This window comes from Seriola dumerili, unplaced genomic scaffold (assembly GCF_002260705.1).
Source record: "Seriola dumerili isolate Sdu_G_001 unplaced genomic scaffold, Sdu_1.0 BDQW01000110.1, whole genome shotgun sequence".
NCBI lineage: Eukaryota > Metazoa > Chordata > Actinopteri > Carangiformes > Carangidae > Seriola > Seriola dumerili.
Window position 1 is genome coordinate 2,880,142 of NW_019174365.1, and position 141,360 is coordinate 3,021,501.

General features: G+C 41.7%; 11 protein-coding genes across 14 annotated transcripts in view; 7 read left to right on the forward strand and 4 right to left on the reverse strand.

The window, feature by feature from the left end:
- The first annotated feature begins 5,048 nt into the window (after nt 1-5,048).
- On the forward strand, nt 5,049-20,973 carry LOC111223455. Of its 2 annotated transcripts, XM_022747611.1 has the most exons (5): nt 5,049-5,115; nt 5,571-5,714; nt 19,611-19,747; nt 20,418-20,794; nt 20,875-20,973. In XM_022747611.1, the coding sequence occupies exons 2-5, from the start codon at nt 5,675-5,677 to the stop codon at nt 20,942-20,944; spliced, it is 624 nt and encodes a 207-aa protein (XP_022603332.1). In that variant the 5' UTR covers nt 5,049-5,115; nt 5,571-5,674; the 3' UTR covers nt 20,945-20,973. The 2 variants fall into 2 exon arrangements, with proteins under 2 accessions (XP_022603332.1, XP_022603333.1); XM_022747612.1 differs by lacking the exons at nt 5,049-5,115; nt 5,571-5,714 and having other exon boundaries at nt 19,586-19,747.
- Nucleotides 20,974-23,033: 2,060 nt separating this feature from the next.
- On the forward strand, nt 23,034-26,415 carry LOC111223286 (cytochrome c-a). 2 transcript variants are annotated; one of them, XM_022747374.1, is made up of 3 exons: nt 23,034-23,209; nt 23,721-23,898; nt 25,656-26,415. In XM_022747374.1, the coding sequence occupies exons 2-3, from the start codon at nt 23,730-23,732 to the stop codon at nt 25,799-25,801; spliced, it is 315 nt and encodes a 104-aa protein (XP_022603095.1). In that variant the 5' UTR covers nt 23,034-23,209; nt 23,721-23,729; the 3' UTR covers nt 25,802-26,415. The 2 variants fall into 2 exon arrangements, with proteins under 2 accessions (XP_022603095.1, XP_022603096.1); XM_022747375.1 differs by having other exon boundaries at nt 23,034-23,184.
- A 4,483-nt stretch (nt 26,416-30,898) lies between these two features.
- LOC111223094 (acetylcholinesterase collagenic tail peptide-like) lies at nt 30,899-37,188 on the forward strand. The gene is made up of 17 exons (XM_022747123.1): nt 30,899-31,001; nt 31,127-31,236; nt 31,358-31,477; nt 31,715-31,759; nt 31,887-31,913; nt 32,895-32,966; nt 33,100-33,162; nt 33,264-33,290; nt 33,383-33,427; nt 33,685-33,720; nt 33,792-33,872; nt 34,366-34,462; nt 34,596-34,735; nt 34,840-34,959; nt 35,489-35,618; nt 36,156-36,258; nt 37,119-37,188. The coding sequence occupies exons 1-17, from the start codon at nt 30,899-30,901 to the stop codon at nt 37,186-37,188; spliced, it is 1,389 nt and encodes a 462-aa protein (XP_022602844.1).
- Nucleotides 37,189-38,172: 984 nt separating this feature from the next.
- Nucleotides 38,173-42,626, forward strand: LOC111223523 (peptidyl-prolyl cis-trans isomerase FKBP14-like). The gene is made up of 4 exons (XM_022747710.1): nt 38,173-38,465; nt 38,731-38,882; nt 39,366-39,493; nt 40,228-42,626. Exons 1-4 carry the CDS (start codon nt 38,272-38,274, stop codon nt 40,384-40,386), a joined length of 633 nt encoding a protein of 210 aa, XP_022603431.1. The 5' UTR covers nt 38,173-38,271; the 3' UTR covers nt 40,387-42,626.
- On the reverse strand, nt 41,502-47,558 carry LOC111223095 (WAS/WASL-interacting protein family member 3-like). The gene is made up of 7 exons (XM_022747124.1): nt 47,460-47,558; nt 46,279-46,429; nt 44,911-45,072; nt 44,085-44,804; nt 42,971-43,108; nt 42,769-42,870; nt 41,502-42,684 (listed from the first exon to the last, which is right to left on the reverse strand). Exons 1-7 carry the CDS (start codon nt 47,556-47,558, stop codon nt 42,644-42,646), a joined length of 1,413 nt encoding a protein of 470 aa, XP_022602845.1. The 3' UTR covers nt 41,502-42,643.
- Nucleotides 47,559-50,609: 3,051 nt separating this feature from the next.
- On the reverse strand, nt 50,610-52,850 carry LOC111223395 (proline-rich protein 15-like). The gene is made up of 2 exons (XM_022747519.1): nt 52,506-52,850; nt 50,610-51,973 (listed from the first exon to the last, which is right to left on the reverse strand). The coding sequence occupies exon 2, from the start codon at nt 51,951-51,953 to the stop codon at nt 51,570-51,572; it is 384 nt and encodes a 127-aa protein (XP_022603240.1). The 5' UTR covers nt 51,954-51,973; nt 52,506-52,850; the 3' UTR covers nt 50,610-51,569.
- Nucleotides 52,851-59,714: 6,864 nt separating this feature from the next.
- On the forward strand, nt 59,715-66,973 carry oxnad1 (oxidoreductase NAD binding domain containing 1). Of its 2 annotated transcripts, none has more exons than XM_022746901.1 (8): nt 59,715-59,823; nt 60,419-60,531; nt 60,742-60,808; nt 60,935-61,038; nt 62,981-63,122; nt 65,041-65,286; nt 65,476-65,584; nt 65,827-66,973. In XM_022746901.1, the coding sequence occupies exons 2-8, from the start codon at nt 60,425-60,427 to the stop codon at nt 65,982-65,984; spliced, it is 933 nt and encodes a 310-aa protein (XP_022602622.1). In that variant the 5' UTR covers nt 59,715-59,823; nt 60,419-60,424; the 3' UTR covers nt 65,985-66,973. The 2 variants fall into 2 exon arrangements, with proteins under 2 accessions (XP_022602622.1, XP_022602624.1); XM_022746903.1 differs by lacking the exon at nt 59,715-59,823 and adding an exon at nt 60,198-60,277.
- A 1,543-nt stretch (nt 66,974-68,516) lies between these two features.
- Nucleotides 68,517-90,288, reverse strand: LOC111223450 (raftlin-like). The gene is made up of 11 exons (XM_022747604.1): nt 90,243-90,288; nt 83,658-83,809; nt 76,825-77,008; nt 74,922-75,030; nt 71,733-72,171; nt 71,412-71,672; nt 71,120-71,323; nt 70,579-70,688; nt 70,141-70,244; nt 69,597-69,672; nt 68,517-69,289 (listed from the first exon to the last, which is right to left on the reverse strand). Exons 2-11 carry the CDS (start codon nt 83,803-83,805, stop codon nt 68,858-68,860), a joined length of 2,067 nt encoding a protein of 688 aa, XP_022603325.1. The 5' UTR covers nt 83,806-83,809; nt 90,243-90,288; the 3' UTR covers nt 68,517-68,857.
- Nucleotides 90,289-93,219: 2,931 nt separating this feature from the next.
- On the reverse strand, nt 93,220-96,486 carry dazl (deleted in azoospermia like). The gene is made up of 9 exons (XM_022747125.1): nt 96,454-96,486; nt 96,230-96,352; nt 95,365-95,456; nt 95,095-95,146; nt 94,939-95,005; nt 94,678-94,817; nt 94,081-94,161; nt 93,801-93,851; nt 93,220-93,264 (listed from the first exon to the last, which is right to left on the reverse strand). Exons 1-9 carry the CDS (start codon nt 96,484-96,486, stop codon nt 93,220-93,222), a joined length of 684 nt encoding a protein of 227 aa, XP_022602846.1.
- A 1,668-nt stretch (nt 96,487-98,154) lies between these two features.
- Nucleotides 98,155-122,303, forward strand: dnah3 (dynein axonemal heavy chain 3). The gene is made up of 62 exons (XM_022747126.1): nt 98,155-98,254; nt 98,855-98,886; nt 99,236-99,337; nt 99,447-99,635; nt 100,006-100,134; nt 100,235-100,427; nt 100,561-100,756; nt 101,084-101,209; nt 102,427-102,622; nt 102,752-102,931; nt 103,055-103,185; nt 103,280-103,385; nt 103,486-103,664; nt 103,757-103,941; nt 104,369-104,492; nt 104,831-104,984; nt 105,154-105,298; nt 105,459-105,670; nt 105,823-105,914; nt 106,038-106,152; nt 106,402-106,518; nt 107,447-107,626; nt 107,716-107,852; nt 108,171-108,372; nt 108,535-108,627; nt 108,801-108,911; nt 108,996-109,110; nt 109,210-109,408; nt 109,571-109,679; nt 109,780-109,893; nt 110,521-110,697; nt 110,828-110,919; nt 111,033-111,252; nt 111,365-111,499; nt 111,607-111,718; nt 111,880-112,121; nt 112,292-112,392; nt 112,478-112,583; nt 112,712-112,841; nt 112,950-113,186; nt 113,290-113,393; nt 113,465-113,759; nt 113,881-114,060; nt 114,163-114,286; nt 114,379-114,535; nt 114,627-114,770; nt 115,083-115,749; nt 115,842-116,007; nt 116,101-116,317; nt 116,398-116,580; nt 116,690-116,888; nt 116,971-117,484; nt 117,589-119,216; nt 119,307-119,532; nt 119,621-119,865; nt 119,968-120,084; nt 120,201-120,358; nt 120,660-120,827; nt 120,960-121,102; nt 121,244-121,448; nt 121,705-121,842; nt 121,950-122,303. The coding sequence occupies exons 1-62, from the start codon at nt 98,155-98,157 to the stop codon at nt 122,301-122,303; spliced, it is 12,147 nt and encodes a 4,048-aa protein (XP_022602847.1).
- Nucleotides 122,304-126,012: 3,709 nt separating this feature from the next.
- The window catches only part of LOC111222968 (inactive phospholipase C-like protein 2), a 33,213-nt gene continuing 17,865 nt past the window's right edge, over nt 126,013-141,360 (forward strand). The window contains exons 1-9 of the mRNA XM_022746908.1: nt 126,013-126,371; nt 134,226-134,327; nt 134,510-134,659; nt 134,845-135,005; nt 135,553-136,015; nt 136,125-137,351; nt 137,845-138,094; nt 138,228-138,514; nt 139,622-139,825. Of these exons, the coding sequence (XP_022602629.1) occupies nt 126,126-126,371; nt 134,226-134,327; nt 134,510-134,659; nt 134,845-135,005; nt 135,553-136,015; nt 136,125-137,351; nt 137,845-138,094; nt 138,228-138,514; nt 139,622-139,825 (3,090 nt within the window). The 5' untranslated portion in view covers nt 126,013-126,125. The remainder of the gene's footprint in view (nt 126,372-134,225; nt 134,328-134,509; nt 134,660-134,844; nt 135,006-135,552; nt 136,016-136,124; nt 137,352-137,844; nt 138,095-138,227; nt 138,515-139,621; nt 139,826-141,360) is intronic.

The window sequence follows — 141,360 nt, forward strand, 5'->3', positions numbered from 1 at the left end:
TCTCACCCTCCGAGAGCTTGTTTGTGTGTTTGTCCATGTGTGTGTGTGTGTGTGTGTGTGTGTGTGTGTGTGTGTGTGTGTGTGTCTATGTGGGATAGAGAGAGAGAGAGAGTGCACAGTGCCAAGTGATTGTTGGGAGCATATGTGCTGACGGCGGCCAGAGTGTGTGTTGAAATGAAGATTAATGAATGAGAGACCTGAATGGGTGTGTGTGCGTGCGTGTGGATGAGACTGAAGGGTCAGCAGACGTGTGTCACAGAGTGCACAAACTTGAGCTTGTGTATACCTACAGTGTGTGTGTATGTGCTAGATTGTAGGTGTTTTTGTGTGTGTGTGTGTGTCAGATTATACTGTATCTTTTAAGTTTTCAACACCTCTTGTCCCACAGCTGTGAGGTGCAGAGTGACATGAGAGAAACTCACAAAGCTTCACTATAACCGCACAATTCAACAAGTCCAAAGCGTCTACTTTTCTTCAGGGTGCGGTTTTTCTGTGTTTGTCTGTTTTGTCTGTGAAAAGGAAAGAAGAAAAAGGAGGAGATGATTATTTTCATATGTGCATTTGGAACAATTTCGACATCAAGCTCATTGACTGACAAGCGACAAGTCCTGCCTGCTCCACATCTATCTATGAGCAAAGAGAAAAAATATGTTGTCCGGTTCTCAGTTAAAAATGATAGCTGTAGCTACAACTGTGATTTACACCTTGCAAAGAATGAATCTGTCCCTGCATCCAAAGAGAATTGCATCTAAACTGGTTTTATACAATATCGTTGGCAGATGTCGCTCTAAACAAACAGTAAATCAGAATAATCCTGAATAACCCCCGAGGGAAGCAAAACTGCTCTGCAAAGCCAAAGCCCATAAACTGTAAGTGGGTAGTAAAACTTTATCTCTCCCACAAATGTGCTGTTGGTACGGAAGAGTTTGTAGTTTGTATCATTTTATAAGGAATCATAACAAATAAAAAAGCATGACGTTTTTTGGATCTGATACCAAAAGACTAACCCTAACCCCCAGAATTTTCATGACCTCTGACCCTTGAACAACAAGTATTGCTGCTGTTTGCCTTTCTTATAGAGATTTAGACTACAGCCACTTTAATTTACTGTAGCTACTGTATTTGGCTGCACATTCACCACAATCAGTGATTCATTAGGCATTTACATGCATGCACCAAAACTAACAATCAATATCCAAAGTTCTCATGAATTCCTATTTAAGTATCGTAGCAGGGAACTACAAAAAGACCTCTGAGTGGCTTAACTTCATTTTTTAAGGATTTTCACTGTTGCCTCACACTTTAATGTGGAGAGAAACACTGAAACGTTTTTGGTTAGGAAAGGCAATTCATCTCTGTGAATGAGACACTGATGATAACATTTTGCAAAGCTAAATATCAAGCTATAAATGTTTATATTTTTAGTGAAGTTCCAGACACTGTTTGACATTAGAGCAGACATATAATAACACTGCAGCCACGATAGGAGGGACATCTTACTTTTATTTTGTTTAATGATAAATACGGCATTTCCCTGTTTTCTTATCTAAAGTAAAAATTTCAGCCAAAAGCCAACACCTTCTGCTGCATTTATACTTGACGTAAGCTACCTAGGTGATGGTTTTGATTTCTGGTTAAGTGTTAGGTTTGCTGAATAGACTATTCAGTCACTGTATTTATGTTTCTTGATTCACTGTGATAGAGAGTGGTGATGGCAGATAAGATGTGTTTGTTTGATGTTTGATACTGAAAAGAAGCACATTACTTAGTCACTCTTCAACTTTTTCACGTCGTCTTTGCTCTCATCAATCTCTGGCATTGAAAACTTGTTGGAGAAAATACAAACAACCATAGCTGATGAGTTGGTTTTTACGCCAGCTTAAGTTTTTCCATAGCATGACGTGTGGTTACATTTTGCAAAATGCTCTGACATTGCCTTATCAAATTGCACAAACACATTCAACACGCACAAGTGATTTAAGAGAATTTGTGGCATTCACCAATTTTATAGTGCTTGTCCTTTTCTCTTAGGTACTAGTGAAATTCTCCATTGGTCCAGATAGGGGTAAAATTCACTTGTTTGACTTCATTGAATTGAACAAATAAACACTTAGGCTAAAGGAGTTTTGCTATTGCTACATAACCTATGTTAGCATAAACAGCTGTTTAACAAATGTTGCGAGTTCAGCATCAAACTTCATTCTTTTACTCTCCAAGAGCTGTCTCCAGCAGTGGAGAGCAACCCTTTTGTTTTGCTTCTATGTCTATCACTTCTTTTCTTCTACTGAGGTTAGCATGCTAACCAGCTAGCCCCGGCCTGCTTGGCCCATTTCATCACTTTCCATTAGCGAGTCACTGTAGCATCTAATCTGCCCTGAAGAAGTAGCGCTGCAAGGGGGCATCTTATAACCTCTTGTCTTGTAAACACAAACATGGCTGACTACTACTAACATTTTCTAATAGTTGTGGGTTTTCTAGTAGTACTGTAGTGTACTGTTCTGTAGTCTGTAGATGAATCGTTCCCACAAACAAAGCAGAACAGGCAGTCTTCTATGGCAATTTTAGAGGTATTGATTATGATCAAATCTCACAAATGCACAGCTCCTCATGAACAGGCGGTATTCACCAATCTGAAACGAGCGAGTTTGTGTAGTTATGGGAGTTTGGTGAGAAATATGGGTGTGTAAAATCAGTTCTACTTTTAAACTGAACTATAATTCAAGTTTTATAAATAAAACTCTGTTAATTCCAACCAAGATAAGATAAACAAATGCAGTACGCAGGTCCACAAAAACGTCTTTACTTTGAAAAGCAATTTAGATGGGGAAGGACGTGCGCTGGAATAAACTTTGCAGGCGTGTAAAATACAAAATTTCTATTCATACTGGAGTTGTCCTTTAATTGTATTCATGAGTAAATTTTTGGTGGATATAAAATTTAAATGGTTGTACGTGTTGACAGTTACAAGCCAGAAATGAAATACTGCTTGGTGTCTTTATGTGATGTGACTGTTGTGTGCTGGATCCGCACTTAATATGCACAACAACTGATTAATATCGCAGCCTCTACAAGACAGTTTGTCTCAAATGACAAAAGACAGCAAACCGAGACAACAGCTAAAACAAATGGGAAACACCAGAGACATAAATAGCAAGACATCAGCACTCACAGCAAGACACTGTCAAAGCCTTTTGAGGGTTGGAGCCATGCAACATAATTATGAAGTACAGATGTATTAGTCAAATTTCTGCACCCCCCCACCCCCCTCCTTATGTGTTTGAGCCTCTGAGAGCTCTGTGTTTGCGTTCTCGTCAGCCGCTGCATTGATAGATGTGACGGGTCGAAGCAGGGAGAGAGGGAATCTACCCTTTTCAGCGTCAGATGGCTCTATTGAGAGGAAGCAAGGGAATGCCAGTCCCCCCCCCCCCCCCCCCCCCCCCCCCCCCCATCCCCTTATCCTATCCTGCCTTTCTGCCCGTCCAGTCAAGCGGAAGAAATCGGAAGTCCACTCAGAGACAGAGCGCCAAGACTTGTTTAGATGCTGCTTCTCTTTTACTTCGGAAGCTGTCAACACTTCAGGCCTCAGGTTGAGCCATAAAATGTGTAAAAATAAATCACTTTCAGAGCAATCAGTCAGATTTGGTGGTCATTGTTTTCGTCACTCACTGGTTAAACATGATGTCTTCTTTCTGCTGTTGCCTGAGAGATAATCTATCTGTTGCTTTCATTTTTCTTTCTTCCCTTTTTTTTGTCACTTCATCTGTCTGCCCTTCTCTCTGTCTGTCAATCCATCCATTTATCCAGCAGCATCTGTCATTTCTCTTGTCACTTAAATCATCCGTCCATTAGACCATCCATCTTTCAAGCTACACACTCATCTACTTTTCTGCCCATCCCTTATTCATTCATCTGTCCATCCTGTCTTTTGTGCGCGGGTGACGTTGTTGTGGCTTCCGCTGTGATCGCGACTTCTTTTCTGCTGAGTTATGGTGACAGATTTGAAGTACAAAATAGCTCAGCTGACATGACGCTCACATGCTTTGGTATAAGGCAAAACACACCTGTGTGCCTCACAACACACAAACACACAAAGAAAGCTGTTTCCCATGACCTCGTGTTCCTGTTTTCACCTCACATGCCAGGTGAGCTACTGCAGTCACACACACACACACTCACACATGTTCATGCACAGTGGAGGGTTTCAGTAAACAGGTTGTGTAATTTCTGTGAAATGAATTGCGACCGGGTGAGCTAAATGAATAGGGAGGATGAATTTGCTGTGTGTGTGAGAGAGAGTTTGTGTGTGTGTGAGTGTATACATTGGTTTGACAGGGGGTTAGAAGCCAGGGGCCTCTCTCGGTCTCTCTCTTTAGCGAGTGAGTGAAATACAGGCCTGGTTGTCAAGGTGACAGGCCCTGACAGCACACTCCAACTAAACCGTCAACAGCCTTTCATCAAGGAAACAGAACGCACACACAAAACACACACACACACACAAAGATCTCTCTCTCTTACTTGCCCACACCCTCCAAGCTGCATTACTTTTCCCTGAATCCTCATTCTGTGATTTCCTCCAAATTTCTTTTTCCAAACTCTCTTCTTGACTCTGACTCTTGTGTCTGCATATCTTCCGACTGCATGTTCATACTTGGAAGCAGCTCTTTGCGCTCACAGATCAACTTCCCTCATGCTCAGGCAAGTTTACAATACTCACAGCACTTGAGGTGTATTTGGATTTGCTTGTGCAATGCAACCAGGTGGTGCAATTTTACCATTTGTCCAGGTGACAGCCAGGTGTTGACAGATAAGAAAGCTAAGCGAGGAATCATACAGGAAAAGGGAGGCAAAGAAATGAGAGGTGGGATGGAGGGAAGAGGAATATGGGGAGTGACAGAGGATAATTTATTATTCTAATGTTTTGTCTTTCATTCATTTCTATGTACCCATCCCAGTATTCTCAGCTCATCGGTCCGTCACTCTCCTTGCATCGGCACTCTTTATCTTTGGTTTCTTTATCTCTGGTTTCTTTGGTTTGTCTGTTTGTTTGACAGCTGGGAGGTCTGCCACCATGCCGTACCTGTCAAAGCCTGTCACAAACCTCTTTCTGCCCTGCGGGTACACACACACACACACACACACACACACAGAACATAGACAGAGAGAAAGAAGTGGAAGCAGAAGAGGTTTTTCTGAATTAATGTACATGTACGATAGATAAACAGATGGCATGTCATCGAATCAAGTCAGGATTCCTCTAATGAACGGGATTTGGAAAACCAGGATATTGTTCAGACAGTTGTTGATTTTCAAACTGTCCACAGAGCAGCCTTGTTGTTGTCAGTACACATTAACTATATTCTGCACATTCAGTCCGGTTAGCCTGCAGATTGAATACATACCCACAACTGTCACCACAATGCCCAACCAGATCCAGCTCTCCTGACCTGCTTTCCCGTTGAATATACCACTGAGGAGTGTATTGAAGAGTTGTAGGTGGATTTGTTCTGGTTAAGCTGGAAAAAAAAGTTCTCTCTGAATGTTTCCATGTTGACTCATCTTCATTTTCACAGGCAGAAATGAAATTCCAGAAGTGCTGGCAATAAGGACACACAGTGACTGATAGAAATCACCTGCACATGATTTGAAACACAGAGGTGTGTTCACAGAAAAGGACATGATTTATCAGCTGATTACTGCTATCTTCATTGGAGAAAGTAAGTGATATGAACAAACTGAATTACTTTACTGACTTACTAAATTCTCTCATAAGCTATGTTTGCCGGCTGACATCAACCCTTTGACCCTTCTGCAGCTCAGTTTTGGCTCCTTCTTATGTCAGTGCTGGGAGTTATTAAGAGTTTGTTGTTTTTCCACGGTTGCCGTCATCAAATGTCCCTGGTGCTGTTTTTCATTGAAAAATGAAGTGAAATGAAATGAAACACTCAACCTTTCTTTCCTCCGTGCTCTTCATCATCACAACATCCTTCACAGAGAGTGATGTGATACAGATGCTTAACTCACATATGATGCAGATACATAATAATACCGGAAAATCCAATCCACCCAGGACGCAAAATAGTGTCGAGCAACAGAGCTCTGGCTTGCAGAATAAAATATTACATAATAAACACTATAGGCACAAAGAACAGCTGATGTGTTATGACTCCAGCTCTGGTTTCATTTTAAAAATAACAAATTATTTGCAAGCACATGTATTTGTTAGTTCACAGTTCCTGTGTAAACATATATCCTCTAACTACTTAAAGGCCTCGGGAATGAGCTGTGTCGGCCTTTGGGAATCGGCTGACTGAGAGTCTCCTTCATTAATCTGAGGCCTCTGACAACTGTCTGTCAGCAGCTGAGGGGGATTTCCACACTTTCAGTCGCTGGTTGTCTTTGAGAGCAAAACCATTCATTAGCGCAAAGCATGAATTTTGACGCGGGATCTCTCATCAGCGGCTGCTTTGACGTCCAGCGTCTCCAAGTCAACTCAGGTGTTTCCCTGTCTGCGTTTCAGCACATAAATTAGAGGCAGACAGATTCACAGTTGCACACCGACACTCACACCTCCAGGTAGACAGTCTCCACTAAGTCACTTTAAACTCAGGCCTAAAAACATTGTTAAGCTGTCTGCACAAACACCGAATGTAAACAGTCAGTGACAGAAAATAGTAGCTACACAAAAGCTTTGAGCTGACAGTGCTGACACTTCAATAAAAGAATCTGCAGAGGGCAAACACCCACATGTCGTCATTATATCTGATACAGCTTAACAACAACTGCCTGATGACAGTCAAGTGCAAGTCTGCGAGTTTATCTTTGCCTACATTGTGTTTTAGACTTTGTTCTGTTGCAAACTGCTAGCTAGCTACTAACCTTGTCTGACTGCCCACAATAAACAGAGCCAACAGCCGACTGCTATGGGCCGAGAAATGACGCTTATCAGTGAAAATGACCCAAAACAGTGACGCACACTGCAGAGTTTGTTGATAATTCTCTGTGGGTTTGTCACTACGATCGACCGTAAAACAAAGTCAATTCATCCATTGAATAAAAATTTTCGATTGGAGCATTGGAGCTAAAATGTGATTAACATAAACCAGATTAGTCAACAACAGTAATCAGCTGGAAGATGATGTGAGAAACATGGAAAATTCTTACTCCTCAACATGGGAGCAACCCACACAGCAACGTCTGACACATTTCCGTTCAGCACATATAGTATATGTGACATACAGTGACTTTTTATGTGGCCGAAGTCTCCTGTGATGTTAAACTACAGGGTTAAAGCTCAGCATCCGTGTCCATGAGCATAAAACTTTAACAGTGGTTTTCTTTCAAAGAGGCTTAATGAGTAATAAATAGGCTATACGATATTTGAGTAGGAAATCCCCTGGTTTGATGCTAAAGGATGAACATTATGTGTGTTCATAGATTTCGTGATTGCATGTTTGTAATGTCTATGTGTGGCATGTAGACCTACTGTGGTTGCGTGCTTATATGTGTGTCGGTGGGGGTTTGCTTTCTATGTGGGTGCAACGCTCCAGTTGCACATCCCAAACTTAGATGTTTGAGATGGTCTCTCTCTCTGGCTGCCTTACTGTCATGCAATGCCGTGACATGACTTTATTGCATGAACATTCACCGTGCTAAAGTATAGACTCGTCATCGCTGGGGACAGATCTGTATCTCAATAAATCTACCAGACTTCTGAGCTCAAACGATGCCACATAACGTTTGCCGAGTGATATTCACAAGATGAAACAAAAGTCAAAGGCTTCTGCTCTCAGCGTCTCTTTATTTTTCTCTCACGCCTCTCTTTGTTTCATTTTCCACTGCATGATGAATGGCTGCTGTTATGTTGCAATGAGTGTGCATCTGTGCTTGTGTGCTGTATGTATAGATGTTTGCATGCATCCACAATCCCTTTCTGCCATCCTGTCCCCCGCTGTCGTAACAGTTGCTCTCCTTTCATCATTGTTGCTCAGGAAAAACACCACACATGTTCTCATTCCCAATGTAGGAGGCTTATGCAGCCTCACTCGCCTGATTCACTCACCACCTCCATTGTGTTGGCTCATGTTGTGAAGTTGCTCATCTTCATTCATATTTTCATACCCTGATTCAAATATTATGCTGATTTCAGACCACCATCCTGCTGTACTCTGGGGGTCCTGGAGATACAGGGGGTCCCCTCTCCCACTCACTTTCACCAAGAGCAGATGGCCCTGGCTGGGCTGGACTGTGTGAATGAGCCCCTATTGTCTCTGGATGTAGCGTAGCCGCCTAGCCCAGATGGCTTTTGTACCTTTTGTGTCTATGCTGACTTTCTGTAGAGTGAGACAGTGTGTGCTGTCTGCTTCAGTGGGTGGTAGCCCTCTGCTCGCTTTCATTAGCCTCTCTCTCTCTCTGTCTCTTTGTCTCTTGCTCTCTTGTTTCTCAATGTGTCAATTCAGTTCACTTCAAACAAGCTTTATTGGCATAACAGTGAAGTGCAGTGAACACTGTCAAAACAAAATAAACATCTAAGTATATGTTTTAAGTAGAGCCCCACTTTTTGAGAATACAAAATTAATTTAAGGTGGTCTCACACTTCTGGACCCCACTGTATATGGCCAAAAGTATGTGGACACACAAACTACGAAGTGGACATCCAAGAATTACGCCCACACATAACAACTGAGCATCTAATTCCAAAAACATAAGTATTAATATGCGGCTACAACAGCCTTCACTGGAAACTGGCTGCAGAGAATTCCTCCCATTCATTCACAAGAGCATTCATTCATTCAGGGCAATAAGACCTGGCTTGAGTTCCAGTTCATCCCAAAGGCGGTGTATTTGATATTATTTTATTATTCTTATTTCATCTTTATTATTGATTATTTCAGAGCTCTTTGCAGACCACTGTAGTTCTTTCAGACCAAACTCAGGAAATTTTTTTTTTTTTTTTTTTAACTCACTCTGCACATAGGAACATGGTCATGTTAAAACAGAAAAGGATCTTTCCCCCAAAATGCTGGAAAGACTATATTCAAATCTAACAGCTCAAGACCACAAATACTCAAAAGTATGTGGACAAAGGTCTCCACATACTTTTGGCCATATGGTCTATAGTCACAAAGCTTAATTTAATTCATAAATTTAAGTCGTATTTTTCTTATCAGAATTTTTCATGCATTTTCTGTCGTATTTAAGTTGTTGTTTAAAGTTGTTATTGATGCCATTTTAATTTCCATTGAGGATTATTGTTTAAAATGTACTTGCTGTTTTTTTAATTATCAAATGTTCCACTCAGTATATACCTTGGTCATGGCTCTTTATCAAGCAAATTTAAGGAAATATTATAAAAAATGTTTATGTTGTTTTGGTAAAAAAAAAAAAAAAAAACTATAATCAGAAAAAAAACAAAAGGTCCCATCGATGAAGACCATGTGATACGGTTGAAAGATCAAGAAAAGCAAGTAAGTGTACCTTGAGTTAGGGTTGGCTTGCCAAACTGTCATATAGTTCACAGTAATGCAGACATCCATTTAGAGCAGAGAAACAAAGCCATGTAGTTAACATTAAAGTAAAAAGGTTATTACTGATTATGATGCAAATGTGTTGTCTCATCTGCATGATTCAATTTGCTATCACGTTGTTCCATCTGGATGTGAAGCTTACAGTATGTGTCCAGACCTACATGATGTCTGGTCCCATTATTTAACGAGCATTAGCAAATGCTAAAAGCATCCTTTTTCTGTGTGTCCGTGTGTGTGTGTGTGTGTGTGTGTGTGTGTGTGTGTGTGTGTTAATGCACAACCATCTAAACATGTTGTTTTGTTTAAGCTGTTTTGTGGAATTCGGTATTGTGGTGGTGGTGATTGCTGAGTTTGCCATTTAAAGCTGCATTTTTTCTCCATACCCTGGCTTAATGTTGAAAACCACACACACACACACACACACACACACACACACACACACACACACACACACACACACACACACACACACACACACACACACACACACACACCTCTATAGCTCTCAGAACACACATCCGAACAGTGGGGTCTACGTCAGTGTGTCAGTCTCTGTTTGTGTGTGTGTGTGTGTGTGTGTGTGTGTGTGTGTGTGTGTGCTCCCTCTTGTGTCATCTTCACCAAACCGCAAAAAGTCACATCAGTGCACCACCTCGCTGCTCCTCTCATTTCCATGTAACAGCTAATTTACTGCTCAAATCAAGTCAAGATGTCTAATGAATCTACACGTCTATGTTAACAGAGACCGAGGATGACCCCTCATTCTGTACTACACACACACACACACACACACACACACACACACCACCGTTAGCGTGCACTGATCTCGTCCTACGGAGGCATCATGTGTTCGCTCATGCCCTCAGGGCCCACCACAGCACAATGCCAGGCTTCAGAGCGTTGGCTAAATCCCTGCCAGAGACAGTCAGGCTGTCTGCCTGGCAGGCTGGCACTTCTGCTGACTGTATTTACAGCAACCTCTGGAAGAAAAGGATCTGATTACCACAAGGAATATATACAACTCATCAATCAGCAGGCAGACGGGGAGGGAGAGAGACAACAAGAGGCAAACAGACAGACAGAGAGAGATAGAGAGAGAGAAAGGAGTATGGTTCAACGTTGTGTTTTTATTGGTGCTTTTAAACCTTCACACACACACATGCAGCCGTGCATACAAGCACAGACACACACACAGACGAACTCAGACACTCAGACACTTTGAGTCTTTCTGGCAGGGGATGTGGGTCCAGAGAGCAGTGTGGTGTTTCAGTTTCAATCTTGCACTCAGATCAGATCAAATACACAAGTCGGCAACTAAAGATGATGTCACTATCCCACAGCTGTCCCTACCACTCAGTGCTACACTACACTGTGTGTGTTTGTGTGTGTGTATGTGTGCGTGTGTGTGTGTGTATGTATGTGTTTCTGTGTGTGTGCCTGTGAAAACCTCCACTGAGGTCAAATTGGGCTCTCTCTCTCTGTCTCCCTCTCTTCTTTCAAAACTCTGGGGATCCTTCAGGCCGTGCTGAAAGCTATGGTCCGGATCAAGTTCCCTCTGTGCGTATGTGAGACACACACACACACACACACATATACACTTACACGCACACATACACACACATACTGTATACTACAATTCTAGCTGCCGGGAATGGCATGAGAAGAGAGTGGGAAAGGGAGGGGAAATGGGGGAGAAGTGGGGATGCTTTTACAGCAGACCCATCACAAACCATCAGAGGATAAGAGTATTTTATTCACACATAACTGTATACTGAGCGTGTGCATGTGTGGAAATAGAGAGAAACTCAATAAGGACAGTGTCGTACTTGAGTGCTGTTTTCAAGTGCGTCTGCCTCTTTCATTCAGTTTTGTTAAACTTAATACTTTTTCTCTTTTGTTTTGAAGCCATTTACTTGCTTCCTCTGATAAATTACATGATGATAAATGAATCACAATTAAAATTAAAACACATTTAACTTTTACAACTTTATTATACCTACAACATAAACACACTTGTGATTATTATACTTAGCAAAAATAGATCAGAAACAGATTTAGTCCGTGGACATAGTTTGTCTTTGTCTACTATAGAGAATGTAATCAAATATTTCAATTAAAATATTGGTTCTAGTGTAAAATCTTTCTCTCTTATGTCATACAAGCACAGTGATGAAGACTATTGTAAAAGCCCTGTGCCACCGTGCATCCTTGTTAGTTGACCTCTGAATGGTTTTTGGACATATAATAAATTTACCTTTAAAGCTCTTTTAACACAATCACTAAAAATCAAGTTTCTGTGTTGGACTGTGGTGATACTCCATCCAATATCACTGACATTACTGATGTGATGCATCTTCTATATGCAATATTGTGTCCTTTTAAAAGCTGGTGGGTCATCTGTAAATGTTGGGGAATTCTTCAGAGATCATCATTTGTCTTAACCGTGTTACTTTAAATGCCACAGATTATGAAATTCACTTTTCTGTTATGGCCTCCAACTTTTAGAATAGGTTGTACATTTTTAAAACAATTTCCCCTCAGACTAAGAACTCATTACTATTGTTTTATATAAAAATATTTTCAAAGCAAGTGTAACATTATTTTAGAAAAACCTTTCAGTTTTCTAACATGATGAGAAAGAGATCACATACACTGGCATAACAGCACAACAGCGCATTTAATATAACATAACTACTTTACGCTGATTAATTTATGGAGGTTAACGCACCAGAGGTTGAAAGCTTCCTGGAAGTGAAACATGAGTGTTCATGCTATAACTGTGCACAGCTGAGTGCATGCACTTCAATATTTGTATTTAAGCCATTTTTTGCATGGAGGACTTTTAGAGGGCTGTTATATTATATCTGCTTTGTTTTAATTAAAGCTTTTGTGTGTTTCTCCCATCACTAGGACAGGCAGTACATGAACTGACAGACACTCAAGCAACATGGCTCAACATACAGTTTCAAATTTGGCATTACTTAACGTTGCAATAGCTTTCTTTAGCCTTAGTTGGTGCACTAACTAAAAAAGAAAACCAAACAAAGGCAAAGCATGGAAGAGATCTTTTTTATAGATTTCTTTACACGGTATTTGTGTAGTACAAATACAGTTTTGTCGTAATAAAGTTCTGTATTTTAATCAAGTCCTTTTCGTTGACGTGTCAAGTTCTGTCAATTTTTCTGCAAATAAACACAACACAGGCACATTGAGAAATTGTCAAAATAAATAACCAGTCATTAAGAAGAGAAATATTCCTTTGAAATCAAATTCTGGTATTGCTTCCTTTCATGTTTTTCTAAGCCTGCTGTCTCTCTAACACTCAACATAAAGCAATAAATAATTCAGAGCAGCACATGCTTCCTATCCCTGTATGAAAGTCTCATTTATTCAATTAGAGATAATATTGAACAGTTGAATCTCGAGCATTATAGTTAGAATCAGGACAACAATTTCAGAATTCGTGAAAATAACTAACTAAATAAAAACTTGAATCTGACTTTTTCCACATGGCAAATTTTAAGTGGTTTGGATAAAACTAAAAATGTGCTTTTTGGAGTAAAACACATCAGATTTTTTATTGTTCAAAAATGCAGCATTGCTCACTCCCTCTTCCATCTCACCCTGCTTTGCTTTAGGTGCTGTGCAGGGTTCAGCTGCATGGCAGGGAGGGGTTGGAGGTCACAGTATAGCTCTCTGTGTGGGTGTCTAGGTTGACTTTTGACCTCCAGTGACCTGCTGAACAGCAGCCAAACTGGTCACCTAACTGGGAGCAGAGAGAAACCCCAAAGGTCAGGTGAAAAAGAGGGAAAGAGCGTCTTCTAAGCCACTTTCTCTACTTAATTTCTTTATCTTTCTGACTGCACAAAAAACATTTACAAAATCTAAGCCCTTCATTTAGCAACAAGAGTGAAGTAAAAGATGCTTATTTTCTTACTAACACAAGTGTCTTTGGAATTTATGCACCAGGCTTTTAAGAGGTTTCCAGGGCCCAGCGATCATGAAACTCACTCAACAGATAAATGACCATGTAAACATTCCAATCAAGTAGAAAGGAAAACAACAAAACGACAGGGACTTGTTTTTTTTTCACCACAAACAGCAGGAATTTCTAAATCTTGCACATTCACATCTTATTAATCAGACAGATACATCATATTTTCCCTGATATTTTATTGCTTTCTGTTCTCCAGTAACTCACCTGTCTATTTTTTTCATCACCATATTTTTGCTTCTTGCTGTATTTTATTGCTGAACCTCAATCTCTCATCTTCTCTATCATCCATGTGCTGTTTACCTCTTTACACTTGAATGGTCCCTTAGTACTTGTGTTTGGAAAGAGGAATATATCTTTTAACAAAAGATAAAACATATGCTATGGCATATTTTTCAACCAAACCACCACTTCTTCTCCTAGGGCCCCTCTTCATCCCTTCATCCTTCCCATTCACCCCCCCACCCCCTCTCTCATCAAGGGTCATTTGCTCAGTTTCCTGACTGCTTCTCCTGGCTTTTCCTCTGCATCGCTGATTGGAGAATTTCTACTAGGATTTGATTGGTCAGGGCATTTGGCACCTCCCCTTGTTGACAGCCATGAAAACACCTCCCATTTTTCTGGGGACACTCCTTCTTACTTCTAGGAGGGCCTCCTCCTCTGACTCTCCACCTCTTTTTAGGTGCTCCTCCTCCACTACAAAGAACAAGTGTGTGAGCGCCACCTGGTGGACTACACCACTCACTCTGCACCACGCTGCTTAACAACTCACACTGTTCTGCACTAAATACAACACAAAATAAATGACAACAACCATATAGATCCTAAACTAAAGTGATAGATTTATGAATGAAGTGAGTGAAGAAGGACTGCTAAATTGAGAAAAGGTAGCTTAAGATATAGGAATAAACAAGCAGCTCCTACAAACAAATCTGTAAACTCTGGATTTGATCATTCAAACATAGAGTGCCCTCTAGTGATTTCATAATGAAACTTCCCAACAGTTAAACCTAAATTAAGTTAGTAAAAAAAATAAGGGCAAAAAAAATAAATTATTCTTGTCAGTATTTACTATACCAAAGATGCACTTATGTTCTTAAAGTAATAAGACAGAAACTTTACAGGGAGCATTCAATAATGTGTCCTGGGGAGGCAAAAACCACAGTTATGTTCTCAGCTCCAAAGCTTTGTGTACATGCATAGTTGTACCAAGGCACAGGCAAGCTAAACCTATGCTTACTTCAGTGGTAACTAATAAGGTTGGGATTGAGGGCCAGTGACAGGTTGGGTGAGTCGGAAGGTCAGAAAGAGAAAGGCCTTGTTGGTTTTGGTCTTTTCTTAAGACTTGTTGGCAATAAGAAAAATATAGAATATTGTCGGGCCAGTCCTTTAAGTAATACCATCATGTCTCATCCTGTTTTTCTACAGGTTAACTACCTTTCATTAGAAGGAAACCAACCCAGATAATTTACAGTCTTTTCCTGGGCTGATTTCAGTGTGTGTGTTGGGGGGGGTTTCAGATTCTGCTTACAGCTCCAAAAATGCTCAGGCCTCTGAATGTGTAACATGTTAAATACTTAAGCATAAAACTCCTGCTGTCTTTCTGGGGAAAGACATTAAAGTACCACTCCCTGTGTGCGTCCATGTCTGTCTCCTGGACTTTCTATAAGCTCAAAGATTTAATTTTTTATGATTTATGATTTTATGATTTTTTTATTGGATGTAGTCATATGACAGACAAGAATCCATCATCATCGCCACAGTCACAACAACACTACTCAGGATTACACTGGCCACACATACTGTACTGTAGTATGAGCCTGTGCGTCTGTCTGCCCGGCGTCAGAGCGTCTTCCCATATATCATAATGCAGTGATCCGGCAGAAATGGATTTGATCATTGATAAAACTATAACCCGTCACAAGGGCTTGATGAATGTGTCTCCTCGCTGAGTGTACGGGCATGTAAAGTGTTGTGATGATGACCCGGCTGATGTCTAAGTGAGGGGGAAGATAAAACTGGGCATAAATCAGCTCAACAGGGGGATAACAGCACATTCCCACAAATCATCCTGGGAATCTGAGTGTGTCCCAGTCCTGGAGAGGAATTCTGGGAACGCTGCCAGATCCCAGACGCAGAGAGACAGACGAGGATCAGCAGTGTCATTGTGGACTGTTTCGCTCTGCTTCCTGTTTCTGTCCCTTTTCGTCTCTTGTTTGGATCTGCCTGTATTAATTTTTTCCTCTGTCAGTTTTCCTTCATGATTAGCTTTACTGGAGTCCACAAAAAGTAATTTATTGGACAAACAGATAAATGGTTCAGGAAATTAAGCAGTCTACATGCCTCATATACAGAATATACAAGTATATGAAACATGGATGCAAGATTAGCCAAAAAACATTATTATTTATGGGATGGTTGTGGTGTATTAAATCAAAAACCCTGCAGGGCTATATTTCAGTCAAGAAGACACCGTCTGTTTTCAAGCAAGTGGACTACACAGAGAGGCAGAGGGGAGGGGAGGGAGAGGAGGCCAAAAGCAGGAAAATGGAAAGATGAAAAGGCCGCCGGGGTGGCGAGGGATGCACATTAAAAACATTAAGAAAAGAGAATTACATCGGCAGAGAACAAGGTCTTTGAGGGAGTGCTCAGAGAGCTCGGTGAAAGAACAAAGGGAGAGCTTGAAGTATAGGGAAGCCCTCAGCGGATAAGACTCTGGATAAGTGTCGGAGACAGGATCGTAAATCCTGAACCCCATAGTCTGCACGCTGGGGCCAGGGTCAGAGAGGAAGAACACAAAGAGAAAGGCTGAGGAGAGGTGGGAGGTGATAATATAGAAAGATAGACTGAAACCATAGCCATAAAAAAACAGCTTAAGGTTGATACTCAATGACTAAAACCAGATGCAATTCAGATACTTCACCGCTGGGATGCTTTCAGCCACTCTGTTAAATGCCGTCTGTGCTCAGAGATGGGACTGAACATGGCAACATGGCAAATGGCAACAATGTCAGGGTCATAACGCATGGATCAAATTAAGGGCTGTCATTTTTTACCCTGTGTCTCACACCAGGCATTCCTCACATTCTGTCTTCTTGGGCATGCAAATACAGCTCCAATGAGTCATGTGTGCATCTAAATACACTATCGACACCTTTAAAACAGGAATGGTGGGTGACATCACTCCTCTGTTGCAAATACTTGTCAAAGCTGAATTGTCCAACAGTTGCTATTGACGCAAATGAATAAAAGGTAAAAGAAGCAGAGAGGGGGAAGAAATACCTCATCTTATGCTCACCTGTCAGAGGTTTAGTCTATGCTCTTTCCAAAGACGTTTACCCTAAAACAACACCAAAAACACACGACTGCAAGATAGAAAATGAGTAAATATGAGCAGCTTCTGTTGCGCCACGACACAAAACAAGAGCTACCCCAATTAAAGGTCTACTTCAGGAGAAAATAATCCTAATGATTACATCAGTTATCTCAGCCTGGGCTTGGAGAAAAATTATAACAATAAAGCCTGCATAACAAACTAGATGTTGAAAGATGTAGCCACTTACTTGACATGGAGGGTTGAATGAAAAAATGCTGTGGAGCTGCATTATAGGAAGTGCAGTGTTTTTGGACTGGAGTGTCAGGATACCTTGACCTCTGTTGCATTAAGTAACGCAGCTTCATAGAAGTGCAAAGCTAAATACTATTTACTCCGGTTTCAGTAACATTTTCTAAAATAGTGTAACGCCCAGCTGTTTTGCTAACAAGAACAGACATAATGGCATTATTCTGGGTTAATATCCCCCTTTTGACAGGATTAAAAAAGCATGCTATGACATATTACTGAAAGAATAACGTTGGTTATATTTGACAATTTTCTTATTGTCAATTATATTAGTTTTCACAGCTTGAGATTGTGTTCCTCTTGTAACTTTTCCCCTTTGCCATTCTAACCATTGCAAATTATATTTGTAGCTTTTCATTAACTTTATAGGCACTCTCCAAAGCATGCTAATAAAACTTCACTGATTGTTGATTGACTGAGTGTGCAAGTCCATCTCAACTATAAGTTTCAAATGAATCTTTTACAAAGGAAAAGAGAAGTGACAAGCAGAACGAAGACAAAAACATCAATGTGTATAACCAGGACCAGGGAAGAGGTTTTAAGTTGGGGGTGCTGTAGTGGGAGGAGCATTTTACCACAACTCATACAATACAATCCATACAATTACAACATAGGCCTACAAAAATACTACTACACACACACCAAAAAAGCAGCAGCAGCAGCAACAACAACAACAGCAGCAGCCAAGTCTATAAAAAAAGGACTCAGAAATGCTATTGCACAATAATAGCTCACAATAATGCTATAACATTGCAACACACACGTCCATAAGCCCATTGCACACAGCACACAAAACATATCCAAATATGCACAATTTTTTCAACAAAGATACAGTATATCAGTGTCATGTTAAGAGTATTTGACAACTGAATACTAGACTGCTCAGCATCAGCTTACAATACTACACCACCAAATGTATGCCTCTATTGTGACTAATAGGTCCAAAAACCCATTGCACACAAGAACATATGCAAATACAAATACCACATTTTTTCAACAAAATTACTGTATATCTGTGCGACGTTCAGCTGAATATTAAACTGCTCGGCGGCAGCTTAAACCAAATAACTTACCTTGGGCTGCAGAGAATGTGCTCCAGTAGATAAAATAATCCAAATGTGGCCATCAGGATGGCCTGGGTCCTGCTCCTCGGGGCACCAAACAAACCCATTTCCCTCTGCTGCCTCTTCACGCAAGCAAAACACAACCTGACCACACTCCGTCACATAATGAAGCCGCTTCCTTTTAGCAAACCAAGTTGGTGTAAATGCACGGCTGAAAGTTTCTTTCCCAAAACGTCTGGCCGGAAAACTGAAGTTGGGTGGCTGGAGAGGCTCCTCAAATGCCGCCAAGCCAGTCCTAGCCTGACACCTGTTAGCAGCAGGCCCCTCAATGGTGGCGGTGCTAACGGTGATGCTGCGGAGGCAGTCTCCTTCACCCAGGAAAAACGATGCAGGTGGAGCCGCTCTCCCGCGAGGGCTGAACTTCATTTGTGCTCTCTCTGGCTGGTGGTTTGCCAAAAAAAAATCTGCAAGACGCTTTTCCTCCATTGTGATTCAATCCTTCGATTAGCTATCAATGCTACAGCAGCCGGATGTAAACTTAGGAACCCTACTACAGAGTTGTCATGACCCGCCCTACACTGCCTCTGATTGGCTAATGATCGTTACCTTCGCTGGTTGGATTGATTAGGTCAAGGCATGTGGCGTGAGGATGGTTAGGGTCATGGTAAGAACAGAGACAGTAGAGAAACAGAGGTACTTTGGTAAGAAGTCATTTTGAGCCACAGTACAACTGGCCATGTCGACACTACAACAACATTATGCTCTCGCTAGGGGGCGCTAGCTCCCGCGGCCGTGTGTTGGCCAACTGTTCCTTTCAGTGCTTTCAATGCTGCTGGTCCTGTTTTTCTCCATGATTCCATTAAAATACCCTTGTAATCTTCCCAGTTCATTAGTGCAAACAAGAATTTGTTCTTAACTGATACAACCAACGTGGATATAATTAATTAAGGGTGTGGTAAAAAGAAAAACAACATAAATTGAACTGGACAATACGTTATATCACATATATTGTATATGAATGGTAGTGCCATTCACTCTTTCCATTGAACACCTGTTTTTATTTTAGTTTTTCTATGACCTCCTCTCATGTTTCTGCTTCAATAAAAAAAAATGCAGCCCAATTAGGACATACATACCTTTTCAAATATATTCTTCAGGACTGATTACTGAGTCAGGAATTTGTAGAGCGTAAATGAAGCCGAGGCTGACATATATGTGTATGTGTCTGTTTCTGCACGTGTATGTGTGTAGTTGTCTGTATCACATGAAACATGTGACGTATGTTTCCAGGGGTCTTTAATAGCAGGGGATAGTGTGGTAAGTAGGAAGTAGGGAATGTGTCCTGTTGCTGTCCTGGGAGAAGATGTCTCTTGCTTTTAACATGTCGACCACAATGTTTCTGTCAGCGCTCCTGATGCTGGGAGGTCTTGGAGGGGCCACAGCATCTGACCTCCAGGTCTATGGGAAATTACTTCACAGTGATAAGACATTGCTGAGCAGCGAAGACGGAAGACACACTGTGAGGAAACAGCCGCACCAAGAAGTAAGAAACATTTAATAAACCCGACTGAGATATTTCATCTATCTTATTGGGTTCTCCTTTAGAGCTGAAACAATTAGTTGATTCATTGATTAGTTGATTGATTAGCTGTCTCTGATTCCAGCTTTTCAAGAGTGAGGATTTGATGTTTTGCTTTGTCATATATGATGCTGAGTTGAATACCTTTGGGTTAGGGGCTGTTGGTGAGTATTTAAAGACCTTTTCAGTATTTTTCAGTATTTTATAGACAAAACAGTTAAATCAGTAATCAATATATTATTTATCTACAGCCCTACTTTCCTCATGTTTTGTACTATAGACAGCGTAATTGACTGAAACTGTTGTTGTAATGCCATATATCTTTTTTTTTTACATGAAAGTGTATCAGCCTATTATGGAAATGGACAAGTCATGTTAAAGTACAGGAAGTCACTGTTTGTGTTAAATATTGTGTTTACAAAACATAATCCTGGAACTGATCTGGTATAAAGTGATATTAAATTCATCCATTTTTATTTTATATGATTATAGCATGACTAGATCCTTACTTTTTCTTTCATTATCTTTATTATTTTTTCTTTTTTTTTCCTTTCATTGAAAATTATACAATTTTTATTATGTTATAAAAAATGATATGAATAGACTGGTCAAGACAACTTGTTGCTCTTTACAGACAAATAGTGAAATCCGCAGGAGTTTGGATCTCGAGAGTTTCAACATGCATGTGACCCCGACCACCAGCAAAATCAGCCTCCCAACCATCATCAGGCTCTACCCGCCCACTGCCAAACCTGTCCACATGCATGCCAACATGCCCATGCGCTTTGGAAGAGAGAGCGATCCTGGTGATGACAGGGCACCAAACTCAAACCCCAACATGCCCCAGAGGTTTGGACGGTCCTGGGAGGTGATTCGAATGTGTGCCGAGTGTCCTGATATCAGAGAAGCACCAAACCCAGCGCTGCCTGAGCGATTAGGGAGAAATAGTCCTTTCTGGATCCTCCTGAGGACTCTGGCCAGTGAACGGTTATTTAACACTGGCTTGCACTGGTAGGTAACTCTTGTCCTTAATGACATTATAAGTTGACTATAAGTTTTGTTATGAAAAACACTGTGCTTTCTTCCCACAGGGCTGAGGATTTCGACTTTACAACCAGCTCAGAAGAGGTGGAGATGGAAGAAAAAACCTTTAAAGGATGAAAGGGGCTGCACAGGCCTACAATCAGGTCTACTATAGCATGTAAATATCAAAGTGTTTTTACTGTAAAGACAAATGTTTTAAAGTTGAATGTTAAAAAAAGCCTAGTGAGTCCAATGATTGAAATTCTTTAGTCCCTTAAACATAATTATATTATTGTGATGGAAAACACATCTTAAAGAATGATAATAAAAGTTTCAAGCAAGTGGTTTGTGTTTATTTTGCACTTTTATATGTTTCTTCTGCAAAATAATATTATGAAATCCTCAGCCCCTTACAGATGGACAGTATCCCTGTGACTTCAAACCTAAAATGTGGGCAATAAATAGTGTTCTGAAGGTTGAATCTAGCTGAGCCACCACCACCTACTCTCTCTCTGCGCTGCAGGAAGCTGTGCCTCTGATATGGTTACTGAATCACACACAGAACATTCTTCCCCTGTGTCTAATGCAAAATAAACACCATGAGGTGGAGCGAATTACTTTACTGAGTGATTCAAAATGTTTTTCATTCAGTTTAAAATGGAAACATCCATTAAACCAGAATTTGTTTCTATAAAGTCATTTTATGTTTAATTCTATAAACCCACTGTTTGGATTTTTTTTCTGGTTATGGGGTTAGTTTTCAGTTCTACATTAACCATCAAGCAAACTGCAGGTGTGTATGAATACTGAGCATCACTAAACAGCAAACTGTTGATACCCAGTGAAACACTATGAATGCAGCAAGGCTTAGTTGCCTTGTTGTGACCAGTGATCGACAAGTGCTTTTTAAATGATGGGATTAAAAGAAAAGTATCCTAACAAGACCGTGCTGCCATAATACCCATCAATATATTAAACAAAATTAATATAAAATAAATATTCTAAATAAGCCTTAGAAAGTATAACCATATGTAACTACTATAAAAAGCCATATGTAGTGCACCACACACTATAACTGCCATGAAGGAAAAATAGAGCCTTGAGCAGGGTTTATTCAGTACAGTGAAACACCACTAGAGGGAGTTAAAACACCAAGTAAAATACTTAGAATATACTGCCCTCTGTCTTTGTACCTTTATACCAATGAGAGGTAAATTAAGACTGCACTGCCCTCTGCTCCCCTCTGTCCTATTTCTCTGTGACATGTTTTTGTCCATCTGAAGTCTGTCCAGATGAGCCAGCTGAGTCTGAAGTGAGCTCAGGGGTCTGTCACAAGGTGCTGGACAACATGAATCATGAAGCAGGACTCTTGCTGGCCAGGTCAGAGGACGGATGAGGTGCTTGTGTATTAACACAGTGGCCTATTAACACAGTGGATACTGGCATCTATCAGTCGTTTAAACTGGTGGATATTTTTGAAAAGTATAATATAACAAACATTTTCAGTGTAGTCCACATAATGACTGAGAACAGATTTGAAGGAGATAATTCTCCACATTTGTGATCTGTCCTCAGTAGTGACACTGTGTGTTATATGGAGATCTGCTCAACAAGAGACCAAATATGACATAATGAAAACAAAACAGATACACCTTCTGCACAACAGATATTTTGACATGTCATAGCAGGAAAAGCACAGGTGTGAATCACATCATTAATTATGACTGCAATCCATTTAGGTGTGTCAGGTCAATATATTTGAGCAGATAATGTATTTCATTTATAGGGTCAAGTATGACGGATTTGAGGTAATCTTATTATGCTACTTAATGTTCTGTGTAATTTTTTACATAGATCCTAACAATCTGTTTTAAATGTAAAACATGTGTCATCATGGCCCTAAAACATCTAAAACAAGGGGAGGTGTGTTGGGAGGGTCTCAGGTTGAGGGGACTATAGGAATGAGTCACACAGGTGTCTATAGCACTGTAGATTATGTGTACCAGACCTCACTGAGGAGAAACTTGCTCCACCACTAATATACTGTACATAACACTTCCACCCAGTTACATGAGCACCTCAGCTCAGTTTGATCCCGTCCTAACAAAGCCCTAAAACGTAAAGATGACTCATGGTGAAATTATTTCATAGCTACGGCTACACCGGTGGTTTATTCCCGTACATTTTTGGAAATGGGTGTGACCTCATACGTCGTCGTGCCGTCATTTTCACCGAGTTACTCAATGTGACATTATCACGCCTTTACTTAATCCGACCCAATTGCTCTGTCCCGGATTTTGAGCCCACAAACGAGTTTACAAGGAGAGGCAGCTGGAGACAACAAGCAATAACGAAACTTGAGATTTGCCTCAGAAAAGGTGAGGAAGCTCTACTCGACCTCAGGTACGGTCACGTTTATCTTTGGTTAGATCACGCTTGTTTGTTGTGTTTTCACCGTCTTCTTCAGACGAAAACACCATGTCGCTGTATCCTGATGTAACCTCTGTCTGTGTTGAATTATATATTGCAGGCTAGACTGCTGTGCTTTCCTTCTTAATGTTTTCTGTAATAATGAGTTGACGTTTTTTTATACGTGACAGCGATTTTCTGTTTCATCCAGACTAATGAAAAACTTGGTGTTCCGTATTTCCTTGACAACACAAACGCTTTTTTGTTTTAAATCTTTTGAAACCTGTTGCGTTTCCCTTGTTCTCTCTCTAGTTAAGTAATAAATGTTTCATAACTTTTTAAACAGCAATCCGGAAGTTTGAGGGTAACTTTGAAATGCCCTGAGCTACATTGTGTCCAACGTTTTGTCTCATTGGTATTTTTCCACTAACTTCATGTATTGCTGTAGACTGATATGACTGAGTGTAACTCGTACTGTTTCCCATCATTTTCTCTCCCCCACCAGCCGCTGGTCATGGGGGACATCAAGAAAGGGAAGAAAGTGTTTGTGCAGAAATGTTCCCAGTGTCACACAGTGGACGAAGGGGGGCGGCACAAGGTGGGACCCAACCTGTGGGGTCTGTTCGGGAGGAGGACAGGACAGGCAACCGGCTTCTCCTACACACAGGCCAACATTGATAAAGGTATGAATCACTGTTGTGGTGAACACCTCAGATAAGATGTCTGACTGACTGCTTGGTTGATTTATGGACTATATGGTTGCAACTGATGCAGCTAAAGCAAAAATAGGCAAATTAGAAACCAAAGAGAGCACAGGTGCATCCAGGATGTTGTCTCACTTGTCCCTTGATTGATATGGAGCAGACATCATCTCAAAAGATCAATTCATGTCAGTTAATCAATTAATGCAAAAGACTGATTGCTTCTGCTCATGACTGACAAGAAGAGTCAAAGCTACCTCACCGTTACTTGTAATAGATCACCATATGCTGTATAGCCAACCAATAGAGCAAATATTTCATTACCCCAAATGGTGTCTGAGCCTTCACTTATGCACAGACACTTGCAGCCTGGAATGCCAGAGAAAAAAGGTTTTACTTGCTGTCGTCATGATCTCCGACACCATGAAATTGCTCTACAACTCTCAGTATAGTTCAAGTTTCAGTATGCAGTTGTATGCTCCGTACATCCCAAACAATTGTTAAACTCATGGACTAGACTGAAGATGCCCACTGACCTATTCATTGGCCCAGCTGCTGTGAATATGCTCTGTATGTATTGGCTCTTTATGAGAATCCATTATAAGTCTTGGCAATTTTGCTCCCCATAATGTTCTCTATTCTTGGAAGCAGAAATAGTGTCATCATGAGATATACTTATTAATTTGTTTGGTTTTCAATTGTTTTAACATGGTGTCAAATACTGTCTTTTCTTCTTCCCATGAATATAAGAGAAATGTGAATATTCAGGTATGTGCAATAAATGTGTCACAGTTACTCCTGCAGTGCAGCAAAGCAGCTTGGTTCTTGTATTTCCTATACGTGACAGACGGAACTTCAATGGCTGACAAGGGCTAACGCGCTGCAGCAGCCCAAAACACTTCAATTAGGAGAAATGTGTTGCAAATTCAGAAACGATGCCGATTCAAAAATGCATACAAAACAAATACAATGGAAATGTGCTGCAAGTGAAAAAATGTGCTGCAGGAAGCCGAAACCAATACATTAAAAGTAAATATGCTACAAATACAGAGACAATGCAAAAACGTACAAATCCTCAAACAAATGCAACAGAAAAAATGTTGCATGTCCACACAACACAACGGTAGTTCCCCTGGCCTCAAAAGGGAGCGCTAAGTGGAGCAGCTTGAGCTTTGACTGGAGAGACTAGACCTGAGACAGTTCAGAAAGTTATAGATCATCTTTTCCCAGACCCATAGACATATAAATGTATTGGCTACTGATTGTACATCAACGTTGCCGCCATATTGGCCCAGGCAAGACTGACCTGTAAACAAACCCAAGTAAACAGAGGAACTGCAGCTTGTCTGGATAAAAAAAAGCTCTATAATGTTTTTATTCCTCAACTGATTTCAATTAGTAATTTTTATATTCAAGGGTTTATGATCTACATTAGAGTAAAAAGAACATTTTGTCTCCAGATACTTACTCACAATAGTTTAGGCTATAATTACCATTTTCCATAAGGAGGAATGTGCATCAGGTTTACATGAACTGAATTATTTACATGGCCACTCTACAGAACAGCAGGTCTGAACAGGCAGGACGGCAGTGACTGAGCTTTGCCCTAACACGAGGCAATAAAACCTAAATACAATCATTAGATGTGTGAGAATGCAGATATGTGACAAATACAGTAATGTTCATGAAAACATAATGCAAGCCTTCTCATGTTTTAACGTGTATGTTCGTTGTTTTAGGCATCATATGGGACGAGGAGACTCTGAATGTTTACCTTCAAAACCCAAAGAAGTACATTCCTGGTACCAAGATGATCTTCAGTGGGATCAGAAAGAAAAAGGAAAGACAGGATATTATAGCCTATTTAAAGGACGCCACCTCCTAATACACTGACAACATAGAACCCACATACAGCTGTGGACAGAGGAAAAACACTGTACATTGACAGAAAAATAACAAAGTGTGATCTTTGTTTTAATTTTGAGTTCATAATTTACAATATTTATACGACTACATTTTGTTACATTACAACATTGCTGCCACGCTGTGTGTAGGAGGCTGTTTTTAATTATTATTCCTGCAGTTTAAGGATTTTGCAGGCACTTCTCAGCAGGGCTTTTTAAAGAGGCAGCCTTCCTCTGGACTTTTCTAAAAACAGTTTAGAAAGTTGTTTACCTAAAAACTTTACTGCCACTTGCACAGAAACTGTGGTTTCCCACACTTTGCATTTTCGCCACTTTAACTCTTACCGCTTAACAAAACAGTTTTTTAAGCTTATTTTTCTATTACATTATGTTTACTACTTGTTAAGTATATTTCTGTTTACATATAGTTTTCTTCTGTGGTATAAAAATGGGTAAACTTTGATAAAGTGTTTGTATTAAACTGTGCTGAACGGACTACATTATCTCCCCTTCTTTTTTTATAAGCCACTGAGTGTTATCGAATTTTATTGGTGTAAAGCACTTTAAAATCAATATGTTTTGTACCCACACATTTTCTTTTCACATAAAAAAAAGTAAGGTCAGATAGATTTGTCTTTTACAGTTTGTTTTTAGTTAAAGAACCATGCTTAAACTTGGTCTATTGTTGGGTTGCTTATGCTGGGTCAAAGGGGTTGTAAGGGTTTAATTCGTTGTTGGCAACCTGGCTTACTTTGTCCCAACTGCTTGTTCATTAATTTTCCCGCTTGGCCGTTGTCAAATTATCTGTATCAATCTTGCGTTCAGAGATTCACTGCTAATTCTGGTCATCACAATTTCAATATTAATTTGAAATTAAACAGTTACCTGCACTCTGTGGGCAGAATTGCCCACAAAATATTTTGAAGTTCAATAACAACTTCAATAACATTAGCTGCTAAGTATGGCCATTGCACATACATTTCCAATTAAAATGAAACGTTTTCAGTAATGTTAGCTGTTAATTTATGGTCATCAGAATTTCAAAATTCATTTGAAATAAAACTGTTACACTTACTTTACCGGGCAGCATCACCTACGAAAAATTTTGAAGTTAGGTCAAATGAGACAAAAAAATGACAAAAAAAATAATGATTCTTAAGTGAATACACTGTGAAGAAAATTGAGTAAGCTGCTGAAGTGTCCATTATATTAATTACAGTATATGAATAAAATATATCTTTAATAACATTAGCTGCCAAGTTTGGCCGTTAAAAATACCTTTCTTATTAAAATGAAACTTGTTTAATAATATTAGAAGCTAACTTTGGCCATACCACCACCAGACCGCCTGACACCTGCTCATACGTCTTTCTCTTTCAGAACAACTGCTTATATAGTCCCTGTTTCTACCGAACAACTAGCCTGGGCAAAACCAAACTTTATTTAGGGGATCTAAGTAAATGTCACTTAAAAAGATTAATTGACAAAAGTTACTTTTATCAGTACACATCAACAGTACAAACAAGATGTAATTTGTAATTCTCTAAACAAACAACAACAATGTACAATTGCTCCAAATCAGACAAATACTTATTTACACAGTAGATATTAAACTTATGACCAAGTCAAAGTCATGGTATGACCCATGACATCATTGATGACATCACCAAGAGGATAAACTATGGAAGTGTTTGGCCGCCACCCCCTTCAATTACTCCTGGAATCCATGGTGAGTGTGGTGAATCAAATCGTTCAGATTAAACCAATATGGAACAGTGAAAGGTAAATGTAACAAAACACAATGCTAACCACAAACCTGTCATATTCAGTGTTTCTAGTGCTAGACAAAGCATGAGATTTCTGTTCTCACAATTGCTGTATACATACACACACTCATACACAAGATGTAAGTGCAAGTTACATTAGCTGCTAACTTCTGGCTATCACCATTACAAAGATAGTTTTAGCGCCTCCTAACCTCTGATTATTGCAAGGCTAGCTTTAGCTAATGATATGGGTAGCATTAAGCTACATTACACAGTGCCAGTAACATTAGCTCCCCAATTTGGTATTCATGAATTAAATGGTAAGAAAAAATGATGTCAGTTACATTAGCTACTAACTTATTGAATACAAGGCTAGCTTGAAGCTAAGTAATGCAGTGCCACTAACATTAATCATGATGCTAGCATTAGCTGCATTCAAAGGCTAGCATTAGCTGCTTTTTTCAAGGGGTAGCATGAGCTAACCTTTGGACACGAGGCTAGCATGAGCTCCAAACTTTAAATTCTAATGGTAAGATAAAATGCCAGTAACTTATAGAATACATGCTAGAAAGACAAAAAAAATTGTAAATGAGACTGCAAGGGAAGAATAAAATCTAAAGGAGAAACAAGAAAATTTAAATCATTTGTCCTGTTTTGATATGAAACATGATCAAGCTTTTTTCACTCTCAGATCCGTCTTTCTTTCAGGGTTTAGTTCTTTCATTCTCAGTTCAGTGTTCTTGTTCTCAGTTAGCATTTACAGTTTTCTCATGTGGGTTTTGTTTTACAATCATGGTTAATATTTATTGCTTTCAAGTTTGCTAGTGATTATTGGAGGCCAGTAGCCAACTATTTAATTTGGAACTGATTTGTATGGCAGCACTCAGCGGCATGAGTGAAGTTACTGATGGCCACATTGGTCTGATGTTTTATCTACAGCCCTTCTAATCAGCCCCAAGAATGTTCATTTCCTGTGTAATCAGGAATAAGATCTTCCAAACAGTGAAAAAATGTATTCACTGAACACAATGCCTGTAAGATCTGGTGTGTGCACAACAGCTGTGTATGGGTGTGTGGGTTTAAAGTAATATTAAAAATAGTAAAAGTCAGAACTACTATTTCAAAATAACTTGAGTTTGAATACAAATTTAATTTTTTTGCCTTTCACATAATTGCATTTGGCCATATTTTGCTTTCAATGTTTGCAATCAGTGGTTTTTGGTGATCCTACATTTTTTTCTGCATTTTGATACTGATAACTAAATGTCAGTTGTATTGCAACACTAAGTGACTGATGTGTAGCCTAATTAACAGGGGTTGAGAATTTACAAAATGCAGAGACCAATCCACCGTTCCTGCACATTTTGTACCTTGGAGATGAGATGATGACATACCATTAGGACACACCATCAAAACAGACTCTTCACTGTGGGCTTTAGATGTTTGTTTCATGATATTTGACATCAATTACACCAAGCACTGCCTGGAAATTTCCCTAGCATGCAGAGTATATTATGTACATTTGTATTCATGAATAATAACTAAATTTTGCAAAACATTTGTAAAATGTCATTAAATGTATATTACATAATTGTTATATAGTATACTGTTGTTGTTGTTGTTGTTGTTGTTGTTGTTGTTAAAGTATCAAGGCGGATGAGACTGGAAACAACCCAGCAATAGAGTTTCACTCACTAGTATGGGGCAAATTAAGAACATTTTGGGTCAAGTGGTAAAACCCAGCACTTGGGTCAAACAAACCCAGTGCATGTTCTGTCCCATAGTTACCCAGCAGTGGAGTAAAGGTTGCTGTTATTTTTTAACCCAGCAGTTTTTGAGTGCAACTGCTTGCCTGTAATGTTTTTACTGAGTTGCTGTTTTACTGTTATTACTTTTCCAGATTATACCTTGACCTTGACTTGAGCATTAATACTTAATGACACTTAATGAGGACCAGTATGAAGAACATGATTCTTTAAGACAGCGTTATAAAGATGGAGAATTAAATAATGAATACAGCAGGCCTTTATAGTGACATGAGTTATTGATATATTCAGCAAATCAAAAAGTGACACTTGTCAGCGATATAGTTAAATTTAAAGCCATCCATAGTCATATTAATTTTATTACCGGACATAAATATATAAGGTTTTGGGAGTTTAGGAGTTTGGAGTTTGTAATGGACAGTGAAGTTATGCAAGACTATGGAATAATGATTTCATTTTTGTTATGAAGTAAAATATCCAGCAGAGGGCGCCGTTTCACTGCTAAAGAGATCATCAGCATCACTATGGATATAAAACGTGCCAAGCGAGTGCAAGCATGCAGACTTGAAGTGTCAGAACCATCCCAGTCATTCAACCTGCCGTTCTGAAGTCGATCCAGATGACACGAGTGTTAGTGTCCCTCTGATCCAGACCCGCTGGGACTGAGCTGCTGTCACCGCTGTCTTTGCTCCAGTCAGTGGCCTCTGTTGGGCATTTGGCGCCCGGAGAAGAAGGTCCTCCCTCCACACAACTGTTGTATTATTGACCGGCGGAGGGAAAGAAGCGGGTCGATAAGTGGATCAGATTTATTAGTGGTCCAGATTGGCTACGGCACGTCAAATGTCAGAGGAGTCACGGTCCGTGCGACTGCACACCGCGCGCTGCATTTAGGTGAGAGGAGCGCCAGACATAGACTGCGCGTCTGCAAGTGCGGTACAATTTCAAGTGGAAGGTAAGGGGGATGTTGTGCGTTTCAAGTCATGGATGTGTATGACATTGCTTCTCTGTATGATTAGGATATTGAGACAAGGTGGACATTTCATTTAATCAGATTAAAATAAAAGGGGTGTGAGCCATAAACCGATGCAGCATCTTTTCTGCGAAACACGTGGTTCAACACGGGATTATCATTTTTAAGGATTTCCGACATGTACTAATTGACCTGCATTCATCAAATGAAATGTGAGAATGATCTTAATGCTTGTTTGAATGAACATGTGACAGCCTTACTGATATGATTGTTACCGGTGAGTGGTCGCCTATGATTCTGTCTTAGGGCTGAGGGAGGTTGCTGCACAGCTGGAATTACAGCGGTGGCTGCATCTGCTGCAGTGTGGAGCTGCAACAAGTTTATTATGCTGTGAGGAGAGGGAGGGAGAGAAGGGCTTAAGAGGACTAAAGTGAGGGAGTGATGAAATAGTGACACCCTCAAGACAGATTAAGGAAAAGAAAGTGGCAGCTGCCAGTAGGTGCATTAAGCTCAGACAGTATAAATAGTGTGTGTGACAGCTTGTGTTGTGCGTTTTAGGGAAAGCACAGCAGCAGAATGGAGTTGGTCAAAATTGCAGTGTCCTTCCACATCCTTCTTTGTCCTGCATGGACCGTATCCCATCACCCTTACATGGACAGCATCCTCTCAGCCCAGGCAGGTAAGACATCCAACTGTGTGTGAGTGGATTGCAAGACTGACTGAACACATGCAACGGTCCGTCACTGCTGTGATTCACCATAGCAAGCTGCCAGTGATGCATGCTGCTCTCTGTTTTCCTTTCAGCCCTCAGGTCGCTGGATGAGCCGATGAGGTTTGACCCTTGTTGCCTCATGTCACCGCCTCCGCCACCGCTCTTCCCTCCACCGCCTCAGCTGTGGAAGCGAGGCAGCCCCGTGGGTCTTCACAATCACACTCCGGCTTGCATAATGCACCCTCATATACATACATTCATATACACACTGATTGAAAACCTACTTTCTTTGGTTTTGTTTGTGTGTGTGTCTGTCTTTGAAGGATGGTATCGGCATTTTAGAACCAAGTGTAATTGGAGGAGAGGGCCAGCAAAGAGAAAAACCTGTGATACCAGGGTGTTCACCTGGACCACCAGGACCTCCTGGACCCCGGGGTCCAGAGGTAAGGCCTTGCTTCAAGATGAAATACTACTCACTTTTGTAAGCCTCAGCTAGTAGCTGCACCACTTTTTAGTCTTGATTGCATCAAATTGTGTAATCAGCCTGTTGCAGCCATTTTAAGGCAGTGGATGGAAATATTGTTAAACAAGCAATGACCTTTTTAGTATTGATTTTTCTCCACATATACTGCTCAGTAGGGAATATGTGAGCTGTATATAAATTTGATGTCATTTTTCAGGGTCATGGTGGACTGCCCGGCATAAGAGGACCAAAAGGGGAGAAGGTGTGTGTTTTTTGTGAATATGTCTCTAATGTATTTTGCTAAAGAGGTATTTTTTGCACGTGCCATTGTGTTCTTCTCTGCTCTAATGAGTGCTCCATCTCCTCTCCCCTCATTTGTCCTCCTCCAGGGAGAAATTGGACGGCCTGGGTCAAAGGTGAGCTGCTCCTCCTCTCCTGCATATCTTGTTCTCTCGCTCATCTCTCTCTGGTCCATCTCGCATGTCCTTGGAATAATGCAATCTGGATTTCTCCCTCTCTCTGTCTCTGTTGTCCATTCGACGCATCCTCAATCTCTGTGATGTGATTTGTCTATTGATGTGCTCAGAATATCCTCTGCAGCTGCTAAATGGGTCATGCTACATAAGTCTCAGTGGCCGCTGTAACCACGTAGCAAAGCTTGATCGCATCCCTGGATGTCTCCTGTCCATCGTCCTGCTCCTCACCTCTATATCACTCCCCCTCTTCTTTCCTTCTCCTCTGCTCCTTTTTTCTCCTCTCTCTCCTCCTTTCCTTGGCCTGGCTCCATTAGCCCGCGTACTGGACTCCAGTCCTGCTGATCCAGCCTCTCCAGCACTGCACTTCTGCACTTTAATCTCCCTAAGTGCTTTTGCTCTCCATGATAAATCACTCCACACAGCAGCAGGTCCACAGTATCTCTATAGGCTGCTGTTTTAATGACAGGCAGCTAAATGAGAGCACTCTGCTAGCATGGCAGCAGCTCTGGGACACTCGCCCAGGTGTCACCAAGATGTGAGGCTGTTGTGTAATATATTTGGCTCTCCTGCTTGCAGGGAACTGGTGATAGAGTGATCTCGATTAAGGCTTTATTCCTGTCCACTAACTGGTAAATCTCAGTGGCGTTGTCAAAGCTTTGCAAGCCAGGTTTCGTCCTCTCTCATTAGGAAATCATAGTTAGTTAGTTTGACTTGTTTGTGACACTTTCTAAACTTGTTTTATCCTTATTAAAACATGAAACAAGCATCAGAGGGAAGGTGCCTGGCAACCCACAGACATTCCAGGAAGTAGGCGTCCTCCACAAACTCGTTCAGTTTAATGACACTTTTGCAGCAGGTTCTGTGTTAAGAATTGAATGAGCACTAATAGTTTCACCAAGTACTGGTTTGTGTTTTCTGTAGGGTCGCACAGGAGCTCCAGGCCTCCCGGGGAAACAAGGACTACCAGGATGGCCTGGTCCAGAGGGAGCCAAGGTAAATCTCCTCTAAGCATGAACAGATTTTTGTGAAAAAAAGGCTCATTACTGGTGTGGTATATGGTATATGGTATGTCACAAATCAAGAATATGACACAGACAGTATATATGGTATTACTTTTTTCAATTAGGGTGAGAAAGGGGATCCAGGACTCATGGGATTACCAGGACTGAGGGGACCACCAGGGACAAAGGTTAGTCACAATTTCACAGCATCATGCAAACAATCATGTTGGACTCGTGTTGGATTTCCTTCTGTCTGATCTGCTGTTGCATTCCTCATCCGTCTTTTCAGGGTTTACCTGGTTACAAAGGAGAAAAGGTAAGTTCAGAATCCCATGTTTTATAGTAACTGCTTGTTACTACTAAACTATTATATCCCACATTTCACCTTTACCTTTTCTTTTTTAAAAGGGGGCTCATGGAGACTCAGGGTCAGCAGGACCAAAAGGCGATAAGGTTTGAGAGAAATGTTTCTTATATGGTCCTCATCATTTGATTAGGTAGTGGAATCGTCTTCAATAGCTTCTTCAAGTATTGATTGGAATCCAAAGTGGTTCATGAGACACCGTCTTTCAGGTCTTTACATTTTGAGCTGTTTTAATAAACGGTCAGCCTCAGAGCCAGATTATATGAACATTAAACACTTTATGAGTTCCTGCTCTGCTGAGGGAAGGACTTCTCTCATGTCAGGCTCCCATTTTGTCTCTATTTAGGGTTCCATTGGCTTGCCTGGGATGCTTGGCCAAAAGGTAAGATATATTTAATAATGACTGATTGATTCATTTAATCTGATTATTGCTTAATTTTGCTTTTCTCCCAGGGTGAGCAGGGACCAAAGGGAGAACCAGGAGTCTCAGGGAAGAGAGGACCGACTGGGCGGCCTGGGAAGAGAGGCAAACAGGTGAGGGAAAGACACAGAAGAATAGTAGACAAGAGCACAAGGTTGTTGTCTCCCTCTAAATTATATTCATTGCATGTGTGTATTTGACATGTAGTAGGCCAGGGCTTGCATGTAAGATGCATGTTGGCATCGGATTTTTCACACATCTTGACAGCATCATTTAAACTTGGTGTGGCCACTGACACATGCTTCTCCTCATTCTATAAACTGAGTCAAAGCTGAAAGCTATGTCCGCTCACGGGCTAATTCTGTCACTGAAGTAACTCAGCTTTACTTCTAGCTCTAAGTTTAGACTTCTGCTGGGGCTGTGGGGCCTTTGGCGTCTTAGTCTTCTCAGCCTACACATTTATATATGCACGTACACACGCCCATTTCCCCAGATTATCACAGCTATGCACAAGTGGCAGTGGCATGTAGGTCACCTTCAGTGTGTGTGTGTGTGTGTCTGCCTGTGTGTATTTTCTAATACAGTAATGTTTCCTGGTTTGCACAGGGCGTGAAGGGCCAGACTGGAGGCCCAGGAGTCATGGGCCCCCAAGGTCCCCCAGGTCCAAACGGTCAGCCTGGGCCACCTGGTCCACCTGCCTCAGGTAACTCATACACATCAAATACACACTCATACACAATTACCCTCAGTTTGCTATTGATATAATATCAAAGTAAGGCGCAGGCATGTGTGTGTTACCCACCCTCCTTTGTATGACATGTATGTTTTTCTTGCAGGTCTCTATCTAGTGGGGGAAAAGGGAGAGAAGGGTCTCCCAGGTCCGCCAGGTCAATGTGACTGTGACACCAAGCTTGGAGCTAATAATGCTCCTTTTGGAAGCTACACACAAAGAAGTGGCCCCAATAAAGTCCCTGCAGTAAGACCCTGTTCCTTCACTATAAGTTCCTTTACCATCCAAAATGAATGTGTGTCATTACTGAATGAATCACAAACTCATCAGCCGTCATTGTTTGCTCGTAGATATTTGTGGTCAACAGTGAGGAGGAGATGGGCCGTCTTCATATGGACAATGCAATAGCATTCAGGAAGGATCAGAGGATGCTGTACTTTAAAGATAAAGATGGATGGAAGCCCATACAGGTAACACCTATTACAGTGTTATGTGATTGCAATACTGAGCTGTAACTCTATATATATTGTAACTGCTGGTGGTGGAAGCTGTAATATTTCAGACATTGGCTGCAACATTTACAGAGCACAACTTTGCATCAAGGCTAAAACTGTGCTAAATTTGAGCATGAAAGTGTATTTTTGAACTCGCAAACAGTAATTAATAATTTAAAAATCTCAACTCAAGGTCCACCTTCTAGCTTTTTACATCACATTTTCACAGTAGATGGAGTTTGCTCATGGAGATGGCTCCGTTGTAAAAACTAGCTGGTCATAATATGGGTATACTATGAGTTTAAAGCTCTTGAAAAAGCTAATAAATGTCTGCTACTACTAAATGTACCAGGTAACATAAACCTTTCCCACCTACTTAAGTCTAGTTTTAGCCTGGATGCCTTGACATCTTTTCACCCGCAAACCTCAAAACCTCAGTGTCTAGCATCTCTGTGTACCTGAAATGTCAAGTCAACGCTTGTTTTCTCCTTTACAATTCATCTAGCCCTTCCAGCCGTTCCAGTCCACAGAGAAAGTCCCAGACAGAGTAGGTGTGTGTGGGGACGGAAAGGTGCAGCCCCAGCATGGAGAGGAGTGTGACGATGGAAACCAGATTGTCACTGACGCTTGCCTGAGTGAGTTACATCCTTCCCGTGCTCATCCATAAACACATGCCCAGCTATGTAAAGATAAAGACAGATGGTTAAAGAATGATCTGCAGGCAGTGATTGTAGTGATGCAGGCAATTTTAAGCTGCTTTTAAAAGACCCTATTATATGTTATTCTAAAAATTCTTAACTACAAAGTAGGTTAGGCTTTTTGCTGCACAAACATCATGCTGTCATATACACAGTTGCTCATGAGATGCCCTGCAGAGCCTTACTTCAGCACACCACAGAGTCTGAGCTCACATGGCGGAGGATAAAGGCAGTACACAATGTGAAACCTTTGCTTGATCTTTCATTAATCTCTCCCTCTCTTTTCCTGCCATCCTCTCACTACTCTCTTCTTGGCTGTTCAATTAAATTAGCAAGAAAATGCTGTATTGGCATCACTGAAACACACAGGAGTGCCAAAGCAATTAGTAATGTCTTCCCTCTCCCTTCTCTCCCTTGCTCTCTCTTACGTCTGCCACAACACTCTCCTCATCTCCTTCCCTCCCGTCATTTCAGACTGTAAGTGGGCCTACTGTGGGGATGGCTACCGACATGAAGGCATGGAGGAGTGCGATGGGAAGGACTTTGGTTATCAGACCTGCAAATCCTATCTTCCTGGGTATGCTCAGTCACAGCTGTCAGAGTGGATACATAAACATACACTAAGTGTCCATTTACTTGGGTACACCTTGCTACTGTAGGTCAGCATTTCACAGAGATCTTCTATGCCAAGATAGCACAATGCGGTTCCTTTTTAATCAGCACCATATTTATACTGCGCCCATCTGGGGATTGTAAAGGTCACTTCAATGAACTACTGTACTTTTACTGCAATGTCTCTGAAGCTATGTCCCAGCACTAGTTATCGCACAATGTTTTAGATGTTTAAATCTCTGTATGTTTTAAAGTTATGTTTTGAGATGTAGTTTGACACGTTGAGAAATACACATATGCTTAATTGCTGAGAGCTAGATGATGTCCAGAAGTAAAAATAAACAAATCTGCCTTTTTTATATCTCACTCCAGCTCAAGCACATAACTCCCGGTAAAAAAATAAAAACAAAATATAACTTGTTTGTTTATTCTGTATTAAACTGAAGTGCAAAAATGGCATCTCCCCATTTTACAAGGGGTTATGTGCTAGACTGTCTCTTGGCATTCACTAACTTACTGGAAGAGCTGAGCTAGCCGTTTCTCCCTCTTTTCAGTGTTTATGCTAAGCTGAGCTAAACAGCTGTTGACTCCAGCTATGTATTTATCATACGGACATGAGAGTCGCACTAAATCTTCTTATCTAACTCTTGGCAAGAAAGCAAATACGTATATTTCCTAAATGTTGACCTATTAATTCAGATAAGAACTAATTGTAGAAACTGGGAGGCGTACTGCATAACCTGGGTAGATACAGAGTTTGACTATAGGTATACACTTAATGCAATAATTGCACTTGTTATAAGTCATTTTCCATGTCTTCTGCAGATCCTTTGGGCAGCTCCGATGCACCGACTCTTGCCTCATTGATTCCACTGGCTGCAAGTACTTCACCTGAATTGATAAGTTACAAAACAACAACTTTGCAATTCCTCTTTCTGATCACGGGGATTACACTTCAGATTGCTATTGAAGTCTCACCCCTTAAAAAATAAGTGATGGACTGAGAGTGAACTTAAGGGAGGCTCTTGTGGTTGCTCTGAGCCATGAATAGTCATGGGAGCCAACTTTGAATCGACTGCCCCCCCCCCCCCCCGGAGGTTTATCTCTTTTACTGGCCTCAGAGAGCAGCTCCTTGCTACTGTCACACCATTGGCTGCAGCACTGTTATGAACACTGATGGTGGGAAACATTTAACGAAACATTTAATGATTGTAACAAATGAAATAGTTACAATGTGTATGACTTGCTGACTGTTAATGCAGAAATAAGCTGTGTTCTGAACTTCTTTTGTAGTGAGAGAAAAAAACAGCCTTTTCCAAAAGAGGCAGAGATATTATTGATACAATATGTACTGTAGTATGCAAATCAGGGGTGTGTAAATGTGTTTATTTCTGTGCACTGTGTTAGAAAACATATATTTATGTAGTGCAGTGCTGTGATATTGCATGTAAATGTGTTTCGGTGCACAGCAGACTGCTTTAACCGGTGCTGTAAATGTAGTAGCCAAAGTGTGGACCTCTAGAAATGAATGTCCAAATAATCCGACAGGAGGAAAATGAATGTCATACTGCAACAACAGCAAAAAAAAATACCTTTGATTATTTTGGCAGCATGAAGAAACTGTTCTATTACATTAAGATGACTCCAAATGAAGTCAGGAAAATGTGATTAATCTGCCTGCATGACTGTAAATTTCATAAAACACTGTACACTAATAAAGATTAGGTCTACACCTCAAGAGTCCTCATTCAGCTGATACCAAATGGGGACTGTAAGTGGGAGTGTCTGTGGGCGGGGTTAAAGAGGAAAAGCAACCAATTAGAGGAAACGGCTCTGCATCAACTTGTATGATGAAACGTCACTGCCACGTAGAGGGCCAGCTGCACACCTCGATTCTGGGTTTGCACCTTTGTAACAAACTTTTTTAGCTTTCTGTGCGTTTATCCTGTTGTTTCTCCTGAACGCTGAGTGTGACGGCATGCTGCTGACCGTGTTGAGCTGGCTCTGCTCCTCCCTGCTGGCGTCTGTCAGCGGGGGAAAGCTGCCTGAAGCTGAGGTAAACATAGAAGTTATGTACAGACCTTTTCTCTGCCACCGCAAGTCAAAATATGGAGACATCCTGCTGGTGCATCATGAGGGATACTTTGATAATGGAACCATGTTTCACTCGAGGTATGTTTGACAGTCTTACAACCCGTTGTTTTCGTGGAAGTAGTCTGGTATTATTCGTCTTCCTCAGTCTGAAAAATGCGAGCTATTGAATTCATCAAAGTTAGATATTAAATTGTTTTTTAAAATCAGTGACACTGCTTGTTTTCATATCAGTGCGCGCGTGTAATGAATCTCCTTGGTTACGCTGCTACCTATGGTCACGTGATACAACAATGTAAAAGGTCGGGCGGTTTTGAGATATAAACTTCTTCCTACCATCCACCAGTCGAGCCCAGGGTGACAAGCAGCCAATGTGGTTCACACTGGGCATCAGAGAGGCGATCCAAGGCTGGGATAAAGGTCTGCAGGACATGTGCGCTGGAGAGAAGAGGAAACTGGTCATACCTCCAGCCCTGGCCTATGGGAAGGAAGGGAAAGGTACTGTAGTGTTGTGTCCATATGCATGCACACCGGACTGCATGCTGTTATTCAGATACATTGCACTCTCTTCTTAGAAATGCTTGTGGTTGTAAACAATATGTGATATAAATATATTATGCATGTTTATATGTAAATCTGTCTTGTTCTGAATGGCTTTTTAGGACTCCCACACTGAATGAAGGTTTCATTCAGTAATATTAGTCCATTTTTTCTCAACTTGGAGCATGTGAACTTTAGTATGCCTTGTCCTGGTAAGCACACACCACATTAACCAATATTATCTTGTCTCTTCTGCACCTTTGTTACCTTTGCTATGAGAACAAAAACTGAGTGATGTATAACATGACTTACAACTTAATTCAAGCTTACCTCTCACATATTTAAGAGCAAATGACCATGACACATGTTTATGGAATCCTTAGACTGGATCTAGTCTCGGATTTAGTTGACCTTTTGTCCTGTGGTCTTATCCTCTAACAGGTAAGATCCCACCTGAAAGCACATTGACCTTCATCATCGAGGTGCTTGAGATCAGAAATGGACCAAGATCGCATGAGTCCTTCCAGGAGATGGACCTCAACGATGACTGGAAACTCTCCAAACATGAGGTATAGACAAGAATTGCATTATGTCATGTCCTCAGCAAACACTTTGACTTTAAGTAAAAGGATCTGCAAGAAACTGTACATAATCACAGATCTCAATACTATGGCAAAAATATTTTTAGATCAAGATCCATACATTTTTTCCTGAGAAATTTGATGAAAATGTCAAACAATGCCCTCTTTCACATTGTTAAAGAAAGAGATTAAATATGTCTTGATCCACCTCTTTAACTGGATCCACACCAAAAGTTAATGGGTTCTTCCCTGGATCAGTAGTTTTTGCAACAAACCAACAGACACAAGTCAAAACATAACCTCCTTGATGGAGGTAATAACTAGACCAGATATTTATATATATGCCAAACATAATTACTAACTGTAGTTGAAACAGAAGATCAGCATGGACTGTCAGTCATTAAACATCTTCTATAAAGTCAAATTGGAAGTTTTAAGGAAATGTCAAGACATGAGAAAATAAGATGCAAAAGCATTAAAAGTAATATCCTAAAAATAGAAGTAATCTGCAGGTAAATTGTTTTATAGAGATATTATTGAATTGGACCAAACTGTAGATGCCTGAGTTAAAAATTTAGTATTCCCTATTTCACAAAGTCATTTCTTTATCCTGTATTCTAAGGACATAACTGGATTTGTCTCCACATAGTACAAAAGTTGTTTTTGTTACAAATCGTCATCAAATTGAAGTCTGTCTGTCCTGCTCTTACTCGATCTGCCAGGTCAAAGAATACCTGAGGAAGGAGTTTGAGCGTCATGGCTACCCTCCCAACGACACGCTACATGAGAACATGGTGGAGGATATCTTTGCCAAAGAGGATGAGAACAAAGACGGATTCATATCCTCCAGAGAGTTCACTTACAAGCATGATGAACTTTAAAGTCTCACTGATTCACTTTGGTGCAGGGTTTATTGCAAAGATTCTCTCAGGTCATCTTTTTATAGAAGCTTTGTGTTTGCTTGCCTAAAGCTGTGTGTAGTGGGTTTTGAGCCAGTGAGTTTGTTAGTTTGCTACTTTTAGTGATATTTCACCTCAGCAAATCTTTGCCTTTTTGTGTGTTTACTTCCTTGAGTAGCAAACAACCAAGTTTTCACCTTTTGTGACCACTGTCATCTTGACATCTCTAACTTAACAGCCTTGAATTCTTCCTATACCAAAAGGTAGACGGTAACATTCCACTCATCTTGCATATAACTTTTCAAGACTGTATTTGGATTTTTAGCAGTTCAGTGTATATGAGGTTCCCTCAAGGGAAATCTAATGTTTGTTTCTTTTATAAAATATTCCCAGATTTATGCAATTTAACATTTATAGGTACATTTTGAAAGAAAAGGGTACTTGATCATCCTCATGTTTTATTATATTAACTAAACTATGTGTAGATATTTTTCATTTTTTATTAAGCAATAAACAAGGACTTTTCAGGGTATAATTGGCTTTCTTCATAACGGATATTATGACTCTCAGCAGGACAAGCAGGTGCAACTGATGACATTAAAGCTCCATTCAATTCAATTGGTCCCAGTCATTTGCTATGCACAATACTGAGGCTGTGGGCCTGCTATTATTATTGTTATTAGACTTCACACCTGTGAAGTCAGACTATCCGTGAGAAAGGTTCATTGCTCATGCATACACTGTAGTGTCAGTGCTGAAAGGATATACTGTTCAGTTCTGATCCATTACATCAATGTATGTGCAGTTTTATCCTAATTTTCAAACTCGCATAAATAAATGCCCCAGAAAACAATCACGTGAAGGGACGGGGGTAAATGTACCTGTTACTTTTCACAGTGTGCTGGAGGTTGTATTGAGATATTGTACATGAATCTTTAACTAGAAAATGTTCCTGCAGTGCTGTGTAGAATCCAGACCATCCTGTTTCTACAGCTTTGAGTTTTGCTTCTTTCATGTGGACGTGTCAAGACTTATTTCAATAAGCAAATGACTTTGCAGATTAGTTTCTGTCGTAAAATAATATATTGACTGTCGACTTTTTAAAACAAAATGCAGTGGTGTATTTGTGACATACCTTGTAATACATTACACATTGAACCAGCAGGTGGCACTGTCTTCACAGGTGTTAGCATTAGTTACTACAGTGGGAGACAGGAAATGCTATACCTCACTCATTATCAATTTATAAAAGACAACACCTGTGTAACTTAAAACAGATGCATTCCCATACTCTTCACAATGTAAGTCATTTTCACATCACATTTGTTTTTACATTTTTGTAGATCATTTTGGTACTTAGAAACCAGTCACATAAACACACATGAGCACCACTATACTGTATGCACAATTATTTATGACCCCCCCACAGTTAGCATACCCTGCTGTGCGAGTGAATAGTGAAAACTGTTCACTTGCAATGCCGTTTTCACAGTGAGTTTTAAATTGAAATTAGGCTGACTTGTTGGCTCTATAGGAGGAAAACATACAGATACAGAAAGAATCATTTTGCTCAAGCATTAAAGCATCAGTTTTAAAATTTAGCATTATTAGAGTATGTTGTTACGCATTCATACAAGTGCTAATGGAGCATCACCTTGTACAGAGGTTGTTGCTGGGTGACCTTTTTCATACATCTGTCTTTAAAGGAGCTGTACTATTTTAAAACCAGGTGTTTAATAATGTTTGTGGGTTTACTTCCGACTTTAAAAGTGCTACTGTATGTATCAAGACAAATTGATAACTCTCAAGACATAAAATCAGAATTTTCTATTCCGTATGTAGATACTGAAATGCTTAGGCTGTTAAAAACTGTGTCAAGAGCCTTGTTAAATATAGCTACTGGAAGACACTGTCCTTGGAGTGTGTGTGTGTGTGTAGAGTCTGTCTGCAGCTTATGAGTATGAGTAGGGAGAGCCATCCTCCTCCACACACACATTCAAAACATTCCACACTGGAAAAGGTCAGAGGTCACATAGTCAGTATAAGGCGGGAGCCTGTTTGACACTCGCATACTGTATCACATACTTATACACTGAACACAAACAAATCACACATAGGGCTTGCATCCAAATAAGTCCATGGCAATTATGTGATTGTCATGAGCTGTCACAAGAACAAAGTGGAACACAGAGTCTTTTAGCTGTGTGTGTGGGGGACGAAGAACAGGGTGAGGCCTGACTCATCTGAGGTGTGTCCTGATCCCAGGTGGTTTGGGGTTCACTGCGAGAGGAGGAAAGATGATATTAAAAGACAACTCAATAGAGGAAACAGAAGTCATGGGTGAAGTTGGTGCTGGGCTGCTACCTCTGCTTTCTTTGCTGGGGTAGATCCGAGGGAAAGGCTTGAATTCATCAGGAGGAGGTAAATCCTCAACAGGGTGGAACTGGAATTTGGATTCAAAATCATCTGCCAGAGCAGAGTGAAGATACAGTGAGATAGTTAGATAGTTTATGTAAGACACTTTTATCTTGCGAACTTCTTGTTGTGGGAAAATGTTGAGTCTCACCCAGGCTGTGCAGGTGTCCATTCCTAAGACTGGATGGGGGCAGCGGAGGTGGAGGGGGAGGGGGAGGAATGCGGGTGGACAACTCAGTGGTGGGAGAACGTGCCGGAGGAGCTGGAGGAGGAGCCAGCCGGCCCACACCTGTCATGGGGGGTGGTGAGAGGAGACATCAGCAATCAAAGTGACAACATAAAAACCAGATCTGATGTGCTCGTCTCTAATGCCAACTTAGACAACAAGGCCACAGTGTTTTTACTGAGAGAAACAGCATTGATTTTTATATGTTGCTAAAAAACTACAGAGTTACACAACACATACTCTATTTGATTTAATGACTACCTGCAGCAGCTGCCACAGTTTCAAACCTGTACTTTCTTGATAGTTTCAGACACAGAAAAACAGCAACAAAGCTACAATTACTCAAAACTATTTCTACTCTGTTTCTCATAAACATTTGGTGTAGAGTCACGTCTTTGTTTTTGTGTCATATTTTTGTACATTGTCTTACATGATTATATAGCTAGATTATTTTAAATCTTGCAGTTATTGCTAAATAAGTTTCTCTCCAGGTTTAAGCTTGGTTTACAGGAGCTATTTGTAAGTTTAGCTATTGCTACAAAGCCAACATTAACATTAACAGCTATTTACTTACCAGTCTTGCCAAGAGCTTCAGTCATCATTTCATTTTTAATACAAAATGTTATAATGCGTTCTCTGAGTGCTACTTCTTCAGGGCCAGACTGGACACTAAAGTGACTCGGTATCGGAAATTGATAAGATGGTCCAGCCCAGACTGGAACTAACTGATTAGCATGCTAACTTCAGTAGATACAGTTTGATACAGTTTTTGTGCCCGTAAAGGAAGTTTGATGGTGAATTCACAATGTTTTTTTCTAGACTGGTAAGTAAACCGCTGTTAAAGCTAATGTTGGCTATGTAGCAATAACGAAACTCACAAATATCTAACATAACCACCATTATTTGTCAGGTTGGCCTCATTTTACTAGCAATGCTTATGTGTTTGAGTATGAGTCAAAAACATATCACATAACCATACTTAACCAGAAGATGTTGTGCAGAAAAGTTATTGGAAAGAAAAGGAGAAGTGTCCACCTACCTGCACTTCTAGGCACAGCAGGTGGCCGTCGCGTGGGAGCATTGCAGGGGTATGATGGTGGCAGAGAGCGCATGGCTGGGGACGGTACTGGGGCCATCTTGGGCGGTGGTGGAGGAAGGGTGGATGGGCAGGTGGGGGTGAAAGAAGCCGGGAGAGGGGGAGGAGGAGGTGGGGGAGGAGGTCCCAGAGGGCTGTCCCGCAGGATTGGGAACCTAGAAGGTTCAGAGTGGACCGGAGAGGGGGGCAGAGGAAAGAAGCATCCTGAGGAGCGGTCCCCTGGGATGGAGGAGGAAGGTTGGAAAGGTGGAGGAGGAGGAGGAGGGGTCGGAGTAGAGGGCTGGGACATGGTGGTGTGGTGGGAGTGCTGGATGGGGAGCCAGGTGGGCTTGGTCACCTGAGATGGAGGTGGAGGGGGAGGGCAGGAGGGGAGAGGCGGAGGCCTGTTGGCTGGACGGTCCATGAAGGCTTGAGGTGGGGGAGGCGGAGGAGGAGCAGAGGGATGGGCAGGGGGAGTTGGAGGAGGAGAGGAAGCAGCGAAAGGAGGTGGGTGCCTGCTGCCATGAGAGGGAGAGGGAGGAGCAGAGGATGAAGGAGCAAATGTCCTGTGGGCGGAGCTCCGGTGCTCCGCCGTCCTGTGAGGCTCGGGGACGCTGCTTGTGTCTGGTGACATGGGTGGGTTCCACAGCGGCTTCAGGGACACTGATGAGCTCGAGCGAGACACTTTACCACACACATGAATGAGAGGAGTCATTGGGATGGTCACATTAACCAGAGACAGTTACTGAAAATACACACATCTGGTAAGAAGAAGACATTTTGCACCAACCTGGAGTCTTGCCTGCTAAGTCTCTTTGTCCTATAGGTCTGAGAGTAGGAAACCCTCCAGCAAATAGCCCACCCAAAGAGGGTCCCATGGGTGCCATCCCTCCTGATGAACCCTGAGAAGCACCAACGCTGCTGGATACATCTCCAGTGCTGGTCTTAGGTTCTGGGGAAAAACAAACATTCAAATACGTGACAGGTGAGTATCAATCACAGGACAAAAAAACATACATTAATCAACTCTGATCATGGAAGGTTATACATATTTAATTACTCACTCATTCACTTACTGATTGATTCATTCAGAAGAAGTGAGAAATGTGCATGTGCTCTGTGGTTTTTTTTGATCGTGAGAATTTAGTTGTTTATTTTTGTTGTTCATTCAGGAAAGAAAACAACATTAAGATAATCAAAGTAATGGGTCAGGCAGGAACATGAGTAAAGTTTGCCCCACCCAAATCGCCTGGTCTCCCAGAGGGCCAACAGAGTGGTCTGTTTCCATTGGTCTGGCTCCATACACTTACTGTAACTGACATTGTTACTGTTAACTGCTATTTACTGACCAACAGGTGCCACTGACCGCCATCCAGGCCTTCAGCTGTGTACGTTAAGCTGATTCACTGACTAACTGAATGGACATATCCCTAAAAGTTTCTATAATACACTGGTCGCCCATACGTCAGCTATCTAGTCACTAAACAGTAGAGTTTGGGAGTTGTGAGTCATTTACCAAAGTAGTAGTATGATATGAATGTTTGTGACTAAATTTTCACCAACCATAATATTCAATGTAATCTTTAACCTCACAGTTTGAATTTTAAGTTGATTGTATCCACAGGGGAAATGTGTCTTTTACAATCTACAAACTTTAAAATGAAAAAATTGAACAGGTTAGACATCACATGCTACAGAACTTCCCTGTCTTTCTTTGTTAAGCTTATGATATACTGGGGACACAATGCATGTCGTGTCTATTGTGTTTGCCACTGTATACAGTGGTTTCCTACTTGTCTGCATCCTTATCTGCTATAGGGCATTCCTTCCTGAAGTGTGCACTGGACTGCGTGTGTGTGTTTGTGTGAGAGACACAACATGTTCCCTGGGAACTAAAAACTATCTTCTCACCTCCCATTTTTTTCTGTTCCATCTTTCTCTCATTTCTTATTTCTTCTTCTTATCTGCTTTCACTCCGATACATCACAGAATTGCTTCTACACATTATTAAACTCGATGTGTTTCCACTATGAGAGTGGATGAGTAAGTGATACTCAGCAGCATGTGAGTACCATTAAGTGTCTGAACACACAGCCTGTGTGTGACAGACAGTGTGTCCGTAAATGTTCTGGTAGGACGCTAAGGTTGTTTCTCTTACTATCGACAACAGGGGCACTGCGGTCGTTGACCTGTGTGACTTTCCTAAGTCTGGTTCCTTTCTGGATGTCGGCCAAGAGGGCATTCCTTCCTCCTCCTCCTCCTCCTCCTCCTCCACCAGCAGACTGGAGCTTAGGAAGCTCAGACGGACACTGTCACACGGACAAAAAAACAGCACTTTTATATAACTTTGACCAGTGCTTTTACAGTAGAATTTATGTATTATATCTAACCAGCAGAGCACAATCACGCCCCCCAAACTAAGTATTAATGGGTCAACAGAGGATTAATCAGCAACTATTCTGTGTCTGTTAGATATACAGTATATAATCTTTTTACATAATGAAGGAATACAGTATGTCATCAGCCCCTTGGCTTCACCTCATCTCTTCTAACAAACAGATACAAACAAGAAGGCGCAGTGAAAGCAAAGACAAGGATAAGAGAAGTAGGGGAAGACATTGAAATTGAGGGAAGGAGAAGAGAAACAGGAGGGAAGAGGGTAATCTTAGGTTACTGTTTCTCTCATAATCCACTGTGACTTCATATTAGTGCTTCATCTAAGAGCTGCTGAACTGTGTATCTGCAGTGTGGCCTTGTTTGCTGGCAGCAGGAGCTCAACTAACATGAGCCCGCTGTGGAAACATAACACTCTTCTGCTACTGAGAGTCTGCTGTCTGTCTGTCTGTCTGTGTGTGTGTGTGTGTGTGTGTGTGTGTGTGTGTGTGTGTGTGTGTGTGTGTGTGTGTGTGTGTGTGTGTGTGTGTATTTGTGTGTACGTGCCTGTGGGTGTGTGTGTGTGCACACTACCTCAATCAATAATGCAAATAACCCCCTCCAGGTGTTTGGTTGATGGTTAGTGAGAAGGACACAAGTGAGTGTTTACCACTGCATGAGAGAGAGTTAGAGAGAGACAAACACACAGTCTTACCTGTGGCAGGGCAGCGCAGGGAGGCGGTGGAGGTGGAGGGGCCGCTGGGGGAGGTGGAGGGGGTGGAGGGGGGGCCGGCATGCCTGGGCCTCAGATACCTGCAGAAGACAATGCACACCCTATAACGGGATACAAGCATAGTCACCATCCAATTCATGCACCGCAGCCACTGGACCAGCTTCTAGGGTTTTTTTCCTCCTCCATGTCAGAGGCTGCTACTGTGCAAAGGGATACACTCGATGACCTCCTACCCTCCTCTTCGAACAGGAAGAGCTTTCACCACTGTACAGCACAAAACAGGAAGAAGCAAGCGCTCCATCCTTTCCAGAGAAATCTGAAACATCCCCCATCCCGTGTCCTCCTCTTCTTCCCACAATGCTCTGTGGCAGGACTTTGGAGAAGAACAATGGTTCTTGTTGTGTGAAAAGTAATAGACCCCTGCCCTTGAGTCACTCAATGACCAAAGGCCTTCGCTGCTATATGTGAGTGGAAAACACATTAAGGAAAGGAGACAGGAAAATGCTAGAGTGCGCAAACACATTCTTCTTTACTCTTATACTGAACATGTAACTATGTGCAGGATGCGTTCAAGAGCAACTGGTTTAATAATCAAAGTGAGAAGCACCCGTGTCCATTACAACGACTTTCCAGGATTATGTCAACACATTTCAATCTCCACACGTTGTTGGCAACTGGGCCAGTAAATGATCCTTAGTGACAGTCACTGAGACCTCCACCCAGCTTCGTGACATCATAAATTCTCAACAATCTATGGGTGAAAGACAGAAAACAGCTCGAGGTTTCTGCACAATCAGCTCTCTGTGGAATTTGCACATGATCCTCATCAGAAATTTAATAAAACACAGAGCAGAACCTGTTTTTGTTGAACCTCTATGTATCTGTCCCTCTTCTCTTAATCTATTTGTGCAAAGCTCATGCGTTATGTTTCCCTCTATGCAACTGGCAGACTGTCCTTCATTGCTATTTCTGTCTTCATATCTGTGTCAGGCAGCCTCTGTGACACTGCCAGCGTAGATGTATAAAGGGGGCAACGCTGGACACTGGTTAGCCGAGCTCCTGCAGAACAGGTGGGACACAGTGGAAATGCACCTCTCCCACACCAGTTGCTGTTTTCATTGACCTGTAATACGTCTTGTTCATCCTGAAGCAAAGAAGATCTAAAGTGACACAGACAGGCAGCTGGACCTGGCAGCTGTTGCAGCCATAACAAGGGATTCTCACACTTTTTGAGTCAAATACATGCAACAAAGGCTGCTTACATGAGACCACAGACCCCAAGGGTTTCTACAGTGTGAATCAGTGGAAAAGGTTGTAACTATATTTTCTGACTGGGGTCCATGTCTCAGACGTCCTCAACAGAAAATGACACATTATTTCTGTCGGGGGTCTCACAGACATGTCACAGACGGTCATGGTTAAATACAATAGATTTTCATCTGGCAAATAAAATAATATATTTTCTGTTCATTTTTATAATGTTTAAAACTTAAAATATACTTCTTTGATAAAGTTAACAATACCTGATGCTCCTAATTTTTTGCCTCTATAAGCTCAGTTTGTAGTTAAGTGGAAAAAACAAAAATGTTAACAGGACAAAGTGGTTCATTTTGCTATTATTAGTTTGAAGCTTTGTTTGTTTGTCTATAGGGGTCTATAGGAATCCCAAACAATGATGAATTAACTAGCCATCCTCCTGATATATTTTTGTCTTTTTTCTTTTTTCTTGCTAAACTTGCACAAAAATGCTAAATACTAAAAATGAATCTGTTATGGCATGACTGCTTTTTGTTTTCCCCTACTAAAATCCACCTGAGAGACACACTGGCAGGTAAAAAATTAGTAATTGTATCATGACTTTGGATAGACAGTAACAAAGAAAAGGTGCAGGAACAAACGCAGTTCATCTGCTGTAAACGGTTCTCTAAAAAAAAAAACTAAGTGTATCTGTTGTTATTGATTCTTTGTGGTATTTTATAAGAATAAAAAAGAGGAAAAGCGGCTATAACAACCTTTCAATCATATGTCTGCTTGTTAATTAGTCCATCGTTACGGTTATATTCGGCTTACCTTCAGAAAATACCAGTAATCCACCTGTTAGCGGGGAAAGCCTCAGTGAGATACTGCCCTCATAGTGCGCTTCTCATAGCGGGTCAGTGCGAAAGTTTCCAAGATATTTTTAGTCAAATGAGGACACCGCTTCTCCAACGTCTGAGCTGCCAATAACTAAACCATGAGGAGCTCCTGTAAACATATGAAAACACTGCAGGAAGCTTTTTGTGTCCACATAGCAGACGCTGAAAACATGCAGCTGTGGTTCGGCACAATGGTCTCTTTATGGGTCTGGCTGTTTACGGTTTATTCCCCCTGTGAGTGCACTGCAGGAGGCGCACACAGTGCAAGGCCACACCTTAACGCCCCATAGGCTACTCCACACGGGACCAATAGAGAGAGAGAGAGGGAGGCAGGACGCTTGGCTCAGTGTCATCCCCTCAGCCCATGCTGAAGTTGCCAACAAACTTTCCCTCACCTTGAATCACACCTGTGGATTAAAACAAACATTTTGCGTGTGTGAGACCTGGTTCTGACTTAGTGCTGAAGACGTCTGTAGAGCGTCTCTGTAACAACATCTTACTGGATGGATTTTCTCTTCTCAACTCGGTATATTTTAGTTCTATTCAACTCTATCTTTTGGCTGCATGCTGGCACATTTCCGCCCCCCTGTGTTGAGAATATGACATTACAGGTTGCCCTTTCAATTCCAAAGAAACTAGTGCCATGTGTTTCACCTATTGCACCATAATTATAGAGCTGCTATGATAACGACAATGCATTAAATTTGACAATGACAATGTGGTTTCATAATCATATAGGGTGTGCATCAGTCGTAAGCTTCTTGTATTAACACCAATGGTGCAGGCAAACACACACACACACACACACACACACACACACACCTCAAACAGCAACAGTGATTGAGGAATGCAGTGACACAGGCGTGCTCCTCCCTTTTAAAAGACAGAACAAGATAATTTACGACTGGCTGTGAAATGCACTTTAGATGCTATATGTAAATGGCACTAATTTCTTGTAATTGCCTTTTTCACTCATCACACATTTGACCCACTTGTTCTCCCCGCCTGAGTGATGACCAGGCAGTAACACGGCTGCCAAGAGAAGTCGTACGACTCTTGGGAATATTGTGTCTTGCGCTTTCGGATCATGCATTGTATTAAATGAGGCACATTTTCTTTTTATGTAACTTTTTGTAAATCTCCCAAGAGGGACGCCACAAAGCTTGTCCCTGCCCTGGCGGCTGATGATAATGAAGCACAAATGCACGTACGCACACTCATAGGATTGATTGTAGCAGTTATCAGATTTATTTCACAGGTGATCCAAAATACAGTAGTCCTGTAAAGCAAACTACATCAGTGGTTGGATCACACTTCCTTAGCTACATGGCCACATCTCCTTCAAGTTAAACACGACATTAACTTCTTACTTCAATATCAGTAGCTTTGTTTAGGACCCATTATGTTATAAAACATGCCGGATTTCTTCCTTCATTTAATGTTTTATGCATTTTGCTGGCAAGTGTTGTGTGTCTGACTCAAAGCTACTCACAAGCATTTCTTAATTTCTTCCACTAGCTGATTTTTTTTTTCCACACTTAATGAAATCATTTACACCTTAATAAAAAAACATCCTTCTATCCTTCTAACCCTTTAGAATCAACATGTTTTTTGTAAAAGCATTGTAAAAGCATTATACTTATCCTTCATTATTAAACATATATTATTCTTATTACAGAAATAATGTAAACATCTTATAAACAATATTTTCTTGAAGCATATATTGCTAGAAAATGACATTCAATGATTGTGCTTTTAAACAGGTTGTAGGTCATTTTATGAGTTGCCCAATGATGACGACAGCGTCCATGACTAAAACTGGGACACTGTGGGACTTAAGCTATACTGGGGCTTTAAGTGCTCACTGCATTACTACTGTATCTCCTCACTTGGGCTTTGATTATGGGATATTGTTCACAAAATGGTTCAAATGGTTCTTTTCGTGTCACCTATCTTTGTTTCTGAGTCTCTCACACACAAGTCTCGGTTTCAATATGTCTTGTACCATATAACCTTATACTTGCAGTTTTAGGCTAAAAGTTGAATGTTCCTTGTCATGTCCATCATCCCCATCACAACCAACATACAGTAGACCTTATGGAAGGCCTCAAGAGTTTCAAGCATCTTCATGTACTCAAATCCCTCTCCTTCTTGTCAAGCATCGTAGTAAAGCAAAGCAGTCTTTGATCTCTCTCATTTTCCTCCTCGTCACCGTATGTCATCTTTCCCTGACGCCGCATTCTCTGTCTCTTTGTCCTGTATAGGAAGGCTCGAGCGCACCCTCCTATTCTCTTTAAATCGACCCGAGCGCGACACCTTCATTTTCCTGCGACACGTCTGCTCGTTGAAGACCGACTCCAGGTGGGAGTCGTCAAAGGTTTCATCACTGAGTAGGCTGGAGTTCTTGCTGGTGCCTTGGGACTGGTCACCAGTGGTCTTGGAGGCAGCTGCGGCGGGTTCTTTTTGCTTCTCCGGATGTGGTGCAAAGGGGTCAAAGTCCGGGCCAAAGGTGTGGGGTGCACCTGCATCCTTGGGGCCACCAGTCTTCCTCTTTTGCAGGAATGCCTTCCACCATGGGGTCCTCTCTGTCATCTTTGACTGGAGGGAGGAAACTGGAACAGAGAACAGAAAACATGAGTATTCAGCTATAAGTATTCAGATGTTCTCGATGACATTTCTTCTATAAGGTCATTGTTTTAGTTGAGTGGACATTGTTGATTTACCTCTTCTCTCACGTCTTTTTATAAAACATAAAATGAATCCCTTTAAAATTAATAATATGGTCATAGTATTAGGATACTGAGAAAAATAAAACATCATCGTCAAATCATCATTGTCATAGCATTCATTGTATTTCATATCTTCATAAATCTGTCTGACTATGACGACTTGCTCTGTCTAATTAAGAAAATGTTTGTGTTATAAAATATCCTGATTTAATTTCACGTTCCTCATAACCATTTTCCACTGGTGAGCCAACTAAACCTATGAATAACTAGTGTAACCATGTTTAGCTTTTCTGTAAAACTGGTTTGGTTTAATGAGTCGTGAGAACAGAAGAACAAACCAGGCCGTGATTCACAGATGAACAATGAGCAAAAAGAAAAAAGAAAAGAAAAAAAAAAAGCACTCAAGAACTCTTACCTGAGCTACAACAGCTGATGTAGACACTTTAAACTAAATCAAAATGTAAATGTCACACTGTTGGTTTTGTCACACACAGTGTACTGAGACATAAATCCACAGGACAGTTCCGTGTCGTCGTCTTCTTCTTCTTCTTCTTCTTCAGTGGTGCAGCTCTCAGAACAATTGTGACAGTCCCTCAAAGGGTCGCACCAGTATCCATTTCATGCACGAACCAGGTGTCCAGACTCCTCACATCTCCCACCTGTGAAAACCTTAATATTTCTTCTCTTCTTCAACTCAAATATCTCTTGTCTTCTTCGGTAATTCTCCAGAAAAGTACATATGAATTGACACATTTATAAGGAGGAGCGGCTTTCGTCTACTGAACCAGCAGGTTTCCGCCTCCGAAACTCTCACCTCGAAGCACCTGTCCTCACTCCTGATTGGATGAAATCTCAGAGTCGGTCACGTGAGCACCGCTCAGGTGAATCTACTGCAGTAAGGGGGGTGGGGTTTGTGGTTGCATGGCAACATACCCCATGGGAGCGTGTACCTCTCCAGTAGCCTAACAGAATAAGAAAAAAAACAGAGCCCTTTGTATCAGCCGAACCCAACCCAAGCCAGGGAACCATATGATCTTACCATTTTTGGACGCCCAGCAGTTTAGGCAACAATGGCTTGTCATGCAAAGAGTGGAATGGGGCAGTGGAAGTTTATTCAGCGATGTTGATGGCATTAATAACCACCGACCAAAACAGGTTGTGCTGAGCAGCATTCAGTTAGGCTAGATGGTTTAAAATGAGACCCTTTGTTGAAATTGCTTATTATTTGGGTTAGGGTTAGGCGACAGGAAGAAGCCAGGAATCTCTTGAAATGACGTTACTGCACAAGACGTGCAATTGTTGTTGTTGTAAATTCACATTAAGTGAGGGGAAGCAGTTTGGCTTGGCGCCAACATCACCTGCTGGGGTACTTGTCACATGTTCACCTTCCGGATGCTTGTCCCAGTACTCTATTTTCATGTCCAACGCTAGTGTCAGTTTCTTTAAGGTTTCACGTAATTTTCATGCCAGTGTGTGTGACTGCCTGATAATTACACATGAGCAGGACACATTAACCATGGCCCATATGAGCTTAATACAGCACGTGATACATCATCAGCAACCTAGTATATGAAGTTACATATATCCATTATAGAGACACACAGATGGCATTTTTGAAAGGTTTTAAAAGACAATACTCAGTTATAATTATAATGACACAGTTAGAAAATGTGTAACAGGTTCTATATCACCCTTATGAGGTAATGTCTAATAAATTAACCATTACATTTTTTTTACTAATGCTCAGTAGATCAGTTACATGCTGGAACCTTTGTTTCGCAAGATTGTGAAAAAAAACCTTAGTAGTTAGCAGTTTCTCACTATCTAATAAGCTGTCATATCTTCAGTCATGCTAAGAAGTACTTAATTAATAAACAATAAACCATAAAGTCTGCAGTAGTGAAAAGCAAAAAAGTGCAAATATTCAAATAGGCTGCTCCATGATGACCGATGCATCGTTAGAAAGTTACACCCAAGCAGTATATTGTACTTATATTTGGCTCCATCTGGACCAGCTACAAGAGTAAAATGCTATTTACACATTAATGCATTAGTAATAACAATCCAGTGATGCATTATTTAAGACTATGACAGTATAGGGGCCACCTTCCTGCATGATAAGTAATTTTACTCTTGATACTTTAAGAACATTGTGCTGATAATGTAATGTAATGTAATGCAAGATTTTTACATGTAATTGAGTATTCCAATGCTTTGTATCATTACTTTCTCTTAAGAAAAGTATCTGAATACTTTTCCCACCAATTAATTAAGTTGTTTGTATGTAATGATTGGCCCTCCTGATGCCCTGTAGCTCTATTCTGAAAAGTGAGCGTTCAAGCAGTCTGTTGGACATGTTCCCATGATTAACTGAAGAGCTAAAAAGACAAAGCAAGACTCATGCAGAATGTACCAGCCAAAATAATTTTATTCTTTTCACATCATGGCAATGTGTTGTTGTGCCTTATGACTGATTGGTAGTTACTAAAACATATAGGCTACTTAACAGTTTGTTAACCATAACAGTGTTAGTTACAATCCTTAGTGTTGTCCCTCATAAAGTGTGCCTAATTCAAAAGTGGTACCGAGTTAAGGAGTTGTATAGATATTTTTTAGCAGTTGTAGGTCAGAGATTGGGTGAATCATTGAATAATTGGTGATATGCATCACAAGATAAATGTGCGTGTATGTTGTGATGACACTTCAAACATTTGCACAAGGCTTTATTACCAAAACTGCATACAGTATAATACACAACATGTAGGGTATATACTGTAGCCTAAATCTGCTAATTCTCTGTAATGAACATTCTCAAGGTATATTCTTAAAAAATCACATTTACCATATGCATTACATGTGTGCAAGATATTTCTGAGAAGTAGAGCAAAAGTTTTAGCAATCTGCACTCTATGTTCATTGACTCGAATTTAAATCCTATCTTAATTCATAGCTGAGGTCATGTACAGTATTACACACATATTAGTGCAGGGTTAAAATGCGTCACAAATGGAATGACCTTTTATTCTTAAACTTTCTTTTGCGTCAAAGCCAAGTTTCAAAGTGTCATTGGATCCTTGTAAATGAGGAAATAACATCTTCTAGACATGACGTTATGCTAAGAAACTCAGTTTCTGTTGTTATGACTTTGTAATCCCTGGCCAAATGGTTTCTGTGTGGGTTGGTGCCAAGAGGGAAGACCAGGTCTGGGCTGTGTAGCAGATACAGATACAGATACAGGCAGAAGCAGAGAGAGGAGGGAGGGATCAGGGAATGCCTTTAGTTTTCCTCTACTGAAGTTTAGAGTGAAAGTTGTTGTGGCAACAGGAATGTTTGCCATTTCTCTCTCTCCCTCCTTCAGGAGGGTGGCCTGAATACCTGGGGGACTCCCTCTCCTGCCAGCCCCCATCCCAGTCGAAACCCCGTCACTCAAACTTATATACACACCTATAAAAATAACTAAGATGGACAAACAATTCATTGTAGACTAAACTATAAACAATAGCTAAATAGACTAAAAAAATGTAAAAAAAAAAAAAAAAAAATTGACCCATACTTTGTGCTGAATACACTGTGCAATGGTGGTAATAATACACTATAATACACTGTACATTAGTGCATGTGGGTGGGTGGAGCTGCACACACTGAAAATGATGCAGATGCAGATTATCACACGGATGATGAATATTCTGAGGCCACAACTAAATCTTATTTTCATTATTGATTAATATGTTGGTTATTTTTCAGATGAATAGATTAATTGTTTAGTCTGTAAAATGTCAGAAAACTGTACAAGCACAAGCTGATGTCTTTGGATCGCTTCTTCTGCCATGTTCACTACTCAACAACAACCCTCATGGATACAGCTTCTTGTGGTCTAAACAACATCATAATCACAGGATGTCATCTTGCTATATCACCTCTCAGGTTTGCTTTGCCTCTCTGATTGTCTTTCCAGTATCTCCAGACTTCCCTACTTCCCTCCCCGTAACACCACAGGTAGTCTCACTGAAAGTTGATCATTAACTTCAGCCACATCAGATAAAGAAAAACATCCATTAAGATAAAGAATCTGAGTATTTGTCCATTGAGACAGAGAGGCATGTGGGGAATGTGTGCAGAAAACTACACAACATTGTCAAGAGATATTGAAACAGTGACAGGGATTTCATTGTGTAATCCACCTGTATCTCTTCCTGTCTGGGAAATGGGTGACTTTACGAATCAACATGAATCAACACTTTTTTTTCACCATGACAACCACACACAGCCATGAGAAAGCACCAGTCCTGATAAAGGATGGAGAGGTTACTTACTCTCAGCCACTGGGTACCTACTCTAAACTGCTGTAGGCACAATCATACATATTTGGACTGTCAAATATAATTTATTAATTTATTGTATTGTAAAGTATTGTATATTTTGATTGATTTAAATCACCTAAATAATTTTTTAAAATATCAATACATTAAGTAAAACTGTCAATTTACAATTTATTATGAGTAGTATTGTATTTGATGATGTCATAATCACTATCAAATCTTAAAGAAGGCCTGATCATGACTTAGCGAGGTCATAAATTGACACACTGAACACATAAAAGTGACTCATTCAGCCATGTATAAATATTTGTGTTCACTCAGATGCGCACAATTCAAAACACACACGCCTTTCTACACATGTCTCTCTTCATGTGATGACGGAAATGTGTTTGCCTTGTGCATGTGCTGTGTGTGTATGAGTCCAGTAGAGTCATTGTGAAATGATAAACCTGAAAATCTCTTTTTGTCATTGTACAGTATTGAACAACAGGTTGAACGAAGGTGTGCTAGTCCTGGGAAAGAGCACAGGATGGCAGCCAGTCAGACTGGTGGAGTCAGCTCACGAAAAAAAAAAAAAAAAAACTTTCAAAGTGAGTGGCTAATGTATCTAAGACTAGTGATGACACATAAATGCAGACCTTTTTTTACTAAACCTCTCAGACAGCACAAACCATTAGGGACCGTTTACCTCACAGATGAACAAATGTATGTATGTTCCAGCTCATGACTGAGGGTGATACAGATCAGCAATAATAGAAAAATTGTAGGCTACTAACTAGACAAACAAACAGTCGCCTTGTCCGGAGCATTTGGTTGGAGCAGGCTGATGTGTGTTGCTTTGAATAAAATGAGTTTTGAGTTATTGCACTGTGCTTTTTGATTTGAGGATCGCATCGTTTGGCAGGTTGCTTTTATAGTCATTACACTGTGAGCAAAGCAGCTGAAACTCATCTGAGCTCCAGCTGTTATTAGCGCCGCAGACGCTAAAGATGAAACCCTCAGGAATGCAGAAAGGAATCTAACACTTACTGGTTATTTTCTTTGTATTTATTGTGTGTTATTCTTAAGTGCTATTCTTATAATAGACAGACAAACAGGACAACACACAGGTATAAAAAAAAAAAAAAAAATACAGCTATGCACACAAACAGGTTTGGATACTGTACCTATGAGTACTTTCCTTTGATTACAAAACCACAACCTTAAACATGCCCTTTAAACCGAAAGTCTGAAGGTCTAAGCTAACCTGTTACAATGCCTTCACTTTGGAGATTTGCCATTATTATGTGACTATTTTCTATTGAATTGCATAAGTGTCAAAATACTACCACAAAGACATATATCAAATACTCAATCCTGAACCTTTTTGGGGACTTTCTGAATTCATTTTTACCACTAAAAACCACAAATTCTGCCAAACGTTCCCCTGAAGTGATTTTAAAGTTAAACATCTTTCAAAATGTAATTGACAACATGGAATGCTGTTCTCTTTATTTTGTTCCAAGACATAACTGAAGCAAAAATGGAACTGAAAGCTTCAGAAAGTAAAAACAAAAGCTTTACTATTCGCAGATTTTATTCCAGCACCCATTTAGATTTAGCTTCACCACCTTAGGTGAGAGTAGGAGGGCAGCCATACATGTCAGCACACACTGCTCCTCATAAAGGCCCCAACATACTGCTTCAGTGCATGATACAAAATTGACTCTCTTCCATACAACTTTAAACCAAAGCAGAATCAGGTACCTTCTTTTTCACACCAGTGTAGATGATCCTGTGCAGGTAAGAAGCTTCAAAACATTCAAAATATTCCCAGGTCTGAATATTTCTACCACCATCTGTTATTTGACCCCAGATGAAGTCTATTTTATTTCAGTAGTTCACTTCTCTGGCTCCCTGTGCAATAAAAATCTATTTCAAACTTCTACTTCACAACACACAAGCAATCATGCAACACAAGAAATGAATTAAAAAAAAAAGAAAAAAAGGGAACAAGGGGAACAAGCTTTGGGATTGTGCATCTATGTTTTCTTCCACTTAGCCAATTAACAGAGCCAAGAGAACAACTTGTTCTTCATCTTTTTTTTTCAAGTTCTGCTGCTCCCAGTGGCTCCGTAATTATCTCTATCTATCTTATGTCTGCAGAGATGAGCTCCTTCCTGGCTTGAACTCGCTCCTCCTCCAGACGCAGCTCCAGCTTTGTTAGCTGTCTTTTTGTCTCTGTTTCCTCACTTTTGGTTTAGATGTTAAAGTTATATGGAGTCCCATCCCCAGGCTTAGTGTTGGCTGCAAAACTCACAGCAGGTTTGAGATGGTTTATAAGCTCTGTGGCTATGAGGCTGCAGGTCAGTGAGGCAATCTTTACATCCTCCATCAGCCCCTCTCTAGACAGCCAGGTGTTAGGCAGAGCCTCACCCAGCAACAAGTAGATGAGCTCCACCATCTTGATTAGTGATTTATTGCTTCAGTCATCATGTTTGGAGTCATCACATAAGAATGTTAAAGACTGTCCCTATGTTACATGCAGAGTATTTTGACTGCTCCATGTGCATTCGGTTTGCCTGGCCTTATTGCCACTCAGTGATAATCAGTGTGAGTTCTCCCTCTCTTGGTCTTTTTGGTGCCTTACATCCTCTGACTGACTAAACATTTCTACAGCAGTCAGGATCTAGAAACACCAAGTTAATGTCAAAGAACTACTACTGATAGACCCAGACTGATGCTCTGCCTTACATCACCTTGTGATAAAAACTTGAACACACCACAAAAAAAAAAGTCTAATGGCAAAACTCACAAGCAAGTTAAGAAAATGACATGCTACTTTCTGAAGAATGATATGATATAGCAAAAAATTACCAAATTACCAATTACCACATTATTATTATTGTTATCATGAAATATAAATATTTAATTGTTTTATTACCAATTAAATAATTATCCATTTTTGTTGTATGCTTAATGTAATATTACTTTTTAATCTTTTTAAAAAATGTCACAATTTCTTTCCAATGATTTTTTTTTCTTGTAACAAACAAAGTGGGATGTGAGGATATTTTAACTTCTGAGTCCTGACAAGTTACTATTAAAACATTTAACAGAAACAATGTTTGACACAACTTGAATTTGTATAAATACACATATGAAAACTTTGCAGACACCTGTTAACGTCTGAAAATTATTAACCTACTGTGTTCGGGTACGAACTAAAGACCAATCGTCCAGAAGAGGGCGCTGCTTCAACAAACTGCATGCAAATCACCTAATTCTACAGAAGAAGACGCCAGCTGCCGTACAACACCAAAGAAGAAGAGACGTAACCCGTGTCATGTAATTATAACATAACCAAGGTTATCCCGAAGATACTGGGGGATATTATGAACGTCATTTGAACAAAACAGAGTGTCTCTTATCTCGGTAAGAAAATAAGCTCAACAGCTTGTTGTTTACAGTGGTGAAATTTGTCTGTCAAATAGCCAACACCGACATTGACATGCTAGCAGCTTTAGCTAGTGAGCTAACCATCATCCGCATGACGGAGGAGTTGACACCAAATTCTGTTGAAAATTAGTACAATAATACACATGACCGGTTTTTAATCAGAGTGTAACATTTTAGCAGCTGCCTGCCTCTTATTATGTAATTCCTTGCCTTTCAAAAGACACCACGGTGGGTGACAGCGAGCATTATCATTTATTCAGGAGTCTTGGGGCACCTTCTGGTGTAGTTAGGTGGACTTTAGTTCACATGAATGTAAAGGTATACTAGATCATTCTGTGAGCGGAGTCTGGTGTGCGGTGCCCTCCCAGTCAGAGGGGTGACGTTTTAACTGAAACACATTGTTCAGGGGTTCAGCTGTTGAATCTACAGCGTAAGTAAACATTGTTCATCAGTGGAGAGGGAACTTAAAAGATAAAATATTTTTCACATGTGATGCTAAGCGTAAATGACAGTTTCCGGCGCTGACAGCTAATGCCAGATGTCCACTGCTCTTTCTACGATATCAACCCAGGTCGCAATGAGCGTCCCATGTTTCTTGTCCTCCGCTGCCCGAAGCTTCAGTCTGTCCGGCCCCGCCGCCAGTCTCTTCTGCCGCCGGCTCCTGAGCCCCAGCACCGTCACTAGGTGAGTTTCATCTGAATTGTACCGGTTACGTTGTTTTGTAATTTGGTAACTGGCACTTTAAGTTGGTTCAAGCCTGCTGACAGTGAGGGCAATGTCCACTTGCTTTTTTCTAAACTGCTAGTCATATAAGACAGCTGCCACTCTTAACTAACTCTCTAAGGGGATATGTGACATTCAAGGCAAGTGACAAAAACATTTCATTTTTATTAGAAGAAACATGTCCTCCAAAAGACAAATGGACCATCTAGAGAGGACAGCGAGCAATTCCAGACAAAATGTAAGTTGATATTATGAAATTAATTTGTTCATCTTGACTCTATCTATCAACTGTGCCACTATGCAACTGCATCAAATACTGACAACTCGTCCTTTGACTATTAACCTGTTTGTATACTCCTAACAGGCTCTGTATCCAGCTGAAGTGTGTGGAATCATAAATGAGTCAGAGACAGTAAAACGTCTGAGGATAGCCGTCCATCCAGACTTCAGCTTTAAAGCAGGACAGTGGTGAGTAGACTTTCACTAACTTGTTAAACATTTTCTGTCAGGTTAGGGAACACATTGTGTTGTGACACCTGAGGTATTGCACCAGTGAGACAGAGAGAAATGAGAACGTTACTCTGGCTTCGATGTGATTTTTTATTTGCTACTTCTCTTCTCGGGACAAATGAATATAATAGAAGAATTTAGGCTATTTATCTCCTGTTCTTTCCAATCTGCCAACATTGCATGCATTGCATTAGCCTCCTTAAACTTGTCTCTGGGGACTTTAAAATAAAAGTTGCCATGTTAATACTTTCTTCATGAACCAGAGGTTAACAGAAAAAATGTAGGTTATTACGTGAGCTCACTTTGTCAAACATCTCTGAGTTGTTCCATAATGCTTGTAGTGCTCATAGTAGCCACAAGGTGGTAATGTTGTGCTTGATTTGTCCTATCAATGGCCTGGTGGTTTTCTTTTCTTATACAAAACTTTTACAGTAAACAGTTTACAGCCTTACACCACAGCTCAAGATTATTGTTGATAAGATGAAGAAAAGGAATGTACTGCGTCAACTAAAGCAAGGATCAAAGGTTTTTGTCAAATAAGGACAAACCAAATAATTGTTGGGGACTTCATAAGATCAAGTTAACTCATAGATTTGTGTGGGGAACTGTTGTATGCACTGGGTTGCATGCATGCTTGCTTCTTTGACTTGAAAGGTGCTTGAGATGGTGGCTTGTTTTGGACTGATGCCTATAGCACAGCTTTGTGTCTCTGGCAATTATCAAGTACATTTACAACAAAATATAATTAAAGACAGACCTTGAACAATGTAATGCTCCATGGTACATCAGAATGAAAGTGACATAACTATTACACAATTATACAAAGATTTGTTTAACACAGCTATACCAGAGGGTATGTTATGGAGGGTGTGCTTTCAAACAGAACTTTCCAGCGACTCTCTTATTATCATAATAAGAAGTTAACTTCTTCTTCGGTGAAGAGCTGTTTTTTCCCCAAGTCTGTGTCTGTCAGTCTGTGTTGCCAGTGTTAATTAGTGTACCATGCACATGCAGAACATGTACATGAGCCCATACTGTAGGTGGGCGGTGGTGAGATATAAAACCAACAGCCAGTTGCCCTGCGGCGACTGATAATGAATTTAAATAGATGGAAATCTTTGAGTTTCACTGTTTCTGAGGAAAAAGGACTGTTTAGTCGTTGGTCTCCAGGTGGGAGAGGAGGAGGAGGAGGAGGTGGAGGAGGAGGAGGAGGTGGAGGAGGTGGGTGGAACATATGTGTGCATCTTCACAGCAGATCCATATTTATGATGCCTCTGAGGGTTGTGGAGTCAGTGTCTCTTTCTAGTGTAACAGTGGGTCATTGTGCTAGTGGAACATTAGCCCAACTGTTTAGCTGTTTAGTTTCCCTCTTGCAGGAGGGGGGGGGGGCTATGTTGTAGTCCGCTCTGCTTATTGACGGACAGATACGACCACATTGGGTATAAGACTGGGTCATTACACTTTAAAAAAACTAACTAGTAGGCAACTTTACATCTGGCTTGGTTTTGTTCTCCTTGCTTTCTGGAACTACTGCTCTCTTCGCTGAGGTCAGAGGTCACCACTCTACCTTCGTTCACGCTCTGACCCTCTGGTCAGCACCTTTTCACTCTTGAATTAACTATTGTTTAGAAATCTGGAAAGTCAGCTATATTTCCAGACCAAATAATATGGTGGTTATGGTTTAAATAAGATGGTTGTACTTATGTTTAACAACAATGTGCATGCCGTTATAATACATATAACACAATTCAGCGCAGTTATATTTGAAATCGGCACATCCTCAGTCAGACTTAGTATTGTCACCTTAGATTAAACAGACATTTTTTTAAATCTGTGGGACACTTAAATTGATAAATTGATCATTGTCTGACTCTTATGATTTGTGTTTGTGTGTGCGCAGGGTGGATTTCTTCATCCCCGGCGTGGAGAAGGTGGGAGGTTTCTCCATGTGCTCCAGCCCGGGTTTGCTGCAGCGGGAGGGGGTCATTGAACTGGCCGTAAAATACACCAAACACCCACCAGCACACTGGGTCCACACTATGGTGAGTACGATAGACACTCTCTCCGTGATATATAATTATCATTTAAATATACGTATATAATATTGAAAACTTACAATGTTACCGTGAGTGGCAATTTTCCCAGGTAAATAATTTAGAGTTACCTGGAGAGATCGCTACCTAGGAGTAGGAATATTCTCCAAAAGCAGATTTGCTCATCCACAAGGCTGTCTAATGGTTTGGAAGACTGCAGTTGCAAGTGTGTGTGTGAGAGAGTGAGTGCGTGAGAGAGAGAGAGATGATGAAACGGTTTGAAGGTGTGAGTGCAAGAAAAGAGATGCAGAAAGCAAATGAGTGGAGCAAAAGGATCAGGGTGGTGAGAAGGGGAGGTGTTACATGGTTAGAAAAATGAAACACTGCTACACAATCACAGCACTGGATATTCTTAAAGTGAAGTGTCAGAAAAAAAATGGCAAGTCAGATGATATTTCCAGAATTTCTTTTCTTTGTGTCCGACCCTGCAGAAGCCCTAACTGTACTAAAAGGCTAAATGAAAAAGTAGTGATTCACACTAATTAAACATAAAGCTTCTGAAACTATTCCTTTCCTTTTCATTATTTGCTTTCTTGGTTTTTTCCTTTTTTTTTTTTTTTCGCCTTATGACCCCTGATGTGTTTCAGTTTCATAATTTCTGTCAAGAGACTTGTCAATTTAAAACTGCTTGTGTGGTATGTCTGATGTAGAACTAGGGAAGAACAGTATGCAAAAAATATTGCGATCGTGATATGAGTCATGATTTCAGTTGGAAGTGTCGTTTTTGCATTTCACTCTCTGAAAAAAGATAGTGAAAAGTGATTTTTTTGGGGGGGGGGCTTGTACGAAACAAGCATGTTCCTTTACATCTGAAGGACATTATGTGTAGGCCGGGGCATCGCTGTAGCACCACAATGCTTCATTTTTGGTAAATTGTGACACATTTGACCTTTTTATCAAAGAAATTGCAGCTCCTGTGAGTTGGATATTGCTCTTGGCCATGTTGCAGTTTTGATGATATTTAAATTAATTGTTCAGCCGTATGTAGAACTGTAATAGAAGCTGGTGTTTATCTGTGCAACTGTGTAGAGCAGTACACTCTGAAAAATGTGGTAATGCTCAGAAGATCTACACAGGGTATATAAAAGTTAAAAAATGTCATTAAAGTATAGAAAGATTTTTCATGCAAAATACACAGCAGCTGTGTAACATTCTGTTGTATCTACCAAGAACATGTGGTTCAACTTTTTTTTTTTTGAATCCACTGTGTGCGAGTTGTTCTGTGAATATGAACAATGTTTTCTCCTAGCTCTCCTTTCCCTCTCTGTACTCTGCGTGTTTGTTTGCAGCTTCACTGTTTGATGATGGCTCCTAATAAATAGCTCTGAGCTCCTGCGCTGTGTGTAAATAAGTAACAGAGAGCGATGTGATGTGTTTGAGTATTCTGAGACTTACAGCTCTCAGCTCTGGGATCTTTTGATGATCCTTTTGTTTGATATTGCGCTCAGACTGCTCTCTGTGAGGCGGCAGAAGTGTTGCGACCATGATAGCGGATTAAGAGTGCGAGTGCTGTTACGCGTATGCGTGCTTACAAGTGTACAAAAGCAGATGAAGGCATGTTTACTGCTCCTTTTGACTTCTAAAGACGTTCACTGTGCAATTTGTGAAATCGCTTTCACCTTGGCGTAGGTTTGTTGTGTGTATGCATGCTGATCTGAAAGTCTCTTTTTACTGTTTCCCGGGGCTCATCTTAGATGTAGTTAATGTAAAACTGTACTTGATGTAGAATTTATATATTTGAGCTACTGAGCACTCAGAAAAGTTAGAGTCCAAGTGTCCAGCTTAACACTGTCTGCTGCCAACCTTTTTCTATGTCTCTCTTCTCCGTCTATATTTTGAATGTATTCTCTTCTCTCCTTCATCTCAGTGTACAGTGGGCTCCCAGGTGGCCATGCGAGTCGGTGGGGACTTCTTCTTTGATCCGTCGCCTTCTGACCCGTCTGTGGATTTGCTGCTTGTAGCCGGCGGTGTAGGGATCAACCCTCTGTACTCCATTCTGTTGCATGCCGTAGATCTCCTGCATCTCAACCAGAGCTCGGGCGGTCGGGACTACAACATAGGCTCCACTCACCTATGCTACAGTGCCAAGAACAGCCATGAGCTGCTCTTCAAGGTGTGTTCTTGAATTATGTTTTGGGAGATTATGAAGAATTTTTTTTCTTTTTTTCTTTTTTTTTAAACTCTGAATATCAGTGTTGGGTTTTCAACAGTGTCCATATGTATGTCTGCAGTCTAAGGGAAGCTGTGTTGCAGGATGTAAGAATATGACAAATGTCTTACTACCTACCCTCTGTCTTCCCAGAGCTCCATCATTGAGGCGTGTCGGGAGTTCCCTGACAAGTTCTCCTGTGACTTTCACGTCACGCAACAGAGCACAGATGTCGACCCACACCTCGAGCCATTTATCAACCGTAAGTAATGCCCATACACACACACACACACAGACACACATACTCCTACACATACACTTTTCTTTGTTTAGCTGGGATGATTGAGTGACTGTCACATTGTAGCACAGTCTTCTCTTTGTTGATTTATCTGTGTCATCATGTAGAACAGGCACTATCAAAGCTCCACGTGGGAGACTCAGAGGGAATAGGTGCCACAGCACTGAGTCATGATTAATTGATTGACTTCCCTTGTGTCTCCCCAGGCGGGAGAATCACCAAGGAGGAGTTGCGAGCTCATGTGGACCCACAGAGGACTTTGTGTTACCTGTGCGGGCCCCCGCCCATGCTCGAAGCAATATCAAAAACCCTCATGGACCTCGGGCTCTCGAAAGACAGGATCCTCTTTGAGAAGTGGTGGTAGAACCTCAGACAGTTCCCAGAAATCAACGGGGTTTTCCTCCTGATTCTTGATTCCTTTTGTAGTCTTCAGGGGGAGGATGTTTGGGGTGTGGTGAGACTGGAAAGCGACTGAAATATTCCAGTGATGTGGACATTAAGAGTGCTCAAGCAGCTGAGGAAATTCATCCTCTGATCCCTGCTGCTGAGACCTGTTCCTGATGTGTGATAGACCGCTGGGGCCGCCCACTGTTCAGCTTGCAGCTGACTCATAAAGACAAAAGAGATGGGTTTTATTTCTTATAATCTTTACAGGAAGACTGAGCATACTGTAAAATCATTGACCACCTCACTTCCTTGCTGAATAACGCAACAACTGTGTATGATGGATACATTTTACCTTCATATTCAATCTTATTTCCAACCTATACTTGCTTGACTGAGGTTCTGCTTAAACAGATTAATAGGTAATGTTTAGTTTTACCCAGAATTCTCACCTAAATGTTTATGCACCAGTTAACCTATGTGAGCATACTGTATCTTAAAGAAATAGTTTTTGTGAAATTCGCTGTCCTGCTAAGAGTTAGATGAGAAGATTGATACCAGTCTTGTCTCATGTCAGACAGCTAAACATAAAGCTGCAGCCAGCAGCCTGTTAGCTTAGCATAAAGACTGTAAACAGGGGGAAAGGTAAGTGCATACTCACACCTCTAAAGCTCACTCAGTATCTGTTGGCTGCATCTTCATATTCATCTTCTCATCTAACTCTCAGCCAGAAAGCGAATAAGCAAAGTTCCCAAAATGTCAAACTATTGTTTGAAACATGGAGGATCAGTGCAAAACAATACCAACATGTACTGTGATTTTACACTGTACACAAGTGTTTGAGTGGCTAATTTTCTTCTATAAAAATACCTCTAATGCTTACTTGATAAAGTGTTGTTAGACCATGGGTGTATATATACTGAAATAACTCAGAGCTATTTATTTGCAGAACTGAAGATTTTAGAGTTGTTTGGCTGAGTTACAATGGAGTGATGATTGTTTCTACTTTTTACTCACATACAAACTTCACACCACTTCTTTTATTTTTAGAGTCAAAAACATAACAATCTCCCACGGCCTGTTTTACTCACTCACACCATTACATACATACACAGTGTCTATTTCCCACACAGCCACATGCCCATGAACAGTTTCCCAGAGTGGAGTGAGTATCCCATGGTGCACGGTAATGGAACCTCTAGGTGGTCCCTGATTGGCTTGGATCACTGAACATCCCTCGGAGATGGTTGTGAGCTCCTTGTCGTCGTCTCTCTGTGGGGGTTGTGCCGCTGAGACTCATTTTCGAGTTGTTTTTGCGTTTCTTCCTCGTATGAGGAAAATTGTTTATGCTGGTAATGTGAGATTTACAAGAAATAAAAAAAAAAAAACAGATTGACTCAATTTCCTTTAACACTTTATTGACCTCCTCTTTTATATAAAGACTTACATGTCACATTACTTACACACAACACAGGTGGTCCAGGAAATAAGTAATAAATAGCTTATTTCTAATGTATACGTTCTCTGTAGAGGAAACCCTTAAAGGGTCAGTTCACTCAAATTACAAAAAAGCATTTTCTTGTAGCATCTTGCCAAACAGACAACTTTGGTGTGGTTGAGCCAGGCTTTGAGACCGCACCAATACAATGGAGGTGAACAGAAATATTTTGTGATGCTCCCAGCATCAAAGATTAACAGCAAAGTGTCAAAGATTACGTCTCTAAGGAAAGTGTCAACTGTATGTAGGTGGATAATCCAGAGTAACAGGCCTATCACTACTGGACTTTTCTTTTTTTAAACAAGCATCACAAAATCATACTGAGGTGGAAACAGTATATCTCAAATCCCAGCCAAAAAGAATCAGATCTATCTGCATATTCTACTAGAACTGATGACAAACTTCTTTATTTTTATAAGTTACACGAACTGACCCTTTAACATTTAGACACCCAGTAATGTACCACATATTGCCCAAATGCAGTGTAGAATCTGGCTGATACTGTATTGTAATAATGTATTTTATACATTTTATTTATTTTTTTGGCAAAGACAAATTTGAATATTACAAAAAAAATCTGATTACTACATACTGGTTGACATTATTTTTTCCAACTAAGTTTTTATTCCCTAAATTTGGTTTCTGGACAAATTATGACCAAGATATGTACTGAGTGAAACATTTTAAAAATAAACTCACTCTGGTGGACGAATTACATGATGACAACTGTTTATAAATTACCTCAAGCATCTTTGGCATATCTGTACTGTTTCTTGTTTATGGGCCAATGTTTAAAGTGATACTGATGTCTAATAAGCTAAAATTGGCCAATGTAGATGTATCAGTTGGGCTTTAATACAGCTTCCTACATACTTTGTTACTTTTTTCTATCTTCATTTATATACTTTACATATAAAAATACAATGAGCCCAGTGAAATCAATACTCCCTTTTTAACAGTCCTATGACGAGAAAGTAGTAAAATACAACAATAGGCAAGAAAATAATACTTAAGGCTTAGACTGGATACTTCCTCCGCTTCTGGGTTCTACTGTATTGTCCTGTACAGTCTCATTTCATTTCATATTAAGACACATCAAATAGTAACATTGACCCAAAGCAGAAAAACTGCACAACACTCTCCCAATTTACGGGAGCTACAACCTCAAAGACTCGCGTCCTAAACAGAGCAGACTGAAGCGTGAGCAACAGTATGTGATGTAAATACACTATATATGACCACATCTGGAACCCACAGAGGACCTAAAAATCCAGATCAACAAAACACTTTTAAAAGACTTTTTTGATAAACTAACCAGGTTTCAGCTTCCCTTCCCCTGCCTTGTGCCCAATGTGTCAACAGACGCCAGAAAACAGCTGGTGTTTGATCCGCTCTTCCGTTTTCACCTCCTCCTTGACCACTCCGTCATCTCTCTGACACACATCTGTCCACCTCACCGACTTCTCCTGCGCTGACAGAAGGATCTTGTCAATGTCAGTTTCCTCCTCCTGGTCTTCAAGAGAAACGCTGCTCCCTGATAGGAACAAGGGGCCCTTTTGATGCCGTGCATCCTCTTCCCTCTCCTCTCCACCTTCCTGAAGGCTTGCCCTTTCGCTCCTTCCACTACCCCTGCTCTTCCTCGCCTCTGCTGCTTCTTCCTCTTCCTCCTCTTTTGTGTTACTTCTCAACCTGTCCATCTCGGCCTCCATCGCGGGGGACCTGTTCTCTCTCTCCTCTTCTCCTGTAGAGTTTTTCTTTGCCTTGCTGCGACCCCTGAGGCTCAGCATCTGAAATCAAACAGATGTGTCTGAGACAGTTTTGCGCTTTGTGCTGTGTCTTTTTTCTTTCTATCTCTCCAGACACCTGACAAACCACAACAAAGTCTCTCTCATTGATGCCTCTTTCCTGTACAGTTTGAGGCCGACTGTTCGCCTATTATTAGACTTTTCCTGAGCAGGTTTATATTTGCTGTACATCCCATATTTAGTAACATGACTTTTTAATGGCACCTTCTGTGACATAAAGTCACGTATCCTAGAGGCACAACAGAGACAAGTGACAGATTAGCTGCGAAGAAGCAAAAGGGGAACAAACCTTGAAGTCTTTTCTCTTGCGTTGCAAAACGGGTCTCTGAAGGAAGAGGATTTGCTTGGTCGACAAACTCCCGTCACTGCAGAAACAAAAGAGCAGCACTTTTACTACCGTTACCTGTTATGTTATAATCTGACGAGCCTGCATATATTGCTTCATGTATCGAAATCCAGTTTCTGTTCGTCGCGGTTTGTAAAGTGGCAGGTTACAAGACGGGAGCATTTTCGGCGACAGTGCTTTTGTTCGCAGCTCCAACAGATTTCAAACGCGGTTTCATGTTGAGATGAGCATATGATCATGATTTGTCAGATCTCAAACCATCTGTCCTGTGTATCTAAGCTACACTGTCAGTCCTAATCCCAAAACAGAATGAGACAGGCAACAGCTAGGACAAAAGAATAAAGAGCCTGAAACCAACAAAGCAGTAATTAGTCTTTGCTGGTTTAAGTCGATGTTATTCAGTGATCAAATGTGATGAAAAAGACAAGTTTAGCAGTGATTGGAGTTTATGGCTGTAATAGTGAAATCTTTGAGTGCAACTCTTTACCTGTTGGTCTTGACAATTGGTGTAGGTAACACACACATTAACCTCCATCCATATGGAGCTAAAGACTGGAGCAATGGGATGTAGTCTGTCTTCACCACCACACCCTGAGCAGGAGAAAGTGACAGAACAAAAAAAAAAAAAAGACTCACACCAACAATTTACAATCATACATACACACAAAATGTACAGAGACGTTGCAGGTATTAGGCTCAGCCAGAGAAAAACACACACACACACACACACACACACACACACACACACACACACACACACACACACACACACACACACACACACACACACACACACACACACACACAGCTTTCCTTCATCTCCACTCTTACGTAATATTTGACAGAAAACAGCTTAAGCCTTCAGTCACAAAGGATTTCTCATAGCGCACATCTTCACCAGAGTATTAAAAACTCAAAGACCCACATCAACAACGGTCCACTGCTCAACCACGATGGCATCATAGGACGCGTTTGTGGTCTCCTCTGCAGAGCTCTGGAAGATGAACACACCGTCCACAGATGAAACCCCATTGTCTGGAGAGAAAAACAGGACAAATTAGAGACAGAAACATATCAACACAGGGAGTGCGTATGTGATTCAGACACTTGCCAATCTCTCACTATTGATCCCCCTTTCCCATGGCTTAAGTCTACTTATTCCACGGGTGACTGAGCAGTGACTTATGGTGTAAGCCGTGGACTTATGGCACATATCATCCATTACCCAGCAGTGAAGCGGAGATCTACAGCCTGAGCAGCTTTTTCTTCCTGTCAAGCATGGATACAACTAAACCAAGGAAATTCCTCTCAGAGTCTGAGCCATTCATTTAAGAAGTCATCAAGTAAAGGAGGAATGAGAGCTGTTTGTAGCCTCTAACTTTTCCTCCTGTGTTGATCATGAAACGGAAGCAACTCCACAACGACAGACCGCTATGGTTCATCGCTATCATCCCCGTGGAACGTACCGTTGTCGTCCCCAAGGTGGAAGAACCCGTCGATGAGGTGCGCGCCGCTGGTGAAATGCTGAGTCATGTGGTCAAGCCAGTGCGCGTCGACTTCCGTGATGAGCCCCGCTTCCTTTTGTACTCGAAGTGGCACCCTCAGCGAGTAGAACCTCAGAGCAGTGTTCAGCTCCCCTGTGTGGTTGTACAGGGCAAAGAGCTGCATCCCTGCAGACACAAAGAAGCAGGAAAATCAGCAACTGGAAAGCGAGAGAGAGATTTCTACTAGGCAACAAGCGGGAGATGGGTTACTTACTACCCTGCGGTGGGGGTGAAGTCGTGTTCTTATCTTTCTCTGAACCCTTGAGCCGAATGTGGTTGTTGTTGTTGTGTGTTGTGACTCTGCTTTGTCCATGTGCACAGACAGAGCTGGACCTCTTTGCGTGGTTGTGATCCAGTTCCGGAGAGCTGTGCCAGCTGTCCGAGCTCGAACCTCGTCTTTCTCTCTGGTTTGGAAGGTGAAATAGTTTCTCTGTAGATTCTTTGTGCTCTGGCCGACCGCGCTCCTGCTGTCTGACTGTACCTGTACTTTCCGAGAGACACAGCTGGCTCCCTTGGGTATCTGCTAGGTTTTGACTTGGACACCACTGAAGTGCGTCCACACCAGGTTTACTGTGATTTTGAGGTTGGTTGGTTGATTCTAGTGACTCTTTGAAACCGATCTGTGAGGTCGGTTCATTAGACTCCTCTGTGTTGAGCTCTGAACTCTGGGTGGGTTTCAGAGGGTTGAAGTCTGGTTCTCTGGGCACCGAAGGCTGTGTGCTACAGTCTACATTTTCAAGATCTAACTCTTGAGGTTCAAAGGGGTGATGCAGAGGTTCTACGCCATTTTGATGTGCTTCTGTTGGATCTGTTGGGCTGGTGTTGGCGCTGAAGGGGTCTCGATGTATAGGCGAAGGGCTTGAATGTAAGGATGACAGCTCCTCGGGGTCCCAGTTCCCCAAGAAGCAGGGTCCGCCACCTGGCTGCTGGAGAAAGCCCACGAACATCACCCCTTGCTCCGCTACATCCTGGATCTGTGGGAGGTAACATACACACGCAATGTTATCACCTACACACACAAAAAAACTCTATCAAAGTTTAACTTGAGTGACACATGAATATAAAAGACATCATTCACAGCACCAGAAATAAATCTCTTCTTCTACAGTCAGACAAACAATGCCTCATTTACACACAAACAAAGGCTGACGTATGCAGAGTGGATATTCTGCGAAATAACAACCTACCTAATCATCTGCAAAGATCAAATATTCAAATGACAAAAGGACCTCATTATCTCAACGCATCTGTGTGTGTGTGCGCGCATGTGTGTGTGTGTCGCTCCCTACCATGGAGCTCTGGTGGTTAATTGTCAGTTGATATTTGGGCTGACAGTTTTAGACAGGCTCGACGGGAGAGAAATCAGATTGCAAACTACCATCGAACAATAATGAGACACATCTCCCCCTATTACCCACTACTTTTGACACTTCACTCATCCGTACACACACATCACATCTGTAAACAGTCTGTCTATGACATCCAACACACTCACACAGTTTTATCTGATGAGTATGTCCAGAGACAAATTGAGAGCCGGTGAGTGCTGGACAAACAGAAGTATAGAATATCAAAACTGTAATCACACTCTCTCACACACACGCACACCCACACGCACATGCACACACACACGCACACGCACACAATCCTGTCACCCTGTCTGCCCCCGTACTGCTCCTGGGTTCTTATCTCGAACTCTCTGGCAGCTTGTGATCTGATTGGTTATTCATGTCACGCTGCCGGAGCCTATCACATTATACTCAGTGATGTGCATTTCCATCCAATCAGGTTTCCCTTTGTGCCGTCTGGGTGTTCAGATGCAAATCTATTCAATAGAGCACATTTTCATTTCCCATTGTAGGACTGTTGGCGAATTCATGAGCGGAGACTAAAAGTGAGTTTTACGGCTGATAAATGCCAGTGATGACGCTGTGGTTGGCCGGGGACCTTAAGGTTAACTCTCACTATAGTTTACCCCAACTACTGTAACCCCCCATTCATTGTATAGCTCCTCCCTTTGTTTCTCAGCTACAGGAGCATGAACAGTGTTGCAGGAGGTGGAAGAACGCTTAAATCACTTGCTGCTTTCTGTCTCTTTACTTACAGCTCACTTGGGTCTCTCACATCACAACTGGACTTGGTTCTTCCTCAGCCTCCCTCATGATGATTTGTTAAAATCCTCCCAAGGTAAATCATTCAATTTTGCAATATTTTAAAATGGAAAACCACTAATGAAATTTGCTCCATTTGAATCGGAGAAGCTCTGCACATCAGGACCAGAGGCTAACTTACCATATGGCACAAACAGGCAATTATAGGCAGTTGCCTGTAGCCTTTTGAGCCCCGTAATGTTTGCTTCACTTGCACAGCAGTGCTGCGCCAACATGAAAGGCACAAACGAAAACACACAGTGCAACAAGTACGGAGACGGAGATGGCAGGAGGATGTGGATTCTGCACACATCATTTTTGTTAAAAGAGTCCTCCGACAGTTTAACATCACACTGCAAAATATCAAGATGAGTCTAGATGTGGACCACCTGCCTGTGGCCTGCGAGCTCGTCTTCCTCTTGACAGATCTCTGTATGGCTATCAAACATAACACACTCTCCATGGAGACACTGATCCAATTCGCCTGATAAGTATCAGTGCAGGTACTGACCGCATTTAACAGATTGGGTTTCAGCCATGATGTAACCAGTCCAGTTTCTTGGTCACTGTCATAATAAAATTCAGTCTTTCCACTATCAGTTGCTTTCATTAAGCCAGAACTGTCCACTCTGTATGACTCGCCTTACAGTGCTGCTCTTACAAACCCTATTGGAGAGCTGGCTTATCGTTCTTTAATGGAAAAACTCTTCATCCCTGTTCCTGCGTCGGCTGACTGAAAGACTTTCTTTTTCATGTTAAATTAGAAAAGATAAGAGTTTCCATTAGAGAGTCTCATGTATCTTTCAGCGAGTTGCGTCTCCTCAACCATCTCATTGGAGCCTTTCTTCAACCTGATGATGACTAGGTGGTTGTTTGTTATTCTATTTTTTAAATTTTATTTATTAATGTTGTCCTATTGTCCCTAATTCCCTGGCATTATTTTCAGCCTTGTGTCTATGGGATGACCTGCGATAGGCTTCTGGCAGGTGGGGAGGTTGGGGCTGCTATGGAGAACTGGCTCCTCTCAGTCTGGATTTTGCGCTTTTTTAGGAACTGCTCTTTCTTTTCTTTTCTTTGTAAGATATTGTACAGTTATGTTTTCTCCTGTAATTTTGAACCTAGCTTGGTATGTGCAAAACTAATAAAAAACGTTTAAAGAGGAACTGGCTGCCAACTCAGTGTTATGTGCCGTGGCAATCCTTGACCTCATGTTACCTTGGGAAAGTGGTCTCAGACTTTTTGGACCACTGGAGTGAAAAGACGGACCAGTTCATTCCTAATACTCTTACATTAGATACAAATAAAAGGTGTCAGGGCTTTTCCTCTGAATAATGATAGCAATGTGAAGCCCTGCATCCCAAACAGATGCCTCATCACTAAGATCCTATTGAACGACCCTGAAAATTACAGCCTTACAAAGAACGAGTACAAGCCCATAGATTCTAGCTGCGTTGTTTACATGACACAACAAAGTTCATTATTTTTATCCAAACCTTTAAGAATCACTATGTGATGATAAAATCCATGAAAAGTGAATAATGTGAGACCAAATTACCTCTGTTGGCAGAACTCACCCTCTTGACGTAGCTCTGGATCACCTCTGGGTCAGCAGCCTGGTGACCCGCCACACACACATCTGTCTCCAGACGATGACCTGCCCACCTCAGTTGGCTCTTCTCTGAACTACAGGGTGAGAAATGAAACAAAGTTCAATTCTGCTCTTATAAACCAGGCAATGTTAAATGCACTTGTCCCTGTTATAACATCACCCTGGACTGTGTACTTTAGGTTCATTTCCTGTTTATTGCCAGAGCAGTTCCAGCACCCACTGACATTACAGTCTAAATGAGCCTTGACTCTACAGATTCTGGGAGACACGCTCATGTTCATCAGCACTCGTTGACCCAGAACGATCACAGCAGAAACATAATGTCATCTCTGGAACAGGGTGAATTTTCCATTTAAAGAGAGCTCACATTCACCACTATCACAATAGACTTATTAGACAGAAAAAGGGACTGAATTTCCTTCTGCTCCCGCTGCAAGACACCATCATAAAAGGAGTATTCAGATACGCCTCTTCAGATTTGGATTGAGGTCAGTGGGAAGGCCGTGGTAATATCTTGTGCTCTGAGGCATGAGTGACATTCCGAGCTAGATTTGAAACAGTAGATCTGTCAGATTTTTCTTCTTTCACTTTTAGGGTTTTTGATGAAAGGGGATGGCGGTGATGGGGAGATAAAAGGCGGAGTAAAGGGGACGAAGGGGGGTGAGGAGGACAAAAGAAAAGGGGGGACGGCCATCACTGAAGAAAGCAGATGAAAGGATGGAGAGATGGTTCCTCTCTTTCAGCGTGCCGTTCCCCTCTGGCGAGCGCTGATGATGCAATCAGCCGTCTCCACGGTGACAGGTGCCAGGAAGCAGCGGGACCACTTGGCAGGAGGGGCATCAAAGGAGCAGCTCGGCACCTGCCTGTGCACTAGAGTGTGTGTGTGTGTGTGTGAACACACGACACCATTCCTTGAATTCACATTAAAAGAGCAGATTGAACTCAGGAGGACACCTAAAACTGTAGAATCAGCAAAGTAATTCTTTTAATTGCAAAGAATAAGTGACAACAAATGGGGGGTTACATATGTAACCATGTTTCTCTGAGTCAAAAGACACAAAGACTGATCCACAGGGGTCCCCGCCTCTATACGAGACATTTTCTTCATCCAAATTATCATAAAGTTCCACTAAGCTGAAATCAGATCTGCTGGAGAGAGCATGGATCATTTGATGTATTGTAGATCAGTCACATATGTTTTGGAAATGTCAAAATATCCATGTGGTGGAAAATGGTATGCAAAGTGCCTATGGCAAGCAATTACTAAAGGGAATCTTCATATTGGAAAAACTGAGAGTACAAGCAGCAGATCTGGGAGAAAAATGACTGTGTGAATGATGACGAACGGTCTGAGGAGGTCTCTGCATGTATGCGGTTTCTATTTGGATCAGATATGTCTTAAACTTCTATGATGGCAGAAGTGAGAGTGGTGAGGTATGAAAACGATTCTCGAATATGATGGCAAATATCGTAGTTTTTAGTGTCACCAGAAGAAAAAGGTTAAAAAAAAAAAAAAAAAAAGAATTGGGTTACCCAGGAGATACAGTATACAGGGTAGTCACACAGTATATTATCATGAATAGTCAAAAGTGAAGGAATTGGGACACTGAGCTAAAGTTAGCCATTTTTCGTGGCTGACTCATGTGTAATTAATTTTACATCAAGAGAAGGAGGTGAGGTGCGGAATTTTGCTTGTGATAATGGGATTCAATTGGCTTCGAAACAATGAAGTCGTGAAAGCTGCTGCCTAATAACTGTTCTCAAAATCTGGCTGCAAATGAATCATGTCATGTATCTTTTTCAGTCTGCAATGTAGAGCTTCAGAGTTAAAACTGTTTTCTTCAGTAGGGCGTGTTTGGTTTGTGTACCTTGGCGTCTCTCGGACCAGCACGGCCCGGTGAAGCTGGCGCTGGATGTGTGCGTGGCGAGGGCCGCAGGGGTGAACAAACGGGTGGACGGCGACCAGGACGAAACCCTGCGCGTAGAGTTCCCTCACCTGAACCGGTAGCTCTCTGACCGAGGACAGACACAGCACCGAGGACACCGGCACCTCTGCAGGCAGGAGAACGGGTGAGGAGAGGGGAGGGAGAAAAAACAATTTCGTCAAGAAGGGGCAATGGGACGTGGTCAAGACAAGGATGTGAGAGAAAAGGAAAAGCAGTAGAGAGGTATTTGGAAGTGGATAAAAGCTGGAACAAAGAGGAGAAAGGGGGGGGGAGGGACAGAGGGTGTGAAAGAACAAAGACAGAGAGCATGTTTCATTATGATAATTCCCAGTGAACAACAACACATGGCATCTTCACGCTAAATCTGAAACTAATTACACCAGAACTATTAGCCTCTGTCCTCACTGTCACCAGCACAGTCTGGCTTTTAGAAAACACACACATGCAGACACAAGTGTGAAAAGACGCACACTGGGAAGTGCCTATTTGAACACCCGCTCATCTGTATTGACAGACACAGACTTAACACATTTTCACCCACACTAACAGACTGTTTAATACAACGTACACACACATACATCAAAAGGTCTGAAAGACAATGCTATCCCATTGCCTGTTTGGGCGTGTGGCATTAGCTGCAATCACCAACACAGAGCTGGTTGCCTTATTACCAAACACAATGGAAAGAAAACCGCTTCACTTCAGTGGGAATGGTTACTGGAGCTTATCTTATGGAGGCAAACTGTCACAGCAAATCCACCGGGGAGAGTGCAATGTTTGCGAGAACCGCCCTCTCGGGGTCGGGACATTGTAGTGAGGCTCTCTCTCGCCGTGTTCACCGGCTTTTAAGGGAACACGTGCATGTATCACTGAGTGAAGCCAGGTGTGTGTGAGAGAGACAGAGAGTGGGATGGAAAAAGAGGTGAAGAAAAGGGAGACAGAAAGAGAGAGAGAGAGGCAGTTAGGCAGAGCAGTGTTGGAGAGAGGAGAGAGAGAGATGAGGCTTTCTGTGCCTGAATGCTTGTCATCCCTTCCCATTCAATCTCATTTGCATGGGTCTGGAGAAGAGAAAATAACCTGAATAAATTAACTAGACACACACAAGAACACACACACACACAGGAAAAAAAAGAGAGATGTGCAAACCATCTCATTTTCAATTGGTTCTCCATCATCTGGCGTGTTCCCACACACACACACACACACACACACACACACACACACACACACACACACACACACATATGAGAAGCTGGCCAGCATGTGAGGATACAAGCACATGAACACACACTCTCCTGAAGCTCATCTCAGTGAAACAATGGGAGAGAAAAAAGAAAAAAGAAAAAAAAAACTCCCTGAGAAAATCCAACCATCACATCATCTTGGCATAACTGCTTGGAATCAGGAGAGCCTTTCATCAAGCAAACACTTAAACGGGTGTCTGTGGGGACTTATCAAAAGCAGTACAGTGATAATAATAATAACAGCTGGAGACTGGGTTGGCGGGCGGGTGGGGATAACAACGATCCTGTCACTGTAAACAGTCATTAGCCGTCATTAGCTCTGCACGGCTGGCACTCACCCACCGACGAGACGCAGGCAAGGCATCGCAGCTCATTCAGGCAGGGGCATACAGAAGTTATTAGGGTGTTATGCAGCGCTTTAGGCTGGGAAGCGACTTCATTTATACCGTCTGCCACTGTGGGATTTAAAAGGGAGGCTGCAATTCCGCTTCGGAATGGGAACAGCTCAGGGCAGAAAAGCCGGGTGGAGTTTTATGGTGCCAGCCAGTGAGGGAGCAGGGGCAGGGAGGTGCGGTGTTAAAGAGTCTGAGCGTGCAAAGGAGAGTGCAGCACCAGCATGTATGTTTAAGAGACTCGGAGGTGTGCGATGGGGTAGCTGGTGTGTGCCTGGAGGTGCAACTACATTTGTGTTTTTGTGATTGTGAGGGCGAGTGTGCATGAGATGGTGTGTGTGTGTGTGTGTGTGTGTGTGTATGTGTATGAGGATGCATATAAGTGTTTGTCAGAGATACAGACACGTACATCCAAGGTTGCATTGTTTAAAAGATTCAAGAAGCGGCTGTTTAGCTGCTAATTCCCGCCACGCTGTTCCCGTCTTAACCCGCTGCTTTGACCACATGACAGCCGCTGTGTGATGTGAGCGACGACTCACTTTTTGACCCAGGATTTCACAAGCTGTACATGCGGAGTGTGAGCCATTTGAAAGGGCTTATTAATTCCTTGTACAAATCCCCGAAATTCTGTGTGTGACTGTAAAGCATATTTTGTGAGTTGTGTGTGCGCCACGGTATCTCAGCGAGTGTGTACGGGCCATCTTTTTTTTGCCTGTGTTGTCTGAGTGTGTGCACATGAGAAAAGAGTTTGCACTAAGCCTGCTAGGTGATGCATGGGGATTACTACTCACAGCCACCCTCAAGGCTTATCCCTCTGCCTGGTGGAAGTTCACGTTTATTTAAATAGCCTTCTAATGACTTGCAGAGGTTTTAGGCGAGGATATGTGCCAAAACAGTGACTATAAAATAATCAACTTCCTGGAGCCAGGATCTCCCCACTGTTTGGGGAATGTAGCCACGGGCTATGACAGTTGTTGGTCAGCATCTGAGCTTTGTCAAATGGGGTCTGATCTCCTCAGAGTGCCCGCTTTACAAGAAATGTCTCAGACAGAGCACCGGGTTCACAGAAATGGCTGACAAGTACAAGCTGGAGAAAAAAGGTTTCTGGTGAGAACAGAGTGTAGTGCTCAAGGCGCATACAGTACCATGTACTTGTGATGGTGTGAATTCAAGTCTGGCTCACTTTTGACACATAGCAGCACTCTGCCATCTTTGCTGGCATTCTCCACAGGATTTTTGCCAATAAGACGGAAACCACATAGAGGAATGTCCAGAAAAATGATTCGAACTATGTCAGATCAGCATTTTCAACAATTTTTCAGAAAAAAAATGTTTACCTGGAAAAGTGCATCAGACAGTTCACATATCACAAACTGATGGATTTGTGCTTCGCCTGCTTTCTGAGCCAAATACATCACACTCAGATTCTGATAGCAAATATATATCATGTAAGGTAGAAGGAATTTGTCAACTTTGCCAACAGAAGAAATATCTATCATAACATCCAGGTGTAGATCACACACATATACACACACAAATACACACAGTCTATCCACATGATCAAAATAAACTTGCCCACAGGTATTCAGTCACACACACACACACACACACACACACACACACACACACACCTGAGCATTAGACACATGGTGTAAGTTTTAATGAGCCGAGTGGGTCTCCGTCTCTGCAGGGCGACAGAAAGTCATCAGCAGAGTTCAGCTCCGCACTGTCTGCTCCAGAGACCGGCGTTAGTCACACAGCATCACACCTAACTTCCTTCCTCACAACTACACAGATTCCCGACTCCCGCTCACTCCTCCTCACACCTCTAACTCTCTTCTCTCTCGACTTCTCCTCTCTCAAGACTCTCGCCCCCGCCCCCTCCCCGTTCCCGACCTGACTAACGCTCGCTGTATCTTTTGTTTCCATGTGCTTTTCATTCCCTCACCTGCAGTTCTCCGTTTCACCTCCTTGACTTTATTCTTCTTCCCTTCTACTATGCCCCCCCCCACTCTACCTCTCTTCTGTTCATGTTCTCCGCTCTCTCTCCATTTTCCTCTGCTCATTATCTGCGCGCAGCTTCGACACAAAGGAGGCTGGGTTAAAATGTCACACCTGGCTGTTATATTTCATACGCTACATTCATGCCGACTTGTCAAGGTAACCAATCAATGTCACAATGGGGATAATGGAGATCACGGCACTTTTTGTAAAGGCGGGAGATGTGTCAAGGTGCAGCACATTGGTGATTAGAGAGTAATAAGTAGAATAAGACATTGGTTGCAGGACGTATGATGAGATGGAGCTGCAGGCCAAATGCCTGGAACATTGAACATATTTTCTCCTCATCCTCCCTGAATTCATGGCAGGGTCGCTGTGACACAGTGAGAGCGAGCCGGGCTTAGATACATGGAAATATTTTTAGGCTAGAGCTCATAAAACAAAGGCTGACATGATATTATCAGCCACATTGTTTCTGGGGAGTTTCAACACTCACTGGGTCAAAGGTCAAGTTGGAAACCAACCTGTGCTCCTCTTCAGTCTGATCATTAAGCTCCTCTTCCTGAGAACACAACTTAGTTTAATAAACAGCCATCTAGTCTCACATAACTCAGAGGGGCACCGGAAAAGATATTTGTTTTTCATTACTGTGTAGGAGTCGTCATGTCACGCTGGCAGGGAAATAATATTATTAATGGGAGCCAAATTGAATTAAAGCATGGATTTGACCGTGGGTTTCCTCAATGTCATGGACTGACATACAGATTCCTCTATCTGCCTCCTACATACACACGCACACAGACACACTCACACACATAAATAAATCCCTTTGCTGGGAATGAGGTCTCTCAATCTCCACAAACAATCAGATAATCCTTCAGGAATCCTTCACTTCTCGTGGTCTCTCTATCACAAATGGAGAGAGGGAGAGAAACGAAGAGAGGCAGGCATACACCCACTCACAACCCCACACACACACACACACACAAACACACACACAATCAATTCATAGTAGCTGTGTTTATCCTAAAATAGAGTATACTCATCTTAAGCAGCTCAGGTGGCGTCATTGAGTTTACCATATAAATGACCTGCCTGTCTGTTGAAAGATAACACTAACTCTGTTGAGTAAGTGCTAAAAAGTGTTTTGTGTGAGTGTGAATGAGCTGCCATGGCTGCTTGTATGAACACTATGTGTGTGTGTGTGTGTGTGTGTGTGTGTGGTCTTTCTATATCTATATATGTGCTGCTGCTGCCGCCCATGCGATTAGACAATTATTTGCTGTTTCCTCCAGCAACGAGAAAGACGAGCAATCCTCATGTCTATTGTCTGTTTTGGTCACCACCACCAGTCTGGGTTGCCAGATCTCACTCAGCCAACCCTACAGCCTAACCCATTTGCCAAACATAACAGGGCTGGCTGAAAATGAAGCCGACTGGCAACCGGACCATTGCCACTTGGCTGTGGTGCTGTGCCTGCTGTCTGTTACAGAGTTGCATTGGAAACACTTCTAAAAAAAAAAAGAAAAAAAAAGGGGGCTTCAGTGAGCCCACTTGCACCTGCTTCAGCTTGTTGGGTGACAGAGTGCTCAGCGCTGGCTTGTACAAACATTAAGCCATAAGGAAAAAGAGGTGATTGTTTTTTTCCTTCATATCTGCTTCAACACTATCTGTTTCTACTCCTCGCTCCGTCCCTCCCCTCTATCTCTTCACAGTCCACCCCCAACACAATGGCAGAATTAGTATTTTTAGCAGCCAGATGCCTCTAGAGGATTCTCATCAAACATTCTCAAGACGCTGCGAGCATGCACACACACACACACACACACACACACAAACACACACCCACAATATTTCATATTCCCGAACAGATACACACAAATCAAACACGCGTACACACACACACACACACACAGTTCAGAGACAGCATGCAAACACACATCAGCTTTAGTATATTGTCATTGTGCCAGGGAGAAGCAGGGGGAAGTTGGAGGGCATGGCTGCAGCGTGCACAATATAGCTGAATCTGAGAATTAGAGAACTCTTTGAACTCCCTGCAACAGGGGCCGCAAACAGACACAACTTCAGCTTATAAGCCACTTTCTGCCCTCCAGATACTTACAGTATGAAAAAGAAAACAGCTCCGCAGAATCGCTGACCTAAACATTTCATTTAACCGGTTAAAGTTGGAACAGCAACTGTGGCTATTTTATGAGTGGAACACACACAAACAACCGTAGCCAGGAGTCCAGCAGGACAAAGCAGGGCAGAGTTCAACAGAAAACTTAAGTAAACGACCACATTGTACTTAAAAACAGAACAAGGTGCTCAGTTAAAAAAAAGAATCCTTTTCAACTACTTTGGATTTTAACCAAATGTGAAGAAACATTCCTCGGAGCCTGTTCCCTCCTCCAGACTGGAACTGAGACAAATGTGAATCAGATCTGAATGAAGCTCGCCTGCTGCATCTAATGGCCAGGATTTGTTCTTTTCAGTTGAGCTGTGTTTCACATCTCCTGTCACTCATTCATTCACCGTTTCCCTACAGTGCATAATAAACACTCAAATAAGGCAGTTTACTGTGAGTGATTTCACACACTTTGAACTCTGAACACGTTGACATCTGAGGAGCACAGGTGCTGAGGAGCACTGAGAGATTTTTTTTTGCATAAAGTAGTAAACACGTTATGAATACTACGTCATTTGTTCATTTTTTGAAATTTGTGAGGGAACCTTTAGTTTCACAACCGAGGAGGTTAACGTTAATCACTCCCAGATATGAAGGGAACACCATGTAACTTTTCCACATTAAAATGTCTAAAAATGAGTAGACCCATCTTGTATGTTGTATGTTATATACTTATCCCACATGTTTCTAGCCCTTTTCAAACCTAGAGAAAGTAACACACGACTATTTTCAAGTATGCATGTGTGGGAGAAGTCAAGTCACACAAAGTAGCCTACATGTCCCAAAGGTACTCACAGGCCCAGCCCAAGCTTTCAAAAAGGAAGAAGCTTAAACACATACAGAGGGAATATGTGTAATATTAAGTAAACATAGGAGAACTGTCATAAAGAGAGCGTTGACAGTATTTGTGCGCCCTTACAGTATCCATACCTTCTTTCCCCAACAGGAAATCCAGGAAGTGGTAGGTGTATGCCACACCCACTTTAGTCTCCACCTGAGGTCGTCTGAGGGTGGAGTAGATATTTCCTGGGCTTCGCCTCTCCTCTGCCTTTCGCAGCTTAGGGAGCCTACACCCCATGTCTCTGTGATAGAGGAGAGGCAGAGAGGAGAGGATAAAAGGAGAAAAACAGAGGTTGTGTTAACAGAGACTTGACTGAGAGACATGGAATGGATAGAGTTTCTAAATATACAGAATACATTAACACTTCCAAATAACATATGCTACTGCTCATGTGAGCTCGAGCTGTGGGAAACAATGTACAGATCTAACGCTCTCTCTCTCACACACACAAATACACACACAAACACACACACACACACAGCAATAATGCTGAAATATGAGTGTCAGCCATTACCTGCTTGGTGGGTTGTGATACGCACATCTCCTAATCAAATAGGGCTGATTGGGAGCGACATGTTTGATCAGAACGAATTAAAGCAGAAATGAGAATGATTTCCTGCCCTGTCAAGCAGAGCGACATGAGACTCGATGAGATAGAGGAGAGGAGAGGAGAGGAGAGGAGCATGCTGTAACCAATATACATGTTGATCTAAGGGAAGTCTTAGAGCACAAAGAAATCTGTGTTATTTAAAGTCTCTCTCAGATTGTGTAAGTAACTAACCAGCAGATATACTCAAGTATTGGTGATCGGAAACACAGCTTGAAGGGGGCTTGAAATTTCTTTTTCAATTCCTCCTCCCCTTGAATTTCAACAGGCAATTTGGACGTAACGATCTGAGTTGCATGAAAAGAAAAACAATTAAAGTGAGGTGGCTTTTGTGACAAATTACTGGGGATGGAAAGCACGGGAATGACAAATGAGTAGAGGGTGCAAAAAGAGACGACAAGACATGAGTAAGGGACAAGGGAAGAAGGGTGTGGCCAAATATCGTCAAGCTAATCTAATGTGACAGCGCTGGTACCCTCAAACCATCAGCACAGTTACGATTAATATCCCTGTCTGCCACGGCTTGTAAGAGCCACACGACGAGGTGAGCGTCTGCATGTGAGTGTGTGAGTGAGTGTGTATGAGTGTGTGTGAGCATATGTCTTCCCCAAAGGCAGGTCTATATCTGTATCTCTGCATCTGTTTTGGGGAGCATGGAGAATGACACAGTAACTCCCATTGGGCCAAGTGCATGGACGTTAACTCGGCTAACGATCCTAACAGACTACATTAAGCCTAGTGTGTGGCGGATGTGTGTGTGTGTGTGTGTGTGTGTGTGTGGTGACTTACAGCTTTTGAATGAATGGTACGTGCATTACCGAGGGTCAGAAAGTTGCATAAGGCAGCATCTTCGATACATTTTCATAGCTCATCTGTCTTGAGACAGTACACTCTGTCATTTTAAATTTTACAAAGACCAAGCAATTAAGAGTAATTATTTTTTCAATACAACCTGCTCTTTCATAACGAGGACAAACGAGGAGAGATGGAGGGATGACGCTGTGGGAGGAGAGAGAAGAGCGATATATCTTATCTGATTGTCTCCCCTCTCTTCTTCCTCCCACCGTACTTTCCTCTCCTCTTGACCCGTCTGTTCCCCTCTTAAACTCTCATACCATTAGCTCTTCATCTTGTCTTCCTCGTGATTTGCAAAACACTCTCTCCTTCTCTGACCCATGCCTTAATCACTCTTTTTCTCTTTGGCCTCTCCTCTGCTTCTGTCCACCATCCTTGATTAGGAAACTCCCTTCTTTCTGTTGGTACAATGGCCTTGATTAGTATTCCTTTTTGTCAATCTTTCTTTTTGTGTCCATCTGATTACGAGAATTCCCAACCTTCCCTGTCTCATTATCTTTTAATCCTGACTTTTACTTTCACTCCATCCTTCCACTTTCACTTTGTCAACTTCCCTCCGGTCTTGCTCCTTCAACCCCTTCCCTAAAACTCTGTCTCTCCTAATCATCATCTCCCTCTCTCCATCCCTTGATCCTTCCTGTCATTATGTTATGTTACATTATGCCCTTCTACACTTTTTTTCTGTCACCCCCTGCCTACAGTACATTTCCTTTTGGCAAGACCTCCACCTTCCATCCTTCCCTCCGTCCATTCAGTCCTTCTGTCTGGTGACTCAACGAGTGTTCGCAGCAGAGGTGGCCCCCTGCTGAGCCTGTTAAGTCCCATAAAACTATTACAATGTCTCCAGACAGACAGGCAGCCAGCCAGCCATGTGGGCTCTGGGTTATGTCTAAGTTAGAGCACGTAGATCCACTCCCAAACATTTCCCCTCCAGGTCTGTGCTTTCATATTCTCTGTCTGCTGCAGGGACAAAGGCAGGTTAATGTGAGGATGTTTAGCAGGCTTCATCTGTGGCTGGTTGGGGAAAAAGGGCGTTGAAAGGTGAAGCGTAAGATTGAGGAGAAAGATGTGGTCAAAGTATGACAATGGTGATGACTTTGTATCCATGGCAATATGAAGAGACGCCCATAGGGAAGGAGGATGATTTGCATCCTATCACTTTCCACAGATTTACTTCTCAGCTTTCTCGCCCTTCGCCTTCGCTCTAGTGTTTTAATACAATTACTAACCAATCCCTATGCAAATTATTGCAATTTTCACAAAGAAATAAAAAAAAAAATTCACATTCATTCATTGTCCTCATTCTTCTTTCTGCATAATGCATAATGCAGTGGTAAAAAGTCATGACAATTTGGAATGATTTGCTTATTATTTTGCTCGTGGCAATTGGATTTATTGCTCTCAAAAAAAAAAGTGATTGGTTCTAGCCTTGGTCTTGACTAGCCTACAGCTCTACTATTTGATCCGACATCTCATCATCCTTTTCACTGTACGCTGACAGTTTTGTTTCAAAACAATGGCCTCGCTTTAACAGATGAACTCTTGTCTGTGAGGATTAGAAACAGATCTCTATAATTGGACACAACATCAAATTTAAAAAAAAAAAAAAAAAAAAAAAAAAACAAGGTAGAAACTCCATCGAGCTCAAGACTCAAGGCCTTTTTACTCCATGAGGCCTTTTTCTCTACATGTTGACATCAAACAGAATCTCTCACTTGCTCTCACACAAACACACAGGCAGAGAAGGGCCTTGACAGAAAAAAAAACCTTCCATTACACAGGGAGAGACAGGAGAGAGAGACAGATAAAAGAAGTGAAAAAGAAAGAATGGAGTGAAGAGCGAGATAGACAGGGTGTAGCAGAGGGCTTCTCATTAGAGAATCTCTTGTAACAGAGAGTTTTGAAATGACAGCGGATTTACGCGAGAGCATAATCCGTCAGCGCTATGCCACTGCTCCACTACCTCCCGCACCACTAAGGGAGGGGGGTAGGGGTGGTGGTGGTGGTGGTGGTAGGGGGCTGCCTGCTTTCCAAGAAGCAGTATTCATCCACAGCAGAGGGAGCGCTACAGACAGGCAACCGCTTGGGAGCATTCACAGTAAATACAGACAGAACCACCGAGGAGGCTCTTCAGCAGCACCAAAGTTAAAATTCACATTCTTAATGTCTTCCCACTGAACACTTTATATTGCCCTAACCACTGTTTTTTTAATAACTGCACAGTATAAATCCACAATAACCCACAACTGGGCTGACTAGCTACAGGTAGCAAGAGCTGTTATGATGAGAAATAAGTAATCTATGCTACCAGAAGCAGCATTGAAGATGGTAGCTTTAATGCTGCTTCTTGTAGCATAGATTGAAGTTCTGTAAGTACTGCTGCTATCTTTACATTCACTACTTTTACCATGCCTTAAGCACTGATTAACAATGATTAGATAAACCCTAGACCTGCAATGATTAATCGATCAATCAATTATTCAATTTCATAATCAATTAATCTTAAGCAAAAATCCATTCTCTGGTGTCAGTTTCTCCAATGTCTCTTTGGGTTTTTTGGGGTTTTGGATTGGTGGTCAGACAAAATGACATTTATGTAGGACTTAGGTAAAATGTAATGAACATTTCTCAATATTTTCGGACAATTTATAAATGAGACTATGAAATACAAAAATTATTGGAAGTAATATATATAGTAGTATAATAGTTAAATGTAACCATACTAAACTTTGACTAAACTGTAACAATGAGGTGTGATATATCATGTACACCAGAATGGGACAGATGTGAGGTTACAGTGACATTGACCTTTGACTGCCAAAGTCTAATCAGTTCATCTTTGAGTCCACATGAATGTTTGTACCAAATTTAAAGAAATTCCCACAAGACGTTCCTGAGATATCACGTTCACCCGAACAAGACAGTCATGAGGTCACAATGGCCTTGACCTTTGAGCTATGACCACCAAAATGTAGTCAGTTCATCCTTGAGTTCATGACAAAGTTTGAACCAAATTTGAAGTTCCTGAGTCATCACATTCAGGAGAATGAGATGGACGGACAGACAGACAACCCAAAACATAATGCCTCCAGCATAAAAAAGTCACTCTGCTCATTATGCATTTTCGCTAATTTATGCAGCATGTTCAGTGTTAACATAAAGAGCTAACACAAGAAGTTGCATTTAGCAAAACATTAAGTGGAGGTCAGAGTGTCTGAAGTTCTCGAACTAAAAACACTGATTTTTTAATTATTTAACTATTACCATATCAATTTACTTACCAAAACCAAGCAGTTGTAGTAACCTGTTGTTCGCCACACCTCAACTAGTTTAGTTTCCAGACAAAGATTGAATTTTTCTAATGCGAACATTTTGTCTTCAACACTGATGAGGGTCCAGGAATTACAGATATTTATTTATATTTCGTGGTCTTGAGTGAGCCGTTGTCACAGCGCCAAGAATTTCTGCCATCACCCCTGACGACAAATACTGCACACCACCTGAGAAAAAGTATTTGTTGTTGCTGCATGTAATATAGTTTCTTGTTGTGTTCATTTTTGCACCTGATGCACTAAACTGACTTACAGCAAGTATCGGCAAATAAAACTGTCACTGCTGGCCTCCAGTCTCCTTTATTATTCAACTTTATAGGCCTGCTTGGAAGCCGTAATTCCCACTGCTTGTGAGTGGATGGTATTACAACTACTGTATATGCATAAGAAATGTTTGGCCTGTTAAAAGCCTGTCACAGAAAGCAGCTGCATTATTATTAAGATCTTGTATTGCATTGTCTTTCACTGAATTTCAAAATTAGAGGTGACAGACTGAGTCCTGGGGAGTGGACTTCCCTCCCACTGGGTTGGCACTCTGCTCAGTCTATCCAGGGATGATGGAGAAAGAGAAGGGGTGCAAGAACAGAATGAGGAGAAAGAGAGGAGGAGGAGGAGGAGGGGGCAACAGAGACAGACAGAGAAGGCAAGAAAGACAGACATAGAGCAGACTGGGAGCATGTCAAGTTGCCCTGAGGGAGGTGTGATTCCCCCAAGCAACACAATAGTCACCTCAAACGGTGTTTTAATGAGGCTGCATGTGGAGGATAAAAACAAATTGTGACATTGATGTATTGGTGTGTTGCACAGCTCCTTGCACAGTCTATTTTGCTCTAAAAGGAAGAGTTTATGAACAAGGGAGGACTGTTTGGACTGGGGCATCATCATACTAAACCCTGAGTCTGACTCTTTAGGTACTTGAATCCATCATTTAACATTGTAAACTCAATTTCTGAGGAGTAAGAATAAGTAATGAATACTAGACTACTGTTGCATGCATGGCAGTATGACGAACTGTATGTCACTCGCTACTAATGATTGAACGTTTTCAAACGCTTCCAAATAGATTTCCAAGCTACATGGAGAGCGCCCACACATAGTCATGTAACTAATTGATGCCCCATGCATTTTGTGGGTGCAGCCTAGCTTGAAATTACATGTTTCTGGTTTTCCTTTTTCCTCTTTAGTGCGTTCAACCTCAACCTCAACCTCTTTCTCTACACACACACACACACACACACACACACTTACTCACTCACAGACAGACAGACACACTCTCTCAACACGTGGCTAGCTGTTGCTGCCCGTTAACGGCGGTAGTTTAGTGAACGGGAAATGATGCATGAAGGGTCGCTTACGCACCAGATCTTTCTCGTCCTGAAACACACACACGCGCGCGCACACACTCACTCCATCCCCCTCTTCCATCTGCGCTCGGCACATTTACTCCGTCACGCATATCTTGAGTTCACTTCAACCTGTGACAGCGAGCAGAGGGCTTATTCATTTCGTTCCGCCACGAATAAAAATGGTACACAACATCCCACAAATCAAATGACGGGGCTGACTGTTTAAACCGAGAGGATTTCTCTCTGTCACAGGTGTTTTATTGTGAAAGGGCTCCAAAGACTTCTCAATGAGCTTTGCTTTTTTTTTTCTTTAAAAAAAAAAAAAGAAAAAAAAGGAAAGTTTTTATTCAAAATCTCATGAGCAAATTGTCGTGCCGAAATAAAAGAGACAAATGTTATTTGAAAATATTAGAAATGAGTTTACTCTTATTACACAGAACTATCTATCTCTAATCGTGTTCTGCAAAATATTCAAAAGTAGACCTAATTTTTTTTTTACCTAAATAAACGAACAGCCAAAAGCGTCAAACTCACCAGTCAGATGGTTCCCAGTCCGTACGAAGTGTTTGCTGGACCGACAGCCTCCTCACACTTGAGTCAGTCGGTGTGTGTCCCTCCTCTCTCTCCCTCTGTCTGTCTCAGTGTCTTGAGCGTCTGTCCCCGTCACGGCTGTAGGGATGAGACACACAGCGGTGGCTCTGATACCGCGAGCCAATGGGAAGAAAACATGAATCCTCCATTTATAAACTACAACTGACTGCAGCTCAATCTCACAGGCAGCTCACTCCGTCTACCTCCGTTCTGTGTGTCTGTCAGCAGCGTGTGCGGAAAGGAGTGGGAAAGAGAGGGAGGTTTACTCTTATCCGCTCTCCTCCCTGTTGTTTCAACACTCGCTGCTCGTCAGGCTGGATCCTCTGTCTGAAACACTGCGGGGAAACAATATGAATCGCATTACAGACTTTGCATTGATAAAACCAAGTCACAGAAAAAAATCATCTTAGAAAAGTGACAGAAAACACCCATGAAGGAGGATAAGTATTCAAGTACTATGGAGATATGCTACTTGCTGCTCCCAATGTCTTTGCCTTTGTAGTAAAGTTTTTTGTTTCAGCGTGTTAGTCACACGTGAATCTGTGTCTTCTATCAAGCTTGTCGGGGGTTAGAGGTATTTGTGTTTTTCAATAGTCTCCTTTGGAAAATTCATATTTCATAAGAAGCTATCCAGACTTATCCATAATTCAGAAACGTCTGACAGGGGAGTAGGTAGGTGGGGCTGGTGGGTGGTCACGGGCTGGACAGGGCACCCTGGGGAGCCCAGTCGCACCATCAGACTGTGACAAAAACAAAATGCTCTGTGACCAAGAGATGATGGGCTTGTTGCCAGGGAAGACAGGCAATTCAACCCTGACTGAAAACCAGCAGCCGGCTGACAGGCTGATGGGGGGGGGCAGCAACGGTGGGCACACTGCAGTCTGAACACTCCCTACTCCAACATCATCACCTAACTCAAAAGTATGAAATAAAGAGTAAGTTTTAAAGCAAACATTCCTAAAAATAAACAACCAGTGTTCAAAATGATGCGATGAAAACTTAAATGATAACAGTTTCAACTTTTATTTTTCAAACAGAAATATCCAAACCCTGCAAAACATGAACACTAGCAATAACCAAAACCTAACAAGTGTCGTGTCTAGGTTCTCTGAACAAAACAATCCCATCAATACAATCAGATGTCTACATACAGGAGACCGTGAGATCAAAGGATGACAAAATCTGTGATGTGTACCATACACCAAATGTGCATCTCCAATCATACAAAGCTGCTCCTAAAATTAAACTTGAAACATACCAAGTGCACTTATTGAAAAAAAAAAAAAAGTATAAAAAAAAGTATCGGTCACACATGCAATGTCAGTAAAATGCTTCCTGCAACTCGACTAGATTAAAACCCACAATGTTGCAATGAACCAGTATAAAGTGAACCATGTACAGTGAACATTTTCCCCAAACAGATGTAATTGAGCGCCTAACTTTAAATCATGTCCTTCATTTTCAAAGTGGATTAAAACTGCTTTCCACTTTTTTTCTCCCAAATTTAAGTTGATTTATGAGTAATGGGAAACAAAATTGATGCCGTGATTGTCCTTGAGGGTGAACCCGTGGAACCATTTGAGAAAGAGTGGTCACAGGATGGGACAGCGTAGAGGTGTAACACACACAGATGATCAATGTGCCACAACTAACCTTGAAAAGTCTGGTGTTTGACCAAGACAAGAAATCAGTAATACCAATGAGGCGCTATATTGTGACAAAACTGCCTTTCATTTACCACCTCGACCAACACCCAATGAAATAAAATAGAGCGCAAAATAAATGTTTGAAATTAATATAATGACCAAGTACCCTTATGCTGTAGTAAATTAATGAAAATTCAAATCATGTACCAAGTATTAGACCTGAAGTGGAGTTTAAGAAGCATACTCCAATGCTGAAACAACCAGACCGCTGTCAAGACATTGTTACAATGTATATAAACATAGCTTTTATGTACAGAGAGCCCTTACAGAGGCTAAAAAGCCCAAACCAAACAAACATTTAAAATAATACCAAAATTAAATAATAAAACATAAAATATAAATAGGCACAAAGGGTGAGCTTAAAAGTCTTTTCCATCTTTTGTTTGGGATAATTAACAAAGAAAAACAAAAAAGACTGAAGGATGTGAGCCCATTTATCAGCTGGTACCATGAGGGTGCTTTGCTCTTCCTGTGTAATTGTTACAGTGATCCATGTGGGTTAAAAACAGCTGACGCGTCACAGGTCAACCCTACAAGTTGTGGTCAAAGTGACTGTGATCAAACTAGTACAGTTAAAGTCAAGAGCTCCTGTAGTCTGGTTTTAAAATGGGTCTCAGAAATTGAGGGAAGAAAGGACAGAAGAGGGAATACTGAAAACAGTCTGAGGAGGTGGGTCGCTTCCAGCCGTCCGGAACATCAAGGTGTCATCCTGTCTGCATTTTGACTCACTGTAGCCCGTATCTGAGGGAACAGAAGAAAGGATATCTCATGGCAAGCAAATTATGGCCCCCTCCTTCAATTATACACCCAATCAGGATTACAGTCCTTTTTTTAAGTGTTGGTCATACAAAAACTCAATCAATGTGTTTATACAACTATAGAAATGAATGAGAAGAAGGGAAGCTGAGGACAGAAAATTAATGGACTAATGTTGGGTATGGCTGCAAAACATAATAGATGAAGGAGCAGCAAAGTGGCTGTGAAACAGCTAAACAGGGAAAGACAACCATGTGAAATGGTGAACTAACAGTATGCTGTTTTTTCCCCAACCAAATACTAAACAAGTGCTTGCACAGAATAACCCCCTCCTTCTAGAGAAAAGGAGTGCTAGGCTGCAGACTTGGCATTCCTTGACACACCATTACCCATAGTATCCCTAGCATTGTGTTTGTTTGAGTAGTGTTTTACCTGGCAGGAGGCTCAGTAGCTGTGGACTACAGCACAGTCAACATAGTCTGGACTCCACAGTCCACAAAGCTCTGGAAAGGAAGTGTAACGTTACAAAATGAATTAACTAAGAGCAGTCTTAGAGAAGCTTCAAAGACATCAACAGCTGCCATAAAACAAGAACTCCAAAACAAATTGTCAGGTACACGATCAGATGAAACAGATGAATTCACTGTTGATTCCTTCAGTTCATTCTTAAAGATGTCAACATTGGTCAGATAACACCATCTAGTGGCAAAAACTGACACTGCAATCTGTGAACAATTTGTTGCAACAAATACTAGTGGGAAAAAAAACCCTACTATCAGATGAAAACACTGACTGTCCAAAAAGTCAACAATTTAATAAGATACTCACAAATTATTAAATATAACAAATAAAACGATATTCATCTAACAAACATTTACCATAATTAGGTGGATTTTGAAATTCTCCAAGGTGCATGCAATGTTTTCAGCCCACTGGCCTGAAAAAAGGTCATGAGATTCTCACATGACAAGTGATTTGAGTTGCTCTGAAACTTAATTACACTGACATCTACTCTTATTCCCAGTAAATGCAGAGTCACCTGATTGACAGGCCGTGTCCTCTGGTCCGCCGTCCAGTGAGGTGGAGTGTACTGCGCGTGGGGGGAGAGGGGTCAGCGGTCAAACAGAGGGCAACAGGCAAACCCAGACTCACCTCTAACGGAGGGATGGGGGGGGTGTAGAGTATGGGGTAGGCAGGCACAGGCAGACCTGAACCAGGCTGAGCCCTTCATTTCATATGCAGGAGCATATGTGCTGAGCCTGGGAGACTCTGCACAGGATGCTGTTGACTAATTGGTGTGTGGGTGTGTGTGCATGTACCTGGTAGGCATAGACGTTCTGTGCGTAGTTCATTGGCATCTGTGGGATCATCACCCCTCCAAAGTTGGAATAGGAGTATGGCTGCAAAGAGAGCCAGTGAGAACACAATAAATCATAGTACACAGAGGTGTATTTAACAGACAGTGCTGAGATCTTACAATATATACTGAAAGACTTCAGCAATTCTCTTTTTATCATTTTAGTGTCCTTGCAAGGATTTTTAGCTGCTGATGTTTTTGATGGTTGGTATTGTCTGAATAATTCAACATCTTGGATATTATTAGCAATAACATTAATCATCCAGAGGCAATTTTATTTTTTTATCCTTTCTAGTAAATTGAAAAGTAAAACGATGGATTGTTCTCCAAATTGCACCTCTATTCTTGGCTGTGACAATGAGCCAACTTCCCCTTAGAGAAAATAACATTCATTTTATTTAACATAGTGTAACAGAGAATAGGAAGGTGTGTGCCAGCATTACTAATTTCACACAACCCACGTTGTGTTTACTTGGTTGACATCTTAGTTTTTTTAATTTAGTCTGCCTGGCTACTGAAATGAGAATCCTTATAGCTTGTCTATGTGTATGTGTGTTACCTGATTGTAGGGGCTGCTATTACTGAGTATGGGCGAAGGTTGTGCCATACTCCCTCCCACAGGTGAGCAGCAAGCACAGTAGAAGTACTGGGTGGGGCTCATCCAAGGAGCTGGGCCAACCAGACGGGATGGCATAGACCCTGGATGAAGAAGAAAATTAAATTGACAGTATGAAGTTGATATTTAGTAGCAGCATCTTTTAATTTCACTGGGAATCAAACATTCAAATTAAGTTCTTCCAAAGAGCATCAAAATACATACGGGAGCTCCTTTCTTTCATGATGGCAGGGCCCAGCTTCAGTTTTCGGCCCTTAAAACTGATCTGTTGCTAGAGCAAAAAAATGTGAACAGAGGAAATATTACTCCAAGTTGGAAATTAAAAATAATAGAACAAGAGCTGCACAGAGATCCACTCACATCAATGATTGACTGAATGTTGACATCTTCACTGAAGTACACAAAGCCATACCTAGGGACACACAAAATAACTTAGAATACAAAAATACACTGACTCAATACCAATATTCAATGTAAAATATGGAAGAAGAAATGACAGCTCAGAAGAAATTATGAAATAAGCTATGAATATTCTTAAAACTGAATATGTAGATAACCAATCTCCCAGCTTACACACACACTTAAAGATAAGTTAAGGCCCTGTTCACCTGAGCAAACAGCAAAACTCACCCTTTGCAGATACCTCCACGGTATGTGATAATTTTTACTTCCTTAACAGCACCATATCTCGCAAAGAAGTCCCGCATTTCATTTTCATCCACCTGAATGTTAAAATGAATTTAAGTAAAAAAACCTAAAATCTTAGTAGCTGACTTGACCTTATTCACTCTATTATGTACTGTAGAAGAAAAACAAAGCAGTGTACTGTGCTGGTGAAGTTGTCAAAGGGGCTATGACATTGAAAATTTAATTTACAGTAGTATAATACTTTCACTGAATACATTTTATACATATAAACGTGTGGGCAGCAAGCTTGAAGAAACCTACAGTATTCTATTAGAGATACAGTGTAAAGGACAACAGTCAGTTAAACACTGGTAGGTTAAAAAAAAAGAAAAGAAAAAGAATGTCAGTTACAGTATGTATTCCTTGGTCAGTTTGCACTACTAGTGTAACCCCACCCACTCAAGCCACCATCACCCTCTACTACTTTTGAGATACCAGAGCGAAAAAGTGCAATTACCCAAGTTTACTGGTGCCTTAGATAGCTACTAAACATGTTTGTAAAATAGCAATTCCACCAATAAATCATAAAATTAGCTGACTGATTTTTATTTTGCAGTTTACATTTCTAAACAGGCAGGCAGAGCTCAGACATGGCCTGGATATTAGGATATGTGTACTTAGATGAACACCTGCAGATATTTACAACCTATCAAATTTAATTTCACACAGCTGTGCCCACATTTGTGTGAAATAATAATTTCTTCCCTTTTACTCCATCATATTTTTCATCTTTGCCACATTTAGGCGGAAAAAAAAATCTCATTTTAAACAGGCAGTTTAAATGTAAACTAAATTGGTCTGATTTTACCTTCATGTCTATCCCACCAACAAACAGGGCGTTGGGAGTCAGTTTTCCCTCTGGCAGAATGTAACCATTGGACAACTTCAGGGAAGGTGACGTCTGGTTGCTGCTCCTCGGCTTGTGGATATCCTTAGAATTTTTCAGAGAAAGAATTAGAGAATGACAGGAAAATACCAGAGTCTATGAGCCAGCACTTCGTTGAATATATATGGTGAAGTATAATTCTCTACAAGCTCATGAGACTGAGATGACTTGTTGTGCATGTTACGGACTTGGCGCTGCTTCCATTTCCATGTGATAAATGCTGATCAAGCTAACCGCATAATTCGGATTAGATAAAGTTAACCTCATGGCTTTAAGTGTTTTCGTTTTATTTGGTTTGGTTTTGGTTTTTCCGTGACAGAAGATAACTTCGACAAACAACATATTTCGGCAAAAAAAAAAAAATCTGTTTACATTCTTAGCTAAATTATAACTCGGTATAACACGTAACTTAAAGTAACAAGAACGCTTGACTCTGTCCAACAGTGGTGCTGCTGGAAACATACGAAAAAAGCATCGACAGACAGTCAGCGGTGGACTGTAACTTATCGCCAGTGTTAGCTAGTTGTTACAAATGTTAAAATGCAATTTAACTGATAGCCCAAGCTAATGTTAGCTAGCAGCGGCTAGTGCGCCTTTTTCAGTTCTTCAGGCGAAGGTGGCTAAATATAAAGTTAGCTAACACTGCTGTTAATTAGCACAGCAATTAACTAGCATATTGATTGACAAGTCAACGAATCGCTTCAACCTAGCAAATCGACTGCTAGAAATGTAACAGTACATTGTTGTACGCATAAATATATCACTAAAAACTTACCATATCTAAAATAGTTAAAACTAATAAATTAGTCAGACACTCAAATGAAGCCTCGACCCCTTGTTCTGCCCGACAACAGCCACCTCACATCAGCCAAAACCACGCCCAGTTCACATGACTAATGTAACGTCCTATCAAATGTTAGATTTCAACCAGATTTCAATGAAGGTTGGCTGTGAACTTCGATCTTGTCATCTTTACATAAGAAATGTGCCACAATTGCTGTAACAAAAAGGTACAAAACCAATTGTCCTGCACATATCTGCATAGTTCCTACGGGACTCCTTCACAACTGAACATTTTCTGAGGGACTTTTTAATCAGACTAGTCTTGCTTCTTGTAACTAGTAACTTGTAATTTACTATTGTTGAGTGATAATCATCAAATAAATGCCCATATGTAGATTTGATTCAAATTTGAAATTGATATGTTTGCCATACATGTAAGAGCACAATGTCCCTTAATGAACAAATTACATTACATTAGAGGAATGTTTCTACTTCCAGTTTTGATTCCTTCTCTTGTGCCATGCTTGGAAATAAGTTGAATAAATCAAACCACATATAAGATGCAACCTCTCCCTTAAACAATAATTCACTCTATTTTTTCCTACTGGTAACGTATTGTTTTAAGCCTATATATAGGCCTAGCCTATATATAAATCTGTGAGAAACTGTAACACTCCATTTACCGAAATGCATAAGCAACCATCAAGTGGCTAAAATGATTGTTCAAAAGGAGTGTCAGTTTATTTGTTGAAATTCTGCAGATATTGTGTTCTGAATTTCTTCAGACATAAACTTAACTTGACTTAACCATGGCTATGATAGCCCTAGTCTTGACCATGACCCTTAATTTAACCTGAGTGAACAGATTTTTCATGCTAGAAAACTGAAACTGTCTTTGTTAGAAAATAACTTTGGTATGGTATATTTGAAATTTAGAATTTTGTAATTTCATATTGCATTCAGTTACTGTGTATCTGTATTTTTTTCAGTACATAATGATTTGATAGGTTGGTCAATAATGTAATTATACTAAAGCTGCATTTTTTCCTTATATTTGAGGCTAGATGGTTGACCTGCATGCACCCAACCTGAAGGCACATCCGGGGAGGGGGCAGAGAGCCTGCCAGCAGAGGGCAGAATACAACCAAATGATGATGCTCCCAGGTAAACGATTAGGACAGCCCACCAACCCAACCCAGAGCCCTGTTCTCATAATGGAATGGAATGGAAAAAGTTTGATTTGAATAAATGTAGTTGTATCACAGTATAGTAGTAATATTAGTTGGTTGTAACTATATATTTCACACAGAAATGTGTGCGACCTATGATCGGGAGTCAAGCACACGGGGTACCGCCCACCACAGCTTCTCTTATAGTAACAAGGTAGTTGGTGTTACCATGGAGACGTTCCTGGATGACAACAGTGTTTTAGTTTACAGCAACGTGATGGCTTTTCCTCATCCAAAGCACTGACAGGGCGAAACAAAAACTCTCAGCAGCAGGTAAGTGTTGATGAATACTAACACACTCTTCAGCTTCTGCTGCTGCTACGGAATGTTGCAGGAACTTTTACGTAAAACATTTAAGCTAATATGACTCAATCGTGAAAGAAATCCTGCCAGCATAACGTTACAGCGACTGATAGAAGGTAACTGATATTAACGGCACAGTGTGTCATGTTACTATTACATTATCCGGGAGATATTTGAAATGTCTGTTCGTTCATTCAAGCTATTTATGTGTTTTCCGTTCTTTCACTGACAGAAAAGCTGAGCAAGATGGAACGTCTGAAGCAGGTAACGTTAACCGACCTTGTGTTTGTAATTTAAGAATTTAAAGATGCAGTTTGACTGAACAATGTTGATGTATGGGCTGGTTCTGGTATAAACTGTATCTCCCTAACAAAACTTAAAGGGAGAACTCAAGGAATGTCTTTATCATAAATAAAATAATATATTTTAAGTATTGCAATAAAAATATGTTTGTGTTTTATTAGGATATTTAACTGAATTTTGTACAGTTTTTAGTAAATAAGGCTTGTACAAAAACTAAAAAATTAAGAGATCATAAGAGGTATTTAATGCAATGTCCAAATAAGTGTCCGTGGTCCATATGCAACCCTCAATGTTTTTGTCTGAACTACAGATGGAGGATGACTCTATCTATAATATGAGTCAGAGCAGAGGGTATCCTGTTCCCCCACCTTTGCCCATGACTTGTAATGCTGAGCCCTCAGAACTGTATCAAGTAAGAATGTCAATCACTGTGTCATACATGAACTTTTATGCTCAAGTATTTGGTAAGTTGTTAACCCTTATGCCACCATCCTTACATTCAGTCTGTTATTTTACCTCAGATGGTCATGAGGCACAGCCATTACCCACCCATCCTTCAGAGCAATTCATGGACTCTGGCAATTCCTTTTAAAGAGCAGCATCGCCACCGCACTCCCAGTGAGTCAATTGCAAACAACTACAGCCCCTGCGCCCAGGACCTAAAAATTACGAAACTCCGGCAGAGACGACACACTCTCCGTCAGTCCTTGGCAAGATCAGCAGGGCCTTGTATCCTTTTGACGTTCTTTGTATATCAAACCATGGTTATTGTAACTAAGGGGAGCCTGTCTGAAGCTATCTGAGATTGCAATGTTCTTTACTTTGCTATCTGATGATAATTTAGAATGTGAACTCTTAATACTCCTGTGTAAACTTTTCAGAATGATTTTTGATCTTAATGAGGCTGTTAGCATTTATCCCTCCTGGAAGGAAACAAGCAATTACACCAAGGAGCAGGTAGTTATTCCCTTAAAGCAGCTGTTTATTTTGTTTGTTTTTTTTTTTTTTGAAGCACTTGATCTGATTCCTTCATGTTTTCACAGGGAAACCTTCTCTGCTTCACTCTCACCTCGACCAAAGCCTAGATCGCGAAATCTTTGCACTTCCAGCAGCTGGCCTATGAGTCCTGAAGAGCAGCTGGATATTATACGCAGGCAAGAGGAGAAGATGAAGGCCATACAGGCAGAACCCAATGAGAAGGACTTGGAAGTGAGTATGAGTGAATTCAGTTATGAACTAGTCAATTGCTGATTAGAGTCTTTTGAGTCACTTTTCTGACACATCGATGATCTTGACTTTACTCACACAGAGGTACATATACTACATCAACAATGGTGTCCCCAGCTCTGTGCTGGCCCCACAGCCACGTCAGCAGATGATGAACATATTGCACCTGTTGCCTCCTGACACTGAAGACAGTAGCAAAAACATCCAGATTATGAGGGCTAACATGGAAGAGGAGGTCAAAAGAGATTATTACTTCAGCCTCAAGAAGAGCATAGGTATAAAACAAAAGCATCAGTAATTGTTCCTTGTAATTGTAATTGTGTATTGCTTTATTTAGACACCCTAAGCATACACCAGTTTGACATTTAACATTGCATCTGTTTGGTCTTCCATCTTGTTCCTTGCCAGTGGACTATATTTTGATAGATCCATCTGAGTGCCAGCGACTGTCCATATCCAGCATCCCCAAGCCCTTCCCCAGCAGGGTGATACGTGCTCCAGTGCCCTGGGCAGCTAGTTACAGGGAGGCCCACATGTGGCAAAACCAACACCTGTTTACTCTCAGTCACATTATGATACTACTGCAAGATGTCTGGCTAAACAGGTAATGAATGTTAGATTATATTGTATTTTACCTGAATGAGTAAATGGCATGGACACATGGTCAAGGTCCCTCCAGCTAATACTGCTCATATTCCTTTTCAGCTAGATTACTAGAGCTTCTGACTGCTCTTTGACACAAGAGAAGTGGTGTCAGATACAAACACTAAATAGTATCTAGACCCATCATGGGCATGGTGGTGTGAAGTTGAATTTCTGTTTTAGTTTGTGAGATTTGACAAACAAAAAGAGTAGGCTGATTTAAAAAATAATTTGAGGTAAAACTAAAAATGTGTGAATGATAACTCATCAGTTTTTAATCTTGTTTCAGCTTCTCATCCTTGAGATTTGTCAGGCTTGAGGACCTTTTCTCCAGCAGCCTCCCCCTCCTACCATCCGATTTTGAAGAGTTTGTCCAGAGACAGTGCCAAAGCACCAGAGAAGAACTGATCCACAAGTGAGTAATGCCAGTTTACTAGACAGTCTCGAAACAGCCAGTCTGTCAGTGACACCATAAGCTGATTTCTAGGCTTAATCATTGTAGTGTGTTCTCATTGTATAGGCCTGCAGTATGTACACAACCAATACAGCTAATCCTGTTGTAGGTGCAGGCTCATGTTTCCACCTTGTCCACTTTGTCAGACCCATGTCAGGCTGCCTTTCAGGGGATTGCTTTACATAGTACCTCACTTGAGGATTGCATTGCATCCTTTGTTGCATGGCTGTTGTATAGCCTGTTAGACCATGTCGCAGCCCTGTAGAATGTCTGGCTGCATGACTGAAATATGAGCCATTGTAATTTGTAGAAACTGGCCTCTGTTTGTTTATTTTCATGTTTGTAATTTGTACCTGCTTGGATAACATAGCTCAGTCTCCCATGCAGGCCATACTCCATCCAGGGGACATTGTGAGTCTCTGTCTGGCTGGGTAAATGTCAATACACACCAGGGAATAAATAAAACATATAATAACTATAGTAACTAGAACAGTCAGCTGAGCTTTTATTGAGTAGACATAATTTTGTGGACTCTGAAACAGAAAACTGTGCAGTGTGTGTGCAGAGTGTGTCAGATATTCTGTAACCACACATGCCCTTGGACAGGGATTATAAAAGAGAATTATGACCCCGAGTGTTATGTGACATAAAAGAAATTCAGCCCAGGGACACATTTGGTTTGGATTTGTGAACTTGAGTCTTCAATTATAAATAACCCAGAATTTTTAAAAAGGAGCAGATTGGTTTTAAACCAGTTTTCTCTCTGATTTGATGCCACCATGCACCCATATTTATGTTTCCTGCTTTGAATTACAATAAGTGAAGCTCTATTGCAACAACTGCAATTCAGAAGATCATCTAGTAATATAAAGTAATACTAAGAAAAATGAGGTGAACACTGAAAACACTCAACATCATGAGCAGTACATTGTGCACTTATATAAGTAAAAAACAAGAATTATTTAATGCACATAGTTAATATTGCAAATTTCCGCATTTCATTTTTTGTGAAAGTTTAAATGAATATTAATACATTTCTATATGTTCCTATACCCATATAACCTGCAACCTATTAATGGGTACATTTTTGTTGATATGAACTTTCAGTTCCTCTCATGCTTTTATATTAAACAAAGAAAATATCTACAACAGAACTTTTTGCAACCATCTTCTTACAGGTGGCTGCCTCACTGTGCAGCACTGTTTGACACCTTCCAGGACCTGTGGTTGCCCCTCATACCCGAGTGTGAGCAGGTGGCTCCAGTTGGTGTCCAGGAGTTCTTCAACTGTGTGGCTGCTCTCATGTCATTGCAGCTCCGAAGCCTGGTCATAGAATCATTACAGGACCTGCTATATTTCTTTACAATACATGAGGTTAGTTAAAATGGTTGTTGAAATTATGTGAGCGGGTACCCAAACATACTGTTGCTTTTCAGAATTCAGACTGAATTGACTGTGATCCTTTATCATTTATCATTTTGCCCTGTGTTCTGTGTTCTTCAGGAGGGCAATGACTTTGGCGAGGTGTTTGATGAGATGAAGTATGTTCAGTCACAGGTGCTGCTGGTTAAGCTACTAGTGAATGAGCCTGACATTGACTTTAGTCCGAGCTTCCAGGAGTGTTGGGAAGTCATTCATAGAGCCTTCATGGAAATCATCAGGAATGCTGAGAAGCTACCAAGGGTAGAGTATTCCCTCAGCACCACAAACTTCTGTCCATTTTATACTACACAATGTTGTCTATATTTTATAATTATAGATAACACACATGCATATAATATGTGACTGACATGCTTGTTTGGCCAGGTGGAATGTAACCTTTTTCCCGATATCAAGAACTTGTACCTACGCACCGTCAGACCTGATGAATCGTTGGTTACAAACCTAATGAACAAAGCTAAGGGTATTCTCAACAGGAACACTGTTGGACCTAAAAAGTAATGACACATCAACTTTATTTATGTGTCTTTTGATTCATTTGATGAAACAGCAAGTATAAAGGAGATGCTAATACTACTTCTCATTCTTTAGGTATTTGAATGTGTATCAAAAATACAGCAATCTACTGGACAATACAGCAAAGCAGGAGATATCAGTATTCCTCCAAGAGAAGCACTCGTTAGAGGGAATTACCAGGGTAATTAACCTTTCCATCTAAAATATAAACAGAGCACTTTCTGTTTTTCAAGTGGCATTTACTGTGTTCTTGCTTCACCAAAACTCTCTCCCTCGCTCAGAAAATTGAGAGCATTAATCATGTGCGGAAGGAGATTGCTTCACTGCCCGTTACGGTGCCCCTGTCCATGTTTTGTCTGTGTGCTGGCAAGCTGAATGAAGACCTGTGTGACCGTGCTCACAGACTGAAAGACAAGATCATCATGTTTGAAATGGAGGAGAACCGAGAGCTCAACAAGGGGTGAGAGAAAACTCTGTGGTTTAGCACACTGCATGCATGATCATGTTTACATAAATTTGAAGAGAAAACAGTGTCACCTACCACCTTCCCAGGATCTGTCAAAAGTATGAGGAGATTACAGAGACCGTCAGAAGCACCCCAGAGACCACAGAGGAGTTGGTGTCTCTCAACCAGTACATTAAAAAGACCAGTGAGGTGACCACTCACAAGCTGATAGATGAGATTGATGAAGCCACATACCGCCTCAGCTTCCTTCTGGACTATGCCACTCTACCATGTATGTGAAACCTCTGGTGGTATTGGCGATTACATTGTAATCAAATGATGTGTAATGGTCAATAATACTACCATAGAGGAATTTATTTGTTTTGGGGTTTTTTGGGTTTTTGGGTTGTCTGTCTGTCCTATTCATGTGAACGTGATAGCTCAGTAATGTCATTGGACTCAAGGATGAACTGATTCGATTTTGATGGTTAAAGGTCAAAGGTCAAGGTCACTGTGACCGCACAAAACACGTTCTTATGACAAATGTTTAATATTTTATATGATTCCGGATAAACAGGGATGTAACCTGAAACTACTCTGAGTGGTGGAGGCATACAACCTAAACCCTATCCATGTAATAATATGTACCAGTATTGGAAGAAAGCAATTGCTAATTTATCTGTCTCTTTTTTTGGTTTTCTTTTTTTTTTTTTCTTCAGCTGATGACTTGAGGCTGAACTCCCGCGTTTTTCAGTGGCCCAATCAGATTCTGATCGAGCTCGATGATGGCAAGACTCGTCTGGCCACCTTGAGAGAACAGGCTGAGGACTATCTCCAAAAGAGGTTACAGATAAACACTTTTCACACCCTCTGTCTCACACAAGTACAACCACAATAGCTGAATGTGGTGTTTGACACTTGGTTTTTCCCTCTTCAGCTTCACCCAGGCTCCTCACAGTCTCCATCAGAATTTTGTTGCACCAATGTCATAGTCACTATTAGTGACTATAGTCACTGTTTTTTACTTTCCATTTTCTCACTTCACTCTTATAGTACGCACCAAATTACCAGTATGTATGGGAGACATTATTAAAGTCAATGCTCCCTGACACACTGAGCTAACTGTAAAAGCTGACAACTGAAATGGCAGCTGCTATATCTCCATTTGTTGACTATCTCAGGATATTCAACTTTGACCAGAGGCTGCAGGATTTGGACAAGGAGATACAGGCCTTTAAGAGGAAAGAAATGATGAACATTGAGGAGATGAAGAACAATGTGGGAAATCTCTCTCAAATCACTGCCAACCTTGAGGCTGCTGTCACTGAACTAGAGGTAAGAGACACTGCAGTCTTACAGCAAGACTGAGACTTTTTGTTTTGAAAGTTCAGTAACAGTATAGAGAATTTTGGCCCAAACAAAACATACATAGGCCTTTCTTTATCCTGAAAATCATATTTCAGATGGTAGCTGGAAACTGCTAATACCACTGTCATTCCTACAGGATATCAACAATGAGCAGACTTTGCTGGAGAGGGACCAGAGCCAGTTCCCAATGCTGCAAATTCTCATAGCTGACAAACAGCCGTATGAACAGCTCTGGAGCACAGCGCTAAACTTTCAGAGCAAGTCAGAAGTGTGGATGAATGGTAGATAACACACCCGTTTCTATTTTGCCAGAGCTACAGTGTGACTGCATTTTGAAAGCTCTATATGGCACACATTATGACTACTGGCACACAGCAAGTACTAGCAGAATACACACTTGTTTTTCGCATTGATGTACTTCCTTAATTACTTAATTCCTAGGTCCTTTCCTACATCTGGATGCTGAGAAAATCTCTGAAGAGCTGGATACCATGTGGAGGACCATGTATAAACTGACCAAGTCTTTGTCTAATCTTCCTGGCCCTTGTCGTGTGGCCAAAAGCTTCAAAAGCAAGATAGACCAGTTCAAGCAGCACCTTCCCATCCTGACAACCATCTGTAACCCCGGCATCAAAGACCGCCACTGGGAGAAGGTCAGCTGAATCAATATTTTTTGCTTCATTAGATCATCTGACACTGATAGAAATCCAGTGTCAAATTCACTTTGTAAGGACCAAGTGCCCTGCATCTCCTGCGATCCATGAAGCTGATGTGAATAATTCATGACACTTTTGTCTGCCTACAGATTAGCAGCATTGTGGGCATGGACATCAAACCAGATGTGAACAGCTCACTGCTGAACATGTTGGACCTGGGGATGTCCAAGTTCTCTGAGAAGTAAGACACTTTAATAATAGCATGTTGGAATACATGTAAAAGCAAAATGAACACACTATAATTAGAAAACCATGGCTTGTAAGAAAAAATGATGATTATGGATTTTTCTTACCTCTGCCCTAGGATGGAAGAGATTGGAGCGTCAGCCAGTAAGGAATACTCTCTAGAAAAGTCCATGGAGAAGATGAAAACTGAATGGGCAGACCTCCAGTTCTCTTTCACTCCATACAGAGACACAGTAAGACAAACACACTTATATAATCACACAGTGCACTTTCACATTAGACATAGCACATGCTGAAAGCCTGAAATGTTGTCATTGTAATTTCCTCCAAAGCATTACATCTTGAATGTTGAATTACTGCAGGCAATTGACATGTTATGCAGGTTATCTTGCCGTCACGGTTTTTAACTCAAACTGCCTGTGAATTTTTATACAGTACATCGACATTAACTTGTACTAACTATACTTAATATTTTATCATAGGGTACCAATATTCTATCAGCTGTGGATGATATCCAATTGCTTCTGGATGATCATATTATTAAAACGCAGACCATGCGAGGTTCACCTTTCGTTAAGCCAATAGAGACTGAATGTAAGGTAAGACATGGCAACACAAAACATGCTTGGTCCACTTAAGAAGTTGACACATAAGTAATGGGATAAAGCTTTTGCTCTCTAGGTCAGTAGGTATGAATACTAGATGTAGCCATAGTGACCTTGGTTTTTAGGAGATAACGTTCATGTCTCCTTTCTTTCTTTGCTTATGAATGGAACGATGGAGCTGGTTATTCATACTGTGCTGTAGCAACATCCAAAAATAGGGTGACCTGTGTGTAAATACACAAACCTTTCACATTAGACACTGCAGACGAATCACATATATCACTCCAGCTGCTGTATGATGGACACAGGTGTTTAACTCTATACACCCTACAGGCAGCTATGGATGACATTATTGTAAGAAGTATCTTTCTAACATGATATAGTATTTAGATTTTAGTATTTGAAATGGGTAAAATTCAACAAGCATTAGCGTTCCTGCGTGTGCCCCTGGCACATAAAGCAATAAAAATAACTCTTTGTACTTGTGTTTGCAATAAGACGTGGTCTGAGAAGGAGGAAAAAAAAGCACAAATTCATGCCACAAAAAGTAACAAAATTACCTGATCTGCATAAACACAGCATACATACTACATACACGCACAACACTGTAAAAAAGATGATGATGATGATGATGATGATGAAGATGACTGTAGGCTAAAAGAATCACTACACAGTAACCATCTCAATCCAAATGTATTTTTATAGACTTGCTTTTATGTGATTTCTTTAGTACTACAGTTTTTGAGTATTATATTTCTATTCTCTATTCTATTATTTTACATTTTAGTGTATTCTTGTTTGTAGTTCATTGTGTATATTTGCTGATGATTGATTTATGAGGCTTTTTGTAAACTATACTTTAGACATGCTACAACTATCGTTAGTAACTTGGTAGTTATTACAATAAGGTCATTCTCCTTAGCAATGGGAGGACAAACTGGTGAGTATGCAGGACATCCTAGACTCCATGTTGAAGTGTCAGGCTACGTGGCTGTACCTTGAACCCATCTTCAGCTCTGAGGACATCATTGCCCAGATGCCTGAGGAGGGGCGCAAGTTTTCCATTGTGGACAGCTACTGGAAGGATATCATCACAGAGGCCGTAAGATCCTTTTGACACACAGTTTCCTGTTTGAGTTTGCATAAATGGATCTCATGCACTGTGCTTTGACTTCCAATCTTCTAACCCAGGTTAAAGATACGCATGTGCTGGTGGCTACAGGCCAGCCCAACATGTTGGAACGCCTGCAGGAGTCCAATGTGTTCCTAGATGACATACAAAAAGGCCTCAATACCTACCTGGAAAAGAAGAGGCTATATTTCCCAAGGTTTTACTTCTAGTACAAGTAGTAATACCTCTAATGATAGTTTTGACTATTTTGTTCGAAAGCCACATTGCTACTCAGGAACATTAATGAACTACACAAAGTTTCTCAAATTGCATGATATACTCATCAGAGAGATCTGCCATTAAAGTAATAGTTTGTCAGTCAGTTGCAAAGCTGTTTATATACAATCATGACTTGAGTATGTCTGAATTTCCAAACAGAATGCTTTGAAACTTAGCCTTAGATGACATTTTTCAGGGTCTTGTCAAGTATTTGTTTCAGTTTCTTCTTTCTTCCTCGTGTTCATCATATCTCCAGGTTCTTCTTTCTGTCAAACGACGAGCTGCTGGAGATCCTGTCTCAGACCAAAGACCCCCTGTGTGTGCAGCCTCACCTGAAGAAGTGCTTTGAGGGTATCGCCAAGCTGGAGTTCACTGAGGACATGGAGATCACTGGCATGATCAGCTCTGAGAAAGAGACTATCCCCTTCACAGAAAAGATTTATCCAGCCCAAGCCAAGGTACAGAACAGAAAGTGTTTGTGTAAATTATATCAGTAGTTGTTTAATTTATTTTAGATTAAATGGATATATGTATCATATCTATTTTATATCCTAATATTTCTGTTATATAATCTGTTTACTGGACATAATATATGGTGGACTGCTACCATTTTTTTTAAGGGTATGGTGGAGAAGTGGCTGCTGCAGGTGGAGAACCTAATGCTTAGGAGTGTTCGACATGTCATCCATCAAGGAGTGATTCAGTATGCAGAGGTATTTCGGGATATCACTTTATTATAAGTATTATACTGTAGTCTAGTTATGACTGGGATGGTATCATTTAATTAGGATGGTTTTTTAATGAAAATAGCCGTCAGTTCTTTGGAGCAGTATCAAAATGTAGGGTGATAAAGGATGATGACAGAACGTTGACATTTGTCCTGTAGGTGCCCAGGAAGAAGTGGGTGCTGCAGTGGCCAGGCCAAGTTGTTATTTGTGCTTCCTCCATCTTTTGGACGAGTGAAGTGTCCGAAGCCATCGAGACCAACTCCCTGCCCGTCAGTATTTAGAGCCACCCATACATTTACTGCTAACTTGCACATACTGTTGTCTAATATCTGTACTGACTTTCAATTCCAAAGGCCTATGTAGAGAAGTGTAACACCCAGATTGGTGACATTGTGGAGCTAGTGCGTGGGAAGCTCCCAGGAGGGGCAAGGATGACCCTTGGTGCCCTTACTGTGATTGATGTTCATGGTAATATCTAAATATCACATATTCTGTCAACCCTTATCAGACATTTTAAAGGGATGCAGTGTACTCTCCTGATTAAATCCAGTTCCTTTCCCCTCCTAGCTCGAGATGTTGTAGCAAAACTGGCAAAGGACGGCATCTCCTCACTCAATGACTTTGCATGGATTTCTCAGCTGCGCTACTTCTGGGAGGGCGGAGATGTGATGCTGCGCATGATCACCACATATTTGAAATATGGCTATGAATATCTGGGCAACTCCCCCCGTCTGGTCATCACACCACTTACAGACCGCTGCTACAGGTAAATTACAGTGACTAGTCCTTTTATCTCTGGGTGGAAAGCTGCAAAATACAATGTCATGGTAAGAATTAGGCTGATAAAAACATACTGTAACCTCTAAAGTTAATTCAAATGTCCAAAATGTGAAATTATTTCATAGTATCATTTGGTCAAATGCCACAGAACTCTAATGGGGGCTTTGAAGTTGAACTTAGGAGGAGCTCCTGAGGGTCCTGCAGGAACTGGCAAGACTGAGACCACAAAAGATCTGGCAAAAGCTTTGGCTAAACAGGTACATTAAAACTGTTTTTAGTAAAACACTGATCTGCATTTTATTCATGTGTTTCATTTTTTTTCTTAGTACTGACATTAAAGCTATTATTTGTTTGTAGTGTGTGGTTTTTAACTGCTCTGATGGTCTGGACTACAAGGCAATGAGTAAGTTCTTCAAAGGATTGGCTCAGTCTGGAGCCTGGGCTTGCTTTGATGAGTTCAATCGTATTGAGGTGAGTACTACCATTGTTATTGAGATCAAATCTGTGTATCTAATTAGATCATTTGCAGCAAGCTGTAGAGACGCTGCTTTTGGTTTTATGTGAAACCGGTTTAACAAAGAGAGTAACAGTACAAAAGTACAAAACAGTGCTGCTAGAGAAGAAAACAAAGCTTTTTATAACTCCTGCCATTTCTGCATTACACTGGCTCAATTTTTCTTAGCTCGGGATTTTTTGGGGGGATTTTAAAGCTATGCGTGGATTTTCACTTTTTCATATCAGTATATCTGTCCTTGTATAACCTGACGTACTCTCTGATCTTTATCGACAAAAATGTATCACGTAGTAAGCATGCATCTAAACGTTGTCTTTAACCTGCTTAGTGTGAGTTTGTAAGTGAAATATACATTTAAGTTCCATGTCATGAAATTGATATATAAATAGATATGATGTTGATATAGATTGTGGATGATGATGATGAATATTGTTGTGGTTATTTCTCTGGCACATTGCATTGATTGCCTTAACTCAAAGCATTGATTTCTGAAGGCATTGGGATTATTTATTATAGTCTATTGCAATACATATGCAATACATGTTCACTTGGTTACTCACTTTGTGTTTGTGTGTGTGTCACAGGTGGAGGTGCTTTCTGTGGTGGCTCAGCAGGTCCTCTGCATACAGCAGGCCATTGCCAAGGATCTGAAGACCTTCCTGTTTGAGGGGACAGAGCTGTCACTCAATCCAACCTGCTCCGTCTTCATCACCATGAACCCTGGTTATGCTGGCAGGGCTGAACTCCCTGACAACCTGAAGGTACATCACTGTAGCACTGTAGTATGGCGTTAAAATCACTGAATGGAATGAACTCTAAGGAGGATTATACAATTATTAAAGGACAATAAGATGCTGAACTGTATATATACAAGTCAATCTTGTCTTGCAGGCTCTTTTCCGTACCGTGGCTATGATGGTTCCAGACTATTGTCTCATTGGAGAGATCTCACTTTACTCCATGGGCTTCATTGAATCTCGCAGGTATGAGTGAAAAATGTCTGGCGCAAAATGTTTTTAGTGAGTATATTGTTTTCAGACAAGAATTGCAAGGTTCATATACCAAACCAAGCCTCCTCTTCCAATTTTACTGTCAGTCTGGCCCAGAAGATTGTGGCCACCTACCGTTTGTGCTCCGAGCAGCTGTCCTCCCAGCACCACTACGACTACGGTATGCGAGCTGTGAAGTCTGTGCTGACTGCAGCAGGGAATTTGAAGCTGAAGTACCCAGAGGAGAACGAGAGTGTACTTTTGCTCAGGGCGCTGATGGATGTCAACATGGCAAAGTTTCTGGCGCAGGATGTGCCTCTGTTCCAGGTGACAGATTTTGTACCAAATCCACCTGCAGCTAGTATTTGTTTTTCTTTTCTGTGTGTGCATCAGTTGGTTTACTAATTATTCATTTCAATTCTCCCGCTGCTGTCCACAGGGTATCATCTCTGATTTATTTCCTGGAGTTGTCCTTCCAAAACCAGACTATGATCTCCTCCTCAAGGCTCTCAATGACAACATTGCTAAGCTCAACCTACAGCCTGTCCCATGGTTCATTGGCAAGATTATCCAGGTGCCACGGAGGAACATTGCTTTGTAATCCTTAAGACTCATAAAAGTTGTTTGGCTAATTGTTATACTTCAACCAAATAAATGTACTGTGATTGTGATTGTGTTTAGGTGTATGAGATGATGTTGGTACGCCATGGCTTTATGATAGTAGGAGACCCTCTTGGAGGAAAAACTTGTGCTTATAAAGTCCTTGCTGCTGCCCTAGGAGACCTTCACAAAGGTAGCTTATTCATTTTATTTACCATTTACCTGTTGTTCCTTGGTAAGCCAGTAACACACACTGACTGAAGCAACTTTTATTTAATAGATATGATTTCATTTCAGTTTCAATGTTTTACTATTATTTTATTAAACTTTTTATGCTCTCTAATTCTCATTTAGCCAATCTGATGGAGGAGTTTGCAGTGAACTACTGCATCATCAACCCCAAGGCCATCACCATGGGCCAGCTGTATGGCTGCTTCGATCCGGTCAGCCATGAGTGGTCTGATGGTGTCCTGGCCACCTCCTACAGGGATCAGGCAATCTCCACCTCAGACAATCGACAGTGGATCATCTTTGATGGGCCCATTGATGCTGTCTGGATTGAAAATATGAATACTGTGCTGGATGACAACAAGAAGGTACTGGCCATTTTGATGTTTTTCTCATTATAGTTTTATTTTAATCAACAACTGCTAATCAGATTCCCATGATATCTGGGGTGCATGCTCATGGTTTGTAAAGGATTTACCGTTTGATTTACTATACTCAAACAAAAAGCCTCTGTCTTGTACACTCTGTTCTCCACTAGCTTTGTTTGATGAGTGGTGAGATCATCCAGATGAGTGCCAAGATGAGTCTGATCTTTGAAACTGCTGACCTGGAGCAAGCATCCCCGGCTACCGTCAGTAGGTGAGCAACACAGAAAGAGGCTGCACCAGCATACGCGTTTAAAGTTACTGTATTCTGGTTTTTGAATGAAACCTTCTGTCTGAAGGTGTGGAATGATCTACATGGAACCTCATCAGCTGGGCTGGACTCCTCTGAGAGACTCTTACATGAACACACTGCCTGAAAGCCTGAGCGCGGAACATAAAGAGCTGGTGAAATTACAAGCATGCATGTCTTGATCAGCTCAATAATGGCCATTTATGTTTTTGTTCCTTTTAGGTCCTTTAAGATCTCATATGATGTGTCTTATTTTTTTTTCTTTGGTCTTAACATCCCACAGATCGTGGACCTTTTTGATTGGTTAGTTCAGCCCTGTCTGGACTTTATAGACAGCGAGTGTCGTTTTGTGGTTCAAACATCTCCCATCCACTTGGCCTATAGTCTGATGAAGCTGTATACCTGCCTGATGGGTTAGTAAGAATGACATTTAACTGATAATTAATCAAGCCAGAAATATTCCTGTTTGTCAGTGTGTTTGTCAGTGTGTTTGTCAACGTTCCTGTCCCGTCTATTTCCAGATGAAATTTCTGCATCAGGAACCAATGGCACACAGAGTATGTCCAGCCAGCAGATAACCATGTGGCTGCAGGGCCTGTTTCTAATTGCAGTCGTATGGACTCTGGGTGGGACTATCACCGGGGACAGTCGTAAGAAGTTTGATGTCTTCTACCGCAATCTGATCATGGGCATGGACGATGAGCACCCTCGGCCTAAGAGTATTAAACTCAAAAAGAACAACATCTTCCCTGAGAGAGGTCACAAAATTTCAAAAACAAAAAAATGTATATAGTTTTTATATCAATTAAAAATGAGCTTTTTTAATATTAGTAATGAATGATGATTACTTATTTTTTGCAGGCAGTGTCTATGACTACTACTTCCATAAGGATGGACAAGGGCAGTGGAATGTATGGACTGATTCAATCACAAATGAAGAGAACGTCATCTCAGATGGAGCCAATGTGAGTACGTTCAGGTCACAGAGGTTACCAGTCCTGGCCACGTTCCCTGAACCTCAGTTTTTCCTTACCAGGTGTCAGACCTCATCATCCCAACCATGGAGACTGCACGTCAGCTTTTTTTCCTGCGTACCTATCTGGCACATGAAATACCCATGCTGTTTGTGGGGCCCACCGGCACTGGCAAATCTGTTATCAACAAAAGCTTCTTGGTAAAGCTGCCTAAGGAGCAGTACACACCCAACTGTATCAACTTCTCAGCCCGCACTTCAGCAAATCAGACCCAAGATATCATCATGGCAAAGCTGGACCGAAGAAGGAAGGGTGTGTTTGGACCTCCTGTGGGGAAGAAGTGTGTCGTCTATGTTGGTAAAGCTGGTTACACATACTTACTAGTATTACTGAAAGAGCATATCACACATTAAGAAGTGTTTAAATTATATTTATTTTGAATGTACAGTATACTGATATTGTTATCTGTTTCTCATAGATGACTTAAACATGCCAGCTAAAGAAATCTATGGCGCCCAGCCCCCAATCGAATTGTTAAGGCAGTGGATTGACCACCGCCACTGGTATGACAAGAAGGACACTTCCGTATTGAACATAGTGGATGTGCTGTTTTTGTCGGCAATGGGGCCTCCTGGTGGTGGGAAGAATGACATTACAGGTATGTTGAAATAATTACTTGTTTTTCTCTAATATTAGGGACTTAACGAAGAAAGCAGCACTTATAAGATTTACTTTAATTACATAATTTTTTAAATGCTAGGCCGCTTCACTCGTCACTTGAATGTCATCTCAATTGATTGCTTTGATGATGAAACACTGACCAAGATATTCAGCTCCATCACTGACTGGCACTTCAGCAAAGGGTTTGATGCCTCTTTCTACAGGTAACTCATCAAATAAATTTTTGAATGTTGTAGAGCAGACGAATGCCATTAATTATCTTTGTTACTAAAGCATATTTTGTCTTATGTCCTAGGCTAGGCAAGATCATGGTCCAGGCCACCATGGCAGTCTATAAGGATACCATGAACAGTTTCCTCCCCACCCCATCTAAATCCCATTACATCTTCAACCTGCGAGACTTTGCTCGAGTGATACGAGGTGTACTCTTGGCTCCACCCACGCACATGCAGGTAAGAGTGGAAACAATTGTGAAATGTCAAGATGAATTGTTGTGAATTGCTCTAACATCTCTTCTTCATGTATTTTGGCCATTTGTGTCAGGACGGAGACAAACTGGTCCGCCTATGGATCCATGAGATCTACCGCGTTTTCTATGACCGACTCATTGACACCGAGGACAAGGAGACATTCTTTAGCATTGTCAAAGAGAGAACCTCGAACTTCTTTAAGCAGAGTGTGGAAAAGGTGCCTTCTCACACACACACACACACACACACACACACACACGCGCAATGATGGAAAAATGAAAATAAGCTAGTACTACAGTACCTCTTTTCTCTTTGTCTGAGATTAATATTTATGTACATGGTCCCTGACAGCTAAATGTAAGAGACTAAACTTAGTCAGCTGCAAAACAATACTGCAGTCACAAGCTTTTTTCAGGAAGTCAGACCCAAAACACAAGCAATAAACACACAAACTGATAGAAAAGCTGCTACTTTGTGTGTAGTGGAGTACAGATTTAAATTTTTCTTAATCTCTTCTATTTTTGTCTAGCTCCTGAGTCATCTCAGCCCAGATGGCAACATAGTGGATGAGAGCATCCGTAGCTTGTTCTACGGTGACTATGCCAATCCTGATGCTGACATTAAGGCCTACGATGAAATCACAGACTTGAGTGCCTTGCAAGAGGTGATGGAGTTCTACCTGGATGAGTACAACAACTGCAGCAAGGCACCCATGTCTCTTGTAATGTTCAAGTTTGCCATTGAGCACATTTCCCGCATCTGCCGTGTGCTGAAACAAGACAATGGCCACCTTCTACTCGTCGGCATCGGTGGCTCAGGGCGTCAGAGCACCACGAAGCTAGCTACTTTTATCAATGATTACGTCTTGTTTCAGATTGAGCTGACCAAAAACTACAGCATGTCAGACTGGCGAGATGACCTAAAGCTGATAATGGTTAAAGCAGGCATTGAGGGAAAGAGCTTAGTCTTCCTGTTTAATGACAGCCAAATTAAGGACGAGGCCATGTTGGAAGACATCAACATGCTGCTTAACACTGGCGACGTACCCAACATCTTTGCTGCTGATGAGCGTGCTGACATCATTGAGAAAGTGCAGGGGATTGCCCGGATGGAAGGCAAAAAGATTGATGCTACTCCACTCTCAATGTACAACTTCTTTATTGACCGTGTGAAAGCCAATCTTCACATTGTGCTAGGTAGGTACCTTGCCGTGTCATTTTTCTTTTTTTTTTATTATTCAATTAAGTTTTACTAAGTAGTTGTAACAGGGAATCATTTTATTCAACAGCCATGAGTCCCATTGGTGATGCATTTAGGAACCGCCTAAGGATGTTCCCCTCCCTTATCAACTGCTGCACCATCGACTGGTTTCACGCATGGCCAAATGATGCTCTGGAGATGGTGGCCCACAAGTTTCTAGAGGATGTGGAAATGGAGAGTGAAATTAGACTACAGTAAGGACATAAATAACCATGCAGAAAAGTAGTACTCGTTCCAGTAACACTGTGCAGATTGCCCACACATTTGTCTTTCTTTCTGTGTCTCAGGGTGGTGGAGATGTGCAAGACCTTCCAGACAAGTGTTGTAGAGATGTCTCAAAGGTACTTCTCCAGATTAAGGAGACACAACTATGTCACGCCCACCTCTTACCTTGAACTCATCCTCACCTTCAAGGCTCTGCTCAATGTCAAGAGGAATGAAGTTGACACTGCGAAGAAACGCTACATTGTTGGTCTTCAGAAACTGGAGTTTGCTGCATCTCAGGTGATTCCCCCTTTAAAGTAATAGTACCATGAATGTTAACTTGTTTCTCAGACCAAACCAGCTCCATACTGTGTTTACAGGTGTCAGTGATGCAGCAGGAGCTGACAGACTTGAAGCCAGAGCTCATCCAGACCTCAGCTGAGACGGATAAGATGATGGTTAAGATAGAGGGGGAAACGGTGGAGGTGGACGCTAAGAAAGAGCTAGTGTCTGCTGATGAGAAAGTGGCTAATGAAGCAGCAGCTGCAGCCCAAGCCATTAAGGTATCCATGTATTTCAGGAGCAAAGGCACATTTTGCTAGTCAAGTATTATCAGTATTTTAGTTTCGCAGGCATTTACATATTTAGACACTGATAATGGTTATCTTTCAGGATGAGTGTGAGGGAGACCTGGCAGAAGCAATGCCTGCTTTGGAAGCTGCCCTGTCAGCCCTGAACACTTTAAAACCTTCAGACATTACAGTAGTAAAGTCTATGCAGAACCCACCTGGCCCAGTCAAACTAGTCATGGAGTCCATCTGTACCATGAAGGGCATCAAACCTGAGAGAAAACCTGATCCTAGCGGCTCAGGTAAGATCTTCTAAGCTTTGAAAGAATCATCTTCTTAATGTAAGGTTTGTAAGGCTAATTGCATCAAGTGTTTGTATTACAGGTAAGATGATTGAGGACTTCTGGGGCCCCTCTAAAAAGCTCCTTGGAGACCTGAAGTTTTTGGACAGCCTCAAAACCTATGACAAAGACAACATTCCTGCCAGTAACATCAAGAAAATCAGAGATAAGTTTATTGGCAACCCTGACTTCCAGCCCTCTGTTATTAAAAATGTCTCCTCGGCTTGCGAGGGTCTCTGTAAATGGGTGCGAGCGATGGAAGTATATGAGCGTGTAGCCAAAGTCGTAGCGCCCAAGAAGGAGAGATTGAAGCTGGCTGAGGACGAGTTGGCTGTACAGATGGAAATGTTGACTGTGAAGAGAGCTGAGCTGAAAAAAGTAGAGGATAGACTGCAGAGCTTGAATGATGACTTGGCAGCTATGATTAACAAGAAGAAAGAGCTGGAAGACAACATTGAATTGTGCTCTCAGAAACTGATCAGGGCAGAAAAACTGATTGGAGGACTGGGAGGAGAGAAGGACAGGTGGACAGAAGCAGCGAGGCAACTAGGGATTAGGTATATCAGAATATATACTCTATATTAATCTGTTAGTCATGATGTGGTGTGATGTGCATGAAGTTTAATATTAATCAGATTGGTACTATATTTCCCCTCTGCAGATACACCAACCTGACAGGTGACATACTCCTCTCTTCAGGAACTGTATCTTACCTTGGGGCATTTACAGTAGACTACCGTATAGAGTGCCAGGAACAGTGGCACATCCTGTGCCAAGAGAAGAAAATCCCCTGCTCCGAGGACCTCACCCTCAGCAACACCCTGGGTAACCAGGTGGCCATCAGGGCTTGGCAGATTGCTGGGCTGCCAGTGGACTCTTTTTCAACAGACAATGGTATTATTGTGTTTAACTCCCGTCGCTGGCCCCTAATGATTGACCCTCAAGGTCAAGCCAACAAGTGGATCAAAAACATGGAGAAAGCTAATAAGCTTGCTGTCATCAAGCTGTCAGATGGAAACTATGTGAGAATCTTGGAGAATTGTATCCAGTTTGGTACGCCTGTTCTTTTGGAGAATGTTGGTGAGGAACTTGATCCCGTTCTTGAACCCGTGTTGCTGAAGCAGACCTTCAAACAGCAGGGTGTCGAGTACATGAAAATAGGAGAGAATATTGTGGAATATTCGAAAGACTTTTTGTTCTACATGACCACTGGGCTGAGGAACCCTCACTACCTCCCTGAAGTGGCTGTCAAAGTGTGTCTGCTGAACTTTATGATCACTCCACAAGGCTTACAGGACCAGCTTTTAGGGATTGTAGCGGCTAAAGAGAAACCTGAGCTGGAAGAGAAGAAGAACCAGCTCATTCTGGAGAGTGCTGCCAACAACAAGCAGCTGAAAGAAATTGAGGATAAGATCTTGCAGGTTCTCTCCTCTTCTGAAGGGAACATCCTGGAGGATGAGACCGCAATTAAGATCTTGTCTTCTTCCAAGATCCTCTCTGAGGAGATCTCTGAGAAGCAAAAAATTGCCAGTGTCACTGAGAAAGAGATTGATGACACTCGCATGGGCTACCGTCCTGTGGCTGAGCACTCCTCCGTATTGTTTTTCTGCATCTCAGAGCTGGCGAACATTGAGCCTATGTACCAGTACTCCCTGACCTGGTTCATCAACCTCTACTTGTATTCCATCGCTGAGAGCGTTAAGAGTGATGATGTGGCTGAAAGAATCAACAACATTGTTGAGCACTTTACCCTCTGCATCTATAATAATGTTTGCCGGTCACTTTTTGAGAAGGATAAGCTGCTCTTCTCCCTGCTGCTCACTGTAGGCATCATGCAGGGTAAGGGCCAGGTTGATGACCAAGTCTGGCGCTTCCTCTTAACAGGTGGCATTGCTCTGGATAACCCATATCCCAACCCTGCTCCAGAGTGGCTGACTGAAAAATCTTGGTCTGAGATTGTCAGGGCCTCCAAACTTCCAAACTTGGATGGTTTCTTTGAACATGTCCAAGACCACATCTCAAAATGGAAGAAGCTTTACGACTCAGGAAAGCCCCATAAAGACCAGTTGCCTGACCAGTGGAGTGAGGTGGAAGGGATGGACCGAATGGTTGTGATCAGGTGCTTCAGGCCTGATAAACTGGTTCCAGCAGTGCAGGATTTTATAGCAGATAACATGGGACAGGCTTACATTGAACCACCTACCTTTGACCTGGCAGGGAGCTACAAAGACTCAAACTGCTGCTCTCCTCTTATCTTTGTTTTGTCACCCGGATCTGATCCAACTGCAGGTAATTAACCAAAGACCTGTCCACCTTCTACTCCTGATTTTATTTTTGAATGCCAAAAGTCTTTAATGCAGCATTACCATGTTCCGTCAGGTTTGCTGAAGTTTGCTGATGACCTAGAAATGGGGGGCGGTAAGACCCAAACCATTTCCCTCGGGCAGGGCCAGGGACCGATAGCAGCTCAGATGATAGACAAAGCCATCAAACAGGGCACCTGGGTGGTACTGCAGAACTGCCACCTGGCCACCAGCTGGATGCCCAGTCTGGAGAGGATCTGTGAGGAAACCATCACCCCAGAGAACACACACACTAACTTTAGGTAACAGCTTTTACACAGTGAGCTTCACTGGAGCATGTTCTTGCATGATGAAGACGATAAAGGCGAACATCTATGCTCTTCTTCCCAGGTTGTGGTTAACCAGTTATCCATCCGACAAGTTCCCAGTCAGTATCCTTCAGAACGGGCTGAAGATGACCAATGAGCCTCCTAAAGGAATAAGAGCCAACCTGCTGCGCTCTTACCTGAGTCACCCCATCTCTGACCCTGCCTTCTTTGCCAGCTCCACGAAACAAGCCATTTGGCAGAAGTTCCTGTTTGGTCTTACCTTCTTCCATGCACTAGTACAGGAAAGGAGGAACTTTGGACCTCTGGGTGAGGCATATACTTTTTTATACTTTAATTCTTGATTGTACTTTTTGAATCTTTAGTCCACCATTTTCTGTGTAATATGTTCTTGCTCCATTCTCTCTTGAGGTTGGAATATTCCCTATGAGTTTAATGAGTCTGACCTGAGGATCAGTATGAGGCAGATCCAGATGTTCCTGGATGAGTATGATGAAGTTCCGCTGGAGGCCCTCACATACCTTACAGGTGAGAGTTTCATAGCTGTTAACACAGCTGGACATTAAATTACACCAGTGACACGGGCAGCATAGTGATATTCTGAGTAGGTCGGTCACCCATGAATATCCTTTTGTTTTTCACAGGTGAATGCAACTATGGAGGCAGGGTGACAGATGACAAAGACAGACGTCTGCTGCTCTCGCTCCTGTCCATCTTCTACAGTTGGGAGCTGATAGAGCAGGAATGCTATCACCTGTGTGAGGGAGATCTGTATTACGTCCCAGCTTATGGCCCCTATCAGGTACTGCCAGAGCTCTGGTTAATTCCTAATCAATGCTACAGTGTAAGGCTGCCATATCTGTCATTATCAGTAATGACATGACATAAATATAGGCTTACATTTCAGAAGAACACAAAAGCAGCTGATTTCACAATTTCACCAGAGGAACATGTATAATATTTGTTTGGAATGAAATCTAGATAATCTTCTGCCTTGAGGGCACACTGTTCTAGATTAATGTTATAAGTCAAGTCATTCTATATTTCTATATTTCTATTCTATGATTATAGTTCTATTTTTTAAATGATATTCTTTATTCCAGACGTATGTTAACTACATTCGCAGTCTACCGATTTGTGCCGATCCGTGCGTGTTCGGACTTCACAGCAACGCTGACATCACAAAGGATAATCAAGAGACCAATCAGCTCCTGGATGGAGTACTGTTAACACTGCCCAGGCAGATGGGAGGCGGGGCTAAATCTCCTCAGGTTTGCACTGTCTGCAGTCTGCAGCAGTTAGACTTTTATTTTACACTTTTCTCTTATTTCGCAGAGGAAACAGTATGTGTAAAGTTGTTGTCTTATGTACAAGGTTCATGTTGTCTTCTGTTTATGTTGTAGGAAGTGGTAGATGAGCTTGCAGAAGACATCCTGTCTAAACTGCCAGCAGACTTTGACATACAAATGGTGATAGAGAAATACCCTGTCATGTATGAGGAGTCTATGAATACTGTTTTGAGACAGGAAGTAATCCGCTTCAACAGGTACTTGTTGCTATGTAATTAACTATTCAGCTTACAAAATACTTAATTATGAATAACTCAAATGTCGATCACCATGTCTGTGAAGGACACACTCATTAAATCCTTTACAATTAATAATTAATCACACTCCCCTTCTGTCAGACTCTCACATGTGGTGCGGGTCAGCTTGGTAAACATCCGAAAAGCTTTGAAGGGCCAGATTGTTATGTCTGCTGAACTCGAGAACGTCTTTACCAGCATGCTGTTGGGCAAGGTGCCTGCTATGTGGGCAGCCAAGTCCTACCCGTCCCTCAAGCCAATGGGGAGCTACATGACCGATCTGTTGGCCAGGCTGCAGTTCCTACAAGTAAGAATTATGGTTGTTGGAGGTCACACAGACCTTGAATGAAGGGGAACACGTTTGAAATATGACTCGCAAGATGAATGAAGCACATACAAAGTAGTAATCTTTAGTGTATATATATGTAGCAAAAATGAACAAAGACGACATCAGACCAAACTAATTCATTGAGTCTTTGTGAGGCAACACTGAGAGTGAATGACATTGCTTGTTTCTAATATGCTTCTACACTATTAATGTGCTTTGATGTCTGTTTTGACAGGATTGGATAGATAACGGCCCACCTACAGTCTTCTGGCTCTCTGGCTTTTACTTCACCCAGTCATTCCTAACTGGAGTGTCTCAGAATTTTGCCAGGAAGTACACCATCCCTATAGACTACATTGGCTTTGAATATGAGGCATGAAATGATAGCTCTCTTCAGTGTTTTTGCTCACATTCAATCATAATAATTTAACAATTTGGTGATATTTTGGGTTGATATTCATGCTCTGAGTTGTGTTTCAGGTAACCAAAGAGGAGACCCACATGGATGAGAAGCCAGAGGACGGAGCCTATGTTAAGGGCCTTTTCATGGAGGGTGCACGCTGGGACAGGGAGAACATGGTTATTGGAGAGTCCCTCCCCAAGATCCTATTTGACTCTTTGCCCATCATCAAGCTTAAACCTGGCGAGATGGCCAAGTTTCAACATGAAAACATTTACGTTTGTCCTATTTACAAAACCAGCGCTCGCAGAGGGACCTTGTCCACCACAGGCCACTCCACCAACTATGTCCTGTCCATCGAGCTACCCTCTGACAAGCCACAGAAACACTGGATTAACCGCGGGGTGGCATGCCTCTGCCAGCTGGACGACTAAGAATAGAAACCTACTCGTAAACTATTAAACTATTGTGTACGCCAAAGAAATGCCTTTGTGTTTAAATGCAAAAGTCTTGAAAAAGACACTTTTTTTATTTCTATATTAAAACCAGATTTCTCATGAGAGATTTTCGCTTTCAGGTTTCAAATACTGTATATTATCTGTGTGACCATGGAATTCTATATAACTAAACCAGAATGAGACAGAAAAAAATCATATAATGTGCTCTGTCCTGATGCTACCACAAAGTCTGGCATCTATAACAATGTGACTTAGCATCTCTGGCAGGATGTACTGGGGTGAAGGTTATACTTGTAGCTGTAATAACCTGCACTACATGTTCAATCATTTGAGTTCATAAATTCACTCTTAGTTTCATTTTTCATGGAGTAAAGTCTAGAGGATACCCTAGCTTAGTCATTACACTCATGACTCATTTTTTTCTGATGTTTCAGGACAATCATCTGCCAAGGTTTTACACCAAACACTGTTCATAATAGTTCTGTGCTGCACTGTTTGTACTGATTCTAGTTAAAATACTGATGTATGTTTCTACTATGATGCACTTTATTCCACACGTTTATTTTCTTTATGGTTCTATTTTTTCACAATGGGTGGTTGGTTACTTTAAAGATTTATAACTTCATACTTAATAAAATCAACATAATGTCAACATAAGATGGATAAATGTCAGTATTTGCTTCGTTCCTATAAGAGCAGCTGCACCTCAGACCAATATCTGTCTATCTCTCACAGGTCTGCCAGCTGTGTGTTCTCAAGGCAAACACTAGATGGAAGCAAAGGCAAACCAGTATTCCACTGGGGTCTCACTATTGACAGGTGAAGAGCAAAAAGTGGTTGATGATACCAACAAATACTTTTTATTTTTTATATTCAACTGAGATATAGTCTGAAATCCATAGACTAACTTAACAACTAGACTTAACTAAACCTAACAGTTTAGAATAACTATGTACAAACTGACTAGTGATAATACTACAGTAAATGCCAAAAACCTACACAAATTAATATGATTTGGTGTATGTTTATGCAGTTGCCATAAAGTGCCAATATGGCTTATGGGAAATAAATGTCTTCATTTTGTCAAACTGTGATTACTATTGGAACATAAACGTTGCCAATTTTTCCAGACGATAGTGTCATTTGTTTGTGATATTTAAATTGAATCGTCAGAAGTATGGAAGGATGTCTCATAATGTCGAAGAAATTTCTGCTCACATTAAGGACTGAAAAAAAGTTGCCAAGCACCTGCCTCACCATCCCTGACTGAGGTTTGTTGAAGAGTATGAGTAATGTACTGTATAACAACAACTTATTGTCCTGACAAGCGGATTCATGACTCAGTTACTGAATTGCTAAAATGTTCTCTCCATACAGGCCATGCATTATAACACAGGATGACACAAATCACCACTGAGTCCAATTCAACAAAAACCTTTGTAGTAAAAGAAGGTGTTTACATTAAAATCATGGTGGTACAGTTTCTCATCCTCAGGCCTATAACTTTAGATCAGACGGCTGGTGAGTGGTGCTGCTGGGCTGATGCTGTATTTATGCCGCTTGATGTTCTGTGTAGTCAGCAGTTGTGGGTTCAAACATAATTCATCTGAATTCAACTGCCGCATCAATACACACCCTAGATTATAGAGCATAAAATATTGCAGCATTAAATCTATATATTATAAAAATGCACCTGATGGAGGCTCCCGTGGCAGATGCTCTTAACTTCAGTGTGTATTTAGGGGTGTGTGGGAGCCATACTTGTGCACCTTCAGAATCCCATCTGTAACTTAGGGACCCTCTAAAGCCACAACTTCAGGGTTTAGTCTGACTCCAGCTCCAGTTTTCACCTTTTCTGAAAAGACAGAAGAAGAACGTGAGAGCTCTAAATATCAGAGAAAGATCCCAGCTGTGTGTTGGCCACTGCTGATCTCCTTCAGACCTACTTAAGCTAATGTAGAAATGTCCTCCAGAACGACCCCCCTGGAGAATGGGATGATCATTTCCCTCTAATGAAAATCATCAAACTGGACTGTGCATGCCAAGAGGAGCAAAACACAGACATCTTTTCCAACACTTTATGAGAGTGTGACACCTCTATTTACTCAGTTTTACATTACAAAAAATCCACTTCAGTTTTCTGAGCAAGGACACCTTTTATTGCAGTCATTACACTATGTTAATGCTGAGCTGATAATGAAATGGAAGAACCTCCTGTCTCCTCAGATAAGCCTCCCCTTCAATGATTAACTCTATATGTGACATGGTGTGTTTTATTATGGGGGAATTACACTGAAAATGGACTCCACCTTTATTAGTCAGTATGAAGGTTGTGAGTGAATGTCAGTGAATGTTGCACTGACCTTGATTTGTGTAAGTATTGAAACAACGTGTCAACAAGCAAAATTATTTCATCTATTTAGACCAAGCTGTTTGTCCTTCAGAGTCACAGAGACTTTGCAGCCAAGGGAATGTGGACATTAGTCTATCTTTAGGACCGGGATGCACTTTTCTCTGTGTGTGCTTTCCTTATATGAAATTTCCAATAATTGCATTTTGGGCGAAAAGAGAGAAAAAAAAGTGAAATAATTCATTTTATTTGGCATTCACCCTTGAAGGAGAGATCTTGGCATTTATCCCTTAGCAGTGAATCCTCGAGCAAAACCCATGACCTTGACTTCTGTTGCATTTTAGAAAGGCCACGGATGGAACATTCTGCTGTGTTTAAGTGTTTAAGTCTGACCTGCAAAAATACTCTTTAAATATCACACCCTGAAAACAGCTTATTTTGTCAAAGCACATTAAAGAACGTAATAATCCCGATGTCGACGTCAGACTGGACGTTTGCACATTTTTAAATTACACAAGGCCACAGGAAACTATGGCAACTGTTCATCGGCCATGTTTCTTCTGTAATTTGATGCGAAAAAGAAGTATAAGATGTAAAGATGTTTAATCATCAAATCGGCAGTTATAAGTGTTACCAGGTTGTTAAGAAAATAATTTTGATGTGACGCTTCTGTAGAAATGAACCATTAGTGGGTCATTATAACTCATTACACCTGTATAAAGGATGCCTTATTACAAAGTGATAAAAACCACATGGTGGGTGTGAACTTCTTGGAGAGACGCAAATTCAAAACCAACCACTGGTTTGCCCAACACACTGCTGACCGATGATGACTTTATTAACCTGCTGTTGCTGCGTTCAGATCACTACTGGCTCTGGGTGATGCATAGTAGCCGGGGGGGGGGGGGGGGGGGGGGGGAGCAGGAGGTTGCCGAAATCATCGTGGTTTATATAATTCTGTGACACAGTGTGGCGAGGATTTAGATTTGGACGTTGGCGGCGGCAGAGCAGACAGCCTCCATAGCATCTATCATTTCCTGAACGCAAGCGCACATCCAGCCGATGATGTGATGAGCCTTGGCGGCGTAGGGCTGGAAGGTGTGTCGGTCACTGCTGTCGCTCAGCTGCCTCTGCTACTGTCACCCCCTCCTCATTGTGTGTGTGTGTGTGTGTGTGTGTGTGTGGCGGAGGAAGAAGAGGCTGAGAGTGAGAGAGTGAGTAAGAGAGAGAGAGAGAGAGAGAGATAGAGAGAGAGAGAGAGAGATAGAGAGAGGGAGAGAGAGAGAGAGAAGTTTCCACCGCTCTTGGCGCACGGTCGCCGATCGCTCACTTCACACGATGGCACGTCTGTGTCCGTGTGCAGCTCTGTTGCGTCGGGAGCCCCGCTGCTGCTGCTGCTGCTGCTGTCGCTGCTTTCGGGAGAACTGAAAAATCAATTAAGTGTCACCATGGCTGAATTCGGAGAGAAGAAGAGCGTCGTCGGTCCACCGGTTGCTGGCTGGAAAGCTGCGTCAGGAGAAGCCGGAACGAGCCTCGAGACGCACCGAGGAGAGCCGGTCTCCAACGGAAACTGCAGCGTGTCAGACACCGCGAGGAGGGTCCAGAACGAGTCCAGCTGCGAGTCCCCGACGTGGGAGAACACAGGTCCAGATTCAGCATCCAAACCAATCCCTCGACGCAGCAGTCTGATCAAGGTAGGCCATCATTTCCCTCAAGAAAAAACAGCTTATTTCGGTTTAAAACGGAAGGAGGAAGACTTTAACATTTAAAAATGCCTGCAAACTGTTGCACGTCTAGAATAGACCTAAAAAAATCCGTTTATTAAACAAAATATAACATAAACTAGGACATGGTTACTTAAAGAAATACTTGAGTTACACAGCAACACAACAAGCCCCTACAGGAATGTAATGCTGATGCCATGGGAAGAAAAAAAAACACCATAAAATACAATTAAGTCACTATAAAATCACTACTGAGTCATGTATGTCACACACACACACACACACACACACACACACACACACACACACACACACACACACACACACATACACACACACACACACTGGACAGAATCAACCTGTAATCTGACAACAAACTGTGACTCTGCCTCTAATATCAGTCACCTCACCTCACCTCAGCCTGTTGAGGAAATTTATGTTGAGTATGAGCCTGATGATGTCACACTGAAGATTACAGTGAGCGACTGAGCACACAGGACTTCAGATCAGTCTAAATACTTAAATACTCCATCTGGGAGCCTTTCAACCATGTGTGTCACATCAGGCAAGGCTTTTGTTCCTGCCAGACCGCAGCAGGCGATGTCACTTATTAGCACTCCATCAACTAGAGAGGAGGAGGTGGAACTAACAAGTGAAACCACCTGCTGTAGACTTTGATTATAATGAGAAAATGCATTCACTCTGCCCTCTGTGGCTCACAGTTGAATGCCCCTGTCCAATTAACCCCTACACGGGTCTGAGCTTGCATGTGAGCAAATTTCAAGTGCATTTGCATATAGATAGAAAATCACACTTATTCACAATTTCTGTTGATTTGGGAACCAAATGACATTTAAAGGAGTGTGATATCACTAACGTCTATCAATAACTCATCCCCTGACTTTGCCCTTTTTAATGTTTCTGCCTTTAGGCATAAGGGAGGTCTTATATTGATCTCTAGTTGCTGCTTGTCTCCAGAGCTACGGCCTGCAAAGACATGACTATATAAACATGGCTTCATCAGTGTGTGTGTGTGTGTGTGTGTGTGTGTGTGTGTGTGTGTATGACTGGCTCGACATGGCAAGACAGGAAGCAAAGCAGTTGGCCAATTTCCTCGCACAGTTCATGTTGCAATACTGCTATTAAGTCATGAGCAGTTGGTGATGACATGTCACTTTCTCTGTGGCCCCCGCTCTCTCTCTCTCTCTCTCTCTGTCTCTCTCTCACTGCAACACTTACACACAAACATTTCTCACCTCCTTGCCCACACACAGGCCTGCTCTTGCCTTTCTTCTGGTAGTTTCAACAGTGCAGTGAGCCTGACGGCGGGGATTTAAAAACACTCTGTTTTCTTCAAGATCTGGTGTCTGGGTCAGAGTTGGTGATAAATAACTCCTGGCGAGGGTGGCGCCTCATATGCAGTGCCATGTTTGATGTGTGACACTTAATGGCTGCAGAACATCCCCCCTCTCCCTCAGCACTTGCCTTTACTTCAAAGAGTGGTAATGCAGGGCAGCGTTGCGCATGCATCCCATGAACTGAAGCAGAAACTGGCATGCATTGGTGATACGATGATGTCTGTTGTATGTTCAGTGGGCGCATTTATCGCTGAGAACGTTCAGTGATCAACGAACCGAGCAGTGCAGCAGTGCACATGCGTTTGTGCTTTCACCATAAACATGCCTGTGTTTTGAAGCATAAACTCCTGAGGCTTTAGATAGATAGAGCTCAGTCTGTGAGTCAAGGAGTTATAAATCCACCTGTCGACGTAACAGTTTGTTTTGCTGTTTGCTAAACTACCCCCTCGGTTAAAACTCAAGATTCCTCACAATAGGAGTCTGGGTGGTGTGTAGGCAGATAAACAGGAAACATGACATTCCAGACTGATTTTAACAGGAGTCAGGGGATTTATATCCAATGTGTGTGTCTGTATCTGTGAGTCTGTGTGAGTTTGTGTGTGTGTGTGTGTGTGTGTGTTCTGTGTGTTCTGTGTGTGTTTGTGAGTGCGCCCTTTTCACTTTGGCTGAGGTAATGAGAGTACCCTTAATTGTATTTAATCAGTATGTACTTCATGCTGTCCGTTCTCCTCTCATTTATTCTGTCTCGCTCCTGTGTGCGTGAAGGAGTTGCAGAATCAGGTGCCCGCTCAGTTTATGTCAGCTCCAAGTTGATGTAGATAACCATCACTCTCTTTCTCTGTTTCTTGTTTAAAGTACACACACATGCACAGACACAGACACAGACACACACACACACACACACACATACACACACACACACACAAACACAGACACACACTTGTACAGACTTGCCTCCAAGTAAAGTACAGCTAAGCAGACTGAATATCTTCTTTCCAGTTCTCTCATTACTCATGCCAACACAAGACACACATGGTTGGCATGTGTATGTGTGTGCACACTACTTGGATTGCTTGTATTTCTATCACTTCTTTTCTTCTACTGAAGTTAGCATGCTAACCAGCTAGCCCCGGTCCAGCCGGACCGTCACGGCACTTTCCGATAGCGAGCCACTTTAGTGTCCAATCTGCACTGAAGAAGTGGTGCTGCTCCGAGGATGTATTATAACCTCTTGTCTTGTTAACGCAATGGTGGCTGAAGCTCTTGGTGAGTGAACCATCACCACCACCCTCTTCTGGCATTTGCTTTTTGTAGCCCCATACAAATAGCCCCAATAATTCATAGTAAAGCATCATGTAGGGAGAGCCAGGCTAGCTGCCCCCCCCCCCCCCCCCCCCCCGCTTCCAGTCTTCATGCTAAGCTAAGCTAACCATCTCCTGCTACCAGCATTATATTAAACAGACTAATATTAGAGGGGTATCGATCCCCTCATATAAGTCTCAGCAAGAAAATGCATTAGGGTACTTTCCCAAAAGTTGAATGGTCATCATATTTTTAACTGGACAGGAAATCAAAATAGAATATGTTTACACAAGTGTGTTTGAGTGTGTGTGTGTTATATGCATAAATCTTTTGTTTGTGGTTTTGTATCTGTATTACCTCCATCAGTATGCATGTCTAATGAGTGTGTGTGTGAGCGTTTTGGATGTCTTCGTGTGTGTTATTCAGACTGAGGGAGCAGCATTAGCCAGAGGCGTTAGCACACAGCTGGGAATGGTAGATTTTTGAGTCAGAACAGCCCTGAGCACCTCCTGCAGTTCAAATCAACATCTTTAGCTTGCTTTAAACCACATTAGACTGTATAGAAGCACAGCCCTGCACAGCAGAGAGACTGGATAAACCCTCTCAATGACACAGGAAATACTACTCTGGTGATTGAGTCGCTCCGCATATACACTCCACATTCATAATATACATCCAGTCATGCATGTGCAGAGTTGTACAGAGATGTGTGTGCGCCTGTCTGTTAGCCTCACTGTAGTCATCTGTGACGCGTGTGGAAACTCCGCTCGGCACGCTAATCGCTACTTTCATGCTAAGAATTAATGCCCGACTTAAGGCTCCAGCTGCCTGTTCTTGGTTTTAGTGGCCCTCCTGTCTTCAGGAAATGCATCTGTGACGTTTGTCAGCTGAAATTGTGGTTAGCTCTCTGACAAGATGACCTTTTCAAGTCAACCTTTTACTTGTTTCATTTTGTGTGGTGTGTGTGTGTGTATTTGATTGTGTGTGCGTTTCTGCGTGTGACTGCTTGTGCACGTGGGACTTCAAAGGTTTCAAGCGTAAAAGAGCATCTGCTGCTCTTCTTGCCACAAGGGCAGGGGTTTACAGTCAGACTCACCACATTTTTTTGTTGAACATAACTCCCATAGATTGAGCCACTGACACGATGACTTGACCACATAGTGCTTCCTGTGTCCTTTTTAACCGTGTTTATGCACATGTGCAAACTCCACCCAACACAGTGTGTGATCATGACACAGTTTTTGATTAGTAAGTAATTAGGATGATTAAGGCAGCAAATAACAAGTAGTATCATAATCAATTAATAGATTTTACTGATTATTTGTTTAGTATAGAAAATGTCAGAAAATGGTACAAAAACAGAACAGAACAGTGACCTTTACCTTTGACCTTTGACTACCAAATACTAATTAGTTCATCCTAGAGTCCAAGTGAACTTTTGTACCAAATTTGAAGAAATTCCCTCAAGGCGTTCCTGAGATATCGCGTTCACAAGACGAATAGATGGAGGGACAACCTGAAAACATAACGCCTCAGGCCAAGGCTGTCACCAACGTGGACGCATAAAAAGTGCACGAGAGATGACATCTAAAAATATTTGATCTGACCAACTGTGAAAACCCAAAAGGGGTATCATTTTAAATTACATACAGTAAGTACATAAAAAAGAAAGAAGCAGCAAACTGTTGCGAGACTAGCATTAGCAAACATGTGTTGTTGAGCTCCAGGGTGAGAAGGTTTTGTAATAAAACCACACCATGAGTCGTTCATCATCTGCTGTCAAACACACAAGGCCATAGGCCAGACAGCTCAGCCTTCCTGCCAGTTTTCACTCCTTTATTCATTATTCTCTCTCACCTAACAATTTCCTCTCTTTCTCTGATTTTATATCAGTCTTAATTAGTGCATCAATGACCACGCCCACAAATGACCTACATCTTCATCCTGCTGACTCTGAGATGCTTTAATTAGTGATACGGGCTTGTTGCATCCATATAAACGCACACTTGCATACATCATACCATGCATGCATGTAAGTTGGCTAATGAAGGCACAAAGTCATGCTGGTGCCTACAGGCAAATACCAAGTGCACAAGTTCAGTAATCTGCCAAAGAGCTACTTTATTTATTTCTCTCAATCTTTCCTCTAGCTCTCACTCCTTCTTTTTTTTTTTTTTTGCTGTTTTGTTTGTCTATTTCCACTTCTGAAGTTTCAACTTTCTGTAATGTCTCTCTGTCATCTTGCGTTTCCTTCTCTGATAACTGCATCTAATCTCTTCTGTCTGTCTCCTCCATTTCTCTCACCCTCCATCCATCCCCACATCTGTTCATCTGTTCAGTCAGCGTGGAAGTCCTATCAGGAACATCAGTAATTTTGTAGTCACTAAATCATCATCTTTTCTATATTTCCAACAGATGAAAACTGACAGATAATAATTAACTTACAAAAAGAGGTTGGAAAGGTTTTCATGGTAAATGACTTGTTGGGCTCACGAAAAGTTTTCTCTCAACAGTCACATCCACACATACTGTATCACTGTGTCTTTCTTTCTATTTTGTGTTGTCACCTCACTTGGCTCTCGGTGGTGACACAGGAAGCTCTCTATGACGGGCTGACAGGCTGCTTCCTGTTTTCTAGCGCGCTAGTGGTTTTGGAGACTCATCTTTGTCTCTGTGAGAAAAACTAAATGAGGCCTTTTGTGACAGAGACAAACAGTACATCCTGACAGAGATTAAGTATAATGGAATTTGAATTTTATTATTGGATGGAGGCTGGGCTTGTTTTGTTCTGCTATGTGTGTAGCTACTCTAATCTGTCTGGACACTGTGTGCCTTTTTTTCATGAAAAAAATCAATACCTTTACCGTTTGTATTTTATTCAGGTGTTCATCTGCTTGCATTGTGTCCTCTTGTTTTATCTTGTCAGGATAATTTATTCAGAGTCTACATTGACGTCAGCGTTGTTTGGTTATGTGCTGGAGCTCTGTCTCCCTCTCTATCCGTTATTTATGTGGTAGGCTAACAGAGGTGAAAGTGCACGATAGCCTCCACGCATGAGATAATTGAATCTCAACGGCCGAACAGCCCACCTGGAGAACTCAGATATTTCCCCAGCTCCAAAAACAGCTTGTGACAGGCTCACACCCTGTGAGCTTTATTAGTTTTTAAGGGAAGGTATCCATTGCTTCAGTATGACTTCTGTTTATTGCTTGTCTATTAATCAGGGATGACAGAGATGTATGTCACTGGTCATGTTATTATATGTGGACTCGCCTAACTGAATAAGGTGTGTACAGTGACTGGAGCTGATACAGCCACAGAGGGACCATTACCGCTAATGTCACACACAGAGGGGAGAGAGTTATAGATTGAGGCCAACATTAATATCCTGTGCCTTTTGCTACACTGCATGAAAGAAAAAGGAAAGTGTGAATGATAAGGTGGTGCTGCATGCTTCTGTGTCTGTGTCTGTGAGTTAATTCAATGAGCTTTGGCGGGGCGCCTCATTCTGGGAGAATGAGCTTTTAAAAACAAATTGAGTGCTGCCTTCAAAATAAATAATTTTAAAGAGAGAAAGAGAGAGAAGTCTGATTTGATTTTCATATTTCTATCCCTGCCGGTGGGGTGGAGTTGCATCTGAGAGTTAAATTTAGAGGTGTTGCTGAAGCTTTTTAATGAGAACACAAAATCAATTAGTTCATTAACCAGTTAGTGTTTTCTTTTGTTAATAGATTGCCCGCTTCCCAATATCCCCATCTTTCAAATTATCTCAAATTGACTTTCAGTGCTCTGCCTGTGGCTTTCTCTGCCTGCGTTTTTCAGGGTAGGATTGGGGGTCTTAAAGGAAAGACTATCTCTTCCTCATCCCATGTCCACCCCCCCATCCCCCACCCCACTCCCCCTATCATGCCCCAAAGCACTAGGGGTATTTTTAGAGCACCGCCTCCCTCCCTCCCTCACCACACCAGCTCAAAAAAAAAACTTGTTGCCATTGGAAACACTTCCCCATCCTAATGAAGTGATTCTATGAGGATTTGTGATGGTTAGATGCCGCCCCTTCCCTCTGAGGGAAACCTTTTCATCCTCTGTGAATTATGCCTTCTCTCCCTTTCACATGTTCATTCATATTCTTTAGATGAAACACAGCTTTTTTGTTTCTCTTTCTTTTTACTCTCTGTCTTTCATATCCCACAGATTTCTTTCGTATGAAGGCTTCCCCTTCTCTCCCCTCTCATAAAAGATCCAAGTGCTCTTGAGGATCATATGGACTCTTATTTGAGAGTTATGCAGATGAACATAGGTTCATCAGCTACAGATCAGTATTCGCAGATGTTCAGGATAAATATGAAAATATTGATCAGCCTATAGGTCATCAATTAGACTGCCTAAATACTTACATTTTTACATTTTTGACAGATATAAATATGAGCTTTGTGTATTTGTCCTCCTCAGCTTTCCTCCTTTTGATATTTACATGTAATAAGACAGGTGTATGTTGGGTATGTGGGTGTTTGCGTCTTCAATCACTCTGCTTGGGATTTAATCAACTACAATTATGTTATCCCCCTTATCCTGCTTTACATTAGCCTCAATGAAGTCTTTGATTTGATTTTATCGGGACTCTAATATATCCATAATTGAATAACTTCGCCCACTTATATGCACTTATCTATTAGTATAAGGTACTCTGTGGGGGTGACATCTGATTGGTCAATATATCAGATGGATGAGCTATGATGGTGAGCTCAGATAAACAGATTGAGTCTGCCAGTGCTGTTGTTGAGGGGCTGAATCAGAATGCTGCAGCCTGCTGCCTCTGTCTAGGCAGGTATGATTAATGGTGTAATGGTGAAGGACAAGGGCAAGCAAAGGCTTTTAGCATGGTATCAGGAAAACAATAACAGATTGGTAGGAGGAGGCTGTATGTGGTAGACCCAATAATCTCTGGCTATGTATGGTTATATAAGCTGATATGCCCTTTAATCCTTTGAGATCCATTCTGGATGGGAAAAATGTTTGTCATGCTTAAACAAAGAATACATTTCACAGGGATCACTGTCTGTCCATCTCTCTCTCCTTCAACTAATTTTTATTACACCCTCTCCTCCGCTCTTTATTTGTCCCGTCCTTTCATCCTATCCTTCCTTCTCTCCCTCCTCATTAGGATGGGTCACGTGCCGGTCGAGACAGGAAGAAGACGGTGTCCTTCAGCAGCAGCTTGTCAGAGAAGAAGATCAGCAGTGCTGCCGACTGTATCCACTCCATGGTGGGTCAGCTACAGCGTGACCCTTTACATAAAATATAAGCTTTACATACCTGTAGGCGACATGAAATATTGAATGTGAAATACATACATCAAGGGTGTCTGGTATTTTTTAGGCTTGTGAGTGGAAAGAGCTCAATACTGAAAGTCAATGGTTGACAATTTCATCCATATATTGTTTCCAGGTTGAGGGGAGTGAGCTGAAGAAAATTCGGCCCAACTCACGTGTTTACCAGCGATACTACCTGCTGGACGCAGGCCTCCAGGCTCTGTGCTGGGAGCCATCAAAGAAGGAGTCAGACAAAGCCCGGATCTCTCTCGCCTCCATACGAGAGGTCAGTGTCCAGAGGAAAAGCTTTCTAAATCAACCCACAGTGGCTATTGTTTTTATGACTGACCTCACTGATCCTTTTAGAATAAGGTCATTGAAATATTTACAACCTTGAACCATCTGGAAGACAACAGTTCACTTGTTTTTATTGTATCTGACATGGATTTTTTTTGTGGTCTCAAATTCTAGGTACGGACAGGTCGTAACACGGAAACCTTTCGCACCAGTGGAGTTTATGAGCAGATTTCAGAGGACTGTGCATTCTCCATCATCTATGGAGACGTATATGAAAACTTGGACCTGGTGGCCAACTCTGCTGAAGTGGCTAACATTTGGGTGACCGGACTAAGGTGTGACACAACAAAGTGTCATTTTTAAAATCTAATAAAAACACATTAAACAAATAAAGTAAGAGATCCTTTTTTTATCAGCATTGCCCTACAGCAGTAATGTATACTGAGAACAACACAACTAAATAACTAGGTGTACCAGCTTGCTTGTGTATTTTTTGTGGGCACACAATCTGACTGAAATCAAAGTGAGAGTATAATGACAAAGATTTAATTTGTGGTTGAATGAAGGTGTGGCTAAGATAATCTACCCTATGTGGTTTGGCCTTTTATGTCAGACTTAATCTTTGCTGCTTTTTTCCAGTATTGATTGTGTTATGATGAGCACTGAGATCTGGGTGGGCTGATTTCTTTTTTAATAGTCCTTTGAGACCTCTTTGTGATGAGAGGCTACAAGCAAACGTGATCTGTCTTTAAACTGATTCTACTGCTGCAGTAGAAAATAGAGATGAAAAAAGAAATGAGTGTGATGCAGAATTATGCAGTAAGAAAAAACATCCTGCCTTATTGCAGCAACCTTGTCCATTCTTCTCTCATCTCCCTCCAGGTATCTCATGCAGTATGGGAAACATGCCCTGGACATGCTCGCCAGCAGTCAGGACAGTCTTCGTCTTAACTGGCTGGAGCAGCTGTTTTCCTCTGCTGCTGATTCGGACAGACAGGAAGATGTTGAGGAAGGGATCCGCTTGCAGTCCGCCATTAAGTTGATACAGAGCGTGAACCCTGGGGTGAGCGGTGGCAAAGTGGAGCACAGGTTTAAAGAGCTTCAAAGAGTTCGGGAGAAGATGTGTGGGCTAGATAATGGATCTGGAGTCAAAGATCACAATGAACCCAAAAGACTAATGGGAAGAAATGAACGAGTCACCAAGCAGGAGTTCATCGAGGTCTTCCACGACTTTTGCACACGTCCGGAGATCTACTTCCTGTTGGTGCAGTTCTCTAGCAACAAGGAGTTCCTGGACACCAAAGACTTGATGCGGTTCCTTGAGGCCGAGCAGGGCATGGCTCAAGTGGGTAACACAAATCAATCCAATTTAAGTGTACATGGACAAATGCAATCCCAGTGTTCCCTGTCTAAGAGTCTCAATCTAATCTCCTCTCTCTCACCGTGTCTTCTAGGTGAGTGAGGAGACCAGCCTGAAGCTCATCCAGTCCCACGAGCCATCGGAGGAGGGCCGGCAGCAGGGATACCTGTCTTTGGACGGCTTCACCAGCTACCTCACTTCGGCTGAGTGCCACCTCTTCGACTGGGAGCACGACACCGTGTGCCAGGACATGTCCCAGCCTTTGTCCCACTACTACATCAACTCCTCCCACAACACCTACCTCATCGAGGACCAGTTTAGAGGTCCCTCCGACATCTCCGGTTACATCCGCGCCCTCAAGATGGGTTGTCGATGTGTGGAGGTGGACGTTTGGGACGGCCCTGATGAGCAGCCTGTGGTGTGTACAGGGCACACCCTCTCCCCACCACTGGCCCTGCGTTGTGTGATAGAAGCAATTGGAAGGTTTGCATTTGTGGCATCAGAGTATCCCTTAATTATATGTATTGAGAACCACTGTTCACTTCGACAGCAGAAGGTCATGTGGAAACATCTCACAGATATACTAGGGGAGAGGTTATACACAAATCCGCCACATGAAGGGGACTTGTACCTGCCGTCACCCCATGCCCTAAGGCATCGAATCCTATTAAGGGGTAAGAAGTTGGGGCCAGGTTCTGATGGGGAGGATGGGGAGGTAAGTGAGGAGGATGAAGGGGCAGAGATGTGTCAAAGGATGAAAGCAGCTAATAGTGGAGGGGCATTGCCTGGAGGAAGTGAGAAGGACACGTTGCAGAAAAGCTTCACTTTCACAGCTCTCCCTCAGTCTAATAATCCTCCTCAGCTTCCTTTCAAACGGTTCCAACTCTTGAAGGAGCTGTCTGATCTAGTAACTCTTTGCTGCTCAGTGGGCTTCATTGACTTTCCGACATCATCCAAAAACCAAAAACCTTGGGAACTGTGTTCCTTTCATGAATCTCTGGCTGTGCGTCTCGCTGGCGATAGCCCCGGTGACTTTGTCAATCATAACAAGCATTTCCTGTCAAGAGTGTACCCCAACCCAATGCGTATTGACTCAAGCAACATGAACCCTCAGGACCTGTGGAAGTGCGGATGCCAAATCGTGTCTATGAATTTTCAGACGGCGGGACTGATGATGGACCTGAACACAGCTTGGTTCCGGCAGAACGGGAACTGTGGTTACGTTCTGCGTCCAGCCATCATGCGGCAGGAGGTGTCTTATTTCAGTGCCGACACCAGAGACACGGTGCCTGGTGTGTCTCCACAGCTGCTTCATGTGAAGGTGGGGGGAAGGATAATGTATAGACTCTGAGAAATATGTCCCTGCTACGGACAATTTCACCTGAAACTTAAAGACTAATTCCAATTTATTAGAACTTGGGTCTAAACTTGTAGCTTTAGTCATTGTTCTCTTGGATGATGATAACGCCTGAGAAAGTGGCAAAATGGCTAAAAAGAAGTCCAACCATCATACAGGTTTAAACAAAGCACCAGGTTAGCCAGTGAAATCAGATTTCAGTTGTGCTCACATGCAGTTCTAGCTCCAAATTAAGTGGTTTATATCTGGTGGCTCTTACCCTGCTGGACTTCACTGTGGTAATATCACCCAGTTCCTAGTTCTCAATTACAGTATTATCCTAATGGATAAAGACAATGGCCAAAACTCCAAGAAAAGATTGAAGTTTTAACCTAACAGGAATAATCCTCTAAACTCATGATTGTGTTCTAAAAGCCAATGCATCAATAAAAACCGATGATGATCATCCTTCTTGCAGGTGATAAGTGGCCAGAACCTGCCCAGGCCAAGGGGTTCTGAGGCCAAGGGGGACGTGGTAGACCCGTACGTGTATGTGGAGATCCATGGCATCCCAGCTGACTGCACAGAGCGCCGCACCAGGACAGTGATCCAGAACGGGGACAACCCTATCTTCGATGAGAGCTTTGAGTTCCAGATCAACCTGCCTGAGCTCGCCATGGTTCGCTTTGTGGTGCTGGATGATGACTTCATAGGGGATGACTTTATAGGTCAGGGTCAGAGATCTGACGGGTTGCTGTGAATGGACTCAAACACACAATGATTTCAAACACAATGATTTCATAGTTTAAGTTTGACATTTGAAATGCTTTGAAATTAAAAGAGATTTTCCTGCCACCACAGGTCAGTACACCATCTCTTTAGAGTGTCTTCAGCCGGGCTACCGACACGTGCCACTCCAGTCTCTGACTGGGGAGGAACTCCCCCACGCCAAGTTATTCGTCCACGTGGCCCTCACCAATCGTAGAGGCGGGGGAAAGCCTCACAAACGGGGCCTGTCTGTGCGGAAGGCGCGGAAGGGGAGGGACTACACAGCTCTGAGGGACTTGGGAGTCCGGGTTGTGGATGAGGTTTTCAAGATGGCTGCTCCACTGCTGAGAGAAGCCACCGACCTGAGGGAAAACATGCAGGTGAGGAAGAGCGACGAGGGTGGGAATGTGACTTTGGCTGAATATTCTTATACTGGACACTTTCTCATAGCACAGAACAATGAGATTTAATAGGAACCATGTTTAATGAAAAACACGGTGTTGATAATCACGATGATTCTGTTTTAATACTCAAAACAAAGGGAATTTAAAAAATACATAAAGATATTGTGTTGAAATAACTACACAATTTTAGCTTCACCAACAAACATTCAGACTTTGCTGCTTTTATGTATTTTATGTCATTATACATTAAATATTTTTGGCTTTTGAACTGTTGATTTGACAAAACAAGCATTTTAACTTTGTTTCATTGGACTGTAGGAAAGTTGATTGGTACTTTTTACAATATTTTACACTACAAATTAAGTGATTCATGAATGAATAATGGAAAATAATTGTTTGCTGCAGCCCTAAATTGTTGCTTTATTCATTTTCAATATTGCGTGAATGGTGAATCTCATTTCTGCTGATCATTTCCTATCGGGTGGATTAATATATTACTTTACTGTGTTGATTGTGTCAGGGATCTGAAGAGATAAAAATGGAAGCCTGTCACTAGCACTGACAAATATCTCCACTTCACCTAACCGTCCTGAGCCAGACAGCAATTTGGTGTGCGGGTGCTTGTGTCACCCTGTGGAAATAAAACAGTAATTACAGTATATGTTATATGTCAGTGTGGTGAGATTGTTGGCATCCACATGCTTTAGTTTTCTTTCATTTCAGTCCAAACTACTACAACAGCACAACTGCAGGAGAGCAGGTCAGCAGTTGAAAGAAAAGACAAATCGCTCTGCTGCAGGAGTTGCTTTTGATTAGCTGTGTGTATGTGTGTGTTTGTGTGTGTGTGTGTGTGTGTATGTATGTGTGTGTGTGTGTGTGTGTGTGTGTGTGTGTGTGAGAGAGAGAGAGACAGAGAGAGAATGAAAGCAAATGAAGCTGGAGACAGAATGGGGAAGAGATTTTACACATTTTTTGATGATTTGGTATTGCTATCATCAGGGCCAGGGAATAAGAAAGAGAAAGAAGGGGAATGATGTGTTCATCTTTATATTTTTACTTTTTTTTTTTTTTTTTTTCCAACAGAACTCTGTAGCACTGTTCAGGGAGCTGTGTGGGATGTCGGCTGTGGCTAACCTCATGCAGTGCGTACTGGCTCTGGGCTCCAGAGTGTCAGCACCAGACGGGACGCCTTTGCTACTGTTTGACCTCCGGGACCACTACCCCTCTCTGGAGCCCCAGGGGCCCCTGCCCGATGTCCTTCGCCGGGTCGTCTCCACCTATGACATGGTGAGGAGGGAAGAGAGTAAACAGTTAATATGCTTCATGTTTTTGCGAGTTTACATAACTGAAATTCATCAAAAGGAAGGAAAGACCAAACAAAAGCTAGCAAAAAAGATCACGAATCAGTCGGCCACCTCCCATCTCCTGTGTACTTGACCTAACAATGAAACCCCCCCCCCAGACAAAAGTTTCCTTTTTAGCCGATACATTCTCAAACACAAAGTGAGCTCTCATTGTTATGTAGCAGACAACATCCCCCGGCCTTAGCAAGGCTCGTAAACACATCAGCGACATCCTCACCTTGGCCTGAATCCACCGTGTGTTTCCACCCAAACAAACCGTGGACTTTCATTGAACGAGGAGAATTTATTATTTAACAGACTTAATTTATGTAATGAATTCTAAAAATGAATCTAGCCCCAGAGAAAAACTCCCCCATGGAAGTAAACACAAAGAGAGAACGAGGGCGAGAGTAGGGTCAATTGGTCTGTTAGTTAACTCATCAGCCAGTCAATAAAGTGGGATGAATCAGTGGGTTTGAATGGGTTTAGGTTGCTCAGGCATCCTGCACTCATGCAATGTCAGTTTTTTTTTTTTCTGTTTTCTTTTTCATATCTCACTTTCAACACATTTCCCTTTGGTCTCTTTGGCCTCCTCCTCATTCCTTATTTCACTCATTCATCTCTCCCAGTTCCCACCTCTTCATCTTGTCTCCCTCTGGGCCTTGTTGGATTGTGGCTGCCCAATATATGTGGTTTGCATACAGCTGTGGTCCTGCACTCTTCTGAGTTGCTATGTTGCTGTGGTAAACGACATTACACCCCGTTGTTCGCCATCTGTCTGGCTGCTGCAATACTTTTTAAATTGATATTTGCTCAAAGTGCACCTCTTCATCTTTCATATTAGATATTCCTCTGGAGTCTCTTGGGTAGGATGATGGACAGTAAGTATGAATTGCCAATTTAGCAAATCCTGAGTGTATGTTGCATTGTGGGTGAGGAAGGGAGACACTCAGGTTTGTAGCTAGAAACTGGCTGTAGTGGAGATAAATGGATCTGTTTCTGGTCTTATTAAGTTATGATCAAGGTTTCGGTGTATAAACCATGACACTTTAAGTACGGTTGTTTGTCACTGCTGTGCAACTAGCAACTGCACAGACCTGCGACCGTATGTTTATGCATTAGTGTGTGAGTAAGAATGTGTGTGGCTGAACAGCTTTTTTCTTCCCCCACAGCAGGGTCATGTCCCAGTAGGGTGTGTGTGTGTGTTTGTGTGTGTGTGTGTGTGTGTGTGTGTGCATGTGTGTGTGTGTGGTCATTACTTTAAAGGAGCTGTCACATTAGTCTCTGTGGGTGCCTTCACTTACACGTGTGTGTGTGTGTGTGTGTGTGTGTATGTATATGCTTTTTATGGTGATACTGCTTAAAGTGCGAACCCCATTGGCTATTTCCATAATTTTAAGAACCACCAACGTATGGAAACCTACCCGTGTGATTTATTCCAATGTTCTCACTATTAATTTGTGTTCTTTCACAGCAGAT

Excerpts from the sequence above, each read along its gene's own strand:
- dnah3 (XM_022747126.1), top strand. The coding sequence starts at position 98,155 with ATGGTTGACCTGCATGCACCCAACCTGAAGGCACATCCGGGGAGGGGG. Across the intron at positions 104,985-105,153 it reads CTGCTGTCACTGAACTAGAG|GATATCAACAATGAGCAGAC; the intron begins GTAAGAGACACT and ends TCATTCCTACAG. Across the intron at positions 110,698-110,827 it reads AACTCCCTGACAACCTGAAG|GCTCTTTTCCGTACCGTGGC; the intron begins GTACATCACTGT and ends CTTGTCTTGCAG.
- oxnad1 (XM_022746901.1), top strand. The coding sequence starts at position 60,425 with ATGAGCGTCCCATGTTTCTTGTCCTCCGCTGCCCGAAGCTTCAGTCTG. Across the intron at positions 60,532-60,741 it reads AGCCCCAGCACCGTCACTAG|AAGAAACATGTCCTCCAAAA; the intron begins GTGAGTTTCATC and ends CATTTTTATTAG. Across the intron at positions 61,039-62,980 it reads AGCTTTAAAGCAGGACAGTG|GGTGGATTTCTTCATCCCCG; the intron begins GTGAGTAGACTT and ends GTGTGTGCGCAG.
- LOC111223450 (XM_022747604.1), bottom strand. The coding sequence starts at position 83,805 with ATGGGGTGTAGGCTCCCTAAGCTGCGAAAGGCAGAGGAGAGGCGAAGC. Across the intron at positions 75,031-76,824 it reads CTGGTCCGAGAGACGCCAAG|TTCAGAGAAGAGCCAACTGA; the intron begins GTACACAAACCA and ends CTCACCCTGTAG. Across the intron at positions 69,673-70,140 it reads CCAATTGTCAAGACCAACAG|TGACGGGAGTTTGTCGACCA; the intron begins GTAAAGAGTTGC and ends TTGTTTCTGCAG.
- LOC111223095 (XM_022747124.1), bottom strand. The coding sequence starts at position 47,558 with ATGGGGGATGTTTCAGATTTCTCTGGAAAGGATGGAGCGCTTGCTTCT. Across the intron at positions 45,073-46,278 it reads CAGTGCCCCTGTTGTCGATA|AACCTAAGACCAGCACTGGA; the intron begins GTAAGAGAAACA and ends GTTTTTCCCCAG. Across the intron at positions 44,805-44,910 it reads CTTAGCAGGCAAGACTCCAG|TGTCTCGCTCGAGCTCATCA; the intron begins GTTGGTGCAAAA and ends TGTGTGGTAAAG.
- LOC111223094 (XM_022747123.1), top strand. The coding sequence starts at position 30,899 with ATGGAGTTGGTCAAAATTGCAGTGTCCTTCCACATCCTTCTTTGTCCT. Across the intron at positions 31,237-31,357 it reads TGTGGAAGCGAGGCAGCCCC|GATGGTATCGGCATTTTAGA; the intron begins GTGGGTCTTCAC and ends CTGTCTTTGAAG. Across the intron at positions 36,259-37,118 it reads TGCAAATCCTATCTTCCTGG|ATCCTTTGGGCAGCTCCGAT; the intron begins GTATGCTCAGTC and ends TGTCTTCTGCAG.
- LOC111223455 (XM_022747611.1), top strand. The coding sequence starts at position 5,675 with ATGATTTATCAGCTGATTACTGCTATCTTCATTGGAGAAA. Across the intron at positions 5,715-19,610 it reads TGCTATCTTCATTGGAGAAA|CGCTCCTGATGCTGGGAGGT; the intron begins GTAAGTGATATG and ends TGTTTCTGTCAG. Across the intron at positions 20,795-20,874 it reads TTTAACACTGGCTTGCACTG|GGCTGAGGATTTCGACTTTA; the intron begins GTAGGTAACTCT and ends TTCTTCCCACAG.
- LOC111223395 (XM_022747519.1), bottom strand. The coding sequence starts at position 51,953 with ATGACAGAGAGGACCCCATGGTGGAAGGCATTCCTGCAAAAGAGGAAG.
- LOC111223286 (XM_022747374.1), top strand. The coding sequence starts at position 23,730 with ATGGGGGACATCAAGAAAGGGAAGAAAGTGTTTGTGCAGAAATGTTCC. Across the intron at positions 23,899-25,655 it reads ACAGGCCAACATTGATAAAG|GCATCATATGGGACGAGGAG; the intron begins GTATGAATCACT and ends TCGTTGTTTTAG.
- LOC111223523 (XM_022747710.1), top strand. The coding sequence starts at position 38,272 with ATGCTGCTGACCGTGTTGAGCTGGCTCTGCTCCTCCCTGCTGGCGTCT. Across the intron at positions 38,466-38,730 it reads GGAACCATGTTTCACTCGAG|TCGAGCCCAGGGTGACAAGC; the intron begins GTATGTTTGACA and ends ACCATCCACCAG. Across the intron at positions 38,883-39,365 it reads CTATGGGAAGGAAGGGAAAG|GTAAGATCCCACCTGAAAGC; the intron begins GTACTGTAGTGT and ends ATCCTCTAACAG.
- dazl (XM_022747125.1), bottom strand. The coding sequence starts at position 96,486 with ATGCACAACAAGTCATCTCAGTCTCATGAGCTT. Across the intron at positions 95,457-96,229 it reads TTGGTGGGATAGACATGAAG|GTGGATGAAAATGAAATGCG; the intron begins GTAAAATCAGAC and ends TTTAACATTCAG. Across the intron at positions 95,147-95,364 it reads CGTGGAGGTATCTGCAAAGG|GTATGGCTTTGTGTACTTCA; the intron begins GTGAGTTTTGCT and ends GTGTGTCCCTAG.